Source organism: Salmo trutta, chromosome 39, assembly GCF_901001165.1.
Source record: "Salmo trutta chromosome 39, fSalTru1.1, whole genome shotgun sequence".
NCBI classification, from domain to species: Eukaryota; Metazoa; Chordata; class Actinopteri; order Salmoniformes; family Salmonidae; genus Salmo; species Salmo trutta.
In genome coordinates, this window is record NC_042995.1 from 3,298,073 (window position 1) to 3,410,227 (window position 112,155).

The 112,155-nt window shown below is 44.3% G+C and overlaps 5 protein-coding genes and 1 pseudogene across 5 annotated transcripts; 5 read left to right on the top strand and 1 right to left on the bottom strand.

Moving 5' to 3' along the window:
- The first annotated feature begins 20,944 nt into the window (after nt 1-20,944).
- Nucleotides 20,945-24,070, top strand: LOC115179710 (carboxypeptidase O). Its single transcript, XM_029741394.1, has 9 exons — nt 20,945-21,114; nt 21,310-21,376; nt 21,534-21,635; nt 21,994-22,098; nt 22,203-22,319; nt 22,664-22,757; nt 22,992-23,194; nt 23,303-23,387; nt 23,528-24,070. Exons 1-9 carry the CDS (start codon nt 21,035-21,037, stop codon nt 23,791-23,793), a joined length of 1,119 nt encoding a protein of 372 aa, XP_029597254.1. The 5' UTR covers nt 20,945-21,034; the 3' UTR covers nt 23,794-24,070.
- A 1,754-nt stretch (nt 24,071-25,824) lies between these two features.
- On the top strand, nt 25,825-28,821 carry LOC115179711 (carboxypeptidase O-like; annotated as a pseudogene).
- Nucleotides 28,822-28,981: 160 nt separating this feature from the next.
- LOC115179712 (nucleotide triphosphate diphosphatase NUDT15-like) lies at nt 28,982-33,288 on the bottom strand. The gene is made up of 4 exons (XM_029741395.1): nt 33,078-33,288; nt 29,733-29,920; nt 29,447-29,643; nt 28,982-29,296 (listed from the first exon to the last, which is right to left on the bottom strand). Exons 2-4 carry the CDS (start codon nt 29,777-29,779, stop codon nt 29,127-29,129), a joined length of 414 nt encoding a protein of 137 aa, XP_029597255.1. The 5' UTR covers nt 29,780-29,920; nt 33,078-33,288; the 3' UTR covers nt 28,982-29,126.
- On the top strand, nt 32,034-48,959 carry LOC115179709 (importin-5). The gene is made up of 24 exons (XM_029741393.1): nt 32,034-32,111; nt 33,986-34,066; nt 35,260-35,452; nt 35,637-35,739; nt 37,328-37,424; nt 37,631-37,735; nt 37,910-38,153; nt 38,614-38,701; nt 39,263-39,369; nt 39,549-39,673; nt 39,968-40,057; nt 40,269-40,442; nt 40,837-41,055; nt 41,228-41,311; nt 42,237-42,369; nt 42,573-42,694; nt 42,942-43,038; nt 43,169-43,341; nt 43,478-43,645; nt 43,950-44,072; nt 44,458-44,677; nt 45,053-45,281; nt 45,523-45,664; nt 45,853-48,959. The coding sequence occupies exons 1-24, from the start codon at nt 32,034-32,036 to the stop codon at nt 45,937-45,939; spliced, it is 3,282 nt and encodes a 1,093-aa protein (XP_029597253.1). The 3' UTR covers nt 45,940-48,959.
- Nucleotides 48,960-50,508: 1,549 nt separating this feature from the next.
- LOC115179668 (uncharacterized) lies at nt 50,509-82,394 on the top strand. Its single transcript, XM_029741329.1, has 12 exons — nt 50,509-50,828; nt 51,419-51,438; nt 51,625-51,825; nt 52,002-52,207; nt 52,857-53,007; nt 76,524-76,729; nt 77,126-77,241; nt 77,514-77,652; nt 77,734-77,778; nt 77,989-78,028; nt 78,135-78,192; nt 82,164-82,394. The coding sequence occupies exons 1-11, from the start codon at nt 50,818-50,820 to the stop codon at nt 78,149-78,151; spliced, it is 1,152 nt and encodes a 383-aa protein (XP_029597189.1). The 5' UTR covers nt 50,509-50,817; the 3' UTR covers nt 78,152-78,192; nt 82,164-82,394.
- Nucleotides 82,395-101,633: 19,239 nt separating this feature from the next.
- On the top strand, nt 101,634-111,237 carry LOC115179667 (ubiquitin-protein ligase E3A-like). Its single transcript, XM_029741328.1, has 12 exons — nt 101,634-101,948; nt 102,705-102,749; nt 103,299-103,537; nt 103,711-104,390; nt 104,510-105,076; nt 105,251-105,395; nt 105,588-105,793; nt 106,030-106,194; nt 106,372-106,527; nt 106,613-106,686; nt 106,906-107,049; nt 109,063-111,237. Exons 1-12 carry the CDS (start codon nt 101,881-101,883, stop codon nt 109,181-109,183), a joined length of 2,610 nt encoding a protein of 869 aa, XP_029597188.1. The 5' UTR covers nt 101,634-101,880; the 3' UTR covers nt 109,184-111,237.
- Nucleotides 111,238-112,155: the final 918 nt, after the last annotated feature.

Below are 112,155 nucleotides of genomic sequence, written 5' to 3' on the forward strand. Positions count from 1 at the left end.
AACTGTCTTTACACAGTCAGACAGGAGAGGAGCCTGCTATCACATCAGTTGATATGAACCGTCTTTACACAGTCAGACAGGAGAGGAGCCTGCTATCACATCAGTTGATATGAACCGTCTTTACACAGTCAGACAGGAGAGGAGCCTGCTATCACATCAGTTGATATGAACCGTCTTTACACAGTCAGACAGGAGAGGAGCCTGCTATCACATCAGTTGATATGAACTGTCTTTACACAGTCAGACAGGAGAGGAGCCTGCTATCACATCAGTTGATATGAACCGTCTTTACACAGTCAGACAGGAGAGGAGCCTGCTATCACATCAGTTGATATGAACTGTCTTTACACAGTCAGACAGGAGAGGAGCCTGCTATCACATCAGTTGATATGAACTGTCTTTACACAGTCAGACAGGAGAGGAGCCTGCTATCACATCAGTTGATATGAACTGTCTTTACACAGTCAGACAGGAGAGGAGCCTGCTATCACATCAGTTGATATGAACTGTCTTTACACAGTCAGACAGGAGAGGAGCCTGCTATCACATCAGTTGATATGAACCGTCTTTACACAGTCAGACAGGAGAGGAGCCTGCTATCACATCAGTTGATATGAACTGTCTTTACACAGTCAGACAGGAGAGGAGCCTGCTATCACATCAGTTGATATGAACCGTCTTTACACAGTCAGACAGGAGAGGAGCCTGCTATCACATCAGTTGATATGAACCGTCTTTACACAGTCAGACAGGAGAGGAGCCTGCTATCACATCAGTTGATATGAACTGTCTTTACACAGTCAGACAGGAGAGGAGCCTGCTATCACATCAGTTGATATGAACTGTCTTTACACAGTCAGACAGGAGAGGAGCCTGCTATCACATCAGTTGATATGAACTGTCTTTACACAGTCAGACAGGAGAGGAGCCTGCTATCACATCAGTTGATATGAACCGTCTTTACACAGTCAGACAGGAGAGGAGCCTGCTATCACATCAGTTGATATGAACTGTCTTTACACAGTCAGACAGGAGAGGAGCCTGCTATCACATCAGTTGATATGAACCGTCTTTACACAGTCAGACAGGAGAGGAGCCTGCTATCACATCAGTTGATATGAACTGTCTTTACACAGTCAGACAGGAGAGGAGCCTGCTATCACATCAGTTGATATGAACCGTCTTTACACAGTCAGACAGGAGAGGAGCCTGCTATCACATCAGTTGATATGAACTGTCTTTACACAGTCAGACAGGAGAGGAGCCTGCTATCACATCAGTTGATATGAACTGTCTTTACACAGTCAGACAGGAGAGGAGCCTGCTATCACATCAGTTGATATGAACTGTCTTTACACAGTCAGACAGGAGAGGAGCCTGCTATCACATCAGTTGATATGAACTGTCTTTACACAGTCAGACAGGAGAGGAGCCTGCTATCACATCAGTTGATATGAACCGTCTTTACACAGTCAGACAGGAGAGGAGCCTGCTATCACATCAGTTGATATGAACTGTCTTTACACAGTCAGACAGGAGAGGAGCCTGCTATCACATCAGTTGATATGAACCGTCTTTACACAGTCAGACAGGAGAGGAGCCTGCTATCACATCAGTTGATATGAACTGTCTTTACACAGTCAGACAGGAGAGGAGCCTGCTATCACATCAGTTGATATGAACTGTCTTTACACAGTCAGACAGGAGAGGAGCCTGCTATCACATCAGTTGATATGAACTGTCTTTACACAGTCAGACAGGAGAGGAGCCTGCTATCACATCAGTTGATATGAACTGTCTTTACACAGTCAGACAGGAGAGGAGCCTGCTATCACATCAGTTGATATGAACCGTCTTTACACAGTCAGACAGGAGAGGAGCCTGCTATCACATCAGTTGATATGAACTGTCTTTACACAGTCAGACAGGAGAGGAGCCTGCTATCACATCAGTTGATATGAACCGTCTTTACACAGTCAGACAGGAGAGGAGCCTGCTATCACATCAGTTGATATGAACCGTCTTTACACAGTCAGACAGGAGAGGAGCCTGCTATCACATCAGTTGATATGAACTGTCTTTACACAGTCAGACAGGAGAGGAGCCTGCTATCACATCAGTTGATATGAACCGTCTTTACACAGTCAGACAGGAGAGGAGCCTGCTATCACATCAGTTGATATGAACCGTCTTACACAGTCAGACAGGAGAGGAGCCTGCTATCACATCAGTTGATATGAACCGTCTTTACACAGTCAGACAGGAGAGGAGCCTGCTATCACATCAGTTGATATGAACCGTCTTTACACAGTCAGACAGGAGAGGAGCCTGCTATCACATCAGTTGATATGAACTGTCTTTACACAGTCAGACAGGAGAGGAGCCTGCTATCACATCAGTTGATATGAACTGTCTTTACACAGTCAGACAGGAGAGGAGCCTGCTATCACATCAGTTGATATGAACTGTCTTTACACAGTCAGACAGGAGAGGAGCCTGCTATCACATCAGTTGATATGAACCGTCTTTACACAGTCAGACAGGAGAGGAGCCTGCTATCACATCAGTTGATATGAACTGTCTTTACACAGTCAGACAGGAGAGGAGCCTGCTATCACATCAGTTGATATGAACCGTCTTTACACAGTCAGACAGGAGAGGAGCCTGCTATCACATCAGTTGATATGAACTGTCTTTACACAGTCAGACAGGAGAGGAGCCTGCTATCACATCAGTTGATATGAACCGTCTTTACACAGTCAGACAGGAGAGGAGCCTGCTATCACATCAGTTGATATGAACTGTCTTTACACAGTCAGACAGGAGAGGAGCCTGCTATCACATCAGTTGATATGAACTGTCTTTACACAGTCAGACAGGAGAGGAGCCTGCTATCACATCAGTTGATATGAACTGTCTTTACACAGTCAGACAGGAGAGGAGCCTGCTATCACATCAGTTGATATGAACTGTCTTTACACAGTCAGACAGGAGAGGAGCCTGCTATCACATCAGTTGATATGAACCGTCTTTACACAGTCAGACAGGAGAGGAGCCTGCTATCACATCAGTTGATATGAACTGTCTTTACACAGTCAGACAGGAGAGGAGCCTGCTATCACATCAGTTGATATGAACCGTCTTTACACAGTCAGACAGGAGAGGAGCCTGCTATCACATCAGTTGATATGAACTGTCTTTACACAGTCAGACAGGAGAGGAGCCTGCTATCACATCAGTTGATATGAACTGTCTTTACACAGTCAGACAGGAGAGGAGCCTGCTATCACATCAGTTGATATGAACTGTCTTTACACAGTCAGACAGGAGAGGAGCCTGCTATCACATCAGTTGATATGAACTGTCTTTACACAGTCAGACAGGAGAGGAGCCTGCTATCACATCAGTTGATATGAACCGTCTTTACACAGTCAGACAGGAGAGGAGCCTGCTATCACATCAGTTGATATGAACTGTCTTTACACAGTCAGACAGGAGAGGAGCCTGCTATCACATCAGTTGATATGAACCGTCTTTACACAGTCAGACAGGAGAGGAGCCTGCTATCACATCAGTTGATATGAACCGTCTTTACACAGTCAGACAGGAGAGGAGCCTGCTATCACATCAGTTGATATGAACTGTCTTTACACAGTCAGACAGGAGAGGAGCCTGCTATCACATCAGTTGATATGAACCGTCTTTACACAGTCAGACAGGAGAGGAGCCTGCTATCACATCAGTTGATATGAACCGTCTTTACACAGTCAGACAGGAGAGGAGCCTGCTATCACATCAGTTGATATGAACCGTCTTTACACAGTCAGACAGGAGAGGAGCCTGCTATCACATCAGTTGATATGAACCGTCTTTACACAGTCAGACAGGAGAGGAGCCTGCTATCACATCAGTTGATATGAACTGTCTTTACACAGTCAGACAGGAGAGGAGCCTGCTATCACATCAGTTGATATGAGTATCTCTGTGTTTTGGGGATGGTCAGTTCTGTTTAGTGTTGTGTTTATTTGCACTTATCTTTCCGATGGAGGAGAACCGTATGGCCTTCCTGTTGCATAACATCCAGGGTCAGAGGGAAGAGAGTGGAACCTCTCTCCTCCTTGTTCTCTTTCTTTCTTTCTTTCTTTCTTTCTTTCTTTCTTTCTTTCTCTCTCCCTGCGACTCTTTCTGTCTTTCTCTTTCTGCCTCCCCTCTCTCTCTCTCCCTCTCTCTCCCTGCGACTCATTCTGTCTTTCTCTCTCTGCCCCCCTCTCTCACACACTATCCCTGTCTCTCTCTCCTTCATGCTCTCTCTCTCTCTCTCTCTATCGCTGTCTCTTTCCCTCCCATCTCAATTCCATTCAAGGGCTTTATTGGCAGGGAAAACACATGTTAACATTGTTAAGAAAAGTGAAATGAACAATAAAAATGTACTCACAGAAGTTCCAAAATAATAAAGACATTTCAAATGTCATATTATGTCTATATACAGTGTTGCAACAATGTGCAAATAGTTAAAGTACAAAAGGGAAAATAAATTAACATAAATATGGGTTGTATTTAGAATGGTGTTTATTTTTCACTGGTTGACCTTTTCTTGTGGCAACAGGTCACAAATATTGCTGCTGTGATGACACACTGTGGTATTTCACCCAATAGATATGGGAGTTTATCAAAATTGGGTTTGTTTTCGAATTATTTGTGTATCTGTGTAATCTGTGTAATCTAATATGGTCATACATTTGGCAGGAGGTTAGGAAGTGCAGCTCAGTTTCCACTTTATTTTGTGGGCAGTGTGCACATAGCCTGTCTTCTCTTCAGAGCCAGGTCTGCCAATGGCAGCCTTTCTCAATAGCAAGGCTATGCTCACTGAGTCTGTACACAGTCAATGATTTCCTTATGTTTGGGTCAGTCACAGTGGTCAGGTATTCTGCCACGGTGTACTCTCAGTTTAGGGCCAAATAGCATTTATGTTTGCTCAGTTTTTTGGTTAATTCGTTCCAATCTGTCAAGTAATTATCTTTTTGTTATCTCATGATTTGGTTGGGTCTAATTGTGTTGCTGTCCTGTTGCCCTGTGGGGTCTGTTTGTGTTTGTGAACAGAGCCCCAGGACCAGCTTGCTTAGAGGACTTAATTTCTCTGTACGTGATGGCTTTGTTATAGAAGGTTTGGGAATTGCTTCCTTTTAGGTGGTTGTAGAATTTAACAGCTCTTTTCTGGATTTTGATAATTAGCGGGTATCGGCCTAATTCTGCTCTGCATGCATTATTTGATGTTTTACGTTGTATATGGAAGATATTTTTGCAGAATTCTACATGCAGTCTCAATTTGGTGTTTGTCCCATTTTGTGAATTATTGGTTGGTGAGCAGACCCCAGACCTCACAACCATAAAGGGCAATGGGTTCTATAACTGATTCAAGTATTTTTAGCCAGATCCTAATTGGTATGTCGAATTTTATGTTCCTTTTGATGGCATAGAAAGCCCTTCTTGCCTTGTCTCTCAGATCGTTCACAGCTTTGTGGAAGTTACCTGTGGCGCTGATGTTTAGGCCGAGGTATGTATAGTTTTTTGTGTGCTCTAGGGCAACGGTGTCTAGATGGAATTTGTATTTGTGGTCCTAGCGACTGGACCTTTTTTGGAACACTATTTTTGTCTTACTGAGATTTACTGTCAGGGCCCTGGTCTGGCAGAATCTGTGCTCTTCTACATGGCCCGAAGCACAAGGAGTTTCCCATCAACCTAATTACACTAAACCCCTATGATGAGAACATACACAGACAGATAATCAACTAATGAAGTCATGGAGGGATGGTGTGTGTGAGAGCGAGAGAAAAGACACTTCAGACAAAACCCCTTCATATGTCAGGTGGGGGAGGAGGGGAGACGGGGGAGGAGGAGGGGGAGACTGGGGAGAAGGAGGGGAGACTTGGGAGGAGGAGGGGGAGACTGGGGAGGAGGAGACTGGGGAGGAGGAGGGGGAGACTGGGGAGGAGGAGGGGGAGACTGGGGAGAAGGAGGGGGAGACTTGGGAGGAGGAGGGGGAGACTGGGGAGGAGGAGACTGGGGAGAAGGAGGGGGAGACTTGGGAGGAGGAGGGGGAGACTGGGGAGGAGGAGGGGGAGACTGGGGAGGAGGAGACTGGGGAGGAGGAGGGGGAGGGGGAGACGGGGAGGTGGAGGGGGAGATGGGGGAGGTGGGGAGACGGGGGAGGAGGAGGGGAGACGGGGAGGAGGAGGGGGAGACTGGGGAGGAGGAGACTGGGGAGGAGGAGGGGGAGACGGGGAGGTGGAGGGGGAGACTGGGGAGGAGGAGACTGGGGAGGAGGAGACTGGGGAGGAGGAGGGGGAGACGGGGAGGTGGAGGGGGAGAGGGGGGAGGTGGGGAGACGGGGGAGGAGGAGGGGGAGACTGGGGAGGAGGAAACTGGGGAGGGGGAGACTGGGGAGGAGGAGGAGGAGACTGGGGAGGAGGAGGAGGAGACTGGGGAGGAGGAGGAGGAGACTGGGGAGGAGGAGGGGGAGACTGGGGAGGAGGAGGGGGAGACGGGAGAAGAAGGGTGAGACTTGGGAGAAGAAGAGGGACACGGGGGAGGAGGAGTGGGAGACGGGGGAGGTGGGGAGTGGACAGAACAGGGAGTTCCTGTGACTCATCTGGATGATGATCATTCAAGGACAAACCCAGGCTCTCATCTCTCCTCACTAACCAAGACTCTAACAGCCAGCCTCTCATCATTCCTCCCTAACCCAGACTCTAACAGCCAGCCTCTCATCTCTCCTCACTAACCCAGACTCTAACAGCCAGCCTCTCATCTCTCCACTATCTGACTATAAGATCTACCCACAGGTCTGACTGGGAATGGGAGACATGCCAGTGAATGGATGCACTTTTGGGGGGTTAGCTGTGGTTTTTTGTCACAAGGTCATATAAGCCTTCCTTGTATGAACTCTAGGATATGAGCAGGAAGTGTATCAGACAATAACAAACCCCATTTTATTCTGATGTGGTCTGAGTGTAAGTGTTTTTATTTTAGCCTCACCATGGTCACGTTACTAAATAAACCAGAGGAATTAAATAAAGAAACAAAAACATTTGTTCTCCATCCCCACCCTCTGTTTTCCTCTGGGGTCTTTTTATTTTGGGAGTTCCCGTCTGATAAGTGGTTTCTTCTTCTGCCCGGTAACAGTAAGAATGTCAGTAAGAATGCTCCAATAATTATCCTCCTCTCTCATTCACCCAAATAAGGAAGAATGAACTTTCTGCACTGGTGAATTCTTCTGGGTTGAACCCACAGCTGACCTGAGGTACAGGCTATAATACTAGCCAACTAACCCGAACCCCTAGCCCCTAACCCCTAGCCAACTAAACCTAACCCCTAACCCCTAGCCAACTAACCCAAACCCCTAGCCCCTAACCCCTAGCCAACTAAACCTAACCCCTAACCCCTAGCCAACTAACCCTAACCCATAACCCCTAGCCAACTAAACCTAGCCCCTAACCCCTAGCCAACTAACCCTAACCCCTAGCCAACTAAACCTAGCCCCTAACCCCTAGCCAACTAACCCTAACCCCAAGCAAACTAACCCGAACCCCTAGCCCCTAACCCCTAGCCAACTAACCCTAACCCCTAACCCCTAGCCAACTAACCCTAACCCCTAACCCCTAGCCAACTAAACCTAGCCCCTAACCCCTAGCCAACTAACCCTAACCCCTAACCCCTAGCCAACTAAACCTAGCCCCTAACCCCTAGCCAACTAACCCTAACCCCTAACCCCTAGCCAACTAACCCGAACCCCTAGCCCCTAACCCCTAGCCAACTAACCCTAACCCCTAACCCCTAGCCAACTAACCCTAACCCCTAACCCCTAGCCAACTAAACCTAGCCCCTAACCCCTAGCCAACTAACCCTAACCCCTAACCCCTAGTCAACTAAACCTAGCCCCTAACCCCTAGCCAACTAACCCTAACCCCTAACCCCTAGCGAACTAACCCGAACCCCTAGCCCCTAACCCCTAGCCAACTAACCCTAACCCCTAACCCCTAGCCAACTAACCCTAACACCTAACCCCTAGCAAACAAACCCCTAACCCCTATCCCCTAACCCCTAGCCAACTAACCCTAACCCCTAACCCCTAGCCAACTAACCCTAACCCCTAACCCATAGCCAACTAACCCTAACACCTAACCCCTAACCCCTAGCCAACTAAACCTAGCCCCTAACCCCTAGCCAACTAAACCTAACCCCTAACCCCTAGCCAACTAACCCCTAACCCCTAGCCAACTAACCCTAACCCCTAGCCAACTAACTCTAACCCCTAACCCCTAGCCAACTAACCCTAACCCATAGCCAACTAACACCTAACCCCTAGCCAACTAACCCTAACACCTAACCCCTAGCCAACTAACCCTAACACCTAACCCCTAGCCAACTAACCCTAACACCTAACCCCTAGCCAACTAACCCTAACACCTAACCCCTAGCCAACTAACCCAAACCCCTAACCCCTAGCCAACTAACCCTAACCCCTAACCCCTAGCCAACTAACCCTAACACCTAACCCCTAGCCAACTAACCCTAACACCTAACCCCTAGCCAACTAACCCAAACCCCTAGCCCCTAACCCCTAGCCAACTAAACCTAACCCCTAACCCCTAGCCAACTAACCCTAACCCCTAACCCCTAGCCAACTAAACCTAGCCCCTAACCCCTAACCCCTAGCCAACTAACCCTAACCCCTAACCCCTAGCCAACTAAACCTAGCCCCTAACCCCTAACCCCTAGCCAACTAACCCTAACCCCTAACCCCTAGCCAACTAACCCTAACCCCTAACCCATAGCCAACTAACCCGAACCCCTAACCCCTAGCCAACTAACCCTAACCCCTAACCCCTAGCCAACTAACCCTAACCCCTAACCCCTAGCCAACTAACCCTAACACCTAACCCCTAGCCAACAAACCCCTAACCCCTATCCCCTAACCCCTAGCCAACTAACCCTAACCCCTAACCCCTAGCCAACTAACCCTAACCCCTAACCCATAGCCAACTAACCCTAACACCTAACCCCTAACCCCTAGCCAACCAAACCTAGCCCCTAACCCCTAGCCAACTAAACCTAACCCCTAACCCCTAGCCAACTAACCCCTAACCCCTAGCCAACTAACCCTAACCCCTAACCCCTAGCCAACTAACCCTAACCCATAGCCAACTAACACCTAACCCCTAGCCAACTAACCCTAACACCTAACCCCTAGCCAACTAACCCTAACACCTAACCCCTAGCCAACTAACCCTAACACCTAACCCCTAGCCAACTAACCCGAACCCCTAACCCCTAGCCAACTAACCCTAACCCCTAACCCCTAGCCAACTAACCCTAACACCTAATCCCTAGCCAACTAACACCTAACCCCTAGCCCCTAACCCCTAGCCAACTAACCCTAACACCTAACCCCTAGCCAACTAACCCTAACACCTAACCCCTAGCCAACTAACCCTAACCCCTAGCCCCTAACCCCTAACCCCTAGCCAACTAACCCTAACCCCTAACCCATAGCCAACTAACCCTAACCCCTAACCCCTAGCCAACTAACCCTAACCCCTAACCCCTAGCCAACTAACCCTAGCCCCTAACCCCTAGCCAACTAACCCTAACCCCTAACCCCTAGCCAACTAACCCTAGCCCCTAACCCCTAGCCAACTAACCCGAACCCCTAGCCCCTAACCCCTAGCCAACTAACCCTAGCCCCTAACGCCTAGCCCCTAACCCCTAACCCTTAGCCAACTGACCCGAACCCCTAAACCCTAGCCCCTAGCCAACTAACCCTAACACCTAAACCCTAGCCAACTAACCCTAACCCCTAACCCCTAGCCAACTAACCCGAACCCCTAACCCCTAGCCAACTAACCCTAACACCTAGCCAACTAACCCTAACCCATAGCCAACTAACCCTAACCCCTAACCCATAGCCAACTAACCCTAACACCTAACCCCTAACCCCTAGCCAACTAACCCTAACCCCTAACCCCTAGCCAACTAACCCTAACACCTAACCCCTAGCCAACTAACCCTAACCCCTAACCCCTAGCCAACTAACCCTAGCCCCTAACCCCTAGCCAACTAACCCTAACCCCTAGCCCCTAACCCCTAGCCAACTAACCCTAACCCATAGCCAACTAACCCTAACCCCTAACCCCTAGCCCCTAGCCAACTAACCCTAACACCTAACCCCTAGCCAACTAACCCTAACCCCTAACCCCTAGCCAACTAACCCTAACACCTAACTCCTAGCCAACTAACCCTAACCCCTAACCTATAGCCAACTAACCCTAACACCTAACCCCTAGCCAACTAACCCTAACACCTAACCCCTAGCCAACTAACCCTAACACCTAACCCCTAGCCAACTAACCCTAACCCCTAGCCCCTAACCCCTAGCCAACTAACCCTAACCCCTAGCCAACTAACCCTAACCCCTAGCCCCTAACCCCTAGCCCCTAACCCCTAGCCAACTAACCCTAACCCCTAGCCAACTAACCCTAACACCTAACCCCTAGCCAACTAACCCTAACCCCTAGCCCCTAACCCCTAGCCAACTAACCCTAACCCCTAACCCCTAGCCAACTAACCCTAGGCCTCGCCCTAGCCCTAACCCTAGATTCATGTCCACATCCCGGTTCAACCCTAACCTTAGCCTCAACCCCAACCCTAACCTACATGATTTAACAGATAAGGAGAACCAGTCTCCATAGTTGTGTAACAACAGGATACCTTGGCTCGTAAAGCTGTCCATTTGTTTAACTTGGGGCTCAGGACCAATAGACAAACATAACGTTCTCCCACAGTCTTGAATTATGAACGGTCTTAATAGATAACAACCTTCACAGATCCCCTGCTGACAGACCTCTTTATAGGAAGACTGTACTTTTTACTGTATCTCTATGGCTGGGAAGATGACAGTGAGTTTGACGGGAGAGGTGAGGTGAAGCCTAGTTTATCACTAGGCAGGATAGATGTGTTGCAAGAGCGAGGAGAGAGAAAGGAGTCACCAGGCTTGTTCATGTGGACTGATAACTAGGATTAGAGGGAGAGCCAGAGGGAGCAGGGAGAGTGAAGGAGGGCCAGGGGGAGCAGGGAGAGTGAAGGAGAACCAGGGGTAACGGGAGAGTGAAGGAGAGCCAGGGGTAGCAGGGAGAGTGAAGGACAGCCAGGGGTAGCAGGGAGAGTGAATGAGAACCAGGGGTAGCAGGGAGAGTGAAGGAGAACCAGGGGTAGCAGGGAGAGTGAATGAGAACCAGGGGTAGCAGGGAGAGTGAATGAGAACCAGGGGTAGCAGGGAGAGTGAAGGAGAGCCAGGGGTAGCAGGGAGAGTGAAGGAGAGCCAGGGCTAGCAGGGAGAGTGAAGGAGAGCCAGGGGTAGCAGGGAGAGTGAAGGAGAGCCAGGGGTAGCAGGGAGAGTGAAGGAGAGCCAGGGGTAGCAGGGAGAGTGAAGGAGAGCCAGGGGTAGCAGGGAGAGTGAAGGATAGCCAGGGGTAGCAGGGAGAGTGAAGGAGACCCAGGGCTAGCAGGGAGAGTGAAGGAGAGCCAGGGCTAGCAGGGAGAGTGAAGGAGAGCCAAGGGGAGGCCAGGCTAACATTCTGCAGCTGTCTGGTTCTGGTAACCTCCATTAACACCCAAAGTGTCCATTTAATGCAGCATTGAGACATTTTATAGATGGTGGAGAGGGGAGGCGTGGCGAGAGGAGCATGGGTAAGGAGGGGAACCAACCGACCTAAAATTATACTTACCAAGGAATGTGTGAAATCAGACATGGGTCTCTGAGTTTCATTAGTGGGTTTTCCCCCCCAAAGAGGTGCCCCTCCAAAGGACTGCCCCTCCAAAGAGGTGCCCCTCCAGGTGTGTGTGTCACACATGCACATACATACACACACACACACACACACACATACACACACACACACACACACACACGCACACACACACACACACACCACCTACAGGCACCCTGTCAGAGACAGCGTCTTCCAGTTGCCTCCTGTCATCGTGACGATAAAGCTGAAGCAGCTGGATGGTGGATGACCTCATCGAAAGACGAGTGCATGAATACCAGGAATACCATCCTGCAGAGTCAAGAGAAAACCAGACACACTACCCCTCTCATCCCTCCACCTACCACTCCAACAAATCAAACAAATTACTTCAGCTTCCTGGCTTCTTGTTTTGTTCTAGCTTCTATCTGATCTGCTTTCACCTACAGATGCAGGATCTTAATTTGACCAATTTCTCACAGCAGAATAATAATCCTGCAGCAACAGGAAATGTGAATTATTGTGTGGATCTACTTAGGGAAAATCAAGTCAGAAATTTTAGAAGCTTTTTTAAATCCTAGAATACACTACAAGTTACATTTCGTGCAACAACAGGGGGATCAAATTAAGATCCCACACCTGTACTGTGGCCAGTTGTAACTTGTGGATCCTCTCACAAAAGAGACATGACTGAGATTCCCCCTGGCAAAGTGACAGCCTCAACAAACATGACTGGTTGATACCTTTGATTGTTATGCTACTTTAAAGTTAAAGATGCACTATGCAGAAATCGCTTCGCCATTTCCTGGTGGCAAAAATTACAATAGTTTGCCTAATTTCCATTTATGTGACAAAACAAGCATGTCTAGTGTAGAGAATTATTGTACCATCTAAAGCACTGTAAAACATATTTTCCATAAACAAAAATATTTTATTTTCAGCTCTTTGAAGCTGGTGTACAAAACCAAAAGTAAAAGACGCAAAAACAAAACTCAAGAACAGGAAGCATAGAAATAACACATATAGAATACCGCTTATTAGACTTGCTTTTAATGAGAATGACAAATCTATAACTCACATTCCCATGTGAATTTGGTCAGGACACCCAAAAAGTTACGTACTGCAGCTTTAACTAAAACCACTTGATGCTCCACCTACAGTTTATCTCCTTCAGCTCCAAATAGTAACTAAAACCACTTGATGCTCCACCTACAGTTTATCTCCTTCAGCTCTAATAGTAACTAAAACCACTTGATGCTCCACCTACAGTTTATCTCCTTCAGCTCTAATAGTAACTAAAACCACTTGATGCTCCACCTACAGTTTATCTCCTTCAGCTCCAAATAGTAACTAAAACCACTTGATGCTCCACCTACAGTTTATCTCCTTCAGCTCTAATAGTAACTAAAACCACTTGATGCTCCACCTACAGTTTATCTCCTTCAGCTCTAATAGTAACTAAAACCACTTGATGCTCCACCTACAGTTTATCTCCTTCAGCTCCAATAGTAACTAAAACCACTTGATGCTCCACCTACAGTTTATCTCCTTCAGCTCCAACACTAACTTTACAGTCGTTCACCAACGGTTAAAGAAGAATCCTTCCAGATCTTGTTTTGTCTCTGTCGTACCTCCTATTCGTTCATAATTAATTACATCCCTTGAAGACGACTTCCTATGAGCTGTACACAACTCTAACAAAATACCCTGTGTCATGTTTTGGACTCCGCCTGCCTGCTGGGATGTGGGATGAACAGGACTGTATTTGGCTGTGGTTTTGGGGAGTGACCCGTCCTCTTTCACCACACCAAGCGGTGGTACGGTTTATTAAAGCTCCCGTGATATTCATGGTCGCTCCCCTCAACCTCATCTGTTTGGCAGAGTTCAGCCATGTGAGAGATAAAGGGGATGTCACATCAAAGCATAGAGCACTCCTCCAGAACATCTGTTGGTTCTCCCAGGGGGAGGAGGGGGAGGAGGGGAGAGATGAGACACGGAGGAGATGAGCTGTTTGTCCACCACCCGCAGGTCTCTCTGTCTTTCTCCCTATCTCTCTGTCTCTCTCTCTCTCTCTCACACACACGCACGCACGCACGCACGCACACACACACACACACACACACACACACACTTGTTTTGTGTCTGGCTGGCTTGGCTCTGTGAGGTCAGAGGTGTATCCTACGAAGCCAGCTAGATCTACTCAGGATGTTCTAAAGCTAGCCAGCTTCAGTTTGCTTCACATCCCATCTCAGGCTTCATCCGTACAACGACCGTGGATATTGCTGCGCGTGCATGTCGCACATGACTAGTCCAACGCCAAACTCTTGGGTAAGTAAGCCGTGAGTTAGCTTGCCCAGGAGCAGGTTAGTTCTGAAGGATTCGTTGCCATATACATTTACCTGGCTAAAAGGTAAGCCACTTTCGTATGACCGGTTATCCCGAGTTGAACTCAGAGTTGACCAAAGTTAACTCACTAACTCCTCAAACGAGCTTCGTGGGATAGCCCTCTGATGTAATCTCCCAGAGACCTACTGAACTGCAGGTTGAGAGGCTGCTGAAACATGATGTAATCTCCCAGAGACCTACTGAACTGCAGGTTGAGAGGCTGCTGAAACATGATGTAATCTCCCAGAGACCTACTGAACTGCAGGTTGAGAGGCTGCTGAAACATGATGTAATCTCCCAGAGACCTACTGAACTGCAGGTTGAGAGGCTGCTGAAACATGATGTAATCTCCCAGAGACCTACTGAACTGCAGGTTGAGAGGCTGCTGAAACATGATGTAATCTCCCAGAGACCTACTGAACTGCAGGTTGAGAGGCTGCTGAAACAATGACACTGGGTCAGTCTGCAGGAGGAAGTTTGGTCTGGAAACATTACAATATGAGAGGAAGTCAATGGAGGGAAAAATTAGAAGTGTGTGTGTGTGTGTTTGGTTTTACCATCCTTGTGGGGACATTTCGCCGGTCCTCACAAGGAAAAATACTATTTTAGGCTATGGGGTTAGGTTTAGGGTTAAGGTTAGAATTAGGGTTAGGGGTTAGGTTAATGGTTAGGGGTTAAGGAAAATACTATTTTAGGCTATGGGGTTAGGTTTAGGGTTAAGGTTAGAATTAGGGTTAGGGGTTAGGTTAATGGTTAGGGGTTAAGGAAAATACTATTTTAGGCTATGGGGTTAGGTTTAGGGTTAAGGTTAGAATTAGGGTTAGGGTTAGGGGTTAGGTTAAGGGTTAGGGGTTAAGGAAAATACTATTTCGAATGGGAATCAATTGGTCCCAACAAGGATAGTGTGTGTATGTGTGTGTGTATGTGAATGTGTGTGTGTGTGAGTGTGTGTGTATGGGAGTGTGTGAAGCAGTTGACAGTGAGTCACACAATGTTATGGCCATGATAAGAATCTACCTTTAGATAGTCTGATACACTCCTCTCTAGTACACTACACCTGGTACACTCCTCTCCAGTACACTACACCTGGTACACTCCTCTCTAGTACACTACACCTGGTACACTCCTCTCCAGTACACTACACCTGGTGCACTCCTCTCTAGTATACTACACCTGGTACACTCCTCTTTAGTACACTACACCTGGTACACTTCTCTCCAGTTTCCTCACCTGGTACACTCCTCTCTAGTACACTACACATGGTACACTCCTCTCTAGTACACTACACCTGGTACACTCCTCTCCAGTACACTACACCTGGTGCACTCCTCTCTAGTACACTACACCTGGTACACTCCTCTCTAGTACACTACACCTGGTACACTTCTCTCCAGTTTCCTCACCTGGTACACTCCTCTCTAGTACACTACACCTGGTGCACTCCTCTCTAGTACACTACACCTGGTACACTCCTCTCTAGTACACTACACCTGGTACACTTCTCTCCAGTTTCCTCACCTGGTACACTCCTCTCTAGTACACTACACCTGGTACACTCCTCTCTAGTACACTACACCTGGTACACTCCTCTCCAGTACACTACACCTGGTACACTCCTCTCCAGTACACTACACCTGGTGCACTCCTCTTCAGTACACTACACCTGGTACACTCCTCTCCAGTACACTACACCTGGTACACTCCTCTTCAGTACACTACACCTGGTACACTCCTCTCCAGTACACTACACCTGGTACACTCCTCTTCAGTACACTACACCTGGTACAGTCCTCTCTAGTACACTACACCTGGTACACTCTTCTCTAGTACACTACACCTGGTACGCTCCTCTTCAGTACACTACACCTGGTACGCTCCTCTTCAGTACACTACACCTGGTACACTCCTCTTCAGTACACTACACCTGGTACACTCCTCTCCAGTACACTACACCTGGTACGCTCCTCTTCAGTACACTACACCTGGTACACTCCTCTACAGTACACTACACCTGGTACACTCCTCTCCAGTACACTACACCTGGTACACTACACCTGGTACACTCCTCTCCAGTACACTACACCTGGTACACTCCTCTCTAGTACACTATGCCTGGTACACTCCTCTTCAGTACAATACACCTGGTACACTCCTCTCTAGTTCACTACACCTGGTACACTCCTCTTCAGTACACTACACCTGGTACACTCCTCTTCAGTACACTACACCTGGTACACTCTTCTCTAGTACACTACACCTGGTACACTCCTCTCTAGTACACTACACCTGGTACACTCCTCTTCAGTACACTACACCTGGTACACTCCTATACAGTACACTACACCTGGTACACTCCTCTCCAGTACACTACACCTGGTACACTCCTCTCCAGTACACTACACCTGGTACACTCCTCTCCAGTACACTACACCTGGTACACTCCTCTCCAGCACACTGCACCTGGTACACTACACCTGGTACACTCCTCTCCAGTACACTACACCTGGTACACTCCTCTCTAGTACACTATGCCTGGTACACTCCTCTTCAGTACAATACACCTGGTACACTACACCTGGTACACTCCTCTTCAGTACACTACACCTGGTACACTACACCTGGTACACTCCTCTTCAGTACCACCCTGTCAGCATCTCAATCACTCACTTACATCATGTGGGTAATGGATTTACCATTACAGCTTTAGTAGGGCTCATTCCAATGCTTTCCCAAACCGACAAAAAAATAAGCTACATTTTCATTCACAAGCGTTTCAATGCCTCCCGTGTTGATCGCAAAGGTTCGGTCGGGAACCAAAAGTCCCGTAAGACCCCCAGGGGAACATGTTTTGGCGGGTGTCCAAAATGTCAGAACACCACATCTGTGATATTGGCCAGGCTGGAGAAAGACCATATGTAGTATGTACTTTGTGTTCTTTGCAGTTCTTTTAGGTTTATTTGGCTGTATACCTGGAAAGCCGTTATGAAAACACTAAGGTCGTAATGTAATCGTCTTGGAGAACAGAACAGTTCCAGCTCTTAGAACATTACTGCCCTCCGACTACAGAACATCTCCAATGATAAGAGTGGACAGTTGTAAATGTTTCTCCACTACTGATAGTTTAGGATTTCCGTGTTCTGCTCCTCAATCCTAACTTGAATCACTATTAAAGTAATACCTTCAAGGTCCTGGATTATTTTATACAGGCACCTTCTGAACAAGCACTGTGACATCATATTGAATTATGACGGAAAATGAGAATAAGTTGGAGGTTGTGTTGCCTCTGTCATAAGCTTTCACCTCACCTTTGGTATGAACAACGTGAGCGAAGCCCAGGAGAGGAGGAGGGCTTGTGTACTGTAATCTACGTAGCTAGTCTCTTTCATCACTGTCCAGAACTAGAGGAGAGGTGAAGGGCAGACTGTCTGCTCATCTGCACATCCATAAAAGGCAAATTACGTCAATCCATGGAAATGTATAGCATTATATTTCAGATTCTCTTCCTCTTTCATTTGCCAGTTTATGATGACCCCAGACCGACCTCCACGTTTGTCTACTGTACAGTATTAACCACCAGCGTTACCATGGCTACCACACCAACACTGATGTCAACAACGGGTTTAAAATGGAACTGTCTATATGACATCTGTGCATCTCGCAGTCTGGGCTGTGATCACCACCTTGTCTCTACTACACTGTCTTACACACACACACACACACACGCACACGCACACGCACACACACACACACACACACACACACACACACACACACACGCACACACGTGCAAATTGACACACACACACTCCCTGTCATAACATACGCACATACAAACGCATACTCACCCAATCTAACACGTGACAACGGACCCAGAACTGTATCATCATGGCTTCTGTCCTCCCTTTATGTGCAAACAAGCTCCGATGTCTTATAGAGTCTACAGTTGACATCCCATAATAAGCGGGTGCAAGCCTTTTCCCCTACTTTCCTCTCAGTGAAGCTGACACAGAGCAGGACTGACATCTGAAAAAGATAGGGGAAAGGGTGTGCGTATGGCACCGTTCTGCTTAGGTCAGTAATTCCCTTCGTACCCCTCTCCCCCTCCACCCAGCCTCTGTTTCCAACAACTCATACTGGCCTGGAGAGGGGGGGAGGGGGAGAGAGAGAGAGAGAGGGAGGGAGGGAGAGAGAGAGAGAGAGAGAGAGAGAGAGAGAGAGAGGAGAGAGCGAGGGAGAGAGGGAGAGAGAGAGAGAGAGAGAAGAGGAGAGAGAGCGGAGAGAGAGGGAGGAGACGAGAGAGCGAGAGAGAGAGGAGAGAGAGAGGAGAGAGAGGAGAGAGAGAGAGAGGGGATGAACGTGGTGTTTCTGGTCTCACTAACGTCATGTTTTTACCTCTCTGACAAACTCTACATTTGGGACTCATTATCTGGATTCTTCTTTCCTGGGTTTTTGGGAAAGATGAATTTGCCTTTAGACACTGATCTAAGTAAGGTCACTTGTATGTTATTGCCCACCCTAATGCTTGAGGGCAACTTCACTCAAAGCGTGTTTCTTTGTTCATGTGTGCAGTGGTCTCTGTGGCTAGAGCGTAATGCCCTCTGCTGGTCAGGTATGGGACATGTCGGGCGGGAGGGCATGAGTTGAATGGGGGGTTAAAGGCCTTATTTCCCCATCAATGAACTGGAACACAATGTACTGAAGGCAATATCTACCACTTACATTTCACAAGCCGATCATGCACTATAGAAATCAATAACTACTTATTGATAATGGCTCATCAAGCCCACAAGAAAAACTACCCAATCAAAATGGGTTAAAAGAGGTCAGAGGATTCAATGGAACATTCTAAACATGGTTCTCATAAACCCTGAAACAAATTCCAAATATTAGATGTATCCAATTCATCAATCAAATCCAGACTTTTCATACCACTAGCCTGTGATGGATGAAGTCTTGTCCACTGCCTCAAACCAGGACTTGATTTCCTGTGAACATTCAGTTGAAAACGGACCGTTACAAACACAACAAACTGTTTTGACCATGGTGTAATGGAACAGGTGAGGACAAAACATTGGCTGCTGGCAATAACTCGTTATGTAATGGAGTGGGCTGGGGATTTCCGGAATGAAACCATTCAAACTGATTCATTCAGTAATGAACCGTTCCCCTGTGGCTCTCTTTCCAAGGCTGAGGACATGGGAGCTCGTTGGGTTGTTGTCGGGGTTACGGGCCCTGTATCTCTGATGTCATCAGTGATTTGGGTATTATGATGAGGTAATAAACCAGGCTTTCCACTCTCTCAGCTATGTGCTATTACCTTTGATCTCTCCCTCAATTTTGTTCAATGGGCTTTGTCGGCATGGGAAACATATGTTTACATTGCCAAAGCAAGTGAAATATATAATGAACAAAAGTTAAATAAACAATAAAAAATGAACACTAAACATTACACTCACAAGAAGTTCCAACGGAATAGAGACATTTATAATGTCATATTATGTCTATATACAGTGTTGTAATGATGTGCAAATAGTTAAAGTACAAAAAGCAAAATAAATAAACATAAATATGAGTTGTATTTAGAAGGGTGTTTGTTATTCACTAGTTGCCCTTTTCTTGTGGCAACAGGTCACACATCTTGCTGCTGTGATGACACACTGTGGTATTTCACCCAATAGACATGGGAGTTTATCAAAATTGGATTTGTTTTCAAATTCTTTGTGGGTCTGTGTAATCTGAGGGAAATATGTGTCTCTATTATGGTCATACATTTGGCAGGAGGTTAGGAAGTGAAGCTCAGTTTCCACTTTATTTTGTGGGCAGTGTGCACATAGCCTGTCTTCTCTTGAGAGCCAGGTCTGCCTATGGCGGCCTTTCTCAATAGCAAGGCTATGCTCACTGAGTGTGTACATAGTCAAAACTTTCCTTAAGTTTGGGTCAGTCACAGTGGTCAGGTATTCTGCCACGGAGTACTCTCTGTTTAGGGCCAAATAGCATTCTAGTTAGCTTTTTTTTGTAAATTCTTTCCGGTATGTCAAGTAATTATCTTTTTATATTCTCACAATTTGGTTGGGTCTAATTGTGTTGCTCTCCTGTGGCTCTGTGGGGTGTGCTTGTGTTTGTGAACAGAGCCCCAGGACCAGCTTGCTTAGGGGACTCTTCTCCAAGTTCATCTCTCTGTAGGTGAAGACTTTGATATGGAAGGTTTGGGAATCGCTTCCTTTTAGGTGGATGTAGAGTTTAATGTCTATTTTCTGGATTTTGATCATTATCGGCCTAATTATGCTCTGCATGCATTATTTGGTGGTTTACGTTGTACACTGAGGATATCTCTCTCACGCTCTCCCTCCCTCTCTCTCTCGCTCTCTCTCAATTCAATTCAATTTCAATTTAAGGGCATAATTGGCATGGGAAACATATGTTAACATTGCCAAAGCAAGTGAACTAGAAACTAAACAAAAGTGAAATAAACAATTAAATAAACCCCCCCCTCTCTCTCCCTCCCTCCATCCCTCCCTCTCTCTCGCTCTCTCTCTTTCTCTGCCTCACTCTCCCCCTCTCTCTCCCTCCCTCTCGCTCTCCCCCTCCCTACCTCCATCCCTCTCTCTCTCCCTTTCTCTCTCCTTCCCTTAGACTCCTGATTACATATTAACAGACCCTATGACTAGTGGGTTCTTCTGTCCAAGGTAAAGGTGTGTCTTTATCTAGATGTGGGGCTGCACGTGTCTTCATCTAGATGGGGACTTGTATAAAGTCCTCTCCCTGCTGCCCAGGTGACTGATTTGACAGCTGGAAGAGACAGTGAGTTGTGAGACCTGTTAGTAAAGGAGAGAGGGACATTGTTGATGATGATGCTGGGTTTGGGGTCTGTTGGATTGGTTCTGTTATCTCTGGCTGTCCAGAGTGGACATGGAGCCCAGGACAGGTGAGTCTGGGAGGGATACTGTAACTCTACTACAGTTAATCTCCTATGAAGGATGACTTAACAAGTCAGACTAACAGGAATTTTATAAAAAATTCATACATCGGTAGCTGATTTACAACCAATTTATAACCACCAAACCAAGATGTATTCGTTCGATGTGCATACAGTATACAGTATGTGTGTGTCAATGTACAGTGCTGTCTGGAGTAGAGAGGAGACGACTGAGAGGAATTACTACACCAGGTACCACAATATGTCAGAGGTGAGAGAATACACACACACACACACACACGCGCAAGCACGCACGCACGCACGCAAGCACACACACACACACACACAACACACACACACACACACACACACACACAAAGAATGAGTGAGTCCTCACTGCATAGAGACACTGGTACCTCTCCCTATAGGTTACAGCATGGATGGAGCAGATGAAGAGGGAGAACCCAGATGTTGTGTCCTCCATGGTCTACGGTCAAACGTATGAGAGGAGGGACATCACCTTACTGAAGGTTCTTCACCTTTCTCTCTCTCTCTCTTTCTCCCTCTCCCTCTCTCTCTCTTTCTCCCTCTCATGCTCTCTCTTTCTCTCTCTCTTTCTCCCTCTCACGCTCTCTCTTTCTCTCTCTCTTTCTCTCTCTCTCTCTTTCCCTCCCTCCCTCCCTCTCTCTCCATTCACTGTCTTCAGAGTTCCTGGAAAGCCAGGGTGGTGGCACATACCTGACCCTCTCTATAGACTACAGAGGAGTTCCTCTAGTCCAAATATACTGTGCAGAATCAGAAGCACAATAGGAGATGATGGCCACCACTCAGTTACTGAAAGATATAGAGCTTAGATGTACTTATCTCCTGTTGGTTGTTGTGTTGCAGATTGGTCTGAGTTCTACTGGGAGGAAGAAGGCTATCTGGATGGACTGTGGGATCCATGCCAGAGAATGGATTGCTCCTGCTTTCTGCCAGTACTTTGTCAGAGAGGTGTGTGTGTCCATTACAGTGAACATATCCTTGTTTCTGTCAGTACTGTGTCTAGGGGTGTGAGTACCAGTCATGGAAACCCCCTCATTGATTTCTACCAACAGATCCTGAGAACGTACAAAACCGACACCAAGGTTAATGAGATGATGAAAAATCTGGATTTCTACATCACACCAGTCTTAAACGTTGATGGCTACATCTACTCTTGGCATAATGAAAGTGTATGTACTGATTAATGCTACTTCAGACCAGCTATGACACATTCTGGGAAACTACTGGAAATCTTAGACATGGCTTTAATTCAAACATATCTACCTCACAGGTAGTGTGCATACAGTGTATGTCTACAACATCCAAGACATAATCTCACCCACCAGCAAGCTCTCTCTCTGTAGCAATTGAGCCTAAGAAAGAGGTTCAAATAACTACACATGACAATATGCTAAGCTAGACTTACATGTAACAGCAGCGCCATCTATTGGCTTGGATGACATATTGTAACAGAAATATTATTGTTGACAGTATTATCACTCCAGTTAGTGACTAGTGGTTCTCATCTCTGTAGACTCGACTGTGGAGGAAGTCCAGATCTCCAGGAACAGGAGGCTGTACCTGCTATGGAACAGACCTCAATCGTAACTTCTACGCTAACTGGGGCAGTGAGTATGGTTCTTACTCTAAACCACACTCACTCTCACACACCAGGGTTGGGGTCAATTCCATTTAAATTCCATTGAATTCAGATAGTACACTGAAATTCCAATTCTCAATGCTTTTCAACATTTGGAATTGGAATTTGGTTTACTTCCTGAATTGACTGGAACTGAGATGGAATTGACCCCAACCATGACACACACACATCCTAACTGTGTTTTCCTCTCCTGTCTTTGCAGTGGTTGGTGTCTCGACAGACTGCTGCTCTCAGACCTACTGCGGCACCAAGGCTCTCTCTGAGTCTGAGGCCCGGGCCGTCACAGACATGTTGGGGAAGATGAGGGAAGACATCCTGGCTTTCCTCACCATCCACTCCTATGGCCAGCTAATCCTGGTGCCCTACGGACACCCCAACATTTCAGCACCTAACTACGATGAGCTGGTACGCCTGTTCCACACACAAGTAGACCAGGTTTTTCAATTCTGCTTTTGGAGACGCACAGGGGTGCAATTTCTTTGCCCCTAATAACGTATGTCTCTGTGTTGCCAGATGGAAGTGGGTCTGGGAGCAGCCAAGGCTATAAAGGCTGTCCATGGGATGGACTACACTGTAGGCACCTCACCTGATATCCTGTGTAAGTAGTGAGGCTGAGAGGATATTGTGACTTCTAAGTGGCTGTAGTTACATGAATATCCTGTGCACTGTTTACAATTCAACAAATCCTTTTTTGTGTTTCTCTATTATTACAACCACTGGCCTATACTCTGTCTCCAGATGCCAACTCGGGATCGTCTCGTGACTTTGCCAGGCTGATCGGCATCCCGTTGTCTTTCACCTTTGAGCTGAGGGACAAGGGCGAACACGGCTTCGAGCTCCCAGAGGACCAGATCCAGCCCACCTGTGAGGAGGCCTATGCCGGAGCACACCACATCATCACCTACGCACACGACAAGGTCTTCTACAGCTATGCTGCCACCGTCACGGCAACACTGTGGACCACACTGCTGGCAGCCTGGGTCTCTAGCGCCACCCTGCTGTAAACTGGGAGAACTGCAGGAGTCAGGCCAGGAGATGGTGGCAGTTTATCAGTATATTCAGAAATGAGACTTTGGACAAAAGTGATAAACTGTCAGATAGACTATATTAATTTTATTCAATCACTTATTTTATCAACTGTGCTTTGTTATTTGTTTCTCTACAATTCTGCTGTAAAATATGTTAAACGGTCGTTAAAAGTGACAAAACACAAACACGTTTGTACAGTAGTATATTTTGAATGAACATTTCAGTGATATAAATATACTCAACTGCTATGTATTGTTGTCGCAACGTCCTGCTTCTGTTACTGAGCCCCACGAGTTCAGTAAAGGTCCAGCTCAACATTAGATCAACCTCTCCGCTCCGGATCAAAGATTTTACTGTTTAACTTGATTAGATCCAACAGCACCATTGTGTCCAGTTGCTTTCACCTCTGTCAGGTTTCTAGTTTTTATCGTCACGTGCCCAAGTACAGTGAAATAGCTTTCTTGTTTGCTCGTTCCCAACAATGCGGTAATCAATATCAGTAGTACTATCATTTGTTTGTATAAAAAAGTAAAGTAGAACAAAAACACACTGTTCCTGGGTAGCAGAAGGTTACGTTGACCCCCTCTCCCCTGTCCATGTGTAGCTGAGGAGCATTAAAGGTGCTGCAGGGTCAATCTGTTGTCTGCATTGGCCGTGCAGTATTTACGGTGATACAGCCTCTGCAGAAGTCAGGGCATTCATACTTATTGCACTTCGCAGAGCTGTTGTCAGGGAAGTTGTCAAGGAAGTGAGTTTGTGTTCATACAGGACCTCCCGCCCCCACCTACTGTCAACCAATCATGTTAATGCAGAGCTATACGAAGCTATACGGAGCTATATGGACCCATCCGCATCATTACAAAATTTGGGAGGCGCACAGTGATGTGGTACAGAGCTCAATTTGGCTTCTGTTTAGTTTAGTTTATTAATTTGACCATTTTAAAAAACAAGCACACATTAAACTTAAAAAGCCCAAAAGCCATAAACTTAAAAAGCACTTGAGTAAAATCATGGAGGATAACACACAATAAAGTCTGGGACTTATTTCCATTGTGGTCCACTTGAGACAAGATGGCTAGACAAGATCCAACACAGTTAAACACAGTATGGCATTGAGATAATCAAACATAAAAACAAAGAAGAAGAACATCTATCTCATCATTGTCGTTGCAGCATAGTGGTTATTCATATGGGCACAGAAGACATCAAACATATGTTTACTTTATTTTTAAAGCTGCCCAGAGAGGACGTCGTTTTCATGGGCAGAGGCAACTCATTCCATTCTGAGGCTCCAGTATACAAGAAAGTACCTTTCCCAGCATTACTCCTGAACCTGTATAAGCACACATTAGCAACACCTGATCTGGTGCTGTGATTATGTGCATCCCTAACACAGGGAAAGTAATCAGTTAGATATCTGGGCGCAGAACCATAAATACTCCTGTAAACCAAACCCAGTCTAATCTGAGACAGCCTAGCCTCAACAGGCAGCCAGTTTCTGAAAGCAGCTCCTGCCTATGGGAGTACGTGGACTCACCTTCAATACTACCCTGATCAGCTTATTCTGGTCTATCTGGAGCTTCCCCTTCATAAGCTTAGATAAGCCCCCAAACCAGGAAGTACTAGTGTAGTCGAAATGGCATTGAATGAGGGCAGTGGCTAGCACTTTCATGGAGTCCTTATCAACATGCCTCCAGATGCTCCGCAATTTGCATCACACCCTCCAAACGGAACTTCCTAACATTCTTTCGGATCAAGTATAAATGGGCTTTTAGTGCATCTGAGATAATCACAGTCATCAGACTAGTGAGTTCTTCTGATCAAGGTAAAGGTGTGGCTTTACATATTTCTTTTATTACCACTAGATCAGCGCCATTCTATCTTTCTTTTCTCTTTCTTGTAACGACATAACAGAGATAACAGAGATAACAGTTTCTTACATCATGTCTTTATCTAGATGTGGGGCTGCACGTGTCTTCATCTAGATGGGGACTTGTACAAAGTCCTCTCCCTGCTGCCCAGGTGACTGATTTGACAGCTGGAAGAGACAGTGAGTTGTGAGACCTGTTAGTAAAGGAGAGAGGGACATTGTTGATGATGATGCTGGGTTTGGGGTCTGTTGGATTGGTTCTGTTATCTCTGGCTGTCCAGAGTGGACATGGAGCCCAGGACAGGTGAGTCTGGGAGGGATACTGTAACTCTACTACAGTTAGTCTCCTATGAAGGATGACTTAACAAGTCAGACTAACAGGAATTTGATACAAAATTCATACATCGGTAGCTGATTTACAACCAATTTATAACCACCAAACCAAGATGTATTCGTTCGATGTGCATACAGTATATAGTATGTGTGTGTCAATGTACAGTGCTGTCTGGAGTAGAGAGGAGACGACTGAGAGGAATTACTACACCAGGTACCACAATATGTCAGAGGTGAGAGAATACACACACACACACACGCGCAAGCACGCACGCACGCACGCACGCACGCACACACACACACACACACACACACACACACACACACACACACACACACACACAAAGAATGAGTGAGTCCTCACTGCATAGAGACACTGGTACCTCTCCCTATAGGTTACAGCATGGATGGAGCAGATGAAGAGGGAGAACCCAGATGTTGTGTCCTCCATGGTCTACGGTCAAACCTATGAGAGGAGGGACATCACCTTACTGAAGGTTCTTCATCTCTCTCTCTCTCTCTCTCTCTGCATTCACTGTCTTCAGCGTGCCTGGCCCTGGCTAGGTCAGTCTTACATGGAAACCACTAAATAGCTTTCATCACTAGTGTTCTTCTGCTTTGACTAGACCCAAGAGGCCAATGTCTGCAGCTCAATGGAGATCTCCTGTTGGTTGTTATGTTGCAGATTGGTCTGAGTTCTACTGGGAGGAAGAAGGCTATCTGGATGGACTGTGGGATCCACGCCAGAGAATGGATCGCTCCTGCTTTCTGCTAGTACTTCGTTAAAGAGGTGTGGACGTGTTTAACTATTATTGTGGGGACCAGAAATAAACGAACAAGAATAGTAAACAAACTAAAATGTAACCAACTGGGGACATTCTGTTGGTCCCCACGAGGTCAAATGCTATTTCTAGGGGGTTTAGGTTTAAGGTTAGAATTAGTGTTAGAATTAGGTTTAGGTGACAGGGTTACTTTTTGGGTTAGGAGCTAGGGTTAGGTTTAAGGTTAGGTTTTTGGGTTAAGGTAAGAGTACGGGTTACGAGTTAGGCAAAATAGGATTTTGAATGGGACTGAATTGTGTATCCCCACAAGGTTAGCTGTACAACACATTGTGTGTGTGTGTGTGTACTGCCATAGAAATGAAAGAGCATGAAGCAGTACTGGTGAGAATCTCCTCCTTGATTTCTACCAACAGATCCTGAGAACGTACAAAACCGACACCAAGGTGAATGAGATGATGAAAAATCTGGATTTCTACATCACACCAGTCTTAAACGTTGATGGCTACATCTACTCTTGGCATAATGAAAGTGTATGTACTGATTAATGCTACTTCAGACCAGCTTCGACACATTCTGGGAAACTACTGGAAATATGACAAATTGTGTCTTTAATTGTGTCACATCTCTGCCAGGTGTTATCAGTACAGTAAATAGTCCACAATAGACCTATACATGCTGGTACAATATATGAGTAGTCTTTACAAGTAACAAGAACGCCATCTATTGGCTTGGATGACATATTGTAACAGAAATATTATTGTTGACAGTATTATCACTCCAGTTAGTGACTAGTGGTTCTCATCTCTGTAGACTCGACTGTGGAGGAAGTCCAGATCTCCAGGAACAGGAGGCTGTACCTGCTATGGAACAGACCTCAATCGTAACTTCTACGCTAACTGGGGCAGTGAGTATGGTTCTTACTCTAAACCACACTCACTCTCACACACCAGGGTTGGGGTCAATTCCATTGAATTCAGATAGTACACTGAAATTCCAATTCTCAATGCTTTTCAATGAGGAACATTTGGAATTTGGTTTACTTCCTGAATTGACTGGAACTGAGATGGAATTGACCCCAACCCTGACACAGACACATCCTAACTGTGTTTTCCTCTCCTGTCTGTGCAGTGGTTGGTGTCTCGACAGACTGCTGCTCTCAGACCTACTGCGGCACCAAGGCTCTCTCTGAGTCTGAGGCCCGGGCCGTCACAGACATGTTGGGGAAGATGAGCGAAGACATCCTGGCTTTCCTCACCATCCACTCCTATGGCCAGCTAATCCTGGTGCCCTACGGACACCCCAACATTTCAGCACCCAACCATGATGAGCTGGTACGCCCGCCCCCAAAAATAAGTTGTGTTGTAATAGACGGGTGTTTTAAAATGGGGATCAACAGGGGTGCACGTGTTTTCTGACCATGTTAACCTGCAGTATGTCTCTGTGTTGCCAGATGGAGGTTGGCCTGGGAGCAGCCACGGCTATAAAGGCTGTCCATGGGATGGACTACACTGTAGGCACCTCACCTGATATCCTGTGTAAGTAAGGCTGAGGGAAGACAACGAGTCACCAAACACTGAAGTGAGCAATGCCTGGTTAATCCCATTTTATCAAGACCCACATCTTTACTCAGACACATGGCAATCCAATGGGAAGAGACTATACAACTACTGGCCTATAAAACTCTCTCTCTCTGTCTCCAGATCCCTTCTCGGGCTCGTCTCGTGACTTCGCCAGGCTGATCGGCATCCCGTTGTCTTTCACCTTTGAGCTGAGGGACAAGGGCGAACACGGCTTCGAGCTCCCAGAGGACCAGATCCAGCCCACCTGTGAGGAGGCCTATGCCGGAGCACACCACATCATCACCTATGCACACAACAAGGCCTTCTACAGATATGCTGCCACGTCACAGCAACACTGCAGCCTGGGTCTCTAGCGCCATCCTGCTGTAAACTGGGAGAACTGCAGGAGTCAGATGAGACCCACTTATTTTATCAAGCGTGGTATGTTACTTGTGTCTTTAAAACTCTACTGTAAAACTGTTAAATTATCATCTACTTCTAATGTTACTTTTAATATTGACAAAACACATACAGGTTATTTGTAGTACAGTTGTTTTTGAATTAACATTACAGTGATATAAATACACTCAAACTGTAATGATTTGTTGTCATAACTTCCTTCTTCTGTTAGATCCATGAGTTGTCCCCTCATAAGTCCAGCAACCGTTGCCATGTTTACCCAACCAAAGGTGCTGATCAACATTAGTTCAACCGTTACCATGTTTACCCAACTGCCTGACTTGATTAGGTCCTACAAAGCAGTTCTAATGTATGCGTCTTCTATCCCTGTGCTTCACCCCTCTCTTCTCTGTTTCTGGGTAGCTGCAGTGATATGTGGCGTTGAATGGCTGGAAGCCTTGTTGTCTCAGGCAGGCCAGAGGCAGGAAGAGATGGTCCTCCTGAGGAAACTGGTCCCACCGTGTCCATGTCCAGCCTGGGACAGACAGACAGAGAGGCAAAAATATCTACATAAACTCAGATACAAATCATTAACTTGCCAGTGTAGTAAATAGTGCAGGCCAAATACAGTAATACCATTGGAATTCCTGGGAACCTAGGAGACTTGGATAGCCAGGTTTCTCACCTTCATTTTTCTCTGGTTCAAGGTTGACTGGCTCTGCTGGGTAGCTCCTGTCCACTTCTCCTTGCATGATGATGGTGATGTAGTGGTACTGCTCACCGAGCTTGATGGAGTTCACCACGGATGCGAACCTGACTTCTTTCAGGCGCACTCCTGCCTCTTCCGTCACCTCCCTGTGTGCGCATTCTTCCCAGGTCTCTCTTCAAATGAAAAAGACAACTATTGGTCAACTTTAATATCAAATGAATATCACACACTTGTTTACATTAGGAAATACTTTGCTACTCACCCAAATTCTAGATGACCGCCAGGTAGCTGATACGTTCCTTTGCCCATTGCATTTTTTCGCTTCCCTACGAGGACGTAGTTGAAGTGAGCTGAATCTGTGACAAGAACCCCTACTCCGACACCAGGGCGCTTGAGCAGTGACGGTTCCAGACCATTTCAACTGGGGGGGCCAAGCTGGGGCCAGTTGTACTGTTAGAGGGGCCACATTAGACGTTATTGTTGTCATATCGTTTTCTTCACTGCATTGCAGGCATTAGCAGGCAAAAGACCATGTTCCACATTGCCACTGTCTAATAATGGATGTAAAAAAAGAATGATAGCAAAAATGAGTTATGTAAAAATTATTTCATACTCCACATTTAGGGGGGCCACAAGGGGGTCCAAAATTGTTGTCACAGGGGCACTGCCCCCCCCCCCCCCCCAGAACCGCTAGTGGCTTGAGGGGTCTGCAGTTTTGTGTCATCTCGTCAAATCAGACCACTGTAATTCAGTTAGTAAAACTACTAGCAAATAGCGCTACTGTAAACACATGCTATGGCATATGCTCTTCTATCGTTTCAGGCAACTTCAACACACACAGCTCCTCCTCAACAACGAACGGAACGAGCCAGGTTGACACGTGAATATCACTTCCGGTACACTTTTTTTTGTTGCTTATCAGGCAAAGTTATCTGGGTAGCTTAGAAATGTAGATACATTAAACAATGCAGATGGAAATATTTATAAACAAACGTGTATGCTATGATTCCCTATCTATAACCGTCCCTTTATTGCCCTGATGTGATATTACATCACAATGTTATTTTGGAAGTGTAGGGCGACCACCACAACAGATAGTCCATAGTGTAGCCAGAGATAGTTTATTATAGTTTTAGTAGTAGCCTACAACAGTGGACTGGACAAAAATGGAACCACAGATTGTTGGCTGCTTTGCATCAGTCACATTTGTCAGAGCAAGCTACCCCATTTTAGGCGGCCGCCGGCTAACAGAAACTGCATAGCCTTGCCAACTATGTGAACAATGAAAATGTCTCACATTAAATTTTTGCTGAATTGATGGCAACATAAACACATCGCCTTATTAGGCTACACACAGTATACTAATACTGTTATGTATTTTGTGTGTGGCAGATAATATTTGCTTGCTGTTCACTCGTTTTGACTAGAAGGGAAACAGTTTGTCAGAATTGACCAGAATGGGTTTTTCGTAGTAGGTTAGGAGAACTTACGCAGCAAGTTAGGATAATTAACGTAACGTGTTAATTAGGTTAAGGTTCTGAAAAGGTTTAAGGTTAGCTAAAATCAGTGGTGTAAAGTACTTAAGTAAAATTACTTTAAAGTACTACTTAACTCGTTTTTGGGGGTATCTGTACTTTACTATTTATGACAACTTTAACTTTTACTTCACGACATTCCTAAAGAAAAAGATGTACTATTTACTTCATACATTTTCCCTGACACCCAAAAGTACTCGTTACATTTTGAATGCTTAGCAGGACAGAAATGGTCCAATTCACACGCTTATCAAGAGAACATCCCTTGGTTTGTTTCTGAATGTCTGAGTGTTGGGAGTCTGCCCCTGGCTATCCGTAAATTAAAAAAAACACGAACAATTGTGCCAACTAATTTGCTTAAAATAAGGAATTTGAAATGATTTACACTTTTACTTTTGATACTTAAGTACATTTCTGAAATTACATTTACTTTTGGTACTTAAGTATATTTCAAACCAATTACTTTTAGACTTTTTCTCAAGTAGTATTTTACTGGGTGACTTTAACTTGAGTAATTTCCTATTAAGGTATCTTTAATTTTACTCAATAATGAAAACGGCGTACTTTTCCCACCACTGGCTAAAATGCAAAAGAAACATCTACTTTTGTCGTCAATTTCACATAAACTGTATCCCATCTAGCCACAACCCTGTTCACTGCGCTCAAAGACTTCCTATCTGCTATTTTTCCCACAATGTGTTAATTTCCCGCGCTTTTGTAATATTTTGTAATGACATCATCGAAATAACGAGAGAAACGCCCATTTCATTTTAGACGCGGGTGCGCCGAGAAAATTCACCAATCGCTTCGTGGTAGGATTTCCACTGTCCAATAAGAAGAACACATATACCAAACACCTATCATCTACGTTTATCCCTATATATCTAACCAATCTACGAAGGGTAGCTTTGATAATAGAGGCCAATCAGAACCTGGGGTGTTTTGTGTCAGGTGCCAGGGGTCGCAACGTCTGCCGGCTTTCCTTTCCGCGGTCTCTCTTGGCTGAGCGTTTTCTGGATCTCACTGCAATGGCGGAGCAGCAGCAGTTCTACATCTTGCTGGGCAACCTGATGAGCCCTGACAACGACATCAGGAAACAGTCCGAGGTAAACTCTCAAAATATACTGTCTAGGTCGATAGCACCGCGCTGAGGCTACTCGCTAGAGTTAGCCAATTTGCGATTAGCCCAGCCCACGTGTGAAGCCGAAGTGGACTAGTCTACGGCTTAGAAGCTAACGTTAACTAGTTGGCTAACAATGTAGCATGTGGAAATGGCACAATTCATTTATCCCATGAAACTTTGTTAGTAAGCAAGTCATTAAGGCTTCGTCAACGATTCTTAAAAGGCCATTATATAGCTAGCTAACACTACAGTGGTGCTCATTTGGATTCAGCTAATTAGCTAGTTACATAGCTAGTTAGCAAGTTACAGAGACACACATTGATATACACAACCTCAACGGTTACAGTAGCTACTACTAGTTTAACTAACTATGCTTTAGGTAGTTAAATATTTTGGTTCCGCACCTGAAGACTTGAGAAATCGACCCGAGTAACGCTATATAAAGCAACGTTAATCGACAATATAAAATTGTCGAGGGCCCCGGTCGGAAATGTAGCTAACGTTAGCTAGTTAGCCAGCTATTTATAGTCCGAAGCTACAAACTACTGTTAGTTAGCTCGCTTACTCCCTAGTTAATGTCAGCTGGTGTGACGATGCGTAACTTTAGTTATGAGCTGCCTAACAACCTAGTTAGTTGTACAGTCGTTACGTCCGCTAACCTACATGTATAACAGATTAGTCAGTCAGGACCTGTGGGCTTTTTGTTTCAGGTGCGAGGTGTCGCAACTAGGTCGGTATCTAACACGATAACTAGTTAACGTTAGCTTGGTAAATATACAGGTCATATGAGCACGCCTGTATTAGCATGCGTGTAATCCACACATCTACCTGGTCAGCTGTGTCACTAGTTGGTAATCTTTATGGATAGCCTGGTCTCAGACTTTCTGACACTAGCTACCAGGATTAGCAACTAACATTAATTATCTTGTTTCCCACGGACTAGACATACTTATCCGCGATCAAGCCGAGCTTGGGATCCGTAGCGCATTGTTATGGACGGTCTCTTCATCAGGGCTCTGGATTTGAGTTTCACTTGAATCTTATCGCACTCATCCCCCACCAGCGGTCAGCACTTTCCTTTATGAAAGACAATGAGTGTCTGCCGATGGTTAAGCTCATCGGAATCCTTTAGTCACACAGAGAGAACGTCATGGAGATCAGGATTATATCTACCAACCTACTGGACAGCAGGGATAGAATAAAACACGTTTACATTCAATGAGTCCATTTGAAATACTGTCGTTGGTCAATGCTATGGGCATTGTAATCTACTGTGAAGATACTCTGAGCTAGATGTAATCGCACTCATTAACCTAAAACTATATATTGCACCATTAAATCCCAACCATCCTGTGGTGGGCTTATGTGCTCTTAGTTGCTGACTCTGTCAAGGTTCCGGGTGCAGAAACTAAAAGATTAGATGCCACCTATGAACCAGAACTAATTCAGTTTTTTTTAGCAGCAGTGGCAGAGTTAGCAGGAATCTTGGGAAAAAAGAAAAGAGAAAAAAAAGGCACTTGGGGGGGTTGTCCTCGGGCATACATTCACATTGTTGGCGAGAGAAAATGTGCAGTGGCAGTCACAATTTCCCCCCCCCATGTCACCAAGCACCCAGCAACAGCCCTAGTGGCATAGTGTTAATAACCAGATGTTAGACAGCTGCCACATTATTTAACTATTGAAAAGCTTCTCGTTAGACTAATACGAGTTGTCATTCTAACTTCCTTTGCCCCAAGGGAGATTGAAATGAAGGGTTTGGAAAATCTATGACACCCACACACCTCCGTTATCAGACCAATGGCTTTCAGGAGCACACGTTAATGCTTCCTCTAACTGACGCATTCTCTCTCTTTGCAGGAAGCTTATGACACCATCCCCGGTCAGACAAAGATCACATTTTTGCTGCAGGCCATCAGAGATGCAGCCTGCGTAGAAGAGGTTTGTTACATTTTAGTCATTTAGTAGACTTACAGAAGCAATTAGGGTCAAGTGCCTTGCTAAAGGGCACATCGGCAGATTTTTCTCCTTGTTGGCGCAGGGATTTAATCCAGCGACCTTTCGGTTACTGGCCCAAATGCTAGGCTACCTGCTGCCCATTGTTGACTCTTAAAGATTAACAATGTCTCTGAGGGGGAGAATGAGTTCATGTAAACAAGTCTTGGAAGGAAATTTAGTCACAAGACAAAGCCGTGTCACAGTACTTCTGTAGCCAAATTCTTATTGCGTAATACTGTTGTCGTGCAGCACCCATTCTATCCTAGGAATCCTGTAGTCATTTCAGCTTCCGGAAGTAGTCCTTTTGCATCGCATCAGCTCAAATACCCTGTTTTGATGCGCTAACGCCAACCTGCACAGTAACAGTGTAATAACTCAGACATGGCAGTTGTCATGCCACTTTGGTCATGCTGCCCTGCTCGGACGTTGGTGACAAATGCCAGATCTTACAACGCCTGGATAGGTATTTTACTTCGGATAACCCCACATACGTTATAGCAATCTGGTACCTGACAGCATAGTCGATGTGGTATGTAACCATTGGTCGACGCGTGCAGCGTCTGAGTAGGGGAACGTGACCAGTGTGACAGTCATGTCGTCCTCTTGACATTTATTCCGATTAGGGTGTGATTGCTGAGCAGCATCTGTTAGCTGTTCCTCTGTCTGCGTCACAAATGGTACCCTATTCCCTATATAGTGCACTACTTTTGACGATGGGCCCTGGTTAAAAGTAGTGCACTGGATGGGCTGGGCGGCCTGGCCCTCCATGCCCCTCTCTCTCGTGACAGTATTTATAAAGCGGTGAAACGGGAGCAGGACAGGGAACTAGACCGGGAACAGCATACCTCTGCTGCTTACTTGAAATGTTTAGGTCTTTGTTTCAGAGAGCCAGGCTTTGCTCAGGGGATGTCATTGTCTTGATGTCAGACGTATGTTGAGACAAGTTGTTTTGCTTTTCCAATTGTCCCTTTGGGATATCTACATGGCAGGGTTAAGGACTGGTTGCCAAGGGAGACTTATTATGGCACACCTTTGACTGACTGAAATGGTGGACTTTAATCGTTTTAAACTTTGTTTGATCAAATGGAGGCATTGACCTCTGGTGTAACCATGAAATGTGTCCCCCACCCCCCCAGGTCAAGACGATGGCGGCGGTGCTGCTGCGTCGGCTGCTGTCGTCCTCCTTCGAGGAGATCTACCCCGGCCTGACGGTGGACATGCAGACGGCCATCAAGACAGAGCTGGTCACCAGCATCCAGACAGAGGCCTCGCCCAACATTCGCAAGAAGGTTGCCGACATTGCTGCAGAGCTCTGCCGCAACCTCCTAGGTTGGTTAGGGGACAGCTGAGGGGGATCTGCAGTTGACCTCTTGGTCAATGCATAACCTCGGTGGTTTTCACTGTTTAAAACTATGAAACACTTTGTCTGTGTCCTCTTGGGGAGTGATATGGACAGGCTCCTTCAGCTCAGTCTGGTATACTACATTCTCTTGTCTTTACATGGTTCCTCTAGATGATGATGGAAACAACCAGTGGCCAGAACTGCTCAAGTTCCTGTTTGACTCGGTCAACTCTGACAACGTTGGCCTGAGAGAGGCCGCCCTGCATATATTCTGGTAAGAAACCCAACCCAATACCCCCCTAAGACTTCAGGATTTATTCTGAAAACAAAGTATTAATGACTATTTGTTGATCTGTGTTCTTCTACGATGACGTGAGTATAGCGTAAGCTTTGCGTATGCAGCCTTTGTCATAACTCTGTCGTGTCTTTGGCTATGCCGGATTAATTGATATGACATGCTAACTTATAAAATTATTTCTCTGTAATTAATATTACCTGATTAAGCTAATCATGTAAATGTAATTAACTAGAAAGTCGGGGCACCACAGAAGAACGTTTATAGAGCTGTTATCTTCCGAATAAACTCTTAAAATACTTAGTAATATTTTACATCGATAGCAGTCAATATTAACCCTTATCTTATTTTCAGTCTCATCATGAAAGTTGTAAATTCTTGGTTATCTTCACGAACCCTGGCTAACAAGTTGAATCCGCAATACAAAATTGGGTTTAATTATTTATTTACTAAATACCTAACTAATCACACAGAATTACAAATACACAGAATACAATGATGTCATACAGAAAACGTCCTGGGGAACGGAGCCTGTATCATGGCTGGTTACACAAAGGAAAAGGGGGTTGGGCTTGAATGAAAGAGCGGGAAGATTTAGGAACAAAGAAACAGCAGCTATTCTATCGTAAATACATTATCTTATGCATTCTAAATTACCGCCTATTTGGAAAAGGAAAATGCAATAAATATTTACTCTGAGCTGCGCTTCGGTAGATTGGTCGTAGATGCTGGCCGGGTTGTCCAACAGATCTTCCTGTAGTGGAAGAATGTCTCTAGTGGTAATGGATACGTGGTGGTATCTTCGTCTGGTTGTTAGACTGGATCCGTCGTCCGTCCTTTCCTAGCCCACGTTAGCAGCGGCTAACTCAACGGCTAGGAAGTATCACTTCTGTAGTGAATAAGCTCAAAGTTCATACCAGTTCATACCATAGCTCACGCCGAGGTTGGCTTAGTTCTGTCCTTGATATGTGTCTGTCCTTCTAACGTAGAGGCTGCAGACTTCACGTACTGGAACACGTGAATGTCTTTTCGTCAAAGACTTATATAGTGGAGAGGAGGGAAGGAGGTGTTTCATCGTTTATAACCCCATGTCTCTTCACAGGGTTGGCCACTGATCGGACAGGGCCCTTTCCTTATGAAAACCCAATTCTCTCATTTGGAAGCTAAAATTGCATTTAATCTCCTAACAAACAATTTCAATATCAAACATTTCAATTGCATAACAATTCCATGTGACTCTGATAACTAGAGGGTGTATACTTTCTCAGGTACAGTTTATGTCGTCCTGTCATCAATCACAATGTCTCAGATAACAATGAACTGACATACATACTCATTACGTTATCAAGCATATTTCCAACTGGTTTTATTATCAAAAGATGGTTCCTTTTCCCCATTTGTTTGATGTTCCCAGACTCTATATTTAACACAGGCTATTCAAGTCCTTCAGTAGGGTCAGAGAGAGAGAGAGAGGGGAAGGGAGAAGGGTATTTATGGGGGGGTCATAAACCTTACCCACAGGCCAACTTCATGACAACTCCCACTATGCTCTGGTTTTCCTCTGTAGGAACTTCCCAGGTATCTTTGGCAACCAGCAGCAGCACTACATGGAGGTGATCAAGAGGATGCTGGTCCAGTGTATGCAGGACCAGGAGAACCCACAGGTGAGTGCCATGCAGGGCTAACACTCCACACCTCCATTTGAATAGAAAATGCTAACTCTGCAGACATGTTTTCAGCTTTCAAAGTCACTCCAGCTCCTGTCTTGGAAGGATAGATGAAGGATAACTCTAGTCTTGTCTAAACTACTTTGACCTGAACTGGTCTTCAAATGGTAGTGTCATTCAGTCTCCCTTATTCCCCCCCGTAGATCCGTACCCTAGCTGCCCGAGCTGCAGCCTCCTTCGTCTTGTCCAACGAGGGCAACACTGCCCTGCTGAAGCACTTCTCTGACCTGCTGCCAGGCATCTTGCAGGTGAGACAAGCCCCCACGTCTGCTCTGGGGAAATTGGCTTCTTCCAGTCAAATCACTAACAGATGTACCCTTAATAATGATTCCTTCTCAGATTCATCTCTAGATGTGATGTGAGGTGCTCTTTTATTGTGATGTAGCTTTACCCATTCCGCTGGTGTAACGGTCTCTGTTAAGGCGGTGAATGAGTCGTGCTACCAGGGAGATGACTCCGTGCTGAAGTCTCTGGTTGAGATAGCTGATACGGCCCCCAAGTACCTGCGACCCAACCTGGAGGCCACCCTGCAGCTCAGCCTGAAGCTGTGTGCTGACACCACCCTGACCAACATGCAGAGGCAGCTGGCCCTGGAGGTTATCGTCACGCTGTCCGAGACCGCCGCCGCTATGCTGAGGAAACACACCGCCATCGTGGCATCCAGCGGTGAGTGATGGACAAACCGCCCTGTCTCATCACCCCAGTCTGCTGTCTGAGGTGTACTGATTCACGTTTTCTCTCATGCCAGTGGAGATGCAGTCAATCTATGTTTTCTTCAGAGGTAAACTGGATGCAGCTAAAGGAAATGTCCTTTTGGGAAGTGTCTAAATCAACTCACTGCCGTGTGCTGTAGCACTTCAAAGTGCTATTTCACTCTGACTCCTTTTGACTGCAGGCTAAAAATGCAACTGAATAGCTGTTTGAACAGTTTATTTTCTCATTTGAGGGTTGTTTCAGCAGCAGAAGTTAGCATTTAGTTTGGAGGTTTGTCACTATTGGGTAGTTTAGTCCAAATGTAGAAAAGTATTTGTAGTTTGCTGTTGACTAAGTGTTCACCATTGTTTGTGTCCTCAGAAGTGCTCACAGTAAAGTCAGTGATGTATTGGTGTGGTGTTTGTCTGTGCAGTTCCCCAGATGCTGGCTATGATGGTGGATCTGGAGGAGGACGAGGAGTGGTCTATGGCTGATGAGCTGGAGGACGATGACTTTGACAGGTACAGCCTAGCTACTATAGAAATGGAATGAATAGAACGGGGTCCCCATTCAAGTCAATGGTGTCATGGTGGGTGGTCTGGTGGCCATTGCGAGGCTACTCATAGAGGAGCTAAGCAGGAAGTGTACCATCAATCTGTGCTGTGGTTTGATTCAACGGACATTACAACAAATGCATACCATTGCATGAGCCACATCAATTAGCATAATTTGAATAAACATTCTGCATTACCATGGAAATTATTGCATCACAATACCAGGCAGCCATTGTGAATGTACCCATAGGTTTACCAGTCAAATTGCTAGGGTTAGAGGTTCCAAGCCTGTTCTATTCATTCCATCTCTGTCAGCTACATCACATGCACACAATCGTCAACTGGTACAGCCTACAAAACCTGTATTTCCTGCACTGCTGATGAAACATACTGCAAGGTAATTTACCCCAGCAAAAATGGTTATAGCGTGTACAAACGGTTCAAAGGTGATTGGTGGAAGGCATAATCTGTCCATGGAAATATAGGATGGCGTTGTGAACTTGTTGTATTTTTGCGTGGGTTTCACAGCAATGCAGTTGCAGGAGAGAGTGCTCTGGACAGAATGGCCTGTGGGCTGGGAGGAAAGATGGTGCTGCCCATGATCAAACAGCACATCATGACTATGTTGCAGAACCGTACGTCTTATCTTTGATTTCAAACACTTCTACTACATCTGTCATATCCACTAACTGCATATTGTAGACCCTCTTCGACATGGCCTCGGTCATGAGGATCCTGTACCATAGAGTGGCAGGTATGACCCAGCTGTGATGTTACCTAGCAACACGTCAGTAACTGTATGTTTGTGTGTCAGCTGACTGGAAGTACCGCCACGCCGGCCTCATGGCTCTGTCTGCCATCGGGGAGGGCTGCCACCAACAGATGGAGGCCATCCTCAACGAGATCGTCAGCTTCCTGCTACTGTTCTGTCAGGACCCTGTGAGTTTATTCAACCAATCAAATGCCTTCATATATAATATACGTGCCATCTAGCACACACTTTGATCCAAAGCGACTTAGTCATGCGTGCGTAACTTAAGTATGGGTGGTCGCGGGAATCAAACCCACTATCATGGTGTTGCAGGAAAACCCCTGCTGTACCTACTGGGCTACAGTCTGTAAAGACCTTTTACATCAGCAGTTGTCAAAGTACTTTGGTTTAATCTGTTTAACATTGAAGTTGTGGTTTCTCCCTGATGTGATTTGTTGTTGACCCTTTGTCTCTGTTTCCAGCACCCCAGAGTCCGCTATGCTGCATGCAACGCCATCGGGCAGATGGCCACCGATTTCGCCCCCACCTTCCAAAAGAAATTCCACGATAAGGTATAATGGATTTTTCTACTCAAACACTGTTTGTCAAACTGGATTATGAGAACACATTCATTATTTTTAAATGGGCACTTTCTTTACAAGAGGTGGTAGAACTGGCAGTGTCAAACAGGGTCTTAGGCCTGCGCAGCTTATTGAACTCATCACTGATGCAAATTTATATTTGTCAGCTTACCTTTGACCCTGTGCCCTCCTCTCCCACCAGGTGATCTCTGCCCTACTGCAGACCATGGAGGACCAGACCAACCCCCGTGTTCAGGCCCACGCTGCCGCGGCCCTCATCAACTTCACTGAGGACTGTCCCAAGTCCCTCCTGATCCCTTATCTGGACAGCCTGGTCCAGCACCTACATGTCATCATGGTGGCCAAACTACAGGAGGTCTGTCTTTCTTAGTGTGTGTGTATTAAAAACATTTCAACCTACAAGGTATTTCTCTGCAACAGTCCTCTGGTTTAGCAGTAAGACCTTTTGGACATTAAAGGTCTGTTCTCCACCACGGGTTTCTCTCGCTATAGGAATCTGTTAATGTCAGACTACATTTACTATCTATGTATTTGATGTCGTTGAAGGTGCTTTGGAAAACACTCAATCTTTGTTGATTTCAAACATGTCCGTCTAATGTTTTGTAGCACAAACCCTTATCAGACGTACGTCTTTGTTAATGGGCCTTGGTAGGTCATGATCAATGACCATGTTAACTTGTGAATGCTTTAAGCCACTGAATTACTCATCAAGGCAATAACCTAATAAAGCCCTTTGTCCACCGTCCCAGCTGATCCAGAAGGGTACCAAGCTGGTTCTGGAGCAGGTGGTGACGTCCATAGCGTCTGTGGCGGACACGGCTGAGGAGAAGTTTGTTCCCTACTACGACCTGTTCATGCCCTCCCTCAAACACATCGTGGAGAACGCTGTGCAGAAGGAGCTGAGGCTGCTCCGAGGGAAGACCATCGAGTGTATCAGCCTCATCGGCCTGGCTGTCGGCAAGGACAAGGTACACGCTGCTTTGTCTACCAGGTGTTCAGTACATGTTTCTTATGCAAGAGGATTTGTCACACACCAAGCATTGCATACATGCTCAATAATTGTAGGTTAGGTGTTATAGCTCCATCCATTTTGTATTTGTCTGTTTGGTGAAACGTTGACTGATTGCCCTTCTGTCTCAGTTCATGCCTGATGCGTCAGCTGTGATGCAGCTGCTGCTGAAGACCCAGACCGACTTCAATGACCTGGAGGATGACGACCCACAGGTACGTTTACAGATAGACATGTGTTGTCTAGAATAGATATGATTATCCATCAGAATGGGGGAATGTTGTCTGCTGTAATTGTTGCATTTCGATCTGCATCGTTTTGGGAACTGAACTGCTGGGTTATGTTCAGTAGAGAGCACTGTAGTGAAAGGTTTTGCAACCGAAATCGAAAATCTGTTATTGGACACGGTCTGGTAGTGCCTCCTCGTTGTTCCTGTTCATTTTTTTACTCTAGTTTATTTAGTAAATATTTCCTTAAATCCCCAAAAAGTCATTTTAGTTGGCGCGCTTGATTCAATCTGCCTGTTTCCCTCGTTCAAAATGCATACAAAGGAAACCCAAAAGTTACCAATAAACTTCGTTCAAGTCAAAGTTTCTAATCAATCCTCAGGTACCCTAATATGTAAATACAATTTAAGACAGAATAGTATGTTCATTACCGGAGATAAATAATGAAGTGCGCACCCTCATCCGCGCGCGCACCCTCATCCGCGCGCGCACCCCCATCCGCGCGTGCGCCCCCATACTACAGTCATAATGAGTCACCTAGAAAAACTACAAGTCCTAGCTCATTTTTCAAAAAACAAGCATGAAACTCTTTCTAAAGACTGACATCTAGTGGAAGCCCTAGGAGCTGCAATCTGGGAGGTATTCCTTTGATTTTCCCATTTAACAAGCATTTGAATGGGCAGCCACCAAAAAGAAAAACATCTGGGTGGATTCTCCTTGGGTTTTTGCCTGCAATATCAGTTCTGTTATACTCAGACATTATTTTAACAGTTTTAGAAACTTCAGAGTTTTCTATCAAATGTTACCAACTCTATGCATATCCTAGCTTCTGGGCCTGAGTAACAGGCAGTTTACTTTGGGCATGTCAAGGTTTCTCCATACTGAACAAACCCCTGGTTGTCTGTTCCCTCAGATCTCCTACATGATCTCAGCCTGGGCAAGGATGTGTAAGATCCTGGGGAAAGAGTTCCAGCAGTACTTACCTGTGGTCATGGGGCCCCTAATGAAGACTGCCTCCATCAAGCCAGAGGTGGCCCTCCTGGACAGTAAGTTCTACGCTGGTTGAATGTTGGGATTGATTTTGGTATCACAGACTCGTATAGAACAATGCAGGGTTTCCAGTCACTATAGAATCTCAATTATTGAAGTCTAAACCTGATGGAAATGCAATTCACCTGGCTTGCTATGCTTGTGGGAAGGGTAGTGTCCTGTGGCTAACTAAGCCTTTTCTCCTGGCTTCCCTCCCCAGCCCAGGACATGGAGAACATGTCAGAGGATGACGGATGGGAGTTTGTGAACCTGGGAGACCAGCAGAGTTTCGGCATCAAGACAGCCGGGCTGGAAGAGAAGGCCACCGCCTGCCAGATGCTGGTGAGACTGGGGGAGGGGCAGTGCTGCTCACACAGACGGTTAACTTCATTTAAACATGGCTGCCATATTGCTTTAGATTTGGAGTCATTTCCAGTTTAGGGATTAGATGAATTTCCATTTTCATCCTGGACACTACCCAAACTCTGCTTTCAGGCTAACCCTGTCTCCCTGCCAAGACAAAGAAAAAACTGTCTTGCATTTTAATTAACTCAGCAGTTCTTTCTTAAAGCCTGTCTCTGTTCTCCAGGTGTGCTATGCCAAAGAGTTGAAGGAAGGGTTTGTAGAGTACACAGAACAGGTGGTCAAGCTGATGGTTCCTCTGCTCAAGTTCTACTTCCACGATGATATCCTTTTAATGGGAGCGCGCTCTACGTGTTGAATGTCATGTGCTCTATTGAAGACTGTTGTTGGCTGGGCCGTCTGTGGTAGGTCTCTGAATGGGACTGTTGTCGTCCTTGACTGTCCTGTCTGTACGTGTGCGGGTGGCAGCAGCAGAGTCCATGCCCCTGCTGCTGGAGTGTGCGCGGGTACGAGGCCCAGACTACCTCACACAGATGTGGCACTTCATGTGCGACGCCCTCATCAAGGCCATTGGCACAGAGCCAGACTCGGATGTCCTATCAGAAATCATGCATTCGTTTGCCAAGGTAACCAACCCCCATCCCACATATGCTCTGATTATATTGTCTGTCGAATGTAGCATTTCCACACAAATTCACATCTTATGAATTGAAGTTGTATTTAATTTGATGTGGGAAGATGCTGACTGTTGTTGCCCTCTAGTGTATTGAGTTAATGGGAGAGGGCTGCCTGAACAGCGAGCACTTTGAAGAGCTGGGAGGGATCCTGAAGGGGAAGCTGGAGGAACACTTTAAGAACCAGGAGCTGAGACAGGCCAAACGACAGGACGAGGACTACGACGAGGGGATGGAGGAAACTTTACAAGACGAGGTGAGCGTTCCTCACGACGGACCTTCTAAGCATTTTAATTAATTGTTAGATGCAGAGTAATGTGGCTTGGTGTTAAATGTTCAAGTTTACAGAAATAGTGACTGCACTGATGTGAGCCATGTCAAGTTTGTACTGTCCGATAGCAGTGTGTTCACACCTGACTTTGTTAGGGGATTATTCAGCTTTAGAATGAATCAACATACTTCTGCCTTGTCTTGCATGATGCGTTTCTGCATGAACCAACTGTTCTGTTCCCATTTCCCTGGCAGTGTTTCCTACCATGTGATTGTTGTGTTCTCTGCAGGATGAAAACGATGTGTACATACTGACCAAAGTGTCAGACATTTTGCACTCTGTGTTCAGCAGCTACAAGGAACAAGTGCTGCCGTGGTTTGAGCAGCTTCTGCAGCTCATCGTACAGCTCGTGGTGAGGATCGTTCCAACAGTCACTCCAACAGTCACTCCAACAGTCACTCCAACAGTCACTCCAACAGTCACTCCAACAGTCACTCCAACAGTCACTCCAACAGTCACTCCAACAGTCACTCCAACAGTCACTCCAACAGTCACTCCAACGGACAAACATTAACATGGTCCTGGGTTGTGTTCAGTAGGGCACACCGTAACAAAACCTAGTGGAAAACTAGCATTTCCAGTCTTCACTGTCAGTTGTCTTCTATTTGGTGCCTAATGAACATGACTATGTAGTTGGGGTCACATTGGTGTGCCACACCATGTAGGATTTAATCAACAGAAGCTTGGTGCTGTTGTTGTCACAGAGCTGATCTTTGACCTCTTGCTGTTGTCTCCAGTGTCCTAGCAGACCATGGGCAGACAGGCAGTGGGGTCTGTGCATCTTTGACGACGTGGTCGAGCACTGCAGCCCCTCTTCCTTTAAATATGCTGAACTCTTCCTGCGGGCCATGGCCCTGTCCCTGTGTGACACCAGCCCCGAAGTGAGACAAGCTGCAGCCTACGGTGTAGGAGTCATGGCTCAGTACGGAGGAGAGAACTACCGACCCTTCTGCACCGGTACCTGACACAATCAGGGTCATGTTATCTAGCCATTTAGTGCCTTCAGAGAGTATTCACACCCCTTGACCTGTTACGCTTTGAGTTACAAGGTGGGATTGAAATGCATTTTTTTTTTTTATATATACAACAAAATGTTGAAGTTTAGTTATGAATACTTTCTGAAGGCACTCTGTATTTATCTAGGAAGCAGTCTTTCACTTCAGATTGCATCTAATTTGATTACATTGAACCTAGTCAGTGGTCAAATCATGATCTAGACTTGCTCACTTGGCTACAGCCCACTATGGATAGCCTGCTTGTTGCACTGTCGACATGCGTCCCTTCCCATTTGTCTCTCTGCCCTCTCCTGACTGGTTATCCTCTCTTCTCCAGAGGCCCTGCCCACGCTGTTGGGAGTGATCCACTCTCCAGACGCCAAGGTCAAGGAGAACGTCAACGCCACAGAGAACTGCATCTCAGCCGTGGGCAAGGTCATGAGATTCAGGCCTGAGTGTGCCAATGTCAACGAGATCCTTCCCCATTGGCTCTCCTGGCTGCCACTCAACGAAGACAAGGAGGAAGCCGTGCACACCTTTGACTTCCTTTGTGACCTTATCGAAAGGTGGGGGACTGACTTTAATATTACTGATTTGGTTTGTGTTCATAAGCACCGAACGGCAGGAAACTGACATACTGGGAGTGGTCTAATGCAACTTGGCCAATAAGACATTTTATTTAGTGTTCCGTTGCTTAGCGTTTAGACATTTTCCATTGTGTCGCCTAATGAACATGACCCAAGTGTTGCAGTTGATATGTCTATGGTATAGATGTCCTTTGTTAATAATGAATTTTCCTCCCAACAGCAACAATCCTATTGTCCTCGGACCAGACAATGCAAATCTGCCCAAGATATTCCAGATCATTGCTGAAGGGGTCGCCAACGAGTCGGTCAAGAGTGAGGACGCGTGCAGCAAGAGATTGGCAAATGTCATCCGCCAAGTACAGGTCAGGGACTGCTCTACTTGCCGAAGTTACATTTTGTTCAATCTAGAAACTTCTGCTTTTGAGGAAAGTGTTGAGTAATATTGTCTTGAAACACCTTGTCAGTGTCCCACATTGAAATGTCCTAGGTCTAGTAGTCAGTCAGCAGTTTCTTCATCTAAAAGCTTCTTGTGTTCCTCTACCCCCCCCAGGGATCTGGAGGACTGTGGACACAGTGTGTAGCGATGCTGAATGAGACTCAACAGAAGGCCATCCAGGACCTCCTCAACACCGCTTGAGAAGCCTTATCCCCTTCCTTTGTTTGTTGGAAAACAACAAGACCATGTTTAAACATCTAGCTCCTGGATCTCCTCCTTCCTAGATCACCACCTCCCTCCTACCTCCTTTTCCATCTCTGATCTGTAGTGTGTGTGTGGACTTCACTGCAGCCTCCTGCCGCCCCACTCCCTAGCCCCTCAGTCTCCCCTGCACTCGACTAACCAGGTTGATTTGTCTGTGAGCGACTGTCAATGAGACCCCGCCCCCTCCAGAGGATGACCCCTTCCATTTAAGTCACTAATGTGTTTACGCCCACTGGAGCGGTCTATACCCTCTTTCTGAATCCTGACGGTTGGAGTGTTGTTGGCCTCACCTGCACAAAGGGAAAACAAATGAACCCAAGTATTATTCCAGTTTCTTCTCCATCCTGTTAAACTGTTCAGAATTATCTGGTCTCTTGATGAAATTGACTTAAACTTGTTGTGGAAAGGGTTAACTGGTGTAGTTGTGCTCTGTGGAACCATGTGAAAATGGCATGTTTACCCAGGTGTTAAACTCCTAGAAGTGTCAGACTTGGTAGGACCCAGCCGCTGTATGAGGTGTCTTAACTGGGGACTAGGAGTGTGTACATGTCATGGGGTGACCTGCCTCTATGAATCTTTTTTTTTCTCTCTCTCTTTCTGACGAAGCCCCACAGTGGCACCTGGAGGAAACGGCCTCCGTATGCCATCGGCTCACTGATCTGAATCTGTCTATTCTCAAGACTAACAGCATGTGTCAACTCAAGCTCTCCTTTAATAAATGAGTGAGGGGAAATCATGATTGTCTGTCTGGGAGATTTAAAACAAACCCTTTTTAGGTGTTTTCCTTTCCCTGAAACCCTGTAGAATGAGAAGTTGGTTTAGGATTAAGTACCTTTGCCACAATGTGCTGGGATATGGACATGTAGAAGCATGGAATAGAATTTCTTAAAACGTGTGCCACCATCCTCAGCTAAAATTTGGTTTAGAACCTTAGCACCCCTGTAGGTATTTGGCGGATTCCAACAATATCAACAATACACTTCAGATTGGCAGAATTTGTCATTAATGCATGGGTTGTCACTTTCACTGCAATGTTGGTTTATTATACATTATTGAAATAAGGAAAGTTGGTTGATTTTACCCTGAACAAAAAAATAAACCACATGCAACAGTAAAATATTTTACTGAGTTACAGTTCCTATAAGGAAATCATTCAATTGAAATTGGGCCCTAATCTGGATTTCACATGACTGGGAATACAGACATGCGTCTAGTCACAGATAAATAAATGAAAGGTAGGGGCGTGGCTCAGAATACCAGTCAGTATCTGGTGTGACCACTATTTGTCTCATGTAGCACGACACCGCTCCTTCGCACAGTTGGTTGTGGAATGTTGTCCCATTCTTCAATGGCTGTGCGATGTTTCTGGATATTGGCGTGAACTGGAACACGCTGTCGTACACGTCGAGCCAGAGCATCTGAAACATGTTGAATGGGTGACATGTCTGAGTATGCAGGCCATGGAACAACTGACATTTTCAGCTTCCAGGAATTGCTTCCAGATCCTTGTGACATGGGGCAGTGCGATATCATGCTGAAACATTAGGTGATGGCAATGGGCCTCATCACGGTTTATTTTTGCATTCAAATTACCATCGATAAAATGCATTTGAGTTTGTAGCTTATGCCTGCCCATACCATAACCCCAAAGCCACCATGGGGCACTGTATTCACACTGAACAGAGTGGCCATCAAAGATGAACATTTGCACCCTGAAGTCAGGTCAAGACCTAGATGAGGATGACGAGCACGCAGAAGTTTTGTGTAGAGATTCTTCAGTTGTGCAAACCCTAAGTTTCATCTGGTGGCTGGTCTCAGATGATCTGCAGGTGAAGAAGCCGGCTAGGGAAGTCTTGGGCTGGCGTGGTTACACGTCGTCTGCGGTGCTGGAGGTGGCTTATGTTAGAGAAATTAGCATTAAATTCTTTGGCAACGGCTTTGGTGGACATTCCTACAGTCAGCATGTCAATTGCAAGCTCTTGCATTGTGTGACAAAACTGCACATTTATGAATTAAAAATGAATGATTTAATAGCCTTGTTATTGTCCCCCAGCACAAGGTGCATCTGTATAATGATCATGCTGTTTAGTCTGCTTCTTCATATGGCACACGTCAGATGGATGGATTAGCTTGGCGAAAGGTAAATTGTCACTGACGGGATATAAACATGTGTGCATGAAATCTGAGAGCTTTTTGTGAGTATGGAACATTAATGGTAACTTTGATTTCATGGGACCAACAATACATGTTACATTTATATTTTCAGTATATCTAGTGAACAAGGGAAGTTGCATAGAACAAAATGGAACTATGGCTGCTAGGTTTCCAAGACCATTAAACCTAAATGACAGGACAATAACATGAATCATGATCTGTGGTTGAAAATAATTCTACATTTCAGCCTAGACATTCTACCGCGAGTAAAAATGAGCTTCCACCACATTTTCACCTGTCAAGGCTTTTCCTTTTCCAGTGGAGGGGACTAGAGGACAGATTTTTAAGCAACCAAACAAATGTAAATCTTGCTTGTTCTAACTACTATTATGTACTTTACCTTATACTAAATGGCCAATCTGTAATTGCTACTTTCATTTCTGAATTTAAGAATTAATGGGTGTATATATAATTCAAAAGACTGAGTTTAGTTCAACTGCCCTACCCCATCAGAACCCCAAATATAAGCTTGTTTTACTCCATTGTTTTTAAATGTGTAATTGTGAACTAACACTGTATACTATAACCTCAAAACATGGGTAAAACTATCATGTTGATGTCATGGATGGATGGTCAGTCGTTCCATGCCTTCATAGCTCCGTCTATGAATGTGAGTGGTCACCTTTCTCCAGCCCCATCCCTCAGCTGTTTACCAAATATGTGGCGAGTTTCTGCTTTGTCGTTTGAACTATAGTGACTTTCTAATAAAATAGCCGACCCTTATCGGTCATCACTAGATACCACAAAGTCATCAACCCCGCCTATTTCTGCTATTTATCTTTTTAAATTGTTTTAAATATACACTGCTCAAAAAAATAAAGGGAACACTAAAATAACACATCCTAGATCTGAATGAATGAAATAATCTTATTAAACACTTTTATCTTTACATAGTTGAATGTGTTGACAACAAAATCACAAAAGAATCAATGGAAATCCAATTTATCAACCCATGAAGGTCTGGATTTGGAGTCACATTCAAAATTAAAGTGGAAAACCACACTACAGGCTGATCCAACTTTGATGTAATGTCCTTAAAACAAGCCAAAATGAGGCTCAGTAGTGTGTGTGGCCTCCACGTGCCTGTATGACCTCCCTACAACGCCTGGGCATGCTCCTGATGAGGTGGCGGATGGTCTCCTGAGGGATCTCCTCCCAGACCTGGACTAAAGCATCCGCCAACTCCTGGACAGTCTGTGGTGCAATGTGGCGTTGGTGGATGGAGCGAGACATGATGTCCCAGATGTGCTCAATTGGATTCAGGTCTGGGGAACAGGCGGGCCAGTCCATAGCATCAATGCCTTCCTCTTGCAGGAACTGCTGACACTCCAGCCACATGAGGTCTAGCATTGTCTTGCATTAAGAGGAACCCAGGGCCAACCGCACCAGCATATGGTCTCACAAGGGGTCTGAGGATCTCATCTCGGTACCTAATGGCAGTCAGGCTACCTCTGGCGAGCACATGGAGGGCTGTGCGGCCCCCCAAAGAAATGCCACCCCACACCATGACTGACCCACCGCCAAACCGGTCATGCTGGAGGATGTTGCAGGCAGCAGAACGTTCTCCACGGTGTCTCCAGACTGTCACGTCTGTCACGTGCTCAGTGTGAACCTGCTTTCATCTGTGAAGAGCACAGGGCGCCAGTGGCGAATTTGCCAATCTTGGTGTTCTCTGGCAAATGCCAAACGTCCTGCACGGTGTTGGGCTGTAAGCACAACCCCCACCTGTGGACGTCGGGCCCTCATACCACCCTCATGGACTCTGTTTCTGACCGTTTGAGCAGACACATGCACATTTGTGGCCTGCTGGAGGTCATTTTGCAGGGCTCTGGCAATGCTCCTCCTTGCACAAAGGCGGAGGTAGCGGTCCTGCTGCTGGGTTGTTGCCCTCCTACGGCCTCCTCCACGTCTCCTGATGTACTGGCCTGTCTCCAGGTAGTGCCTCCATGCTCTGGACACTACGCTGACAGACACAGCAAACCTTCTTGCCACAGCTCGCATTGATGTGCCATCCTGGATGAGCTGCACTACCTGAGCCACTTGTGTGGGTTGTAGACTCCGTCTCATGCTACCACTAGAGTGAAAGCACCGCCAGCATTCAAAAGTGACCAAAACATCAGCCAGGAAGCATAGGAACTGAGAAGTGGTCTGTGGTTACCACCTGCAGAACCACTCCTTTATTAGGGGTGTCTTGCTAATTGCCTATAATTTCCACCTGTTGTCTATTCCATTTGCACAACAGCATGTGAAATTTATTGTCAATCAGTGTTGCTTCCTAAGTGGAGAGTTTGATTTCACAGAAATGTGATTGACTTGGAGTTACATTGTGTTGTTTGTGTTCCCTTTATTTTTTTGAGCAGTATATTTACACGAATCTTAACCACACAGCTAATCTTATGCCAAACCTTAAATTAAGACCAAAAGACACATTTTTATTTTTCAATAATTTTTACGATAGAGCCCATATTGACTTTCTGGCTGTGGTAACTAGTGGAAACTCTTATTTATCTCGTGCTGTTTAGTTTCACTTTCTTTTAGTTTAGCGATTGGGACAGATCACTTCAAACCACAACTGCAATACAGTCAACAGAAAATAATCCCATGTTTGCAGGGTAAATCTACTTATCTCATTTCCTTTCATTGACAATTCATGTTCAATATGAACACCATAACTATCATTTACAGTTCGGTGGGTGTCATGAAAGGTTTTGTGATCATTTAATATTCTATGTTTACAACAGGAATAAAACAGTACACATGGTTAAGTGGAAACTGATAGTGCAGAATTTTATGGTATGTTTTTTAGATGAGCAATTCTATGAATGTAGAATAGAACATCTAGTTAATGATTGAATAGCCTTGTTATTGTCCCCAGCACAAGGTGCATCTGTGTAATGATCATGCTGTTTAGTCTGTAAGTACATTTACAATAACACATTACTTTCACTTTCTAATTCCAAGAAATCACTGGTCCAGTGGAAGGACTGAGGTGGTTAAGTACTCTAGAGCTGGATATTGTGAAAGATTAGAGCAAAAAAGTACATGTTTAGAATGTGGAATTGCCTCACACTGCTGTACACAGTTTGTACTGTAGAGAAAGATATTTTATCTTCATGGTTTGTACACTGGTTGTAGTTTTCCTGTCCTGAATTTATCTATCTAGACTAATAAACCCATTTGTCTGTTCATTCACTTTCTATAGATCCATATTGGAGCGAGGAGGTAATTTTCAACAGGGCTCTTTCGTGTAATTTGATTTTCATAAAGTGTGCACTATAAAGTAAATGGTTAAACCTACAATACTCAAATCTGTCTGAACTATGAAGTAAATATCCATCGTGCCAAAATAATGTATACTTTAATCAATGACCATTTTGACCTTCCTCTTTCATGTCTGTTTAAAATCAGTGGCACAGAATATGAAGTACTACACAGTTGAGACTGGCAATACTTTGGATTCTCATATTCAGTTTATGAGTCAACTCAACAACACCACAAGATGTTTTACGGAAGTCGAGTCGCCAGAGGAGAGTGATGTCATCCTGGCTTTCTGTCCCATCGTCTCCCGCGCCGGGACTGATATTGAAGCAGCGCTGCAACAGATTCCAAGTACAGTAATTCATCCCAAATATGACATCCCAAACAATGTTATTTCCTTCTATACCAGATATTCTCTTTCCACACCAGATTTACTCAATGTGCCAACAGCATAAATTACATTTTTAAATATTTTATTTGAGAGGATTATTGGTTTATTTTGACATATTCCCTCATTCTCTTGACAGTTGGTAAAGATGTCATTCTGGTAGTGCTGCATCACACCTTCAACCCAGACTACACTGTACCTGACAGCAGCAGACTAGTGACCAGAAGTGATGTAATACTCACAGTGGACTGTCTGTTCCATGAGAACCAGAGAGGACTACTGGACTGTCCTCGCAGTGATGCAGCAGTCAGCAGGGTTCTGAAGAGGATGAATTTGCTGCCAAAGGTAGCTAACCTTACTTCAAGGTTAACCTTTTACCCTAATCTTAACCACACTGCTAACCTTATACCTAACCTTAAATTAAGACCAAAAAACGAATTTTAGATTTGATACATTTTACAGTATAGCAAATGTAGACTTTGTGGTTGTGGAGACCCTTGTATATCTCATGCTGTTTAGTTGCACTTTCTCTTAGTTTAGCCATTGGTAAATGGAAAGGGATCAGTTGTACAACTGAATGCATTCAACTGAAATGTGTCTTGCACATTTAACCCAACCCCTCTGAAACAGAGAGGTGCAGGGGGCCCAACGCCCCTAACCTCCAGGCCACCTGCCGCCCCCCGGAACAGATCACATCAAACCACAACTGCAATACAGTCAACAGAAAATTGCTTTCACTTTCTAATTCCAATAAATCATGTGGTCCAGTGGAAGGACTGAGGTGGTTAAGTACTCTAAAGCTGGATATTGTGAAAGATTAGAGCAAAAAAGTACATGTTTAGAATGTGGAATTGCCTCACACTGCTGTACACAGTTTGTACTGTAGAGAAAGATATTTTATCTTCATGGTTTGTACACTGGTTGTAGTTTTCCTGTCCTGAATTTATCTATCAAGACTAATAAATCCCTTTGTCTGTTCATTTACTTTCTATAGATCCATATTCAGTTTATGAGTCAACTCAACAACATCACAACATGTTTTATGGAAGTCGAGTCGCCAGTGGAGAGGAATATCATCATGGCCTTCTGTTCCATGGTCTCCCGTCCCGGGACTGATATCGAAGCAGCACTGCAACAGATTCCAAGTACAGTAATTTATCTCCATGGTTGAGGAGTAACGGATTACATACAAAAAAACTGTAACTGTAGTCCGTTACGTTACCAGCAAAAACATTGTAATCAGATTACAGATACTTTTGAAAAACTAGATGATTACTTCGAGGATTACTTTTAAATTCAGACAGGATGTTTGCGAAAACAATTATTTGACACTTCTCTGTTTTCTCAATGACATTCAAAAAAGTGCACATTTAAATTTGTTCAACGCGAGCGAGTCTGACCATAAATCAGAGACCACTATGATGACATATCAAATGTGTTTCATGGATTACGGGAAAAGAGGAGGAATAGGCTTTTGTAGGTTACAGTCCAAGCTATGTCTTCCAATGGTGTGACTGCTGTCGGCATCCAAAGATGATCCAATTTGTGAGTAGGCAAAATGGAGACTGCATCTGTTTCCCTGTTGTCTCAGGTGGACGGAGCGTGACATCTACTGGGGACTTAGACCGTGCCAACCCAGTTAATATATATTGATCCCTCCAACGCATTACATATGAATCTTAAAATAATAGACATTTAAGAAATTTTGAAGCAAAAAGTTAATATCCAGCAGAGATTGGTAATACAAATATAGAGTAACTTTTTGAAGGTATACTAAAATGAAAACAATGCCTTCCAATATGGAGAAAGTTAGCATGTTTGTTTTGTTTTAAACCTTGCAATGGGGGGAAAGCAAAATGTGGTTTGAGAGTTGTCTGTGTGTTTAAGCAGTAGTGATTGAGGTATTCCTATTAGCAAGGAAGTTGGAGTCTAGTGAAAGTAACAAAGAATGGTATTTGGCTTTCAGATAGCAATCCAATAATGTAATATCTCAGTAATTTGAAGGAGTAAGACAGAGGGCATTGGGACTGATATCAAATTAGAGGCTGCTCACTCTTCAAGGCTTGGTCCACTGCTCTTGTGTTTAAGTCAACTGTTGTTTGGATTAGAGATAACCTTCCTGTGGAAGAATAGATAGCCGCCAGTACACACTGAACTCAAAAAAGCTGTGAGACACAGTGAGAAAATTAGGGACAGTTTGTACAGAATTGTATGTCAATGCAACAGGTCAAAAAGATTCCGATTACAAGAGAGTTACTTACTTTAGAAGGTGCCCAATTCAGCTTTACATCTTCATCATCTGATGTTTCTGAAGTATACATGTGTCTGAAATATAATTCTGTATACGCATGGGTTTATTAAGACTTCCTGCCCAAGATGCAGTAAACCCGATTAATGATTAAGAATTTTTAGGACTGATTAAAATGAAGCATAGTGGAAACTAAGTACATGTTTATTTTCTTTCTTCCAGGACTGATGGAATGTCCACTACCAAGTTTTTTTTTTCATGTTTATCAATGATTCTGTATCTCTCCCTTTGAAAGGCTTCCTGAGGCAGGTGCCTTGGGAGAGCAGTTGAAAGTGCCCTGATCCAGCTGCTAAGGGACCTCCCAAATTAAGCAAGGCCATTTTGTTTGTGTTTGCCCTACAATTTTTGCCACTCACATGCCAGCACCCACACACAACCCACCTAATAATTAATATTTGTTAGTGGTTAATACTCTGTTTGATTTAAAAGTGTGGGGTCTTTATTGCGTGAGTTTTTCACGGGTTAGAAAGGATGCTGTACACAAATTAAAGTTTCTATTGTCAGAGTTTTGTTTGCACACATGTAAATTCTCTTGATTAGAAGACATGTACTGAAAAACCCAATGTAAATCTGATGCACAAAATGTTACAAATGTTTGAAATTTAAATTATATCTGAGGTACAGCAAAACAAACACTCACTTAATAGGGCTGACTGACCTCTGACCTCTGTTCTGACTTCCTGGTGAGGCCTGATCACCCTTACTAGGAAGACAGGAGACATTTTAAAAACATTTTATGGGCTATTTAAAAACAAATAATTAAGAAGAAATTTATAGAGCGAGAGCTGTCTCTAGTCTATTTTACCATTACCTTATGGGATACAATTATTTTCTTATGGAATTATCAAGAGATAATTCGATTTTAATTGTAATTTAAAAAAAAAAAAATTAAATTTAAGGCATTGTTGTTTTTTTCGGATGCATAAATCACGATGTGAGTCATGTGTCTAAAGGGGGAATTACCAGTCCCCTGTGGCCCTTTGGTAAATATGCTAATTGTTTTCTTCAAATGCCTGCCAGTAAAAAGACAAAATTTATGTTGGCAATGGATGACAGTTACTCTAAGTGAATTTAAGTTTTCCCCACCTCCAGTGATATATGTGAATTGCTGTTGTTTTCTTTTATTTGTTTTTGTCTTGCATCAATAACAAATCTCACCAGATTGGGTCTGCTGGATGGTCAGGATTTCTCCCTAAGGATTAGCCTTCTAAGTTAGTGAAAACATAGGTCAATGCAACCCGATTGTGGTAAGAAATATGGAAACAATGGTTAACATTAAGAGATTTATTCACCTCTGAATCTACAGATGCGTTGTGTGTGTGTGTGTGTGTGTGTGTGTGTGCATTTTTGATACTCACTCCCATTAATAAAGTATAACTGTCACGTCCTGACCTTAAGAGAGCCTTTTTATTCTCTATTTTGGTTAGGTCAGGGTGTGACTAGGGTGGGTACTCTAGTTTTTGTATTTCTATGTTGGCCTGGAATGGTTCCCAATCAGAGACAGCTGTCTATGATTGGGGATCATATTTAGGCAGCCTTTTCCCACCTGTTTGTTGTGGGATCTTGTCTATGTATAGTTGCCTGCGAGCACTATATTGGCTTCACGTTTCGTTTTGCTCTTTATTGTTTTCTGTGCGTTTCACTCGAATAAAGATGATGAAACCATTCCACGCTGCACCTTTTTCCGATCATAACAACAACGTTCGTGACAATAACGTTTATTATGATTATAGTATTACCATACTATGTGGATTGTACAACCCAGAATGAAGGGTTTGAAATGATGAAGTGTCTGGTTTTTTTCTGTGTTGATTTCCCTTACTTTAATAGAATATAGAATATTTTGATATAGAAGCTAAATGCTTACATTTAAAATGTAATGATTATTATCACACATAGTGGTAAGAGGATGGAATGTAATGGGAATTTTAATGTTTGTGGTTTTCTTTTAACTCATTTCTGTCTTCAATTCATGTGCTGTTCTATAAACCAATTTCTGTGTTCATGCAAGTGGTTGACTGAAAAAATCCTCCTCTTGTCAGTAGCTGCAATTTGGCAGTATGCCCAGACCTTGTTTTGAGAACAAACAAACGATATCTCAGTTTAAAGGTCTTAGCTTAGAGAGAAAGAAGCCTTGTGAGGTGTTGGTCTGTCACATGATATGAAACAATGGTAATGATTAATTAATTATGCTAAATCATGCAAATATAACTTGTCTGTGAATAGCCGTATATAAGACAACTGCTGGGTCTGCCCAGGCAGAGCTCCTGATTGACGTGAACTATGGTGCATTGAGTTGGTTGGAACCTCTCCAGCGCAATAAACAACGATTCATTTAAGATTGATTTCGAGTGTCCCTGTGTAAGAATTTCCACTACATACTCATTTTTCCTCTCCTTTTTTTTACCGGCCAGAAATCGTGGCTTTCTATCTTGGATTCTAAACTTTGTCATGGTATATCAAATCATTGCAGTAACTTTTCAGCAACTACTATACTGAACAAAAATATAAACGCAACATGCAACAATTTAAAAGATGCTACTGAGTTACAATTCATATCAGGAAATCAGTAAATTGAAATAAATTAATTAATGGAGCTATTAAACAGAAGTCAGTACTGCTATGGATCTCACACAAGTCATTATTCTTTGATTCTATTGTGTTCATTAATGTGGTCAATGTAATACAGTAATCATCACAGGTCATATCGCTAACATCTTGTGTTTTATGTTTCCTAATCTTTTCAAGATCCACGTCCCTCAAGACCTCGTTCTGGTAGTCAATCTGTGATTCGGATATATATATATATATATACTGGTTTGTCAAATCATTGCAAATTATAGAACTATACATCAACTACAGATGTAGGATCATAATTTGATCACTCTTTTGTTGCTGCAAACTTGTAGTGTATTTGACTTTTAAAATGGTTTCTAGAGTTTAATTTCCATCTTTAAATTTCAGACTTGATTTGCCTAACGAAAAATATATCAACCCCTAGAAAAATGTCCATTAATTATAATCAACATAATAATTCACATTTCCTGTTGCTGCAGGATTATTTTCCTGGTGTAACAAACTGGCTCAAATTAAGATCCTACATCTGTATACTGTGGTGGAATATTCTAATCAAGTGAGAGAGACTTTGTCATTTCTTCAAACAATAATCTTTATTCAATATTGATTAATTAATGCAATAACTAGGCTGGTCGACCGAACACTCTTGACTGTTGGGCCGAGTAGCCTAACCTAACAATGCTGTTTCTTATTAAGCTAAGAATGCTTAGTCATGGCTGCTTCCACCCCTCCCATGCAGATTGGGGGCACCACTTTGGGTTTATCCTGCATCCGGTGCCGTGAAAACAATCTAAGAACCCTACTCTATTGCATAAAGCATTCTAAGAACCCTACTCTTTTGCATAAAACATTCTAAGAACCCTACACTTTTGCATAAAACAACCATTCAGTGCATAAACATAATATAATCTTGTAATTTTGCTACCTTAATACACGGACTATACCAAACATTAGGAACATCTTCCTAATGTTGAGTTGCTATATAATGGTATGTCAAATCATTGCCAAATGATGAAACTATACATCATCAATCATGTGCCTCTTCGGGACGACACTTTAAAAGAAAGAAAAACAGAAGTCAAACTTATGGATGGTGTCTGTCATAATGGAGCTGTTAAACAATAGTCAGTACTGCTGTGGATCTCACACAAGTCATTATTCTCTTTCCAGTCGCCAGTGTCTTCAGGCTACAGCTACTTTTACAATCACAGTAGGTTCTATTATGTGGTCATTGTAATTAGAGTAATCGTTACAGGTCAAATCAGGACCAATAACATCTTGTGTTTCATGTTTTCTAATCTTTTCAAGATCCATGTCCCTCTTCAAGACCTCGTTCCAGAAGTGATGAAAGCAGTTCCACTTTTGTACCAACAATGAAGACATGTTGATTGTTTTCATGGATTACATCTTTAATTTCATGGCCTACTTAAGAAAATGTCTTGACTTTTGATGTTAAGAGCACTTGTAGTTGTAATGTATAGAAATTGGGGCCGATATTAAAAATGGTCATAAAAAAATGAATGGAAAATAATAAAGAAGAAAGAGGATCTGTGGAAGGGGATGCATCTCAACATCCCTGCTAGTTTACACATGCATCATACTTCTGACACCAGTGTAGCAAATAGTAGGGGATAACCTGGGTTGCTTGACGCAAACTCAATAAGGATAGCTTTCTCTTTTGGAGGAGTTTGTAACAGGCATACAAAGGCTTGACTTTTTCCAATAGTTCAATGACTAAACTGAGCTCAAAAGTGAGGGAAAAGGCATTTGAACAAAACATTGCATTCTGGGACATGTCCCCTGTTCGGGATGTTGAAGTCAAGGTGGCTGTAAACACCAAACGGAGACTAGAAAATTAAATATGCCTTAAATTATGTTCCTTATTCAATAAAATCCTTAAAGGGCAACTCCACCACTTTCCAACCTCATTTTCATTATCTTCAGCACAATACAAGCACAATACCATTGTCAACATTCACTATATATACAAAAGTATGTGGACACCCCTTCAAATTAGAGGATTCGGCTATTTCAGCCACACCCGTTGCTGACAGGTGTATCAAATCAAGCACACAGCCATGCAATCTCCGTAGGGATATATTGGCAGTAGAATGGCCTTACTGAAGAGCTCAGTGACTTTCAACATGGCACCATCATAGGATGCCACCTTTCCAACAAGTCAATTCGTCAAATTTCTGCCCTGCTACAGCTGCCCAGGCAACTACAACACGGAACCCAAACCGGCTGTGCGCGTGCGCCATCGTGCATCAATTTATTTTGTCCCCCGACACCAAACGTGATCATGACACGCAGGTTAAAATATCTAAACAAACTCTGAACCAATTACATTAATTTGGGGACAGGTCGAAAAGCATTAAACATTTATGGCAATTTAGCTAGCTAGCTTGCACTTGCTAGCTTGAGGTTGCTAGCTAATTTGTCCTGGGAAATAAACATTGAGTTGTTATTTTACCTGAAATGCACAAGGTCCTCTACTCCGACAATTAATCCACACATAAAACAGTCAACCGAATCGTTTCTAGTCATCTCTCCTCCTTCCAGGCTTTTTCTTCTCTGGACTTTATATTGCGGTTGGCAACTTTCATAAATTAGGTGCATTACTGCCATGTTTGTCCTTGTTCATCTTTCAGTCACCCAAGTGGGTATAACCAATGAGGAGATGGCACGTGGGTACCTGCTTCTAAACCAATGAGGAGATGGGAGAGGCAGGACTTGCAGAGCGATCTGCATCACAAATAAAACTGACTTCTATTTTATCCCTTGGCAACGCAGACGCTTGTTAGCGCGCGAGCAGTGTGGGTGCAATAATTGAATAATATAGATTTCTAAATTTATTTTACAATGCTTCGCGCATGCGATGCGAGCGGTGTAGTCATGGTATAAGTGCGGTTATTGTGAAGTGGAAACGTCCAGGAGCAACAATGGCTCAGCCGCGAAGAGGTAGGCCACACAAGCTCAGAATGGGACCGCCGAGTGCTGAAGCGCATAGCGCGTAAGAATCCTCTGTCCTCGGTTGCAACACTCACTACCGAATTTCAACTGCCTCTGGAAGCAACATCAGCAATATAACTGTTTGTCGGGTGCTTCATGAAATGGGTTTCAATAACCGAGCAGACGCACAGATGCCTAAGATCACAATGCGCAATGCCAAGTGTCGGCTGGAGTGGTGTAAAGCTCGTTGCCATTGGACTCTGGAGCAATGGAAAGGCATTCTCTGGAGTGATGAATCACGCTTCACCATCTGGCAGTCCAACGGGCGAATCTGGGTATGGTGGATGCCAGGAGAAAGCTACCTGCCCCAATGCATAGTGCCAACTGTAAAGTTTGGTGGAGGAGGAATAATGGTCTGGGGCTGTTTTTCATGGGTCGCGCTATGCCCCATACTTCCAGTGAAGGGAAATCTTAACGCTACAGCATAACATTCTAGACGATTCTGTGCTTCCAACTTTGTGGCAACAGTTTGGGGAAGGCCCTTTCCTGTTTCATTATGACAATGCCCCCGTGCACAAAGCGAGGTCCATACAGAAATGGTTTGTCAAGATCGGTGTGAAAGTACTTGTGTCCATATACTTTTGGTCACGTAGTGTATGTGAAAATGGTTTTGTATGAAAAAATATAACGTTAAAAAGTTATACCTGATGACATCATAAAGCACATTTTAAATACGCTGATTTTCAAACACTGATTCGCGGTGACGTGGGGAGCAAGTAAATACCATCCCTTGGGCTAGAAACTCACTGCAGGTTTTGAAAATCAGTTTTTTACTTTTAATCCTACCCTGTGATGTCACAAACAGGTTTTTTGGGGGGGCCTTATCTTTCTAACCACAGATCATAGAAACACGCTGTTTTCACATATGTAGAAACTGGTTTGGTGATGATGAATATATGGAGGAATTGCCCTTGAAATGAAGTTCCTTTTTCAATGAGAGTGTTTAGCAGTAACATAATGTTTTGCTGAAATGTTATCCAGCCTGAGTAAGATGTGTACGTTCATACACAGGATCACCAACAACTGAGGGATAGTCTGGTATGAACTGTTATGTGCATGTAACTCACAAAATAAAGGAAACACTTGAGTAAACGATGGATACAAAGTATATTGTCAACAGGTGATTCCGTACAGGTGTGGTTTCTTAGTTAATTAAGCAGTTAACGTCACATCATGCTTAGGGTCATGCAGAGAAATGCCCAGTTGCCCATTATTTTGTCTACCATGGATAGAAGAAGAGATCTCAGTGACTTTGAACAGAGAGGAAGAGGCGAAGTGAAAGGGTCCAATCCCATCAAAATCTAGCCATGTGGGAATACTACATTCTGTTTATTAAGCAGACCAATAAGCAGACCGCCAGCCTTCTCACCTTTGGGACATCGACTCTTTGGGACCTACAAATCCAAATGACTTCACAGATCTTCATTGTAAAGGGTTTAAACACTGTTTCCCATGCTTGTTCAATGAACCATAAACAATTAATGAACATGCACCTGTGGAACGATCGTTAAGACACTAACAGCTGACAGACGGTAGGCAATTAAGGTCACATTTATGAAAACTTAGGACACTAAAGAGGCCTTTCTACTGACTCTGAAAAACACCAAAAGAAAGATGCCCAGGGTCCCTGCTCATCTGTGTGAACGTGCCTTAGGCATGCTGCAAGGAGGCATGAGGACTGCAGATGTGGCCAGGGGAATAAATTGCAATGTCGGTACTTTGAGACACCTAAGACAGCGCTACAGGGAGACAGGACAGACAGCTGATCGTCCTCACAGTGGCAGACCACGTGTAACAACACCTGAACAGGATCGGTACATCCGAACATCACACCTGCGGAACAGGTACAGGATGGCAACAACAACTGCCCGAGTTACACCAGGAACGCACAATCGCTCCATCAGTGCTCAGACTGTCCGCAATAGGCTGAGAGAGGCTGGACTGAGGGCTTGTAGGCCTGTTGTAAGGCAGGTCCTCACCAGACATCACCGGCAACAACGTCACCTATGGGCAAAAACTCACCATCACTGGACCAGACAGGACAGGCAAAGGGTGCTCTTCTCTGTCGAGTCACGGTTTTGTCTCACCAGGGGTGATGGTCGGATTCACGTTTATCGTCGAAGGAATGAGCGTTACACCAAGGCCTGTACTCTGGAGCGGGATCGATTTGGAGGTGCAGGGTCCGTCATGGTCTGGGGCGATGTGTCACAGCATCATCGGACTGAGCTTGTTGTCATTGCAGACAAACTCAATGCTGTGCGTTACAGGGAAGACATCCTCCTCCCTCATGTGGTACACTTCCTGCAAGCTCATCCTGACATGACCCTCCAGTATGACAATGCCACCAGCCATACTGCTCGTTCTGTGCGTGATTTCCTGCAAGATAGGAACGTCTGTGTTCTGCCATGGCCAGCGAAGAGCCCGGATCTCAATCCCATAGAGCACATCTGGGACCTGTTGGATCGGAGGGTGAGTGCTAGGGCCATTCCCCCCAGAAATGTCCAGGAACTTGCAGGTGCCTTGGTGGAAGAGTGGGGTAACATCTCACAGCAAGAACAGGCAAATCTGGTGGCCACACAGCTGGTGGCCACACCAGATACTGACTGTTATTTTGATTTGACCCCCCCTTTGTTCAGGGACACATTATTCAATTTCTGTTAGTCACATGTCTGTGGAACTTGTTCAGTTTCTCTCAGTTGTTGAATCTTGTTATGTTCACACAAATATTTATGTTAAATTTGCTGAAAATAAACGCAGTTGATAGTGAGAGGACGTTTATTTTTTTGCTGACTTTATGACTTGGCTTTGCTCAATGACTGTACATGATTTGCATTGCTCAATAACTGTATATATATTCGACTTAGCTTTGCTCAATGTATCACGACTCAGGATATGACCCAGATGCAGACACAGGAGGTGGATGGTTCGGTTCTCTTCTTTTTTTGCTGAGTTTATATTCTCCTTTGAAAGAGGTCTCAAAGAATTATAGTGGAATTAAAGGGTATTTGTGTCTGTCTCAGTCACCAGGCTCAACCCATTTGGACACTTATGGGAGATTCTGGAGCGGCACCTGAGCAGGGTTTTCCATCAAAACACCAAATGATGGAATTCCTCCCCAAAGAATGGTGTTGAATTCCTGCAAAAGAGTTTGAGGCACTTGTTCAATCCATGCCAAGGCGCATTAAAGCTGTTCTGGCATTTTGTGGTGTCCCAACACCCTATAAAGACACTTTATGTTGGTGTTTCCTTTATTTTGGCCTACCTGTACTTTACCTTATATTAAAGGACCCACCAGAGGGCAATGCTGCCCTCATTTCAAAGTAATTTCTGCCTAATAGCGGAATGCTTGTTTGGGTTCCACCTCCGAAAAATGCTTCCGACTACTTATAGGCCTATATATTCACGAATTGTGGGTGGGAAGGAACGTGGTGACTGGTGATTTCCACGTGGAGTGGACAAACATCAACAAATAGGTAGCTGACAGCTGTCAGTGTAGCTAGCTAGCACGCTAACCATAGCTAGCTAATGTTGTCTGTTGTTGATGGTTTTTTTACTACACCATATTCTAAAGATTAGGCTATTCTGGAGCTGGATTCATCATAAGCATTTAGGGAAAAGCATGACCACAGATGGAAACCAGTATCTTTGACTTCACGTTCTATTGTTATCTCTGAAGATTGGGCATCTTCAATAAGAGACGTGTTTTTCTCCATTGTAATGGACACAGTGCAACCTTTGGTAGGTAGTCATTGAGCAAAGCCAAGTAATAAATAGTCATTGAATAAAACCAAGTCATATATACAGTCATTGTGTCACACCCTGAACTGTTTCAGTTGTCTTGTGCTTGTCTTCACCCCCCACCAGGTGTCTCCTATTTTTCCCATTATCCCCTGTGTATTTATACCTGCGTTTTTTGTTTGTCTGTTGCCAGTTCATCTTGTTTTGTGAGGTCTTACCAGCATGTTTCCCATTTGTTCTAGTCTTCCCGGTTAAGACCTTTCTACCTTCCCTGACCCTGCCTTGGACTATGAACCTATGCCTGTCCTCGACCTGCATCTTTGGCTGCCCCTTGGTTATAATAAATATTCTGAGAACCAAACCATCCACCTCCTGTATCTGCTTCTGGGTCATGTCCTGAGTTGTGATACATTGAGCAAAGCCAAGTCAGCCCATGGACTGGAGTTTTTTTAATAAAAAACAATGAGTGACCTAAGCGACTTTAAGCATGGTATGACCATAGGTGCCAGGCGCGCCTGTTCCGGTATCTCAGAAACAGCTGGCCTCCGGGGCTTTTCACGCATGACAGTGTGTAGGGTGTACCTAGAATGAATAGTTCTACAAACAAAAAACATCCAGTCAGCGGCAGTCCTGTGGGCGAAAACAGCTCGTGATGAGAGAGGTCGAAGGAGAATAACAAGAATCGTGCAAGCTAACATGCAGGCCACAAACTGGCAAATAAAGGTGCAGTACAACAGTGGTGTGCATCTAATGCAAAACTCGTCGTTCCCTTGTCACGGATGGGTTATTGCAGCAGACGACCACACCGGGTTCCACTCTTATCAGCTGAAAACAAGAAGAAGCGGCTCCAGTGGGCACAGGATCACCAACACTGGACAATTGAGGAGTGGAAAAATATTGCCTGGTCCGATGAATCCTGGTTCCTGTTGCGTCATGCTGATGGCAGAGTCAGGATTTGACGTAAGCAGCGTGAGTCCATGGCCCCAACCTGCCTGGTGTTAATGGTACAGGCTGGTGGAGGGGGTATAATGGCATGGGGAATGTTCTCCTGGCACACGTTAGGTCCAATGACACCGATTGAGCGATTTATTTTGTTTAACCTTTATTTATCTAGGTTAGTCTCATTGAGATCTATCTTTTCAAAACAGACCCGGTCCAACCAAGACAGCATATTTGTGTCACGCCCTGACCGTAGAGATCCTTATTATTCTCTATGTTTGGTTAGGTCAGGGTGACTCGGGTGGGGAAGTCTATGTTTTTTTGTTTCTTTGTTTTTGGGCCAGTGTGGTTCCCAATCAGAGGCAGCTGTCTATCGTCTCTGATTGGGAATCATACTTAGGCAGCCTGTTTTCCACCTGTGTTTGTGGGAGGTTATTTTCTGTTTAGCATCTATGCCTGACGGAAGTGTTCGCTTTCGTTTTGTTGCTTTTGTTTATTCTTGTTTGAGTGTTTCTTGAAATAAATGATCATGAACACTTACCACGCTGCGCTTTGGTCCACTTCTCCTTCGAACGACGAGCGTTACAATCTGAGACAAATATCAGACATACTGTAAAAACATACAGACATACACACTATTAAAAAAAAAACATACATTTCAATTAGAGAAACATACAAGCGTCATACTTGGATAAAAAGTCAATAAAATGTACCACAGCATCAAGTCCTAATGACATTCACATTCCTCAGTAACATGTGAGTCAACCAAACTTTTATTCTCCTCCAAGGAAACAAGATCCACGAGTTTAAAGCTGATCTGGAGAGAATTCCAGGACCACGGAGCTGAGAAGCTAATATACTTTTTGCCATGATCCATTCTGATTTTAGGAACCGTTGAAAGGAAGTAGGACAGAGACCATAACTGGTATTTATTTCCTGTCCTCATGTCACGTCCTGACCAGCAGAGGGCGTAATTGTGTTAGTTTTGGTCAGCATGTGGCAGGGTTTTGTGTGTTAAGTGTTGTGTTGGTGATTAGGACTCCCAATTGAAGGCAGGTGTGTTGAGTTGCCTTTGATTGGGAGTCCTATATAGTAGTGTGTGTTTTTCTTTGGGGTTGTGGGTAGTTGTTCTTGCATTGCGTTTTGTGTGCCTGCAAGACTGTTCCTGTCTTGTGTATTGTTTTTGTCCGGTGGATGCTTTACTCCTTTTTGGAATTAAAATATGAGTATCCACGTACCCGCTGCTCCTTGGTCCATTTTTGAAGACAGTTGTTACACCTCATTAAAGATGAAAAGCGATAAAGTGTTTTCACAAAGTGGCCTTATAGATCATAGTATTCCCATGTTAAAGCCTATGTAGAGTCAACGAAGACCAGCCAACAGCGCTATAGAGATCACAGTGGTGTCTGATGCTTTTTGGTGGTAATAAAACTAAGTTTGAACGCCATAGATTATCAAGCTGATTTAAGTTAACTGTAACTAGGCCACTCAGGAACATTCAATGTCAACTTGGTAAGCAACTCCACTGTATATTTGGCCATGTGTTTTAGGTTATTGTCCTGCTAAAAGGTGAATTTGGCTCCCAGTGTCTGTTGGAAAGCAAACTGAATCAGGTTTTCCTCTAGGATTTTGCCTGTGCTTAGTTCTATTGTTTCTCTTTATCTTAAAAGACTCCCTGGTCCTTGCCGATGACCAGCATACATTCCCATAACCAGTGATTGACTTGGACTGAAATAGGTTCTGGTACTCATTCTGGGTGCCGGTACTGTTTATATTTAGGTTCAGGAGCTCCACAATACTTTTGAGCTTATATTCTAGAAAAGGAACAGGAGCTCAAGCAGTAGAACATTTGACGTTCCGGTACTCAGCTCCGGTGAGCTCCTGCCCAAGTCAAGCACTGCCCATAACATGATGCAACCACCACCATGCCTGAAAATATGAAGAGTGGTACTCAGTGATGTGTTGTGCTGAATTTGCCCCAAACATTCCACGTTGTAGTCAGGATATAAAGTAAATTTCTTTGCCACAATTTCTGAAGTTTTACTTCAGTGCCTTATTGCAAACAGGATGCATGTCTTGGAATATTTTTATTCTGTACAGGCTTCCTTCTTTTTACTCTGTCATTTAGGGTAGTATTGTGGCGTAACTACAATGTTGTTGATCCATCCTCAGTTTTCTCCTAGCACCGCCATTAAACTCTAACTGTTTTAGTCAACATTGGCCTCTTGGTTTCCTTCCTCTCCAGCAACTGAGTTAGGAAGGACGCCTGTATCTTTGTATTCACTGGGTGTATTGATACGCCATCCAAAGCGTAATTCAAACTTCATCATGCTCAAAGGGATAATGAATGTCTCTTTTTTTGTTATTTTCTAATAGGTGCCCTTTGTGAGGCATTGGAAAACCTCCCTGGTCATTGTGGTTGAATATGTGTTTGAAATTCACTGCTCAACTGAAGGACCATACAGATAATTGTATGTGTGGGGTACAGAGATGAGGTAGTCATTCAAAATCATGTTAAACGCTATTATTGCACACAGAGTCCATGCAAGTTATTATGTGACTTGTTAATTAAGCACATTTTTACTCCTGAACTTATTTAGGCTTGCCATAACAAAAGGGTTGAATACGTATTGACTCAAGACATTTCAGCTTTCAGCTTTTTTCCTCCAGACAATGCAAATCTGCCCAAGATATTCCAGATCATCGCTGAAGGGGTCGCCAACGAGTTGGTCAAGAGTGAGGACGCGTGCAGCAAGAGATTGGCAAATGTCATCCGCCAAATACAGGTCAGTGATTGCTCTACTTGCCGAAGTTACATTTTGTTCAATCTAGAAACTTCTGCTTTTGATCGATCAAATTGAGCAAAGCAATGAGGAATACTGAATCTTGGCTTGAACCAAACACGTTAATTTGAAACACCTTGTCAGTGTCCCACATTGAAATGTCCTAGGTCTAGTAGTCAGTCAGCAGTTTCTTCATCTCTAAAAGCTTCTTGTGTTCCTCTACCCCCCCAGGGATCTGGAGGACTGTGGACACAGTGTGTAACGATGCTGAATGAGACTCAACAGAAGGCCATCCAGGACCTCCTCAACACCGCTTGAGAAGCCTTATCCCCTTCCTTTGTTTGTTGGAAAGCAACGATACCATGTTTAAACATCTAGCTCCTGGATCTCCTCCTTCCTAATTCACCACCTCCCTCCCTACCTCCTTTTCCAGCTCTGATCTGTAGTGTGTGTGTGGACTTCACTGCAGCCTCCTGCCACACCCCTCCCTATCCCCTCAGTCAGTCTCCCCTGCACTCAACTAACTGTAGGGACCAGGTTGGTTTGACCCCTCCCCTTTAAGTCACTAATGTGTTTACGCCCACTGGAGCGGTCTATACCCTCTTTTCCTGAATCCTGACGATTGGAGCATTGTTGGCCTCACCTGCACAAAGGGAAAACAAATTAACACAAGTATTAATCCAGTTTCTTCTACATCCTGTTAACCTCTCTGGCGCATGTGGGACGAACTCGTCCCACCTACGTAACAGCCACTGAAATCCAGTGGCGCGATTTTTGAATCGTTAGAAATACTATTACTTCAATTTCTCAAACATATGACTATTTTACAGCTATTTAAAGACAAGAATCTCGTTAATCTAACCCCACTGTCCGATTTCAAAAAGGCTTTACAACGAAAGCAAAACATTAGATTATGTCAGCAGAGTGCCCAGCCAGAAATAATCAGACACCCATTTTTCAAGCTAGCATATCATGTCACATAAACCCAAACCACAGCTAAATGCAGCACTAACCTTTTATGATCTTCATCAGATGACACACCTAGGACATTGTGTTATACAATACATGCATGTCTGTTCAATCAAGTTCATATTTATATCAAAAAACAGCTTTTTACATTAGCATGTGACGTTCAGAAAAAGCATAACCCCCGCAAACTTCAGGGGAATTTACTAACAGTTTGCTAAATTACTCACGATAAACGTTCACAAAATGCATAACAATTATTTTAAGAATTATAGATACATTACTCCTCTATGCACTCGATATGTCCGATTTTAAAATAGCTTTTCGGATGAAGCACATTTTGCAATAATCTAAGTACATAGCCCGGCATCACAGGGCTAGCTATTTAGACACCCACCCAGGTCAGCCTCCACCAAAATCACATTTCCTATAAGAAAAATGTTCTTACCTTGCTTGTTCTTCGTCAGAATACACTGCCAGGACTTCTACTTCAATAACAAATGTTGGTTTGGTCCCAAATAATCCATCGTTATATCCAAACAGCGACGTTTTGTTCGTGAGTTCTAGACACTATCAGAATGCTACATCACGGTCTCGCGCATGGCGCATTGGCGTGACAAAAAATGTCTAAATATTCCATTACCGTACTTCGAAGCATGTCAACCGCTGTTTAAAACCAATTTTTATGCCATTTATCTCGTAGAAAAGTGATAATATTCCGACCGGGAATATGCATTGAGCCTAAACAGCCGAATTAAATTTCTCCTCAGGAGCGAATCGTGCACGCGCCTCATTCAAAGGTCCTCTGATCCGCCACTTACCAAAGGCGATAACGTGTTTCAGCCTGAGGCTGCCTCGTCAACCTTCAGTTATTTCCCGGGTTCTGAGAGCCTATCGGAGCCCTGGGAATTGTCACGTTACAGCTAAGATCCTTACTTTTCAATAAACAGATGCAAGACGCACGACTCCTTGTCAGACAGGGTACTTCCTGCTTGAAACCTTGTCAGGTTTTTGCCTGCCATAGGAGTTCTGTTATACTCACAGACACCATTCAAACAGTTTTAGAAAATTCAGAGTGTTTTCTATCCAAACCTGAACAATAATATGCTTATTCTAGCTTCTGAGTTGGTGTAGGAGGCAGTTAAAAATGGGCACATATTTTTTCCAAAATTCTCAATACTGCCCCCTATCCCAAACAGGTTAAACTACTAAGAAATATCTGGTTTTATGATGAAATTAGAATTTTAAACCTTTCCACAACAAAATTGACTGGTGTAGTTTTGCTCGTGTGAAAATGTCATGTTTACCCAGGTTTTAGAAACTCCTAGAAGTGTCAGACTTGGTAGGACCCAGATGCTGTATGAGGAGGAGTCTTGACTGGGGAATAGAAGAGGTGGGAGTGTGTACATGTCATGGGGTGACCACTTCCTGCCTCTATGAATTCACGGTTATTATTTTTGTCTAAGCTGACATGGAATTGTTTTAAGATAGGCCTTAAATCCATGGAATGACCATTTCATCCTCTAGTCTCTGTTTGGCGTTTACAGCCATCTTGACTTCAACAGGCCAACCAGAGGACACATCCCAGAATGCAATGTTGCCCTCTGAATATGATCAAAGCCCTTTCCCTCACTTTTGAGCTCAGCTCAGTCATTGAGCTACTGAAAAAATAGTGAAGCCTTTCAATGTCTGTTACAAACGCCTCCAAAATACATAGCTGTCCCTATTATTTTTGTGGCTATCAAGTGTTCCTTGATTCAGGCAACCCGGGTTCCGCCAGTGTTCACTACTCTGGTGTCAGAAGTGGGATGCATGTACTAACAATTTAGTTATTTGAAGTCTAAGCTGTTGTGGGGGGTTGACATATGAAATGGTTTTAATTGGGTCATACCATGGATCATTTAGCTATTTGATTTTGAATTTTAGGACCCCTTTAGTTATCCCCCCTAAAAATAAAAAATTCTAAAATATTGAATTTGACCAAGTAATATAGCCCATAGAAACACATTGCATAAAACATTCATAAATGGCAAAAAAAGACAGACCAAAAACGTATCATAAGGAATAAGGTTCTGAAGTGTCTGTCCTATATCTAGGAGATATAAGAAAGCTCAGGAAATATATAGGCTATACTGTATATATTGTTCACACCCTTTTTTTGGGTAGGCACAAAACTACCTCCATACTTTCATTCATTTTTTAGACTGGCACTGGTTACCTTCAGATGAGTCCCCTGACACTTGTGGAGTTCATAGTGAAAATGTTCGTGAGAATCTCCCCTTTCCACAGTGGGGTCACATTAGTTTGTAGCTCAAAATGTTCGAATGCTACAGCCATTTTCGTGATTTCTAATTGTCTGACAAACACTGTTCTAGCTCTGCCAACTTTCACCGCAGAAGCGAGACATCGGCGGATGTGGTGGATTGAGACGCAAAAAATGCAACAAAAAAATAGCATATCTCTAGTTTAAACTGACTTGATTTTGATTATGATTTTTTTTCTTCAAATGTTACTTATATTGACACACCGGGGTTTAAACCTAAATTACAGGACAATAACATCAATCATGATCTGTGGTTGAAAATATGCCGCGTTCAAAACAACTGGGAACTCGAAAAATTACGAGGTCAAATCATGATGTCAGTGATCTTCAAATCGGAAAGTCGGAGCTCTAGAAAGAAAACCGATTTCCCGAATTGGAAGAGTTAAATGACCGTTCAAACCGAGTTTTCCCAGTCGGAGCTCTTTTTCGGAGTACCAGTTGTCTTGAAAGAACTGAAGTCTGAGATTTCCGAGTTCCGAGCTCCCAGTTGTTATAAACGTCGCATTAATTCTACAGTTCAGCCTGACGACATTCTACCGCGAGTGCCAGGAGTGCAGAAAACCAGTGTCACTATCAAATCAAATCAAATTGTATTTGTCACATGCGCCGAATACAAGGAAACGCTTACTTACAACCCCTTAACCAACAATGCAGTTCAAGAAATAGAGTTTAGAAAATATTAACAAAATAAAATAAAGTAAAAAATACAATAAAAAGCAACACAATAAAATAATAATAACTAGGCTATGTACAAGGGGTACCGAGTCAATGTGCAGACAGATTTTTAAGCAATTGAGGCAAGCAAACAAATTGAAATCGTGCTTGGTCTAACTACTGTTATGCACCTTATTAAAGTGGCAATCTGCTATTGGTACATACATTTTTGGACTTTTGAATTAATGATATATACAGCCATTGATTCTTAAGGACTATAAATTATAATTGCACTATGAGATTACTTCAACTGTCAACCCCATCAGAACCCAAAATATAAACTTGTTTTATTCCATTGTTTTTAAATGTGTAATTGTAAACAAACACTGTATAGCCTCAAACCGTGGCTAAAATGATCATTTTGATATCATGGATGGTGGAGCATCCATAGCTCTGTCTATAAATGTGTGGTTACATTTCTTCAGCCCCATCCCTCAGCTGTTTACCAAATCAGTGGTCACCACTTTGTTGTTTGAACTATAGATTGCCTAGATGGTTGCGTTCATACAGGCAGCCCAATTCTGATGTTTTTTTTCAGATCAGCTCTGAAAAAGTTCTGTTGTGAAAATATCTGATGTGATTGGTCAAAAGACCAATTAGTGGAAGAAAAATCAGAATGCAGCTGCCTGTGTAAACTCAGCATTTGTGACTTTCTGAAAAATTGCCCCCTCCTCTTATTATCTCATGCTGTTTAGTCTCACTTTCTCTTTACTATTAGAACAGATCACTTCAAAACACAACTGCAATACAGTCAACAGAAAATAATCCCATAGCTGCAGGGTAAGTCTACTTTTGTGATCATTTAATATTCTATGTCTACAACAGGAATAAAACAGTACACATGGTTAAGTGGAAACTGGTAGTGCAGAATTTAATGGAATGTTTTTTAGACTAGAGTAATTCTATGAATGTAGAATAGAACAGAGGCAGTAAGAACATTTACAATAACACATTACTTTCACTTTCTAATTCCAAGAAATCACTGGTCCAGTGGAAGGACTGAGGTGGTTAAGTACTCTAGAGCTGGATATTGTGAAAGATTAGAGCAAAAAAGTACATGTTTAGAATGTGGAATTGCCTCACACTGCTGTACACAGTTTGTACTGTAGAGAAAGATATTTTATCTTCATGGTTTGTACACTGGTTGTAGTTTTCCTGTCCTGAATGTATCTATCAAGACTAATAAATCCCTTTGTTCATTTACTTTCTATAGATCCATATTGGAGCGAGGAGGTAATTTTCAACAGGGCTCTTTCGTGTAATTTCAGATTTTCATAAAGTGTGCACTATAAAGTAAATGGTTAAACCTACAATACTCAAATCTGTCTGAACTATGAAGCAAATATCCATCGTGCCAAAATAATGTATACTTTAATCAATGACCTTTTTGACCTTCCTCTTTCATGTCTGTTTAAAATCAGTGGCACAGAATATGAAGTACTACACAGTTGAGACTGGCAATACTTTGGATTCTCATATTCAGTTTATGAGTCAACTCAACAACACCACAAGATGTTTTACGGAAGTCGAGTTGCCAGTGGAGAGTGATGTCATCCTGGCTTTCTGTCCCATCGTCTCCCGCGCCGGGACTGATATTGAAGCAGCGCTGCAACAGATTCCAAGTACAGTAACTCATCCCAAATATGACTTCCCAAGCAATGTTATTTCCTTCCATACCAGATACAGTGGGGGAAAAAAGTATTTGATCCCCTGCTGATTTTGTACTTTTGCCCACTTACAAAGAAATGATCAGTCTATAATTTTAATGGTAGGTTTATTTGAACAGTGAAAGACAGAATAACAACAAAAAAATCCAGAAAAACGCATGTCAAAAATGTTATAAAATGATTAGCATTTTAATGAGGGAAATAAGTATTTGACCCCTCTGCAAAACATGACTTAGTACTTGGTGGCAAAACCCTTGTTGGCAATCACAGAGGTCAGACGTTTCTTGTAGCAGGTCACCAGGTTTGCACACATCTCAGGAGGGATTTTGTCCTACTCTTTGCAGATCTTCTCCAAGTCATTAAGGTTTCGAGGCTGACGTTTGACAACTCAAACCTTCAGCTCCCTCCACAGATTTTCTATGGGATTAAGGTCTGGAGACTGGCTAGGCCACTCCAGGACCTTAATGTGCTTCTTCTTGAGCCACTCCTTTGTTGCCTTGGCCGTGTGTTTTGGGTCATTGTCATGCTGGAATACCCATCCACGACCCATTTTCAATGCCCTGGCTGAGGGAAGGAGGTTCTCACCCAAGATTTGACAGTACATGGCCCCATCAAATGATGCAGGGAAGTTGTCCTGTCCCCTTAGCAGAAAAACACCCCCAAAGCATAATGTTTCCACCTCCATGTTTGACGGTGGAGATGGTGTTCTTGGCGAGTTGAGTTGATGCCAAAGAGCTCCATTTTGGTCTCATCTGACCACAACACTTTCACCAGTTGTCCTCTGAATAATTCAGATGTTCATTGGCAAACTTCAGGCGGGCATGTACACTGCTAAAAAAAATAAAGGGAACACTTAAACAACACAATGTAACTCCAAGTCAATCACACTTCTGTGAAATAAACTGTCCACTTAGGAAGCAACAGATTGATAATAAATTTTACATGCTGTTGTGCAAATGGAATAGCCAACAGGTGGAAATTATAGGCAATTAGCAAGACACCCCCAATAAAGGAGTGGTTCTGCAGATGGTGACCACAGACCACTTCTCAGTTCCTATGATTCCTGGCTGATGTTTTGGTCACTTCTGAATGCTGGCGGTGCCTTCACTCTAGTGGTAGCATGAGACGGAGTCTACAACCCACACAAGTGGCTCAGGTAGTGCAGCTCATCCAGGATGGCACATCAATGCGAGCTGTGGCAAGAAGGTTTGCTGTGTCTGTCAGCGTAGTGTCCAGAGCATGGAGGCGCTACCAGGAGACAGGCCAGTACATCAGGAGACGTGGAGGAGGCCGTAGGAGGGCAACAACCCAGCAGCAGGACCGCTACCTCCGCCTTTGTGCAAGGAGGAGCAGGAGGAGCACTGCCAGAGCCCTGCAAAATGACCTCCAGCAGGCCACAAATGTGCATGTGTCTGCTCAAACAGTCAGAAACAGACTCCATGAGGGTGGTATGAGAGCCCAACGTCCACAGGTGGGGGTTGTGCTTACAGCCCAACACCGTGCAGGACGTTTGTCATTTGCCAGAGAACACCAAGATTGGCAAATTCGCCACTGGCGCCCTGTGCTCTTCACAGATGAAAGCAGGTTCACACTGAGCACGTGACAGATGTGACAGAGTCTGGAGACGCCGTGGAGAACGTTCTGCTGCCTGCAACATCCTCCAGAATGACCGGTTTGGCGGTGGGTCAGTCATGGTGTGGGGTGGCATTTCTTTGGGGGGCCGCACAGCCCTCCATGTGCTCACCAGAGGTAGCCTGACTGCCATTAGGTACCGAGATGAGATCCTCAGACCCCTTGTGAGACCATATGCTGGTGCGGTTGGCCCTGGGTTCCTCCTAATGCAAGACAATGCTAGACCTCATGTGGCTGGAGTGTGTCAGCAGTTCCTGCAAGAGGAAGGCATTGATGCTATGGACTGGCCCGCCCGTTCCCCAGACCTGAATCCAATTGAGCACATCTGGGACATCATGTCTCGCTCCATCCACCAACGCCACGTTGCACCACAGACTGTCCAGGAGTTGGCGGATGCTTTAGTCCAGGTCTGGGAGGAGATCCCTCAGGAAACCATCCGCCACCTCATCAGGAGCATGCCCAGGCGTTGTAGGGAGGTCATACAGGCACGTGGAGGCCACACACACTACTGAGCCTCATTTTGACTTGTTTTAAGGACATTACATCAAAGTTGGATCAGCCTGTAGTGTGGTTTTCCACTTTAATTTTGAGTGTGACTCCAAATCCAGACCTCCATGGGTTGATAAATTGTATTTCCATTGATTATTTTTGTGTGATTTTGTTGTCAGCACATTCAACTATGTAAAGAAAAAAGTATTTAATAAGATTATTTCATTCATTCAGATCTAGGATGTGTTATTTTAGTGTTCCCTTTATTTTTTGAGCAGTGTATATGTATTCTTGAGCAGGGGGACCTTGCGGGCGCTGCAGGATTTCAGTCCTTCACGGCGTAGTGTGTTACCAATTGTTTTCTTGGTGACTATGATCCCAGCTACCTTGAGATCATTGACAAGATCCTCCCGTGTAGTTCTGGGCTGATTCCTCACCGTTCTCATGATCATTGCAACCCCTCGAGGTGAGATATTGCATGGAGCCCCAGGCCGAGGGATATTGACAGTTCTTTTGTGTTTCTTCCATTTGCGAATAATCGCACCAAATGTTGTCACCTTCTCACCAAGCTGCTTGGCGATGGTCTTGTAGCCCATTCCAGCCTTGTGTAGGTCTACAATCTTGTCCCTGACATCCTTGGAGAGCTCTTTGGTCTTGGCCATGGTGGAGAGTTTGGAATCTGATTGATTGATTGCTTCTGTGGACAGGTGTCTTTTTTACAGGTAACAAGCTGCGGTTAGGAGCACTCCCTTGTCATAAATGTTGCCGTGTTAAATTGACCAAACCGCAGCAGGAATGTGGATACTCATCTTTTTAATATTTTAGAGCAAAGTATACACAGAGAACAAAACCACGAACGACTCCAGACAGGCTGACAGGCTACTTACAAAATCATAGCAGCGTTAACACAACCACCCACAAACCCAAGTGACAAACATACTCCTAAATATATGACTCCCAATCAGGAACAACGACAACCAGCTGTCCCTGATCGGGAGCCACACAGACCAACATAGAAACACAACACCCAGAACAAACATATACAGACATCTTCTGCCACGTCCTGACCAAAATACTACACAACTACACCCTCTGCTGGTCAGGACGTGACATCCCTTTAAGAGTGTGCTCCTATTCTCAGCTCGTTACCTGTATAAAAGACACATGGGAGCCAGAAATCTTTCTGATTGAGAGGGGGGTCAAATACTTATTTCCCTCATTAAAATGCAAATCAATACATAACATTTTTGACATGCATTTTTCTGGATATTTGTGTTGTTATTCTGTCTCTAACTGTTCAAATAAACCTACCATTAAAATTATAGACTAATCCTTTCTTTATAAGTGGGCAAACGTACATAATCAGCAGGGGATCAAATACTTTTTTCCCCCACTGTATTCTCTTTCCACACCAGATTTACTCAATGTGCCAACAGCATAAATTACATTACTAAATATTTTATTTGAGAGGATTATTGGTTTATTTTGACATATTCCCTCATTCTCTTGACAGTTGGTAAAGATGTCATTCTGGTAGTGCTGCATCACACCTTCAACCCAGACTCCACTGTACCTGACAGCAGCAGACTAGTGACCAGAAGTGATGTAATACTCACAGTGGACTGTCTGTTCCATGAGAACCAGAGAGGACTACTGGACTGTCCTCACAATGATGCAGCAGTCAGCAGGGTTCTGAAGAGGCTGAACATACAGCCAAAGGTAGCTAACCCTAATTCAAGGTTCAGGGAGGACCACTTTCCCCATTCTCCCTGCAACAGCCTGTGCTGTATGGTTACAACCATGTTCAATAACTGTCAATGACTAACTTTAAATAGCACAAAAGGTTAACCTTTTCCCTTAATCTTAACCACACTGCTAACCTTATCCCTAACTTTTAAATTAAGACCAAAAAGCTCATTTTAGTTTACATTTTACGATATAGCTAATTTTGACTTTGTGGCTGTCGTAACTAGTGGAAACCCTTGATTATCTCATGATGTTTAGTTTCACTTTCTCTTAGTTTAGCCATTGGTAAATGGAAAGGGATCAGTTGTACAACTGAATGCATTCAACTGAAATGTGTCTTGCACATTTAACCCAACCCCTCTGAAACAGAGAGGTGCAGGGGGCCCAACGCCCCTAATCTCCAGGCCACCTGCCGCCCCCCGGAACAGATCACATCAAACCACAACTGCAATACAGTCGGCAGAAAATAATCCCATAACTGCAGGGTAAGTCTACTTTCCTCATTTCCTTTCATTGACAGTTCATGTTCAATATGAACACCATAACTATCATTTACAGTTGGGTGGGTGTCATGAAAGTATTTCTGATCATTGAATATTCTATGTTTACAACAGGAATTAAACAGTGCACATGGTTAAGTGGAAACTGATAGTGCAGAATTTAATGGAATGTTTTTTAGATGAGTAATTCTATGAATGTAGAATAGAACAGAAGCAGTAAGTACACTTATACCAACACATTGCTTTCAACCTGACAGCAGCAGACTAGTGACCAGAAGTGATGTAATACTCACAGTGGACTGTCTGTCCCATGAGAACCAGAGAGGACTACTGGACTGTCCTCACAATGATGCAGCAGCCAGCGCGATTAGGCAGAAGCTTGGCATAGATCTTATGGTATGATGTCAATTAATCATTATGTTGAATACAGTTTTTCTGTATTTGATGTACTCATTGTTCCTCTCCTTTATTTTACAGACCAGAAATCGTGGCATTCTAGCTAGGATTGTAAACATTGTCATGGTATGTCAAATCATTGCAAATTATAAAAGTAACTATACATCATTAACTACTATAATGAACAAAAATAAACGCAACATGCAACAATTTCAAAGATTTTACTGAGTTATAGTTCATATAAGGAAATCAGTCAATTGAAATATATGAATTAATGGGGCTGTTAAACAACAGTCAGTACAACTGTGGATCTCACACCAATCATTCTCTTTCCAGTCGGCAGCGACTTCAGTCTACGACTACTTTTTCAATCACAGTAGGTTCTATTGTGTGGTCATTCATCTGTTCAATGTGATACAGTAATCATCACAGGTCAAATCAGCACTAACGTCTTGTGTTTTATGTTTCCTAATCTTTTCAAGATCCACGTCCTTCTTAAAGACCTTGTTCTGGCAGTCTGAGACTGTGAGCTATATAATGGTTTGTCAAATATTATACATCATAAACTAAAGATGTAGGATCTTAATTTGATCACTCTTTTGTTGCTGAAATGCAAACTGGTAGTGTATTTGCATTTTAAAAAGGCTTCTAAAGTTTGTAATTTCCACTATGAAATTTCAGGCCTTTCTAATCGACCTGGCCCTGGTATCCTGGAAGGATATTGACCTCATCCTGGAAGGATATTGACCTCAGTAGAGGATGCCTGGTTATTTTTTTAAATGCCTTCCTCACCATCTTAAATAAGCATGCCCATTCAAGAAATTTAGAACCAGGAACAGATATAGCCCTTGGTTCTCTCCAGACCCGACTGCCCTTAACCAACACAAAAACATCCTGTGGCGTTCTGCATTAGCATCGAACAGCCCTCGTGATATGCAACTTTTCAGGGAAGTTAGAAACCAATATACACAGGCAGTTAGAAAAGCCAAGGCTAGCTTTTTCAAGCAGAAATTTGCTTCCTGCAACACAAACTCAAAAAAGTTCTTGGACACTGTAAAGTCCTTGGAGAATAAGAGCACCTCCTCCCAGCTGCCCACTGCACTGAGGATAGGAAACTCTGTCACCACCGATAAATCCACTATAATTGAGAATTTCAATAAGCATTTTTCTACGGCTGGCCATGCTTTCCACCTGGCTACCCCTACCCCGGTCAACAGCACTGCACCCCCCACAGCAACTCGTCCAAGCCTTCCCCATTTCTCCTTCTCCCAAATCCAGTCAGCTGATGTTCTGTGCAAAATCTGGACCCCTACAAATCAGCCGGGCTAGACAATCTGGACCCTTTCTTTGTAAAATGATCTGCCAAAATTGTTGCAACCCCTATTACTAGCCTGTTCAACCTCTCGTGTCGTCTGAGATTCCCAGAGATTGGAAAGCAGCTGCGGTCATCCCCCTCTTCAAAGGGGGGGACACTCTTGACCCAAACTGCTACAGACCTATATCTATCCTACCCTGCCTCTCAAAAGTCTTTGAAAGCCAAGTCAACAAACAGATTACCGACAATTTCGAATCCCACCGCACCTTCTCCGCTATGCAATCTGGTTTCAGAGCTGGTCATGGGTGCACCTCAGCCACGCTCAAGGTCCTAAACGATATCTTAACCACCATCGATAAGAAACAATACTGTGCAGCCGTATTCATTGACCTGGCCAAGACTTTCGACTCTGTCAATTACCACATCCTCATCGGCAGACTCAATAGCCTTGGTTTCTCAAATGATTGCCTCGCCTGGTTCACCAACTACTTCTCTGATAGAGTTCAGTGTGTCAAATCGGAGGGCCTGTTGTCCGGGACTCTGGTAGTCTATGGGGGTGCCACAGGTTTCAATTCTTGGGCCGACTCTTTTCTCTGTATACATCAATGATTTCGCTCTTGCTGCTGGTGAGTCTCTGATCCACCTCTACACAGACGACACCATTCTGTATACTTCTGGCCCTTCTTTGGACACTGTGTTAACCACCCTCCAGACGAGCTTCAATGCCATACAACTCTCCTTCCGTGGCCTCCAACTGCTCTTAAATACAAGTAAAACTAAATGCATGCTCTTCAACCGATCGCTGCTTGCACCTGCCCGTCCGTCCAGCATCACTACTCTGGACAGTTCTGACTTAGAATATGTGGACAACTACAATTACCTAGTTGTCTGGTTAGACTGTAAACTCTCCTTCCAGACTCACATCAAACATATCCAATCCAAAGTTAAATCTAGAATTGGCTTCCTATTTCTGTCACGGTTGTCGTAGGATGAAGCGGGCCAAAGTGCAGCGTGATTATCGTTCCACATATTTTATTGAACTGTGAAACTATGCGATACATACAAAATAAACTGAACGAACACAACAACAAACCGTTACAAAATACACCTACTCAAAATCAATGTCCCACAAACCCAGGTGGAAAAAACACCTACTTAAGTATGATCTCCAATTAGAGACAACGATGACCAGCTGCCTCTAATTGGAGATCATCCCATACAAAGCCAAACATAGAAATACAAAACTAGAACATGACAACATAGAAAAACTAAACTAGAAAACCCCCTGTCACGCCCTGACCTACTCTACCATAGAAAATAACAGCTTTCTATGGTCAGGACGTGACAATTTCGCAATAAAGCATCTTTCACACATACTGCCAAACATACCCTCATAAAACTGACCATCCTACCGATCCTCGACTTCGGCGATGTCATATACAAAATAGCCTCCAATACCCTACTCAATAAATTGGATGCAGTCTATCACAGTGCCATCTGTTTTGTCACCAAAGCCCCATATACTACCCACCACTGCGACCTGTACTCTCTCGTTGGCTGGCCCTCGCTTCATACTTGTCGCTAAACCCACTGGCTCCAGGTCATCTACAAGAACCTGCTAGGTAAAGTTCCCCCTTATCTCAGCTCGCTGGTCACCATAGCAGCACCCACCTGTAGCACGCGCTCCAGCAGGTATATCTCTCTGGTCATCCCCAAAGCCAATTCCTCTTTGGCCGCCTCTCCTTCCAGTTCTCTGCTGCCAATGACTGGAATGAACTACAAAAATCTCTAAAACTGGAAATACTTATCTCCCTCACTAGCTTTAAGCACCAGCTGTCAGAGCAGCTCACAGATTACTGCACCTGTACATAGCCCATCTATAATTTAGCCCAAACAACTACCTCTTCCCCTACTGTATTTATTTATTTATTTTGCTCCTTTGCACCCCATTATTTCTATTTCTACTTTGCACTATCTTCCACTGCAAATCTACCATTCCAGTGTTTTATATGCTATATTGTATTTACTTTTGACACCATGGCCTTTTTTGCCTTTACCTCCCTTATCTCACCTCATTTGCTCACTTTGTATATAGACTTATTTTTCTACTGTATTATTGACTGTATGTTTGTTTTACTCCATGTGTATCTCTGTGTTGTTGTATGTGTCAAACTGCTTTGCTTTATCTTGGTCAGGTCGCAATTGTAAATGAGAACTTGTTCTCAACTTGCCTACCTGGTTAAATAAAGGTGAAATAAATAAATAAAATGTGCCTTAACAAAAAATATCAACCCCTACAAAAATGTCCATTAACAATAATCCACATAACAATTCACATTTCCTGTTGCTGCAGGATTATTTTCCTGATGTAGTAAACTGGCTCAAATTAAGATTCTACATCTGTATACACTAAGTATACCAAACATGAGGAACACCTTTCTAGTATTGAGTTGCTACAGTATATAATTGTCACGCTCGTGTGGAGAGACGGACCAATGCACAGCGTGATTGGAGTTCCACATCTTCATTTTTAGAAAAACTTAAAATAAACCAAGTAACAAACAACGACCGTGCAGTACTGAGGTGCAACGTGCACTCACTCAAAAACAATATCCCACAAAGCAGGTGGGAAAAGGGAACCCTTAAGTATGATCCCCAATTAGAGACAACAAACATCAGCTGCCTCTAATTGGGAACCATACCAAGAGCACCAACATAGAAATATATAACCTAGAACACCCCCTAGTCACGCCCTGACCTACTACACCATAGAGAACAAAGGGCTCTCTATGGTCAGGGCGTGACAATAATGGTATGTCAAATATTTGCCAAATGATAAAACTATACATCATCAATCATGTGCCTCTTCAGGGAGACACTTATAAAGAAAGATCAATAGAAGTGAAACGTATGGATGGTGTCAGTCATAATGGAGCTGTTAAACAAGAGTCAGTACTGCTGTGGATCTCACACAAGTCATTATTCTCTTTCCAGTGGGCAGTGTATTCAGTCTACAACTACCTCTGTACAAGGCTGTCATATGTGAAGCGGAGCTTCTGGGACAATAATTAGGTTTCAGTAGGTTCAAAGTAGGTTGTAGGTTGTCATTCAGGTGGTCAATGTAATTAGAGTAACCATCACAGGTCAAATCTGGACCATTAACATTTTGTGTTTCATGTTTCCTAATCTTTTCAAGATCCATGTCCCTCTTCAAGACCTCGTTCCAGAAGTGATGAAAGCAGTTCCACTTTTGTACCAGCAATGAGACATGTTGATTGTTTTCATGGATTACATCTTTAATTTCATGGCCTACTTAAGAAAATGTCTTTACTTTTGATGCTAAGAGCACTTGCGGTTGTAATGTATAGATATTGGGGCCGATATAAAAATGAATGGAAAAAATAAAGAACAAACCGTATCTGTGGAAGGGGATGCATTTCAACATCACTGCTAGTTTACACATGCATCCTACTTCTGACACCAGTGTAGCAAATAGTAGGGGATAACCTGGGTTGCTTGACGCAAGAAAAACTTGCTAGCCACAAACTCAATAAGGATAGCTTCTCTTTTGGAGGAGTTTGTAACAGGCATACAAAGGCTTGACTTTTTGCAATAGTTCAATGCCTGAGCTAAGCTCAAAAGTGAGGGAAAAGGCATTTGAACAAAACATTGCATTCCGGGATGTGTCCCCTGGTTGGGTTGTTGAAGTCAAGATGGCTGTAAACACCAAACGGAGACGAGAGCATGAAATATGCCTTAAATGAAGTTCCTTACTCTATAAAATCCTTGAAGGGCAACTCCACCACTTTCAACCTAATTGTCATTATCTTCAGCACAATACAAGCACAATACCATTGTCAACATTCACTATATATACAAAAGTATGTGGACACCCCTTCAAATTAGTGGATTCGGCTATTTCACCCACACCCGTTGCTGACAGGTGTATAAAATCAAGCACACAGCCATGCAATCTCCATGGGAAAACATTGGCAGTAGAAGTGCCTTACTGAAGAGCTCAGTGACTTTCAACATGGCACCATCATAGGATGCCACCTTTCCAACAAGTCAATTTGTCAAATTTCTGCCCTGCTAGAGCTGCCTTGGTCAACTGTAAGTGCGGTTATTGTGAAGTGGAAACGTCCGGGAGCAACAACAGCTCAGCTGCGAAGAGGTAGGCCACACAAGCTCACAGAATGGGACTGCCGAGTGCTAAAGCGCGTAGCGCGTAAAAATCCCTCTGTCCTCGGTTGCAACACTCACTACCGAATTTCAACTGCCTCTGGAAGCAACATCAGCAATATAACTGTTTGTCGGGTGCTTCATGAAATGGGTTTCAATGACCGAGCGGCCGCACAGAAGCCTAAAATCACAATGCGCAATACCAAGCGTCGGCTGGAGTGGTGTAAAGCTCGCTGCCATTGGACTCTGGAGCAGTGGAAAGTCGTTCTCTGGAGTGATGAATCACGCTTCACCATCTGGCAGTCCGACGGACAAATCTGGGTATGGTGGATGCCAGGAGAAAGCTACCTGCCCCAATGCATAGTGCCAACTGTAAAGTTTGGTGGAGGAGGCATAATGGTCTGGGGCTGTTTTTCATGGGTCGCACTATGCCCCCTAGTTCCAGTGAAGGGAAATCTTAACGCTACAGCATACAATGACATTCTAGACGATTCTGTACTTCCAACTTCGTGGCAACAGTTTGGGGAAGGCCCTTTCCTGTTTCAGCATGACAATGCCCCCGTGCACAAAGCGAGGTTCATACAGAAATGGTTTGTCGAGATTGGTGTGGAAGTACTTGTTGTCCACATACTTTTGGTCATGTAGTGTATGTTAAAACGCCGCCTTTGTATGAAAAAATATACCGTTAAAAAGTTATACCTGATGACATCATGAAGCACATTTTTTAAAAACGCTGATTTTCAAACACTGATTCGCGGTGACGTAGGGAGCAAGAAAATACCCTACCTTGGGCTAGAAACTCACTGCAGGTTTTGAAAATCAATGTTTTTTACTTAGAATCCTACCCTACGATGTCACAGACAAGCTTTTTTTCGGGCCTTATCTTTCTATCCACAGATCATAGAAACATGCTGTTTTCACCACTGGTTTGGCGATGATGAATATGTGGAGGAATTCAATTGCTCTTGAAGTTCCTTATTCAAAAAGAGTGTTGAGCAGTAACATAACGTTTTGCTGAAATGTTATCCAGCCTGAGTAGGAAGTGTACATTCATACAGATGTCTGATACACAGGATCACCAACAACTGAGGGATAGTCTTGTATGAACCGTTATGTACATGTAAATATCAAAATAAAGGAAACACTTGAGTAAACGATGGATACAAAGTATATTGAAAGCAGGTGCTTCCACACAGGTGTGGTTTCTTAGTTAATTAAGCAATTAACATCACATCACGCTTAGCGTCATGCAGAGAAATGCCCAGTTCCCCATTATTTTGGCTACCATGGATAGAAGAAGAGATCTCAGTGAACAGAGAGGAAGAAGCGAAGAGAAAGGGTCCAATCCCATCAAAATCTAGCCATGTGGGAATACTACATTCTGTTTATTAAGCAGACCTCCTGCCTTCTCACCTTAGGGACATCGACTCCCATTGTTAGGGCGGAGACAACATCTCTTCATTATATACATATATATTCTGCTTTGAAAGAGGTCTCAAAGGATTATAGTGGATTTAAAGGGTATTTGTGTCTGTCTCAGTCACCAGGCTCAACCCATTTGGACACTTATGGGAGATTCTGGAGCGGCACCTGAGCAGGGTTTTCCATCAAAACACCAAATGATGGAATTCCTCCCTAAAGAATGGCGTCATATTCCTCCAAAAGATTCCAGACACTTGTACATTTTACATTTTAGTCATTTAGTAGACGCTCTTATCCAGAGCGACTTACAGTAGTGAATGCATACATTTCATTTCATGCATTTTTCTTTGTGTGTACTGTACAATCTATGCCAAGGTGCATTGAAGCTGTTCTTGAAGCTGTTCTGTCAGATTGTGGTGTCTCAACACCCTATAAAGACACTTTATGTTGGTGTTTCCTTTATTTTGGCAGTTAGCCTACCTGTACTTTACCTTATATTAAAAGACCCACTAGAGGGCAATGCTGCCCTCATTTCGATGTAATTCCTGCCTAATAGCGGAATGCTTGTTTAGGCTCCCCCTCCGAAGAATGACGCAGACTACTTGCATGCCTACATATTCACGAATTGTGGGTGGGAAGGAACGTGGTGACTGGTGATTTCCACGTGGAGTGGACAAACATCAACAAATAGGTAGCTGACAGCTGTCAGTGTAGCTAGCTAGCACGCTAACCATAGCTAGCTAATGTTGTCTGTTGTTGATGGTTTTTTTACTACACCATATTCTAAATATTAGGCTATTCTGGAGCTGGATTCATCATAAGCATTTAGGGAAACGCATGACCACAGACTGAAACCAGTATATTTGACTTCACATTCTATTGTTATCTCTGAAGATTGGGCATCTTCAAAAAGAGACGTGTTTTTCTCCATTGTAATGGACACAGTGCAACCTTTGGTAGGTAGTCATTGTGCAAAGCCAAGTCATATATACATTCATTGAGCAAAGCCAAGTCATAGATATACAGTCATTGAGTAAAGCCAAATCATCTATAAGGTCATTGAAGAAGGCCAAGTCAAATATAAACTCAGCAAACAAAGAAACGTCCTCCCACTGTCAACTACGTTTATTTTCAGCAAACTTAACATGTGTAAATATTTGTATGAACACAACAAGATTCAACAACTGAGACATAAACTGAACAAGTTCCACAGAAATTGAATAATGTGTCCCTGAACAAAGGGGGGGGGGGGGTAAAAGTCAGTATCTGCCACCAGTAGGGCTGGTGGCATTGTCATGCTGGAGGGTCATGTCAGGATGAGCCTGCAGGAAGGGTACCATATGAGGGAGGAGGATGTCTTCCCTGTAATGCACAGCGTTGAGATTGCCTGCACTGACAACAAGCTCAGTCCGATGATGCTGTGACACACCGCCCCAGACCATGACGGACCCTCCACCTTCAAATCGATCCCGCTCCGTAGTACAGGCCTCGGTGTAAAGCTCATTCCTTCGACGATAACCGTGAATCCGACCATCTCCCCTGGTGAGACAAAACTGCGACTCGTCAGTGAAGAGCACTTTTTGCCAGTCCTGTCTGGTCCAGTGACAGTGGGTTTATGCCCACAGGCGACGTTGTTGCCGGTGATGTCTGGTGAGGACCTGCCTTACAACAGGTCTACAAGCCCTCGGTCCAGCCTCAGACTATTGCGGACAGTCTGAGCACTGATGGAGGGATTGTGCGTTCCTGGTGTAACTCGGGCAGTTGTTGTTGCCATCCTGTACCTGTCCCGCAGGTGTAATGTTCTGATGTACCGATCCTATGCAGGTGTTGTTACACGTGGTCTGCCACTGCGAGGACAATCAGCTGTCTGTCCTGTCTCCCTGTAGCGCTGTCTTATGCGTCTCACATTACATACATTGCAATTTATTGCCCTGGCCAAATCAGCAGTCCTCATGCCTCCTTGCAGCATGCCTAAGGCACGTTCACACAGATGAGCAGGGACCCTGGGCATCTTTCTTTTTGTGTTTTTGGAGTCAGTAGAAAGGCCTCTTTATTGTCCTAAGTTTTCATAACTGTGACCTTAATTGCCTACCGTTTTTAGTCTGTTAGTGTCTTAACGACTGTTCCACAGGTGCATGTTCATTAATTGTTTATGGTTCATTGAACAAGCATGGGAAATAGTGTTTCACAATGAAGCTCTGTGAAGTTATTTGGATTTTTACAAATTATCTTTGAAAGACAAGGTCCTGAAAAAGGGACGTTTCTTTTTTTGCTGAGTTTATGTACTACCGGATCAAGTTCTAATGACATTCACATTCCTCAGTAACATGTGAGTCAACCAAACTTTTATTCTCCTCCAAGGAAACAAGATCCAGGAGTTTAAAGCTGATCTGGAGAGAATTCCAGGAACATGGAGCTGAGAAGCTAATATACTTTTTGCCATGATCCGTTCTGATTTTAGGAACCGTTGAAAGGAAGTAGGACAGAGACCATAACTGGTATTTATTTCCTGTCCTCATTAAAGATGAAAAGCGATAAAGTTTTTTCACAAAGTGGCCTTATAGATCATCGTATTCCAATGTTAAAGCCTACGTAGAGTCAACGAAGACCAGCCAACAGCGCTATAGAGATCACAGTGGTGTGTCAGATGCTTTTGGTTGGTAATAAACCTACATTTGAACGTCATAGATTATCAAGCGGATTTTAGTAAAAACTGTAACTCGGCCTCTCAGGAACATTCAATGTCAACTTGGTAAGCAACTCCACTGTATATTTGGCCATGTGTTTTAGGTTTTTGTCCTGCTGAAAGGTGAATTTGTCTCCCAGTGCCTGTTGGAAAGCAAACTGAATCAGGTTTTCCTCTAGGATTTTGCCTGTGCTTAGTTCTATTGTTTCTTTTTATCCTAAAAGACTCCCTGGTCCTTGCCGATGACCAGCATACATTCCCATATCCAGTGATTGACTTGGACTGAAATATGTTCCGGTACTCATTCTGGGTGCCGGTGCTGTTTATATTTAGGTGCAGGAGCTCCACAATACTTTTGAGCTTATATTCTAGAAAAGGAACAGGAGCTCAAGCAGTAGAACATTCGACGTTCCGGTACTCAGCTCCGGTGAGCTCCTGCCCAAGTCAAGCACTGCCCATAACATGATGCAACCACCACCATGCCTGAAAATATGAAGAGTGATACTCTGTGATGTTTTGTGCTGGATTTGCCCCAAACATTCCACGTTGTAGTCAGGATATAAAGTTCATTTATTTGCCACAATGTTTGCAGTTTTCCTTTAGTGCGTTATTGCAAACAGGATGCATGTTTTGGAATATTTTTATTATGTACAGGCTTCCTTCTTTTCACTCTCATTTAGGTTAGTATTGTGGAGTAACTACAATGTTGTTGATCCACCCTTAGTTTTCTCCTATCACAGCCATTAAACTCTGTAACTGTTTTAGTAAATATTGGCCTCTTGGTTTCTTTCCTCTCCGGCAACTGACTTTGGAAGGATGCCTGTATCTTTGTAGTGACTAGGTGTATTGATACGCCATCCAAAGTGTAATTCAAACTTCATCATGCTCGAAGGGATATTCAATGTCTCTTATTTTCCAATAGGTGCTCTTTACAAGGCATTGAAAAACCTCCCTGGTCTTTGTGGTTGAATCTGTGTTTGAAATTCACTGCTCGACTGAGGCACCTTACAAATAATTGTATGTGTGGGGTACTGAGATGAGGGCGTCATTCAGAAATCATGTTAAACACTATTATGGCACAGTGAGTCCATGCAACTTATTATGTGACTTGTTTAGCACATTTTTACTCCTGAACTTAGCTAGATAGCGTTATAGCAAGCCTAAATATCTATCTAATCGAAAGGTGGGGGACAGACTTTAAAATGACTTACTTGGGTTGTGTTCATTAGGCTCTGCACGGTAGTTAACTGACAAACAAGGAATGGCTACCTGGACTTTTTTTATTTAGCTTTCAGTTGCTAAGCGTTTAGACATTTTCCATTGTGTCGCCTAATGAACATGACCCAAGTGTTGCAGTTCATATGTCTATGGTATAGATGTCGTTCTCTTTGTTAATAATGTATTTTCCTCCCAACAGCAACAATCATATTGTCCTCGGACCAGACAATGCAAATCTTCCCAATATATTCCAGATCATCGCTGAAGGGGTCGCCAACGAGTCGGTCAAGAGTGAGGATGAGATTTGCAGGGCTGGGGGGGAACAGTGGGCGCCGTCGCACAGAGCGCTGCGCTCTCTCCTGTCCTCTCCCCCTCGTCCCGTCATGGTCGCCATCTCTTCTGGCCACCCTTGGTAGGCCGGACGCTGTGGTTCGACGGGCTCTCCATCTGGCCGTAGACCCAGGTCTACTGGAGACGGTGAAGCTGGGGGGCTCTCTGGGAAGTGATCTAGACCCTCCTGCCAATGTCTAGATAGCTGCTTCCTTTATCTTTGTCGGATTCCTTCATGGCCGTCAAAGACAGCCAGAGGTGTCGCTGAAGTGGCCATGGACTTCCCCGCACACACAGCCGGCGGCTGCGGGAGATGAAGTATGGCGCCGGAAATTCTCGACGCCTCTTATATCTCCTCTCCTGACAGCTCAGTCTTACCCGTGGTGAGAAGGGACAGAGAGGCTGCCAAGAGGGCAATATTATTCGCTGCTGCTACAGCCTGGACATCTAGTGCAAAGGACTTCTCTACCAGCTGAGCTGTGAGCCTGTCCTTTGTCATAGGTAGAGTTGGTTTTCTGGGCGATGGCCAGGAGCTCGTACCCGGGACGAGGTATGCAGCCATGGTGTCCTCGAGCCTGGGGATCCACTGGGGTCGTCTGCCGTCCACTCTGGTGAATGGGGTGTAAGCTTTTGTCGGCTTTCTGGCCATCAAAGGTGACCCCCATGAACCCTCCATATATTTATCGAGCGAGGGAATGGCTGGTGCCAGTGGCACCACCGCCCTTCTTGGTCTAGAGTAGGGGCCGCCCTCCATCATTTCCACTTCCGGGTTGGAGGGAATGGGGGGCAGCGTGATCTCCAGCCAGCCTGCGTAACCGGTGTGAAATGGCTAGCTAGTTAGCGGGGTGCGCGCTAGTAGCGTTTCAATCGGTGACGTCACTCACTCTGAGACCTTGAAGTAGTTGTTCCCTTTGCTCTGCAAGGGCCACGGCTTTTGTAGAGCGATGGGTAACGATGCTTCGAGGGTGACTGTTGTCTATGTGTGCAGAGGGTCCCTGGTTCGATACCAGGTAGGGGCGAGGAGAGGGACGGAAACTAAACATTGATGCTGTTGACCCGGATCACTGGTTGCTGCGGAAAAAGAGGAGGTCAAAAGGGGGGTGAGTGTAACCGGTGTGAAATGGCTAGCTAGTTAGCGGTGCTGCGCGCTAATAGCGTTTCAATCGGTGACGTCACTCGCTCTGAGACCTTGAAGTAGTTGTTCCCCTTGCTCTGCAAGGGATACGGCTTTTGTGGAGCGATGGGTAACGATGCTTCGAGGGTGGCTCTTGTCTATGTGTGCAGAGGGTCCCTGGTTTGAGCCCAGGTAGGGGCGAGGAAAGGGACGGAAGCTATACCGTTACACTCGCAGCCCGCTCAATGAGCCCTGGAAAATCCGAGCGCAGAGAGGCCGTTGCGTAGGAGGGGGCTGCTGAAATTTCAGAGCCCGTCTCTTCCTCACCCAAGGATGAGAAAAACCTTGCACTCTCCATAGGGAGGGGGATTTTTATCAAACTCAGTCAGTGGAGTGGACTGTTCCACACACTTCCACACCCAAGATAAATCCACACACTTCCCAATATCCTCATCTTCTCTAGAGGCGGCATCGTCATATGAAGCCTCAGAACCTGAGGCTAGCACAGACATGGCGTCCTCTAGAGGGATATCCTCCCTGAAAAAAGCCCACCACTGCTTCCTCTCCTTTAAAGAAAGGAGGGCGTAGCTAGGGCATTCCGGGGGATCTGTGAGGCCGTCCCTAGCGTGCTGTGATCCAAGGCACACAAAACACAAGTCGTGTGAGTCCACAGTCGCCATAGTGGAGCAGAGACACTGAGCTCTTAAAATAGCTTTTGTGTTGGGTGGAAATGGTGTGCTCATTTAGAAGGACGACGTCGAGACTTGGAGATCGACAGCAGGTTCGTCCTGAGACTTATCTTCTCTCTTCTCGGCTTCTTCAGTCCAGTCGCTGAAGATAATGGGAGGCTGATTGAGGGGAAGCATCCCCTTATATAGGGACACCTGTACTCCCATTGACTGCAGGTGTGTGCATCATTTTCTCTCAGGCTATTCGCTGCCTAGGCAGCGGGTAAACCACTAGGAGCAGAGATCCCCTATGGGGCGGAGCTCCACGATATAGAACATGAATCATGATCTGTGGTTGAAAATATGCTGCGTTCAAAACAACTGGGAATTCAAAAAAAAATACCAGGTCAAACCATGTGATCTTCAGGTCGGAAAGTCGGAGCTCTAGAAAGAGGCCCGAGTTCCCGAATTGGAAGAATTAAATGACCGTTCAAACCGATTTTTTTCCACCAGTTTTTTCAGGGTACCAGTTGTCTTGAACGCACTGAAGTCTGAGATTTCCAAGTTCCAAGCTCTCAGTTGTTTTAAACGTGGCATTAATCTTACATTTCAGCCTAATGACATTCTACCACGAATGCCAGGAGTGCAGATGACCAGTGTCACTATCAAATCAAATGTTCAATCAAGTCAAATTGAATTTGTCACGTGCCGAACACAACAGGTGTAGACCTTACCATGAAATGCTTACTTACGAGCCCTTGACCAACAATGCAGTTCAAGAAATAGAGTTAAAATATTATTTACTAAATAAAGTAAAAAATACAATAAAAAGTAACACAATAAAATAACAATAACGAGGCTATATACAGGGAGTACCGGTACCGAGTCAATGTGCAGGGATACATAAGTCAATAGACTAAAGATGAGCTTCCACCGTATTGTTTTCACCTGTCAAGTCTTTCCAATCAGTGCAGGTGAAGGGGATGAGAGGACAGATTTTTAAGCAATTGAGGCAAGCAAACAAATTGAAATCGTGCTTGGTCTAACTACTGTTATGCACCTTATTAAAGTGGCAATCTGCTATTGGTACATACATTTTTGGACTTTTGAATTAATTATATATACTGTGGCAAAGAAGTGGGTCGAGTGATAAATGGCAGATATGTGAGGGCAGAACTAATAAACGGGCTCTGCCCGATCACTAAAATGGCCACCCCGATCAGAACTACAGATCACAAAATGGCCGACTGCCAAAACTACAATTCCCAGAAGCAAGGGGAACCCTCAGAAGGTGGAGCCGACCCACAGATAAAGGGTCAAGGAAAACTAGGAAGAGAGAGAGAGAGAGGGCGGGAAGGATCTATGAACCATAGAGAAAGAGACAATCTACATTGGCTGGATTTACCGTGTATGAGCTGGACTGTTTTGGACTTACCTGTTGGCGTTTAGACCTGGACCTACCGAGAACCAGATTTGTGTACCGAACCCTGCTATCCTTGACCTTACCTGCGGCCTGGGTGGACCAGGATAGAGAAACAAACACACAGGTACTGTCATGTTCGAAAGAACTTTCATTCTGGGCTGACTTTGGTGACAGTTTCCCACTTAATTTGTGACAAACGCTCCTAACTTTGAAGAAGTTTGCCACATGGGGTGGAGAATGTGGGTACTGGATTAACCATACCGCTGGTTAGGTAGAAAAAAAAATGTTAGTTAGCACTCCAAAGGGGAGTCAGGTTTTTTTTTTTGTGGCTTTGTTTGGTTAGGACAGTTTTTTCAGGAAAATGAGTATGGAGGGAGCCATTCAGGCCCTGTTACAAGCGGCAGCCGCCCAACAAGAGGCAACTAGAGCTCAACAACTAGCTCATCAGGATGCAATGCGAATGTATCAGGACACGTTACAGGTCCAGCACCGCACCAACCAGCTGCTCAGAGAAGAGCAAGAGAGAAACACCCGGGAGTTAAGAGAAGGCCTAAAGGGGCTAGCGGACCAAATTGGGGCTCAGTTACCAGCTGCAAATACCCAAAGGTGGGCCAATCATTTTCTTCAAAAAATGACAGCACAGGATGATGTGGAAGCATATCTTACCACCTTCGAAAGGACGGCAGAGAGGGAGAAGTGGCCGAAAGAAGAATGGGCAGGGCTTCTGGCACCATACCTGGCAGGGGATGCTCAAAAAGCATATTTCGACCTGGAGTTGAAGGATGCACAGGATTACGATAAACTAAAGGGAGAGATTCTGACTAGACTGGGAGTGACCGATACCGTGAGGGCACACCGCTTCCACCAGTATAGGTCCTACAGACCGGGACAACCCCCCCCCCCCCCCAAACACAGATGTTCGACTTGATTCACCTGGCACGGAAATGGTTGCGACCGGAGACCCGTTCGTCCGCCGAGGTCGTCGAGACCATCATACTCAACCAGTTTCAGCGAGGTCTACCCCAAGAAGTGCGACGATGGGTTGGCCAGAACGAGGTACTTTCCGCCGACCATCTCGTGGGCCTGGTTGAACGGTATTGTACGGCAGGAACAGCTGAGCAGGCGCAGGAGGAAAGATTCCCATTCCCCAGGCCTGGGCGAACCAGCGGACAGGGTAAGACTGTCCCAACAGGTGGAGGGGGAAGAGAGCAGTGTGGGGCCATGAGGAAAGAATCAGGGTCTCAAAAATAGGGGTTGATGTGGTGGAACAGTTGTTGGTCCCCACCCGGTACAGGAAGACAGTACTGGATCTAGCTCATGGGCACATTCTGGGTGGACACCTTGGTATCGATAAAACCTGAGACCGGATTGTAAGGAGGTTTTACTGGCCAGGAATTCAGGCTGAGTGGGGAGTGCCCGGAGTGCCAGGTAACAGCTCCCCGACCAGCGTTTAGAAGCCCGTTAGTGCCACTCCCCATAATCGAAACGCCATTTGAGAGGATAGCGATGGACATAGTGGGCCCACTACCCAAATCTGCCAGAGGGCACCAATACATTCTGGTCATTCTAGATTATGCCACTCGCTACCCAGAAGCCATTCCCCTTCGGACAATGGCTTCCAAAAATATCGCCAAGGAACTAGTGCTATTTTTCACCAGGGTCGGGGTCCCAAAGGAGATCCTTACTGACCAGGGGACCCCCTTTATGTCCCGCCTTATGGCGGACCTTTGTAAATTGTGGCAGGTGAAACAGTTGAGGACATCGGTTTACCATCCACAGACGGACGGGCTGGTTGAGAGATTCAACCGGACCCTGAAGTCAATGCTCAGGAAGGTAATCGACAAGGATGGGAAAAACTGGGATTGCATGTTGCCATATCTGATGTTTGCCATTAGAGAGGTTCCTCAAGCCTCGCTGGGGTTTTCTCCCTTCGAGCTGGTATATGGGAGGCACCCCTGGGGAATCTTAGACATCGCCCGGGAAACCTGGGAACACCAATCCACCCCGTATACTAGTGTCATAGAGCACGTCACGGCAATGCAAAACAGGATAGCCACAGTCATGCTCATCGTCAGAGAGCACATGAGACAAGCACAAGAGCACAGGGTAAGACTGTCCCAACAGGTGGAGGGGGAGGAGAGCAGTGTGGGGCCATGAGGAAAGAATCAAAATCGGGCCGAGACACTAAGGAAAAAGCCGGAAACCGGGACTGGGGGTCGAGGAGGTCTCCCCCCCGAAACCCTATTATCTGTTACAATTGTAATCGACCGGGACATATTGCAGCCTACTGCCCTATTAAAGAAGAACCAATGCAATGTAACCTCGGTGAAAAAGAAGATGAGATATGGTATGCATGTCCTGTGGTAACCACTGTATTTGAAAGATCAAGAAACAAACATATGTGCAGGGTGAAGGTTGAAGGGAAAGAGGTTGAAGCACTACTGGATTCCGGCAGTATGCTCACCCTGGTCGTTGCAAACCTAGTGCCGACCCATAAACTGGATACAAGACAGGATATCAGTGTTACGTGCATTCATGGGGATACCCGTCTGTACCCCATAGCATTAGTGAGCATACAAACAGAGGACGGTCTGCTGGATTATGAGGTCGGCGTGGTCCCAAAGATGCCATATGATGTAATATTGGGTAGATACTTTCCTAACTTTGCGAAGTTAGGCCAAAAGAATGGCATATTTGAGAAGCCAACAACCCTGACCAAGCAGGAAGAAGCATGGGGCCTTCAACCAAGGCCAAGAAAAGAGGTCTCCCAGGGGCCAACCTCACAGGTACTAGTAGGGGAGGATGAGGATGAAGTGGCAAACCTCGTTGATAATGAACAGCCCAGTACTAGTGGGGCTGGGGTCGATCTGAATCCAGAGGACGACTATCTAGAACCAGCAGACCTGGCAGGGTCCATGACTAATTTCGGGACGGCCCAACACCAGGATCCAACCCTGCAGCAAGCCAGAGCAGACGTGCAGGTCGTAGATGGTACTCCCATAAATGATGGGATGATGCTTAATAGTTTTCCCCACTTCATCATGAAAAATGGTTTGGTGTACATTACATTTTACATTTACATTTTACATTTTAGTCATTTAGCAGACGCTCTTATCCAGAGCGACTTACAGTAGTGAATGCATACATTTCGTTTCATACATATTTTTTTTTTCCTGTGTTGGCCCCCCGTGGGAATCAAACCCACAACCCTGGCGTTGCAAACACCATGCTCTACCAACTGAGCTACAGGGAAGAGAAACATTAATGGTCACGTACCCCACATACACTCAGGAGACAGCCGAAGTAAATATTTCACCTACTTTGTCCCCAGCACAAGTACAGGAAGTAAAGACCCTGATCCAGAAAAACAGAGATGTGTTTTCAGAGGTACCCGGCCGAACTGAGGTTACAGCTCATGATATTGTTTCCCTACCAGGGAGAAAAGTGAGCATGAGGCCATATCGGGTACCCGAGGCTCGACAGGCAGCGATTAGAGCAGAGACGGAGAAAATGTTGACAGCTGGAGTGATCGAAGAGTCACATGGTGAGTGGTCTAGCCCAATTGTGATGGTCTCCAAGCCCGATGGGTCTTTGCGGTTCTGTAACGACTTTCGGAAGGTAAATGAAATCTCCAAGTTTGATGCCTACCCCATGCCCAGAGTAGACGAACTACTGGAGAAAATTGGTAAAGCTCGGTACATTACGACCCTGGACTTGACAAAAGGGTACTGGCAAATTCCTCTGACCCCCAGGGCCAAAGAAAAGACAGCCTTTGCAACCCCTGGCGGTTTGTTTCAATACACCGTCATGCCATTCGGCCTACACGGGGCCCCAGCCACCTTTCAACGGCTCATGGACAAGGTCCTAAAACCGCACCAAGCATACGCCGCAGCTTATTTAGATGACGTGGGGATCTACAGCCCAGATTGGGAATCCCACTTACCCCGTGTACAGGCGGTGTTAGACGCCCTTAGAAAGGCAGGGCTCACGGCGAACCCTGCCAAGTGTTATGTGGGGTTAGAGGAAACAGAGTATCTGGGATACACAGTGGGAAGAGGATTAATCAAACCCCAACGTAAGAAGGTGGAGGCAATTAGAGAATGGCCGAAACCAGTAAATAAGAAGCAGGTTCGAGCCTTCCTAGGGCTGACCGGGTACTACCGGAAGTTCATCCCAAGTTATGCCACAGTGGCCGCCCCACTCACTGACATGACTAGAGCCAGAGGGCCAAACATGGTCAAGTGGGATGAAAGGGCCACCAAAGCATTTAGGACATTACAGGAGGCCCTCTGCTGTAATCCAGTGCTGGTGGTACCAGACTTTGAGAGAGAGTTTGTGGTTCAGACGGATGCCTCAGAGGTCGGCTTGGGAGCAGTGCTGTCCCAAGAGGTAGAAGGGGTGGAACACCCCATCCTGTTTTTAAGCAGGAAGCTGGAACCATGGGAAACCAACTATTCAGTTGTTGAGAAAGAGGCGCTGGCAGTAAAGTGGGCTCTGGAAAGCCTGAAATACTACCTGCTGGGGCGCCACTTCACCCTCATCAGTGACCATGCACCACTCACCTGGATGCATAGGGCTAAAGAGAAGAACGCTCGGGTGATGCGGTGGTTTTTGAGTCTCCAACCGTTTCACTTTGACTTGAAACACAGAGCAGGAAAGGAAATGGGAAATGTGGATGGGTTATCCCGCATGCACACACGGTAGCCCGACCTAGGGGGTCGGATCTAGGGGGGGAGATGTGTGGCAAAGAAGGGGGTCGAGTGATAAATGGCAGATATGTGAGGGCAGAACTAATAAACGGGCTCTGCCCGATCACTAAAATGGCCACCCCGATCAGAACTACAGATCACAAAATGGCCGACTGCCAAAACTACAATTCCCAGAAGCAAGGGGAACCCTCAGAAGGTGGAGCCGACCCACAGATAAAGGGTCAAGGAAAACCAGGAAGAGAGAGAGAGGGCGGGAAGGATCTATGAACCATAGAGAAAGAGACAATCTACATTGGCTGGATTTACCGTGTACGAGCTGGACTGTTTTGGACTTAGCTGTTGGCGTTTAGACCTGGACCTACCGAGAACCAGATTTGTGTACCGAACCCTGCTATCCTTGACCTTACCTATGGCCTGGGTGGACCAGGACAGAGAAACAAACACACAGGTACTGTCATGTTTGAAAGAACTTTCATTCTGGGCTGACTTTGGTGACAGTTTCCCACTTAATTTGTGACAAACGCTCCTAACTTTGAAGAGGTTTGCCACAATACATCCCATTGATTCTTAAGGACTATAAATTCTGATTGCACTATGAGATTACTTCAACTGTCAACCCCATCAGAACCCAAAATATGAACTTGTTTTATTCCATTGTTTTTAAATGTGTAATTGTAAACAAACACTGTATAGCCTCAAACCGTGGCTAAAACTAGCATTTCTATATCATGAATGGTGGTGCATCCATAGCTCTGTCTATACATGTGAGTGTGGTTACATTTTTCCAGCCCCATCCCTCAGCTGTTTACCAAATCAATGGTGCCCACTTTGTTGTTTGAACTATAGCATAGATGGTTGTGTTCACACAGGCAGCCCAATTCTGATCTTTTTTTTCACCAATTTGGTCTTCTGACCAATCAGATCAGCTCTGAAAAAGATCTGATGTAAAAAGATCTGTTGTGATTGGTCAAAAGACCAATTAGTGGAAGAAAAATCAGAATGCAGCTGCCTGTGTAAACTGTGTTATCTCATGCTGTTTAGTTTCACTTTCTCTTTGCTATTAGAACAGATCACTTCAAGCCACAACTGCAATACAGTTAACAGAAAATAATCCCATAGCTGCAGGGTAAGTCTACTTTTGTGATCATTTAATATTCTATGTCTACAACAGGAATAAAACAGTACACATGGTTAAGTGGAAACTGGTAGTGCAGAATTTAATGGAATGTTTTTTAGACTAGAGTAATTCTATGAATGTAGAATAGAACAGAGGCAGTAAGAACATTTACAATAACACATTGCTTTCACTTTCTAATTCCAAGAAATCACTGGTCCAGTGGAAGGACTGAGGTGGTTAAGTACTCTAGAGCTGGATATTGTGAAAGATTAGAGCAAAAAAGTACATGTTTAGAATGTGGAATTGCCTCACACTGCTGTACACAGTTTGTACTGTAGAGAAAGATATTTTATCTTCATGGTTTGTACACTGGTTGTAGTTTTCCTGTCCTGAATTTATCTATCTAGACTAATAAACCCATTTGTCTGTTCATTCACTTTCTATAGATCCATATTGGAGCGAGGAGGTAATTTTCAACAGGGCTCTTTCGTGTAATTTGATTTTCATAAAGTGTGCACTATAAAGTAAATGGTTAAACCTACAATACTCAAATCTGTCTGAACTATGAAGTAAATATCCATCGTGCCAAAATAATGTATACTTTAATCAATGACCTTTTTGACCTTCCTCTTTCATGTCTGTTTAAAATCAGTGGCACAGAATATGAAGTACTACACAGTTGAGACTGGCAATACTTTGGATTCTCATATTCAGTTTATGAGTCAACTCAACAAGACCACAAGATGTTTTACGGAAGTCGAGTCGCCAGAGGAGAGTGATGTCATCCTGGCTTTCTGTCCCATCGTCTCCCGCGCCGGGACTGATATTGAAGCAGCGCTGCAACAGATTCCAAGTACAGTAATTCATCCCAAATATGACATCCCAAACAATGTTATTTCCTTCTATACCAGATATTCTCTTTCCACACCAGATTTACTCAATGTGCCAACAGCATAAATTACATTTTTAAATATTTTATTTGAGAGGATTATTGGTTTATTTTGACATATTCCCTCATTCTCTTGACAGTTGGTAAAGATGTCATTCTGGTAGTGCTGCATCACACCTTCAACCCAGACTCCACTGTACCTGACAGCAGCAGACTAGTGACCAGAAGTGATGTAATACTCACAGTGGACTGTCTGTTCCATGAGAGCCAGGGACTACTGGACTGTCCTCACAATGATGCAGCAGTCAAAGAGATTAGGCAGAAGCTTGACATGGTATGATGTCAATTAATCATAATTTTGAATACAGTATCTCTGTATTTGATGTACTCATTGTTCCTCTCCTTTTTTTACAGACCAGAAATCGTGGCTCTGTAGCTTGGAGACGAAACTTAGTCATGGTATGTCAAATCATTGCAAATGATAAAAGTAACTATACATCAGCAACTACTATAATGAACAAAAATATAAACAATGCAACCATTTTAAATGTACCGAGTTACAATTCATATAAGGAAATCAGTCAATTGAAATAAATTCATTAAGTCCTAATCTATGGATTTTACATTAATATTCAAAGATACCTTAAATAAGGTAGGGTGTGGATCAGAAAACCAGTCAGTCTGGTGTAACCACCATTTTCCTCATGTAGCTCAATACATCTTCACATAGAGTTGATCAGGCTGTTGATTGTGGCCTGTGGAATGTTGTCCCACTCCTCTTCAATGGCTGTGCGAAGTTGCTGGATATTCTCGGGAACTGGAACACGCTGTTCTACACGTCGATCTAGAGCATCCCAAACATGCTCAATGGGTGACATGTCTGGTGAGTATGCAGGCCATGGATGAACTGGGATACTTTCAGCTTCCAGTAATTGTGTACAGATCCTTGCGACATGGGGCAGTGCATTATGCTGAAACATGAGGTGATTGCGGCGGATGAATTGCACAAAATGGGCCTCAGGATCTCGTCACGGTATATTTGTGCATTAAAATTGCCATCGATAAAATGCAATTGTGTTCGTTGTCCGTAGCTTATGCCTGTCCATAACCCCGCCACCATGGGGCACTGTATTTACACTGTGAACAGAGTGGCCATCGAAGGTGAGAATTTGCCCACTGAAGTCGGTTACGACGCTGAACTGCAGTAAGATCAAGACCCTGGTGAGGACGACGAACACGCAGATGAGCTTCGCTGAGACGGTTTCTGAAATTCAGTTTCATCAGCTGTCTGGGTGGCTGGTTTTAGATGGTCCCGCAGGTGAAGAAGCTGGATGTGGAGGTCCTAGGCTTGCGTGGTTACAGGTAGTCTGCAGTTGTGAGGCCGGTTGGACGTACTGCCAAATTCTCTAAAACAACGTTTGAGGCGGCTTTTGGTAGAGAAATGAACATTAAATTCTATGGCAACAGCTCTGGTGGACATTCCTGCAGTCAGCATGCCAATTGCACACTCCCTCAAAACCTGAGACATCTGTGGCATTGTGTTATGTGACAAAACTGCACATTTTAAAGTGACATTTTATTGTCCCCAGTACATCTGCATCTGTGTAATGATCGTGCGGTTTAATCAGCTTCTTGATATGCCAGGTGGATGGATTATCTTGGCAAAGGAGAAATGCTCACTAACAGGAATGTAAACACATTTGTTCTCAAAATCTGAGAGAAATGAGCCTTTTGTGCATATGGAACATTTCTGGGATCTTTTATTTCAGCTCATGAAACATTGGACCAACACTTTACATGTTGCGTTTATATTTTTGTTTAGTGTTTATTAAATATCTTCCTGTCTAGTGTTGGGGATACATGTTCCATAATGTGGGGATACATGTTCCATAATGTAACTATTTAGAGAAAAGTCAGAACTGCAGCGTATATCTGATGCAGATAGGTCACTTTCAAATCATTATTTTATTTCCAGTGTTTACGGTTTTTATGCTGCATCTGCTGTTGCGGGATGGGGCTCAACTCAGGCAAAAGTAGGTTCCAGTAGGTTTAAAGCATTAATTAATATCGCCATTGTAATTACAGTTATCATCACGGGTCAAATCAGCACTAACATCTTGTGTTTTATGTTTCCTAATCTTTTCAAGATCGACGTCACTCTGCAAGACCTCGTTCCAGAAATGAAGACGATTCACTTTTGGCCCAACCATGAACACGTGATAATATTTAGTGTGATTTCTGTAAAAGTGATTATCAACATCTTCAATTGCATGTAATTTAGGCCTACTTGAGAAAGTAAAGATCATTTACAGTGGTAATGTATGGAATTATGCCTGGCTGTATCAATGTAATAATAATAATATGGAAATAATAAAGAAGAAGCAGGATCTGTGGAAGGGCACGAGTCTCAACATCACTGGTTATACCCTAGAGTCAATGCGTTAATCTAAGTAACAAAAATTATATATATTTCATGAGCTTTCTTATCTATTATATATTGGACACACTTCAAAAACTTATTTCTTCTGATTTATTTTTTTACTGTATTTTTTGCCATTTTATGAATGTGTTATTCAATGCGTTTCTATAGGCTATAGTAGTAAAGGCCAAATTCTATATTTTATCAAATAATTAAACAAAAATATTATATCCCCCCCAGCTTAGACGTTTAAGAATGAAAATGTTAGTACATGTATCCCACTTCTGACACCAGTGTAGTAATTCATGGCGGAACCCGGGTTGCCTGACTCAAGGAACACTTGATAGCCACAATTTTAATAGGGACAGCTATGTATTTTGGAGGCGTTTGTAACATGCATACAAAGGCTGCACTATTTTTGCAGTAGCTCAATGACTGAACTGAGCTCGACAGTGAGGGAAAAGGCTTTTGAACAAACCATTCCGACCGCAACATTGCATTCTGGGACGTGTCCCCTGGTCGGGTTGTTGAAGTCAAGATGGCTGTAAACACCAAACAGAGACTAGAGCATGAAATAGGCCTTAAATGAAGTTCCTTATTCAATAAAATCGCCCATCACCGTCAAGAGCCTTTAGCAGTAACATAACGTTTTGTTGAAAATTTATCCAACCTGTGGAGAAAGTGTTCATTCATACAGTTACACAGGATCACGAGCAACTGCGGGAGAACGTCTCGTATGAATTCCGACGAGAGGGACTGTGAGCTACCACAGGCCGAGACATCCCCTGCAGGAGGATACGACAGGTCGGCATGGAGATAAATAGAGTGTCGTGGTTTGGAGAAGGATGCATGTTTTTGTATCTTAGCAATACAATGTTTCCCAACTCCTGGTTTCTGGCTATGTAACTGACATGTAAAATGAAGTAAACGTGCAACATTCCTGCAGATTTTCAGTTATGTAGGTAGCTAGTTAACGTAGCCCTCTAGCTAGGCTAGGCCTGAAAAGTGAATTTAGCAACCGCTAGTTGGCTAGCTAGTAATGCTACTTAGTTAGTTATTAACATAACTGTTAGGTAGCTAGTTCGTTTTCTGTTCTGATTTCACGTTAACGTACAGTTACGACGATGTATTGCTGAATTGTAACTATGTTACCTAAAACGTTATCTCACTGTTGTATTATCGGCTGTCTTATCACCTGAACGACTTTGCCTAGCTACTTAGCAAGCAAGCTGCACGGTCATCACTCTGTCTGCGTTAGCTAGCTAGTCAACGTTAGCTACTTGTGTCGGTCTTAGCAGATTTATAGTCGCTGTTCCTATAGCCATTTCATCATCAGTCAGAAATGTTTACATTAACCTAAGATTAACTAGTGTTCACTTACTGATAGCCAAAACAACTAACTAACACTATAGTAGTAAAATTCGTTTCACTCACTAGACAGGTTAGTTAATTTCTCTGCTATAGCTAGCTGTAGTAGGTAGGCTAGATGGTTCTGTCAACAGATTTAGCTACATATTCCTGACCTATGCTCTTGATGTGTTTGTTTGTTTGTTTGTTTAGAATACAAGAGGAGTCTCACATAGAAAACACTGAAGCAAGCCGAATGTAAGTTTATTTTAAGTTGTCAGTCATGTCATTATGTGATTAACATACAGTAGCTGGCTACAGTACAGTAAGTTAATTTAGTCACCTACCTCAGTTAATTAACATGTTCTATCTATGGAATGTTCTCGATCTATGGAATGCTAATATTTAATATCTCCCTCCTTTCACTAACCAATGAATGTACACAATCATTCTATCAAATTGTCACCATCCATGCACCTTCATATTAATAATTTTCCTCTTTGGCTTCCACACACCATCCCTCCTGCATGGTCTGCTGACAAGAGCAGGCACACAGTGGATGCTGAGTCCACAAGTTCCCAATGAAAATTCACTTTTTTTTTTTAAATGTTTAGGGGCTTATCTCATTTCCAATGTAGACCACATTGCTATTTATAAATGACATTAAGTTCCCTTTGTTTTTAGTTTTTTTTAATGTTTACCACTTTGGATGTTGATAAGACTGATTTCAGTGCTGTTTTGATTGAGACTTGCAGCCATGAGTTTCATAACTCTCCATGCTTCCAATCTGAACGGCCTCCAATTCAGGAAGCGAGCAGCCGCCAAGCATCTAATAGAGCGCTACTACCACCAGTTAACGGAGGGCTGTGGAAATGACTCCTGCTCGAACGCGTGGTGCTCCTCGTCCCGGGGCTCCAACCGCTTGGACAACAATGCAGCCGCCGTCAAGGCCCTGGAGCTGTACAAGATCAATGCCAAACTGTGCGACCCACACCCCTCCAAGAAAGGCACCACAATGAACCATTGTGTAAGGGACGACTTCAAAGGTGTGTTGGCATAAGTGACTCATTCGTGCATCAATACTTTTCGGAGTGTTTCAATTGTAGTGCAGAATTTCAGAATCAGACTGTCGATCTTAACTGAAACGGTTAACTTTTTAGCCATAACTGGATATTACATATGCTGCATTAATTAACTGTATTACATTGATGTTTTCCAGATGTGAATTACCTAACAGAGGAGAAAGTGTATCAGATCCTACACATGTGTGGAGAGAAGGAGGACTATTCCCCTCTGATCCGGGTCATAGGACGGGTGTTCTCCAGCGCAGAGGGTCTGGTGCAGAGTTTCCGCCGGTCCAAACCACCCACCAAGGAGGAGCTCAAGTCCCTCCAGAGCAAGGATGAGGACAAAGACGAGGACGAGGAGGAAGCGGCCGCCTGCTCCGCTGCTGCTATGGAAGAGGACTCGCCCGGTTCCTCATCCCGGTTAGACGGTGCTGCATCAGGGGACAATGATGTGGGGAAGCTGGGTCCTGACGAGGTGTCTGTGGACATCGACGCTGTCAGGAGGGTCTACCAGAGACTGCTGTCCAACGATAAGATCGAAGCTGCCTTCCTCAACGCACTGGTCTACCTGTCGCCCAACGTGGAATGTGACCTGACGTACCACAACGTCTACTCCCGGGACCCCAACTACCTGAACTTGTTTGTGGTGGTGATGGAGAACAGTAACCTCCACAGCCCAGACTACCTGGAGATCGCCCTGCCCCAGTTCTGCAGGGCCATGAGCAAGCTGCCCCTACCCGCGCTGGCCAAGCTGGCCCGCCTGTGGTCTCACTACAGTGCTGAGCAGATCCACCGCATAATGGAGACCTTCCAGCAGCTCATCACCTACAAGGTAGCTAGATTCTCTTGGTATTTTGTCTTTTCTTTTTTTCGGCCTACATAGAGCTATGGGATTCCTCTGTAATGAAAAGCACTATACAAATTAAATGTATTGTTATTTTAATTACTAAGGTGGTCAGCAATGAGTTCAACAGCCGCAACCTGGTGAACGACGACGATGCAGTGGTGGCAGCCACCAAGTGCTTGAAGATCGTCTACTATGCAAATGTCATGGGAGGGGAGGTGGACACGGAGCACAACGAAGAGGAGGACGAGGAGCCCATCCCTGAGTCCAGCGAGTTGACGCTGCAGGAGCTGCTGGGCGAGGAGAGGAGAAACAAGAAGGGCCCCCGGGTGGACCCCCTGGAGACTGAGCTTACCATCCGGACGTCCGACAGCCGGCGGCCCCTCATCCCCTTCCAGGAGTTTGTCAACGAGCCCCTGAATGAAGTCCTAGAGATGGACAAGGACTACACGTTCTTTAAAGTGGAGACAGAGAACAAGTTCTCCTTCATGACGTGTCCGTTCATCCTCAACGCCGTGACCAAGAACCTGGGCCTGTACTACGACAACCGCATCCGCATGTACAGCGAGCGACGCATCACAGTACTCTACAGCCTGGTGCAGGGACAGCAGCTCAACCCCTACCTGAGGCTTAAAGTACGCCGAGACCACATCATCGATGATGCCCTCGTCAGGGTAAGTCCAAGGCCCTGTTTAGTTTCTCCCACCCCGAAGTGTGCACTTGTTTCGTCTACTCCCCCTCAAGGATTTAAAAGCATTGGAGTGGTGTTTGTATTGACTGGAGAGAGTGTCCACTATATTCCGCACACTAGTCTTAGATCATTCTTTTAATTCTGTTCTTGCTGTTAGCTTGAGATGATCGCCATGGAGAATCCTGCAGACTTGAAGAAGCAGCTGTATGTGGAGTTTGAAGGAGAGCAAGGTGTAGATGAAGGAGGGGTTTCCAAAGAGTTCTTTCAGCTCGTCGTGGAGGAGATCTTCAATCCAGATATTGGTGAGAAACCAAGTCGTCAGTCGGTCGACACGTTGCTGAACCGTCACTCTGAGACTGGGATTGGATGTGGTTGATTTGTGTTGCTGTTGTGTTTTATAAAGGTCCTCGTCGTTACTGCAGTGGATGTGGTTGGTTTGTGTTGTATATTGTGAAGGTTGATCCTTGTCCTTAACACGGCTTCCTTCTCCTCAGGAATGTTTGCGTACGACGAGCGCACCAAGATGTTCTGGTTCAACCCGTCGTCGTTTGAGAACGAGGGTCAGTTCACGCTGATCGGCATCGTCCTTGGCCTGGCCATCTACAACAACTGCATCCTGGACGTTCACTTCCCCATGGTGGTCTACAGAAAGCTCATGGGCAAGAAAGGAACCTTCCGGGACCTCGCAGACTCCAATCCGGTTAGTATTTGAAGTCCTGTTTATTAATAAAATTAGCTTAATGATTTTCATCTCCAGAGTGGTATTTAAACCTTTGTGCTGTGACATGGCTGTAGGCTATGGCGTTACATAGCAATTTATTTCAGGGCAATATAGACTTTAACATCTAAATACCATTGAAATGGTGGTATGTAGGAAGGTGTTATTGATAACGTGTTTCTGTCTGCTCTCCCCTGTGTCCTGTTGTCTGTGTGCAGGTTCTGTACCAGAGTCTGAAGGAGCTGTTAGAGTACGAGGGTAGTGTGGAGGAGGACATGATGATCACCTTCCAGATATCCCAGACGGACCTGTTCGGAAACCCCCTCATGTACGACTTAAGGGAAAATGGTGATCAAATTCCAGTCACCAACGAGAACAGAAAAGTGAGTTTCAAGAATTTGTGGAGAAAATGATTTCACTCAAAATCATGCTTTTAGACATTTTAATTATTAGGGTTTTTCTATTTTAGATGTAGCTTATTTGACCAGTGGGGTTGAATAGAGTATGAGGTAGCGTTCCGTCCAGAGAATCATGGCGTTGTTTCATCTTGTGGTCGACAGGAGTTTGTAGCTCAGTATGCAGAGTACATGCTGAATAAGAGCGTTGAGAAGCAGTTCAAAGCCTTCAGAAGAGGTTTTCACATGGTCACCAACGAGTCCCCGCTGAAATATTTATTCCGGCCAGAGGAAATCGAGCTGCTCATCTGTGGAAGCAGGGTAAGCTGTAGAAAAGAGAATTTAGTCGTTTGTATTTATTTTTTAGTGATTTTTAAATATGATTTTAACTCCATATCACACACAGAACCTAGACTTTCAAGCACTTGAAGAAACGACAGAATACGATGGTGGCTACAGCAGAGATTCACGCATCATTAAGTAAGGGATTGCTTTATTTTAGTGTGTGTGTGTGTTTGTGTGTGTGTGTGTGTGTGTGGAGGTGATGGACCATTATTTCAAAAGGGACATGACTGGAGAAAGGACAGTCCAAACATTTTTGAAATTCAACGATTTGATCTGCTGCTGACATCAGGGACAGTGACCCAAAACCCTGAATATGACACTAATATAAAGCCTTGTCTGTACTTCACCCACCAGGGAGTTCTGGGAGACGCTGCACTCGTTTGCTGAGGAGCAGAAGAGGCTGTTCCTGCAGTTCACCACGGGCACAGACAGAGCCCCTGTCGGAGGCCTGGGAAAGCTCAAGATGATCATCGCCAAGAACGGCCCCGACACAGACAGGTGAGGATGTCTTCCTTCTGCAGCCCACAGAGCTCACTCACATCACTTTGGAAACATGCAACTAGCGTGTGTGTGTGTGTGTGTGTGTGTGTGTGTGTGTGTGTGTGTGTGTGTGTGTGTGTGTGTGTGTGTGTGTGTGTGTGTGTGTGTGTGTGTATGTATATATATATATTGCTCAAAAAAAATAAAGGGAACACTTAAACAACACAATGTAACTCCAAGTCAATCACACTTCTGTGAAATCAAACTGTCCACTTAGGAAGCAACACTGACTGACAATACATTTCACATGCTGTTGTGCAAATGGAATAGACAACAGGTGGAAATTATAGGCAATTAGCAAGACACCCCCAATAAAGGAGTGGTTCTGCAGGTGGGGACCACAGACCACTTCTCAGTTCCTATGCTTCCTGGCTGATGTTTTGGTCACTTTTGAATGCTGGCGGTGCTTTCACTCTAGTGGTAGCATGAGACGGAGTCTACAACCCACACAAGTGGCTCAGGTAGTGCAGCTCATCCAGGATGGCACATCAATGCGAGCTGTGGCAAGAAGGTTTGCTGTGTCTGTCAGCGTAGTGTCCAGAGCATGGAGGTGCTACCAGGAGACAGGCCAGTACACCAGGAGACGTGGAGGAGGCCGTAGGAGGGCAACAACCCAGCAGCAGGACCGCTACCTCCGCCTTTGTGCAAGGAGGAGCAGGAGAAGCACTGCCAGAGCCCTGCAAAATGACCTCCAGCAGGCCACAAATGTGCATGTGTCTGCTCAAACGGTCAGAAACAGACTCCATGAGGGTGGTATGAGGGCCCGACGCCCACAGGTGGGGGTTGTGCTTACAGCCCAACACCGTGCAGGACGTTTGGCATTTGCCAGAGAACACCAAGATTGGCAAATTCGCCACTGGCGCCCTGTGCTCTTCACAGATGAAAGCAGGTTCACACTGAGCACGTGACAGACGTGACAGAGTCTGGAGACGCCGTGGAGAACGTTCTGCTGCCTGCAACATCCTCCAGCATGACCGGTTTGGCGGTGGGTCAGTCATGGTGTGGGGTGGCATTTCTTTGGGGGGCCGCACAGCCCTCCATGTGCTCGCCAGAGGTAGCCTGACTGCCATTAGGTACCGAGATGAGATCCTCAGACCCCTTGTGAGACCATATGCTGGTGCGGTTGGCCCTGGGTTCCTCCTAATGCAAGACAATGCTAGACCTCATGTGGCTGGAGTGTCAGCAGTTCCTGCAAGAGGAAGGCATTGATGCTATGGACTGGCCCGCCCGTTCCCCAGACCTGAATCCAATTGAGCACATCTGGGACATCATGTCTCGCTCCATCCACCAACGCCACGTTGCACCACAGACTGTCCAGGAGTTGGCTGATGCTTTAGTCCAGGTCTGGGAGGAGATCCCTCAGGAGACCATCCGCCACCTCATCAGGAGCATGCCCAGGCATTGTAGGGAGGTCATACAGGCACATGGAGGCCACACACACTACTGAGCCTCATTTTGACTTGTTTTAAGGACATTACATCAAAGTTGGATCAGCCTGTAGTGTGGTTTTCCACTTTAATTTTGAGTGTGACTCCAAATCCAGACCTCCATGGGTTGATAAATTGGATTTCCATTGATTATTTTTGTGTGATTTTGTTGTCAGCACATTCAACTATGTAAAGAAAAAAGTATTTAATAAGATTATATCTTTCATTCAGATCTAGGATGTGTTGTTAGTGTTCCCTTTACTTTTTTGAGCAGTATGTGTGTGTGTGTATATATATGGTTATGTATATACATGGTTATATATGTGTGTGTGTATATATATATATATATATATATATATATATATATATATATATATATATATAACCATGTACTTTGCATGCATTTGGTTTGAGGGGAAATTGATGAATTGGCTTCAGATTACAGTGGAACTTCAAGGTAATCCCATTTCAAATGAATGGCCTGTTGACCTTAGCAATTGGAATGGACTTTGACCCCTTCCCTCTCCTCTGCCCCTTTCTGCAGGTTACCCACATCTCACACCTGCTTCAACGTGCTGCTGCTCCCAGAGTACGACACCAAGGAGAAGCTGAGAGAGAGACTGCTCAAAGCCATCCTCTATGCCAAAGGGTTTGGCATGCTCTGATGCCATGGCTGCCACACTGAAAAAGGACTCCTTTTCACAATCTCCCTCCTTCCCCCATATCAGAAAAAAATAAACGAAAGATCACCAACCAACACAAAATCGTTTAAGATTCGAGATGAGAAAATCCGAAAATCAACACAATGGTTCATCTAAAGGTAGAGCGCTCTAGTAGTCGAGTTTGTCCGTGCCAGCGCCCCGATCTCTTGGAGCAGCTTCATTGAACTTCATGTGATCAAACGTACGTTTCCTTTCCCACGTTGTGTGAATGTGTTCTGAACACATCTTTTATCTTATTTGATTATGTACAGAGGATTGTTTTCCCCTTACTATTTATTTTAAGGTTGAAATCGGTTATTTTGATGCTTGACTGGATTAACACCTTTTTTTGTTGGGAAAGGGGAGGGCTGGGATTATTTAATAATCTGGATTGTGGCAATGACAATGTAGAAACCTTTTACCATTTGTGAGACAGAAAAGGCTGCATCCATTCATTCATTGCAGTCTGTTACTTTGCGATCGTTCGGTAGCATCGCTGTAGTCAGATGCTGATGTGACGAGGGAAACCGTGAGCTCTTGGAGTGTATATGATGTCCTGCCCCCCCCCCCCCCCCCCCCCCCCCCCCCCACACACACACCTTCCATATTATTTAGCCAATCGAACCAGACTCCGTTTTTTATGGAAGTGTTTGGGACTTGGGAAGTAATTTCATTCAGACAGCATCTTCAGAAAATGTTTACCTTGACCATCTGTCCTAAATGACACCCTATTCCCTATCTATTGTTCTACTGTTGACTAGGGCCCATTAGGGTGCCATTTGGGACACATACCATTATTTTCACCATTGGAGCACTGAGAGTAGACTGAAACTTTGTCGGAGCTGTTGTAAGTGCACTTAGACATTTTCAGAATGTTAATTTTTTTTGGCCACAAGTACATGATTGTTCTCAAATATTTTTTTTCTAAAGTCTTCCTGTGTTGCCCTTGTCTAACCGGTATTATATTGTAATCCTCAGTACATTTATATAATCAGAATAGCATTTATTCTGGTTGTCTACACTTCTAGAAGACCAACCCCAAATATGTCCCAGGTTTAGCTAGGGCATCTTCCTTTTAGAATCCAGGCATTTTGTACTAAATGAAATGTCTATAGACATTTGCCAAGTATTACTTACAAATCTTAGCTCTCCAGTGATCCTCTTCAGCGATCTAGATTTGTCTCCGGGTAGAAAATAACTTACGACAGACCTTTTTTAAATTGTTAATTTTTGATTTGGAAAAGCTAGCTGTGAAAATTCCTTCAGCACTGGCACAGTAAACAGTTGATTTGTTTCTTTGTCTTTAAGTTTCTGGACAATTCCATAGGGATGTAATCACTGCCTAGGCTTGTCAATGGATCCTGAATCCTGATGCCGTCTTTCAGTCTGTCGGGGCGTAAGCAGTCAGTCAGCTCGCAGTAATGCCACTTAACAACGGTGCTCGGCTGCTTGTGAAGAACCTGCCCCAACAAATATATTTCAGATATTGTGGCCTGAGCCTTCCCCTCCATCGCTTCTTTGGGTTTCTGCTGTACCTCATTTATTTGTATCTCTGTTTTGTACTGCTGAAGTTGCTGCTCGCCTGTACATTTAAAAGGACTCCAGGGCCCAGAGAATGGAAAACTTTCACCCTGGTCTTGGAATGGAAGCAGTCAGTTTATAGGTTGGTTTGAATTAACTGTTACCTTTTAAAAAAAAATGTAATTGATAAAAAGGCTTAAAATCAAGTGTTGTGAAAACATGCTAAATAAAAGTGACTGCTTTTTTCCAACTTGTACTTGGTGAAGAGTTCATTTAAACATGCGAACAGATGGATTTGTAAGACTTTTGAACATTGTATGTGTCATTTATGATTCTGAAGTACTTTTCCACTTTTTTACTGTCTCGTGAAGTTAATCAAGACATGTTAATTTATTCAACACCATACATTCAGTCCATTGGCTTAAAAGAGCTGAGTTGTTCAACCTCTGAAAAGAGAGAACATATTACTGAAAGTTCAAATAAATACGTTTGCATTTGATTTTACAGTTTAAGCTTCTTAGTTTTAACAAGTACAGTACACTCTGAGTTTAAGTGAAAATGACTTGGAAATGATAGTAAACCATAATGTCCATTGCAACTGACCTAGACATTTCAAAAGCACACCAGCAGCAAAATTCAACTACCAGTATCTTTTGGATTCAAATACAGACCAATTTTGGATAATCTGTATTTATTACAAAATAAAAACCTTTTGGTATCACTTTAAACCTATCAAACAAGCAGTACAAATAACTAAACTCAGCAAAAAAAGAAATGTCCCTTTTTCAGGACCCTGTCTTTCAAAGAATTTGTAAAGATCCAAATAACTTCACAGATCTTCATTGTAAAAGTTTAAACACTGTTTCCCATGCTTGTTCAATGAACCAATTAAGGTTATAGTTATGAAAACTTAGAATACCAAAGAGGCCTTTCTACTGACTCTGGAAAAACACCAAAAGAAAGATGTCCAGGGTCCCTGCTCATCTGCGTGAATGTGCCTTAGGCATGCTGCAAGGAGGCATGAGGACTGCACATACGGCCAGGGGAATAAATTGCAATGTCCGTACTGTGAGACGCATAAGACAGCGCTACAGGGAGACAGGACGGACAGCTGATCGTCCTCTCAGTGGCAGAACATGTGTAACAACACCTGCACAGGATCGGTACATCCGAACATCACACTTACGGGACAGGTACAGGATGGCAACAACAACAGCCCGAGTTACACCAGGAACGCACAATCGCTCCATCAGTGCTCAGACTGTCTGCAATAGGCTGGATGAGGGCTTGTAGACCTGTTGTAAGGCAGGTCCTCACCAGACATCACCGGCAACAACGTCGCCTATGGGCACAAACCCACCGTCGCTGAACCAGACAGGACTGGCAAAAAGTGCACTTCACTGACGAGTCGCGGT

Coding starts and splice junctions, on each gene's coding strand:
- LOC115179710 (XM_029741394.1), top strand. CDS start 21,035: ATGATGATGCTGGGTTTGGGGTCTGTTGGATTGGTTCTGTTATCTCTG. Junction 21,636..21,993: donor GGGACATCACCTTACTGAAG/GTTCTTCACCTT, acceptor GTTGTGTTGCAG/ATTGGTCTGAGTTCTACTGG. Junction 23,388..23,527: donor CACCTCACCTGATATCCTGT/GTAAGTAGTGAG, acceptor CTCTGTCTCCAG/ATGCCAACTCGGGATCGTCT.
- LOC115179712 (XM_029741395.1), bottom strand. CDS start 29,779: ATGGGCAAAGGAACGTATCAGCTACCTGGCGGTCATCTAGAATTTGG. Junction 29,644..29,732: donor GGCGGTCATCTAGAATTTGG/GTGAGTAGCAAA, acceptor TTTCATTTGAAG/AGAGACCTGGGAAGAATGCG. Junction 29,297..29,446: donor TGAACCAGAGAAAAATGAAG/GTGAGAAACCTG, acceptor TGTCTGTCCCAG/GCTGGACATGGACACGGTGG.
- LOC115179709 (XM_029741393.1), top strand. CDS start 32,034: ATGGCGGAGCAGCAGCAGTTCTACATCTTGCTGGGCAACCTGATGAGC. Junction 43,039..43,168: donor CAAGTTCTACTTCCACGATG/ATATCCTTTTAA, acceptor TCCTGTCTGTAC/GTGTGCGGGTGGCAGCAGCA. Junction 45,665..45,852: donor ATGTCATCCGCCAAGTACAG/GTCAGGGACTGC, acceptor TACCCCCCCCAG/GGATCTGGAGGACTGTGGAC.
- LOC115179668 (XM_029741329.1), top strand. Junction 51,826..52,001: donor AGCGCTGCAACAGATTCCAA/GTACAGTAATTC, acceptor TTCTCTTGACAG/TTGGTAAAGATGTCATTCTG. Junction 76,730..77,125: donor GGCTGAACATACAGCCAAAG/GTAGCTAACCCT, acceptor CCTCTGAAACAG/AGAGGTGCAGGGGGCCCAAC.
- LOC115179667 (XM_029741328.1), top strand. CDS start 101,881: ATGAATTCCGACGAGAGGGACTGTGAGCTACCACAGGCCGAGACATCC. Junction 106,687..106,905: donor AGAGATTCACGCATCATTAA/GTAAGGGATTGC, acceptor TTCACCCACCAG/GGAGTTCTGGGAGACGCTGC. Junction 107,050..109,062: donor AACGGCCCCGACACAGACAG/GTGAGGATGTCT, acceptor CCCTTTCTGCAG/GTTACCCACATCTCACACCT.